The sequence below is a fragment of the Prunus persica genome, chromosome G1 (assembly GCF_000346465.2).
Source record: "Prunus persica cultivar Lovell chromosome G1, Prunus_persica_NCBIv2, whole genome shotgun sequence".
Taxonomy (NCBI): Eukaryota; Viridiplantae; Streptophyta; class Magnoliopsida; order Rosales; family Rosaceae; genus Prunus; species Prunus persica.
The window spans coordinates 951,969-1,089,968 of NC_034009.1; the positions used below are offsets into that span (position 1 = coordinate 951,969).

A 138,000-nucleotide genomic window follows, 5' to 3' on the forward strand; every position below is an offset into this window, starting at 1 on the left:
GCAGTCCAGTAGACAACACAGTACTGGTTACTATGATTTTTGTATTTTGTCCTTGATCTAGGAATGAAGTATTTGAAAGCAGAAGATTGAGGAGTCAGAAATTCATAAAGAAGAAAATCTTTACTTTTTATCATCCAACGAACAATTACTGCTAGTTTCTGAGACAATTCTAAAGAAATATTTTTCTAATAATGTCATAAGTTTTCTGGCTCTATCTTGTTTCTTATCATGTCACTGTTGGAAGATTTCTTTCTTCTTTTTTTCTTGGTGTCTTCTATTTTTCTTTCAAACTTTGTTTTAAACAGCAAGAGGATTCCATACCTAGTTCTGATGAAGCCATTCTTATGTAGATATCTTGCCCATTTATATTAGAATATCTTATATCAATCAGATCGCTGAACCACAGCAATCACCCCCTTCCTCCATCTTGGATATCCAAATTTGCAAAAGCGGTGCAGGAGCAGTTGTTAATGCACATCATCTCACATTCCTTGAGGTTCATACTTGTGTTATACCAGGATTGTTCTGTACTTGGCAATTTCACCCCAGAGTACTTCTTAAAGATGTCTCCACTGCAATTCAGTTGGGTCTTTCTCACACAGCTATATGACCAATCCACCAAGTCCTAGTCTTGTTGAAAGTTCGGTATAAATCCTTTCAAGCAGCTACATTCTGGGGACTTGTCAATACTACATGCACCATTTGGACCACATATTCCATATTTGTCACAGATATCAGTCGGTGCTATTGGATAAACGACCCAACCTTGGTTTCCATCACTCCCGATGTAGCTCAGCCCAAATCCATCTTGAGTTAACGCCAGCCTGAAAAGAGTTGAGCTGTTGAGAAGCTTATAACCATAATATACTTCATCATCATTATCCAACACAAAATTATATGTTGGATTTAAATTATGCATCCCACTATATTAGATTCCATTCCATGGTGCAGTCCGATATTTTATAACAGAACCCTCCCTCAGAATTAATTCATGGTATCCATTAGGACCAAGTTGATATGCATAATGTCCTTGAGAAGGATCCTGGGGGCTTTTCCGGGGTGTAAGATGCCAATTAAAACCTGTGATTTTGTTCCTAACAAGCTTCATACCTGGTATTAATGTATCACCTGGGTAATCAAAACTCTGCCATAAAATATTATCAGGGTCATTATGACCATTGCCATATATCACAACAAGATTTCCGGAATCCAAAAGCTGTGCCACTAGATTCTGTGCAGAACTTGATGTGTTGGAAGACCAAACTGTAGTGTTGTTATGGTCGACAAGGACAAGAATTCCAGGGCTGCTCACCTTGAGTACACCTGATGAACCAGTGAGGGGTGTGTTTCTTTTAGTCTGCACTGTATATGGAGAGTCTGACTCTAATTAGAAGATAATTGTATTAATTTGGTAAAGCTTTGTCTGTAACTGTCTCTCACCTTAAAAAAATCTCACAATTAGCAGCATTGGCAATACTTGATTAGAAAGTAGAAACCCTACAGAATATAGTTAAGTTGAGTAGCTGGGAAGACAATTAGTAAGCTTTCAATACTAAAGTTGAATAGTGGGGAGACAAATTACTAAAGCTTCAAGGACAGATAAATAGGATGAATTTCTCATAAGGGATCCCCTTTCAGTGTAGCTTGGAGTAGAATTCGTATTGACACAATATCAATTATCAATGTAAACACGTTACTGATGCATCATTGACAATATTGATGCACGTCATACCAATTTAGATGCGTAATTGAATGCAAATAAACATCACTCTCTCCAGTGTGAAATGGAGAAAATTCTCTTCAATCAAAAGTGGGCTTACTTCAAATTTAGTTCAAGAATGATGGTGTCTCGCCTGACAATTGACAAATTAGGAGCGTTCCACTAGTAGAAAAATCTAAATCATTTGTGGTCATCCACTCACTTGGTCAGTCTTCCAGAATTAAATAACAGATCAACTCAAAGGAAGCTGCAATTTTCTGAATTGTATACTTGTTTTAATTCTTCCTATTTTTTTCTCTCTTTCAGTTTTTTTTCCTCCCTCAAGTTAATACTTAAGTGAGTTGACAAATGGGGAAAAAAGAGAGAGTAGAAGTGATGAACCCCAAATTTGACTTTAATAGACAAATGCCCAAGAGAAGTACCAATAAGAGCATCTCCAATTGGGAGGTGCTATCCTATAATTTGACACACATTTCATTTTTTTCAATTCTAACATCATGTCATCTATATAGCAATAGGCCATTGTAGTTAAATTTTCAAATAACCAAGTTGCTCTCTATATCCTATTGGAAACTGAAGGGGTAGAAGACTATTTGGTGCTGCTTCTTCCAAACATTAGAAAAACAGAGCTACGCCCAGGAGGAGCCCAGGAGATGACACAATATTGCCTGCTATGATTCTTACTTTCTACACATTCATTGAGACTATAAAATATAATCCAAGTGGCCTAACCCCCCGGGGCGGAAGTTGGGTTTAGCAGGTTTAGCACTGATTGTTGTATAGTCTTCATGGTCTAGGCAGGAAACATATTTGAAAGCAAAAAAAGTGAGAAGTTAGATATTGATAAATAAATAAATAAACTTCTGTAAGAGTCTATCATCCATTCATCATAACAGACGAATTTTGAAAGAAGAGTTTGATAATTGTGTCCAAATCCCAAATTATAGAGTAACAACCTTTGGGTGTTTTGACTTTACTTTTTGTACATGATCATGAAGAGATGGATAACTCCCAATTGACTGTTCCATATCCAAAGATGTTTCTTTTTTCTTTCTCTTGTTTTCTTTAAAATTTGCATTAGCACACTGACTTTTGAGATTAAAAATGACTCCATACCTAGTTCTGATGCTGCCATTCTAAAATAAATATCTTGCCCATTTTCAGTGAAATTTCTTACATCAATCAGCTCACTGAACCACAGCAGGCACCCACTTCCTCCATCCCTGGCATCCAAGTTTGCCAAAGCTGTGCAGGAGCAGTTCTTCATGCACAACATCTCACATTCCTTGAGTTCCATACTTCTGTTAAACCCAGATACATCATTTGCAGTCTGTTTTGTTCACTCTTAAGTTTGTTTCCCATTTCAGCGTCAAGTCTTCAGCTTTCAATTATATGCTAAATTGAAAGAAAATATATAATGTTTGACTGCATTTGTATGTCACAGAGAGACTCATTGGCTACTGATGAGAGGCTTACGCTCTAGACGAAGAGGTTCGTATCTTTTTCAATTTATTTTTTGTAATTTTCAATTCAATGAAAAAGTAGCCGAAAGAGAGTGTTGGATTTGAGAAATAGGCTTTGCAATGCTTTTTATGCACTGATGTACTCAATCCATCTACTCGGTTTTTAAAAAATGTGAATGTATTATTGAACAATACGTACATATATATATATATATGTGTGTGTGTTTGTGTGCACGTATATATGTACAAAAGACTATAGTGGCTCATCTATACTATTTATTAAAGACAATTTATAATTAAAAATAAAAGTAAGTTGATACTACATAATCAAGTTTTACATCCCTGGCAAGGTTCGGCTGTCGATTAGGGTGCCGCACCTTGAGCGACAGTAGACATGAAACCTCATGAAGGCCGCCCCATTTTTCTAATGCAAACGCAATGTCGTAGCGCCCTGTAAAATGTTGAAAACAAAATTGGTTTTATAGGAAGATACAAAGAATAGTATTTACTTAGTAAGGTGAAACAACCTAGGTTCCTAGTAAAAAATTGTAGCAGAAACAAAAGGACAAGGAAAAACTAGGTCTGGCTAGCTGTGGACTGTTATGTCCCTCTCAAACATGCAATGGCTATGCCACAGTAAACCATCTAACCAAATATGAGATCATAATCTCCTTCTATCAAGTCCTAGGCCTTGCCTCAAGGGTAAAGTGACTTGGTGGTTTGAGGTAAGTCTTAGGTTCAAATCTTGTCCAGTTACATAAAATTTAAAAAAAGAAAAAAAGAGAAAGGAAAAATCAAACAAAATGAGTAACAAATCAGTAGTATATACAATACAACAATCTTCATGTTGTTGGTCATTTCTTACCTGCACGCTCAAATGACTTTCTACTGGGCATGAATGAAGGGTTCATTCCCCAGCTCCTCTGAAATCGATTAATCTGTATGTAAAATGGAATTCTGTTAAAAGAGGGAGTTTGAGCTCTTTTCCTTTTTTCTATAACAAGAGATTTAGCACACGTTATGATTACAGCCTACCTCTTCCTGCAAATTATCAAGGTTGTCCCAATAGCCCTTTAGTTTTCGATGTTTATAAGCAAGAGAGAGGTTCATCAATGTTGCAATCCTCCGGAATCCACCCATGTGTGTGATTGCTTTCTCGATATCTACCCTCCCATGTAAACGATAAATCCTTCCTGCCCATGCTCTGAAATAAATTTCAGGAGCTCACTTTTCAACACTTCAATATCCCTCTGCAAGCCTGGTAATCTCGGCCTTTGCCTAGATGAACTTTGAGCATTGGTATCAGAAAGCCGATCAACTGTTATACAACTTTCATCATCACGGTCTGTGCCAGATGAAGCGGTTTGTTCCTCCTTATATATATTTTCAGCGCAGCTTTCATTGAGTGTGCCGCCTCCCTCCTTTCTACGTAATCTCGTACGGTACATAAATTTGAAGGGAGACCTTCATATATAACCTATGATGACATGACAAATAGATATTCACATATAACCTACGATGACATGACAAATTTGAAGGGAGATTTCATATATAACCTCACGAAAGTAAGTTTGTTTCAGAAGAAATTAGATAGATTTTGTAATTGTTTGCTTCTAGTCCGAGAACCATTATGAAGTAGCTTCAGTTGTACATCTTATGAATATGATGATCGAAATTAGGTTCATACAAGGTCCGCCGCGAGAATTCAGAAATTTTGTGAGGTTAATAGAGGGTTCTAACTGAAAGCTGGCGAATTGTTTGCAGCTCTGCGACAGGTTCCCAAAGAATACTCTTCAATTTTTTGCAGACTTAAGACTTGCTATTAATTATGGAGTGTTTTCGTATTTTTTTCAATCCGTATTTTACTGGCTATGAAAGAATGTGAGAGGCAAAGATTAGTTTTTACTTCTTGTAACAAAAATGCAATATGGTAATTTTGCGATCTCACAAGAACAACAATTTCAAACAAATATTTATGGGTATAGTAGTAAGAGAGGTGGTAGTATTCTTCATGTAAAGTGTTGTTTGAAAAGTGAAGCAATTACTAAGAACACTCCAACTCATCATGCAATTCTCTACGACAAATAGTGTGTGGATTAACATAATAGTTTTGTTGGTTTTCCAAGGTATTGCAAACATGTTTGAGCTCCCACATTGGAACACTAAAGTTCCTTGAAAGTCTTTATAAGACTTACTTAAAAATCGTAAAGGCTTTACTTTTATTTTTAATTATAAATTGTCTTAAATAAATAGTATAGATGAGCCACTATAATCTTTTGCATATATATACATGCGCACACACACACACACACATATATATGTATGTACGTATTGTTCAATAATACATTCACATTTTTTTAAAACCGAGTAGTTAATTAATGACTTATATAATTTAAAAAAGGATAGCCGGGCGGCTTTACCTTTTTTTAAAATATAAATTATCTTTAATAAATAGTATAGAAGAGCAACTATACTCTTTTACATATATATACACACACACACACACATATATATATATATATGTACGTATGTATTTTTCAATAATACATTCGTGTTCTATACAAGTCTTATGTTTTTTAAAAAGTAAATATACAGTAATCGTATTGTACATGTACGTACGTATTTGCAATGTTTTTTTTTTTAAACACGTGGAGCCTAAATTGATAGGGGGCTTTCTTTTTGTTTCTGAAAAAAAAATAGTATAGCCGCCCGGCTATACTGTGTTTTTTTAATTTTTTAAAGAAATAGTCTAGTGTTGACACGTGGCCCCTTATAAGAGCAAGCCCAGCGCATCGCCCAAACCGGGTGAAAGGGCCACCAGGCCAGCCCGAAGTAGCTCCAGCGCGAGGAAGGAAGCCCGGGCAGCAGCTGGGTCCCACGAGCCCGGGCAGGCCCAAGGGCAACTTCAGCTTAGGCTTGAGCCCGAGTTGGCTGACGTCATGCTGACGTCAGCCCTGACAGCAACCAACAGTAAAAAGCCACGTGTCGCGCTAGGGACGCTCCGATGGATTTTTTTTCCAGAAATTCGACGGTCCTCGTTTTTTTTGCTAAAAAAATTGCAAAAAAATTCTGAAAAATTCTGAAATTTTTTTATAAAAAAACCAAAAAATTCAGTATTTTTTCCCTATAAATACCTAACCATTTTATTTACTTTCCACACAAAATCTTCATACAATTCTTCTTCATCCCCAATATTTTTTACTCTCCACTCACATTATTCACTTTTCTCACCAATTCTCCACACAAACTATTCTCCTTCCAATATTGGGACACGTGGTACAATTTTAGAGGGTGAAAATCTTATCTGAAATATGAGATTATAATTTTTTAAAAATATCTGAAAATCTTATCTGACATGGGACACGTGGCACAATTTTAGAGGGTGAAAATTTTATCGGAAATCTGATATTATAATTTTTATTAATGAATATCCGAAAATTTTATCTAGAATAAGACACGTGGCAACCGAGATTTTCATCCGAAAATCTTATCCGAAAATTTAATTACAAAAGATTATCAAAATTAATGATTTAAAGTATAAAAAAATAGGAAATAAAGTACAATGAATAGTAATTGCCCTAGACTTGCCCTAGACTTTGCCCTTGTGGGTGGAACCACAAATGGCAAGGCTGACACTATTCACGTGAATAGTGACAGCCCTTGCTTGCCCTTGCCTTAGACTTTGCCCTAAGGGGTGGAGTTGCTCTAAGGGTCCTCTTTTTCACGTTTATACCTATCTTTGACACGTGGAGCCTAAATGATAGGGATTTGTTTTTTCCAAAAAAAAAAAAGTATAGCCGCACGGCTATACGCTGTGTTTTTTAATTTTTTAAAGAAATGACACATGGCGCCTAATAAGGGATCCTTTTTTTTCATATTAAAAATAGTATAGCCCCTGGGCTGTACTATCGTACGCGCGTGAGCATAGCTCTGTGCAGCTGCTCTGTTTTATTTTTAAGTAAATAGTATAGCTAGTCATTCAGGTTTGCTTTTCTGTTTTTCCTTTTTAACTCGGCTCATTTTTCCTTGTCTTAATTAGGGTGCTCTGTAGCTCAGTGATACTCACCCATCTCTAAAAAATACTGAGGTCATGAGAGTGCTTGTTGATGAAGAGCATTTGGGTTGGAATAAAGCGTGGTGCAACTGGCTTGCGAGTATATGCGGCAGATCCTGACCTTCAACGAGAATGGATGATGGTACTCTCTAGGCTTGATATCTGCTTAGGAACCAAAAATATATTAAGCTATTGACTCTTTTTTTGTATTGTTATTATTTAAATCTGTTGTATATATGCTCATGTTGTAGGTTAAGAAGGTTAACAAAATGAGGCTCGCTGAGTACATTGAAGCAATGAGTGGTGTGAAGGTTTGGTCACAAGTTCTTAGAACTCCTATCCTGTTCATCTTTTCTCTTTTGTCTTGAAGGTATGTCTAATAGATTACACTGAAATTTAACACTTTCAACTGCATGCTAGTTTAGATGCAATGTTTGATGTGCAGACAAAGCGAATACATGAGTACGAAAAGCAGCTGCTTAATATACTTGGCATTATCCATCGATATGACTGTATCGAGTTGAATCTGATTTTATATGGTGAAGAACTTTGCATTACATATTTTTGTAACTTATTAATGAAGAACTATCTTATACCTTCTAAAGGGAGCTATCACCATCCTCCAGCATTGTGCATACCTAGTTCATCTTCTTGCCACGGTAATTTAAAAGTTGGACAGTAATTTGTTGATTTTTCAATGTGATATGATGTGCAGTTGGAGCTTTCTCGGCTATACTCTTCAAATATGGTCGAATATTTTAAACATATAGCCGATCGGCTATACTTTCTAAATACATTCGAATATTTTAAAGGTTATACTCTTTAAATATATTCAAACGAACACGAAGCTTGCACTCGCAGTCACTGCTTCATCCTCTGGGTTCGGCACCGAAAAAAGACCCAACCCGCCTAGCTGCCCAGCTCCCGCCTAGCCACCCTCCTTGGCCGATTTTTCAAACACTGCGATTGACTGAAAGTCTAAAACCCGAAATTGAAAAAATTTAGCTGCAAATTTGAGCTTGAGATTGGGAAGCCGAAGCAGTGAAGCACAAGTCAGGTCCATAGACGAACAGATCATGAGACTCTTAATTCATCTAATTCCATTTCTCTCCCTGTTTCCCGCCTTATATTCTTGTCTCTTCACACTGACGACATGGCACAGAAGAAAAAAAGACAAAATTTGCTGACTTGGTGTCTGTCTTCAGTGGAAGGAAATGATGAAGTTGTCCTATCATGGAGTTTCTGTGGTCTTGCCAATAACAAGGTTTGGTTTTTAAGCACTTGTAGGATGAAAGTGAAATTTTCTTCAGGATCAAAAGAAGTACAAAGCTACAGAAACTGGTTGATGCTTTGTGTACCACCGTTCCCTGGATCCTGAATCATTAATAATTTTGTTTGAGAACGACCACATTCACAAGTACAAGACTGCTGAGGAGGTAAGACTTCATCAAAAACACTGTATATAATGTTACCTATCAAAATAATTTTATTGTTGCTTAAATGATTTGTTACCTTATTATTGTTGGAGGTGGTGTCATTGGGTTCAAGCTTAAATTTGGTGATAATACTTGCCCTTATAAAAACACACTGCAAGAATTTTTACGGTTTAGATTTGTCCATGACCTTACTTCGTGAACGTGAGGCATTGGCAATTGTCAAGTTGGTGCCTAATATCAAGTGCTTAAACTTGAAAGGTGCAAACGTTAGTCGGGATAGCCTTGTCACATTGCTGCGCGGCTGCAAAGATCTTGTGGTGTTGGACAGCAGGGATTGTATTGGTTTTGATGAGAACGATGATGAAATATTAAAGTTTGCGTCTCATATTAATAAATTTATGTGTAGGGGTTCTATTTTCCGGAATTTCTTCGTAGGTGGTTTTCTACGGATGATTTGGTTTGTGAAATAGGTTCAATCCCCTTTGATGTTGGCATGTTCAATGAATTTGAAGATGATGAGGAATGAAGAACTATTTGATTGATATTTTCATGAGGGCTTGTAATTGTTCCCATCTTTTATTTAAATTATTTTCTTTCTTTAGTTATTTTGTTCAATAGATATTGTGGAAATTGTAATGTTGAAATGATTATATATTTTAATTACTTGGAACTACAAATTCTTCTTCGTTAAATTTTCTCCACTGAAAAATGATTAATTTTGTTGTGAAGTCTAAGAGCAACTCCACCCATTTGCCCTTAGCCATGGCAAGGGTGGAGCTAGGGCAAGCACTATTCACGTGAATAGTGGTTGCCCTTGCAAATAGTAAATCGTTTCTCCACCCGTTGCCCTTAGCCATGGCAATTACTATTCACTTTTTTGTTTTTTCCTCCTATTTTTTAATGAAAATAATTAATTTGGGTAATATTTTCAGATAAGATTTTCGGATTCCTACGTGTCAAGACTATTCATAATCAGATAAAATTTTCGGATAAGATATTTGGATTCAAATTTCGGATTAATTTCAAAGTTCAAATTTCAGATAAATTTTTGGGTTCAAATTTCGAATGAATTTCAAAATTCAAATTTCAGATAAATTTGGGTTCAAATTTCGGATGAATTTCAAAATTCAAATTTCAGATAAATTTGGGTTCAAATTTCAGATAAATTAGGGTTCAAATTTCGGATGAATTTCAAATTTCAGATATGATTTTCATCCAATAAAATCAAGCCACGTGGCATGTCTATCTTGCCAAATTTTTCTATAAAACCAGAGTCTCAGCTCATACCTCTCACACCACATCTTTCTATATTTTCATTTCTGAGAGTTTATAATTCATACTTCATTCATTCTGAATGGAAGAATTTAGGAGATGCTTGGAGAGACAAGAGAGAGAAAGAAGAGAGAGAAACCGTAGAGCAGATGAAGTCAATGAGTTGCAGAGACAAGTCGATGAGCAAGTTCTCATAACAGTGGCTTTGGAAGAAGAAGAGAACCAAGGTCGCCGCCATAGTTCACAAGCCGGCCGCCGCCGGAATGTGGAAAGACATAGGCATTCTAGGGGTAAGAATCTTTTGGAAGATTATTTTATCCCAACTTCTTTGTACTCTGATGTTGATTTTCGAAGGCGATTTAGAATGCAACCTCATTTGTTCAATAAAGTCATGCATGATATTTGCAATTATGATGCATACTTTGTTCAAAAGTGTGATGCTGCTGGGGTTTTGGGGCTTCTTCCGGAGCAAAAGCTTACAGCTGTTATACGAATGTTGGCATATGGAGCATCTGCTGATCAGGTGGATGAGATTGCCCGGATGGGGAAGTCCACTACGTTGGAGGCTTTGGTAAGATTTTGTCAAGCTGTTGAAACTCTGTACACTAGGGACTACCTGCGTAGACCTACTCCCAGGGACATATGACTTGTATTCATCGCCATGGTTTCCCGATCTGTCTTGTCCATATCTTTTTTGCGCAAATACTCCCTTTCACGTGCAAACTCAGCATCAAGGGCCAACTCGTGCTCTTGGCGTTTTTGCTCCATTTCTATTCTTATGCCGTTTTGCCTTGCAATTTCCTCCAAAAATTGTGAATTTTGATTGCTTGAATTACCCTTCTTCTTTGCCTTCGCGGCCTTTCGGCCAATGGGCCTCGGCTCCTTTTCGATGGGTGAGTCTTGACTCATAGGAGAATAAAGAGGTGAATCCGATGTCATTGAATCACGGAGTGGCGTCTCGTTTAACACAACCTCCGGACCCGTTGGAATAATTACGAAGCGTTTGCAAAATTTCACCACCTCCCAACATTCATGATGGGTGAAACTTTTTTTGCCACCCCCGGTTGCACCGAACCACATTTGTGCTTGAATCATCTATTGAACAAAAAAATGGAAATGCAATAAATATTTAAAATATATTGGATATGCAAGAAATATTAACAACATATTAAAAATACAAGCAATATTAACAAAATATTGAAAATGCAAGAAATATTAACAACATATTCAAAATGCAAGCAATATTAACAAAATATATACAACATATTGAAAATGCAAGCAATATTAACAAAATATTGAAAATGCAAGCAATATTAACAAAATATTGAAAATGCAAGCAATATTAACAAAATATATACAACATATTGAAAATGCAAGCAATATTAACAAAATATTGAAAATGCAAGCAATATTAACAAAATATATACAACATATTGAAAATGTAAGCAATATTAACAAAATATATATATTAGGAGATTAAACTTAATAACACAAAAATTATAAAATACTTACCTCGTTAGTACGATTTTGCCCACTTCTATAGTTGTCCATCGCTTTTGCTAGGGCATTTCTCCATTTTCCCAACTCTTTATTGAGAATTTTCCACCTACTGGATAATGTCATCTCCGTACGAGTAGACCCCGGAATTTTTTCACAAAATTCGGCATGAATTTTTTTCCACATATGAAAAAATTTCATTTCATTGCTGGACACGGGACAATGACAAATTTGGAGCCAAGCCTCACACAAAGAAACATCTTCCATTGTGCTCCAAGCCCCTCCGGTTTCGATAGAAGAAGCCATAAAAATATGAAATCAAAATGCTAGATGAAAAAGAGGAAAATGTTGTGTAAAAAGAGTGAATATTAGTAGAAGTATAATGAAATGTAAGAGTATTGGTGTTGAAAGTGAAGGGTATTGATAGGTATTTATAGAAAAAAATACCAGAATTTTTTAGAATTTTTTAGAATTTTTTTTCATATTTTTTTCACCCAAAAAAGCCTCAGCCGTTGGATTAGAAAGGAGAAGCAGATCGGAAGGCACTGAGCGCGACACGTGGCAGCCTACCGTTGGCGCTGGCGTCAGCGCGCGCTGATTCAAAATTTTTTTACCGTTGGCGCGTGCATTGCACGCGCCAACGGTAAAAAAATTTTGACAGCCCTAGCTGACGTCAGCGTGACGCCAGCGCTGACGTCAGCACCCGCGTTTTGGACCTGGAGCTGGTTTGGCCTTCGGGCTGGCCCGAGTTGGTGGGTCCCACACCAAACCCGGGCCTGGGCTGCACGCTGGAGCGAAAATTTTTTTTTTTTCTGCCCTTGCCTCGGGCTGGGCTCCTTCGCTGGAGCCACTCTAATAGAAAGTAGATATGGCTCAAACACCACAAAAATGCCTAACAATTTAGGGGCATTATTCTTTTAGTCCTCTAGAACTTTGATCTGTTTGGTGATAGGACAATTATGGCCTTGCTTGCTTTGGTAATTCCTTCTTAGCTTTAGCTCAGGAGTCCCTTGCTTTTGAAAACAAAGGTCCTACTTGCTTTTCCAAAAGGAAATACTATATTATGTTGCCTCTATTATTGCTGGACTAGTTTCCAAATATTATTTTTTTTTTGGTGAATTCGATTAAAAACCCATAAAGGGAAGTAAGGAGAAGCTTAAATAAGGATGATTTCTTTGGTGATAGGACTATTATGGCCTTGCTTGTTTTGGTAACTCCTTCTTAGCTTTTAGCTTAGCAGATGGTGCCAAAGAGTCTCTTGCTTTTTTTCTTTTTTTTTTAAAGGGCCCTACTTGCTTTTCCAAACGGAAATACTAGAATTGATTCCTCGTGAAGTAGTTGCCTCTATATTATTGCTGGACTAGTAACTAGTTTCCTACTTTTTTGTTGTTGGAATGCAGAAAGTGCTTGTTGAATGAACAATTATCCAACACTCCATCAATTAATTCTCTTGTTTGTTCTTATTATATAGGAAAAGGATTACCATATGATTGTTTTCCCAGGTTTCTTTGTATTCTTTTGAAATTTATGGGTTTTTTTCCCTTTAATTTACTGTATATAGATGTAATTATATTAAATCGTTGTTGCAGATGGACGAACGAAGATGGGAGGACTTACAAATGGACTGCTTGGTCAAAGTGTTGGTGAAAGTTGGACTGGAGTCACTGCTTTTGGATGTCCCTTTTGTGTGCAAGTCATGGTACATGCCGACCCTCAATCCTTCATGCTGGCAATCTCTCATTTTCCCGGACAACGAATGTATTGAAGTCTGGCCTTGGGATGTGTCTGAATGTCCAAATTTTCAAAATCTTATGGACAGATTTGCGAGTGAGTATCAAATTGATGGGGATCGTTGCTCTGTCACCGCTTTTCTAAAGTTTGTGATCAATCGGAGCAGCGGAAATGCTACTGTGCTCAAGCTTCCCAAATGCTGCACAGTAGAAGCCTTTGAATTTGCTGCAAATGCGTAAGTTTTCTCATTTAAGTTAATTTTCAAAATTCCAATCCAAGTGTAGTTTAATTTTCCTTGTAATTGTAAATGTAAATGTAGCATTTTTGCTGTTGTGGAATGTGTGCAGGTGTCCTGGCCTTGTGACTTTGAGTTTACCAGGAGATGTATTGGACAACAAACACACAAACCTAGAGCTGATTGGCAATTGGAAAAATTTGGAGGTGTTATCATTGGGTTCATGCTTAAATTTGGCGAAAATACTTGTAATTATACAAACACATTGCAAGAATTTGTATGGTTTAGATTTGTCCAAAGGCTCTGTTCATGGACGTGAGGCATTGTCAATTGTGAAGTTGGTGCCTAATATCAAGTACTTAAATTTGAAGGGTGCAAAAGTAAGACGGGATAGTCTTGTCACGTTGCTGTGCGGATGCAAAGATCTAGTGATGTTGGACGCCAGAGATTGTTCTGGTTTCAATGAGAACGACGATGAATTATCAAAGCTTGCGTCTCATATTAGTAAATTTATGTGCGAGGGTTCTGAATTTCCTGAATTTCTTTGTGGTATGGACAATTTTGTTCTTCCTGTTGTTGGATACTCATTTCAACAACTTGTGGAGGAGAATTGGGATGAAATGCTCAATGATTTGCGCGATGCGTTCAACGATTTGAGTGACGAGGAATGAAGAACTATTTGATTGTACTAAGTAATATCTCATCTTTTTTATATTTACAACGTTACAGAGCAATTGTGTGTGTTGAGTGTGGTGTGGTGTTCATCTTGTGTTTTTGGACATTGTTACTCTAATGAGGGCTTGTTATAAGTTCCTATCTTGATTTAATTATAAGATGTTTGCTTAATTGGGAAAATGGCCGTTCTAAATTCCTTCTCTACATTTTCTGTAATATCACATGTGCTCGCGATTGTCTTCAGCCTTGCCTCTGCCTCTATATCTATCCTAACTTTCCCTGCCCACCAAAGGTTTTCCTATAGCTAAATTTCTTTGAGGCTCAGGAATGTTGGTTGCACCAGCTTAACAACGGCCACAATCAATAGACAAATGAAATAATATGTTTCATTGATTTTATAAGGTTAAGGAATGTAAGACCAACTAAACATACGCAATTTTTCGCACGGTTTATGCTTATTAAATTCTAAAAAGAAATTAAGGCAGCCTCTGCTAGGTGGTAAACAAGTTCAGTGATGCTAGTTTTGGCACAATAAGAAGCATTTGATAGTAACCCATAGATTGGGAAACAGAACAATCTCAACAGAGAGCTTCATTTTTAGCAGCAAAAGAAAAGCTTCATTTCAATTCTTCAAAATCTGAGATATCCTGTGAGTCTACTACAGTTGAGTGCTCCATACAGAAGGCAACTTCAATTTCAACTTGTCCCCCTATCTCCACTGCAACAAAAACAGTGTGGCAGCTTAACACGTCCGCAAGCCCTTCAACCAGTCACCATTAAGGCATCAAAATGAAGTTTCTATTGCTATATATTTAGGCATCTATGAAAAAAATAATAAGTATCACAAAAAGTGATTAAAAACATGGAAACATCAAACATCTAAGAAAGATGATGAACCAGAAATATATTAACCATTCATTCAGACAGGGGACATATTTACCTTCAAGAAGAACCAAAAAGGATGTGTCAACGTTAATACAACTATTTTACTCTAAAAGCTTAAATTTTTGGGGAATTGTTGGAGCGTGAAATTTTGGGTCTTCCAACAAGTAATCTCGTAATCAATGTTGAGAAGCCAGACACCATCTTCGATTGCCACCAATGAAAGGGGGTGCCTACAAGAAAACACTCCGACGCTAAATCAAGCTAACAAATTCCTTATATGCACACTACACACAGAGAGGCAGCAAAATGCATATTGTAAGAAACATGTAGTTAAAGTCCCACCCCACACCTTGCAAACCTTCTAATAAAATGGGTTGGGCATACTCTTTGGTTCCATGCTTTTTCTTGTTTTGTTCGTCGTAGATTAATAAACACAACATAATATAGAAGCATGAGCAAAATAGAACTTTATTTTTTTTAATACAAGTCATAGTCTAAATTATAAGAGGAGGGGGGTTTCGCACAGACACTTTATCAAGATGTCATAGAATTCAAACTTAATGCCATTATTATACAAGTTAATATCATTTTTCACTCGATTACAGAATTATAAAATTTTAGAATTAATACAACATACAAGAACTTGTTCGACAACTTTGGTTGGTCCATAAAATCTACACATTGGGCTTCAAATCATGTCGGTGTGGCACTCAGATTGGCCCAATAAATCAGCCCTTTTATTTTATTTTTACCAATTTGCTAAATTAGGCATATCATGTACTGATGAAGAAAGTTCAATGTTACAAAATGCATATGACACTCTGTCACATCCATTCAAAGCACTCCCAAAAACAAACGAAAATGACAAATTTTCAAACTCAGAAAACTATCAACACTAGCGGTACCAATTTGTCTGCATATAACTTCAAAAATATATAATAATGATTGCCACTTGTCAACTGCTATTAAACAATTAAAATATAAATCAACAAAACCAAACCCTCTAATTTATATATATTTTGACGAATTGGGTTTCTCTAGTTAGCAGTGAATCAGCCAGAAAATCTCAGCACTGAAAAAGCCATAAGCTACAAACAGATGAACTTTGAGTCTCTAACATCACCTCTTGAGGAACCGAACCTTGGCGCTCCCTGAGGACAATGGGTCCGCGACAAAGCCGCAGCCCCAACCCAAACATGTCCATACAAAATAATGTATAAATCTTTACAAAAACTTCTCTTCCCAAAGCCTCACCCACACGTTCATACAAATATGTGATCAGAAAGGGTACGACTTTGCTTGAATAAAAATAAAAAGAACGTTGGCACGTAGCTACATTTTGACTTCTTAAACCACAAACTCCGACACATATTCCTACCATTTCTATATAAAAAATTAAAAATCAAACCAAACCAAATCGAAACCATACAAGAAGAAGATTACAAAAATACAAGTTTTCAAACTCGGGTCCATTTTATTATGAACATAAATTCAACCCATATGGTTCAGTCGCAAAGATTCCACAAGGCGAAAGAAAAAAAGAAATATATATTTATATATATCAAAGTTTGAATTGAAATGAAACAAAGATTTCTTTTTTTTCTTCTTGCTTTACAGCATATGAGTTCCAATGCAAATATATTGTTCACCGTCTCGACCACGGTATCTTGTTCCCGAGCCTCAAAATTAGACAATGCTGCACAATCTCTCACACCTTGCCTAGTACGTCGTCTCTCTCTAAACAAAAATTTCTTCTTAATTTCTTGGTCTTCGATAATTAATTACTGCACGAGGAGAGTTGGACTTTGGAAAAATAATTAATCAATTATTAGTACTCAAGTCAAGGACTCATTTTGTTAATTTAATAGTAACCTATGTACTTCGCTTTTCTGGAGGAGGAGGACGAGGAGGAGGGTTTTTGAGTTTAGAACCGTTGCGATACTGACACGTGGCGGCGTCTCAGGTGGGGAGAGACGATGGAGATGAGCCCGCCCAGTGGGGGCCGCATCTTTGACCTGTAAATCATCTCGTCGTACGGCCTCCTGTAGAACTTCAAAAACGGGACGAACGACTCCCGAGACTTCTCCGTCTTGCTCACGTGGCACTCCTTGCTAGTGCTGCTGCGGAAGAACATGGCCGGTGACTGGAGGAACGACGGCCGTGGGGTCCGCGGGTGGCGAGGGGTTCTGCTCGCCTCGCTGCTGGTGCACCGTTGGGGCAGTGGGGTCGACGGGAACAAGCTCTTCCTCGTGGCCGCCGAGTTGCCGTAGCCGTGGATGGTTCCACGTGGCGTTCTCGCGGCTGGGGATGCAAAGGAGAACGACCGAGCGTTTAGCGGAGAGATGAGTGAGGGTCCCAGAGGGGAGTGACCGGTGGGCCCTACTTTGGATGCTGACGTGTCGGTAAGGCTGAGGTACCAAGGCTTGAGAGAGTCGAACTGGTGGTGAGAAACAGTGAAGGAGAAACGCGAGGACGAGCAGGAGCCGATTTTGGCCGTTGATTTGATTGACGCGGGGTCGAATCGTAGGGACGAGGCTCGCGGGTAGTTTGAGAAGTCGTTGAAATCCAACGACTCCTCAAAGTCTAGTGATGACACCACCATCGTAGCCGTAGAAAGCTCCAAAAAGGGTCGTACGCCCTACAAACCAATAAAACACATCCACGTCACACTCAACACATTTGACTTATTAAATTGTATACCTGGTGGTCACACAAAGATCAATAACCAAAAACAAAACAATGTTAACATCCATGGTAAAATGTTGGAATGACTTGGAGAAATTAAAGTTTATACGAAAAACTTTGGGGCGGGATTCGTTTGGCGTGACAATCGCGCAGTCAAATTTACATCATGATAGCCCGACTGTCGTAACCCACACACAAACGGGGATCCTCCCTTGAAACAACTTGTGTCATATATTGTGTTGATAGTGTTTTATCTAAAGTCCAAGACCTTTTTCATAGCAACAGTGTTACATGGGTGGTAAGTAACACCTAATTTAATCTTTAGATTTTTACTGTTCCTAGGATTGTATTCTCTGAAAGCAAACCCTAGCAATAATTGTGGCATAATTTGAACCCATGCAAAAGCAATAATAATCAAGAGTTGATGATGATGATGATCAGCATCCCCCACAAAAAAGAAGTGGGAATAGGGTTGTCATTGACTTGTTTTTGAACACTGCAACCCAATTGGATGTGACCTAAGCCTTAAAAGGATAAGGCTTATAGGTGGGGTTTGTTCCCAAAAGCAGCATACATTATGCACAAGTAGTCAAAACAAAAACAGTGAATAAAAAACACACAAACACAAACCCAGCAAGCTCAACAGTAACATTGGACTTTTTTTACACCAACCAACCAAATATTAACTCATTTGTTTTGAATTTTGATGAACATTTTTACCTTCCAGAGATAAGAGAACATAGTGGGAGGGTCAATTACAAAGGCCTTGAACAGCCGTCCTGGGTAGTACTCTGCCACAATTTTCAGTGCTGCCAGCAACAAGTTCATAAAAGCCGAAGCTGATCTGAAAAAGCCTGCAAAAATCCACCGCGACTTTTAATAAATAATCAAAATTAGTGTTAATTTCATGCATAATTTTGAATTATAATTGTTAATTGGATGGATAAAAAGTGTTTTAAGGGTCTCTGGCAAAGCAGAAAAAGTAGAATCCTGGCAGGATCAATATATTTAAGGAAGGAGCAGTTTTGGGAATTGACCAATTCTAGGAGGGGAGGGGGAGGGGTATCAAAATTGATACTCCGATTCCCCATAATGCCCCTTCATTTCTGGACCACTTTTGAGGGTTTGATCGCGACACCTGAGGGGCACTCCGGACAATTTCTGATGATATCTCAGTCCCAGAACACCACAGTGCCTCTTCCTCCGACATATCTGCCTGCCTGATTTCTCATTAACAAGGCTAGTTTACTAGGGTGCAGTTTTGAAGTACAATGGTGGTGAATTACTAAATTAGCCTTGTTGATTTTGGTATGCCAAGGGTAAGATTGGGAGGCTTACTTGCGTCGAAAAGGAGAACGAACTGCTCAACATTTTTGGGCATGCTCTCAATGGCCACCTCCAGCGTGAAAACCAATAAGCGAGTGAACCTTAAATGTGCAAAAATGGAAAATACAAAAAATATTTTCAGGAAAAACAAAAGCAAAAACAAGAAGAAGATGAGAAGGACAAATTCTGTTTGAGCAGTTTCTGGGTTTTGTTTGCTACTCACAGTTTTTGTGAATGGAACTTCTGGTAGTCCTGCTTGATCCGGAAAATCTGTACAAAAAGTTAAGGAGAAATGTGGGTTGTTTAATAAACAAACAAAAACACAGTGGAAAACAAAATAAAACAGAAAGAGATAGAGATTGAATTTATTTTAATTATTAAATTTTACCAGAACGGGTCTGGATTCTTCATCATGCCCGGACACGTAGGCAACCCCTTCTGCAAGTTCAGCTGAGAACTCGTCTGCTATCAAGTTCTCTGTGTGTTCAAAACAACAACATTAAAATAAGTAATAGAAAGAAGAGAGAAAGAGAGAGGTTTCACTTTTTCATCATTAGTGGTTGGGTTAAAACACTTTAACGCTTAATTCAAAGCGTGGAAAAAGCAAGATTCTACGCTTAAACACAAAACAAAAAGAGAAACCAAGATGCACTAAAAAAGAGAATAAGTAACACCAGCAGAAAAAAATGAGAAAGAAGAAGAAGAAAACTACCAGTGCCAATGCTTTGTCTCCAAGAAAGACAGGCCCTCAGTTGCTTGGCTGCCTTCTTAACACTGTCTCCTTTTGCCTTCAGAAACCTCTCAACACAAGCAGTGTTGCAAAACTTCTCCTGCAAAACCAAAACAAAACAAAAAGAGACACAGTCCATTAAAAAAATGATTGGCTGGAAAAACCCGTGAACAAAATGCAAACTTTTTGAAAACCCATGAAGCAAAACATGGAGATCTGAAAGTTGGTGAGGAAGCTCAACCTGTTTGACTGAAAGTGGGGCTTGTTTTCTTAGAAGCTGAAGAACAGCTTCAACCCTTGAGTCGTCTTTGCTCTGCTGATCTCTCTGCTGCAGATGATGATCTTTCTTTCCCATTTCGAGAGAGATTTCCGACAAATGGTGATGAGATCAAATCAACGAATCAGTTCCAAGAAAACACACACTCTATTATACCAGCCTTCAAATTTACGCAACCATTAAAATGTTCACTCAAGAAAAAGAGAGAGAGAGAGAGAGAGAGAGAGAGAGAGAGAGAGAGAGAGGGAAAATAAAGGTGTTGAAACTTGAAAAACTGATCCAACGTTGAATAAAGGAGAGTGAGGCAGAGGAGGGGATATATATAGCAAAACGACAGCTAATCACGCCGTTACAAGGCTAGCACACTGGCGCATGCAAAAGCTATTATATTTATTTTATTTTATTAATAAACAATGGGATTTTTTTTAAATTAAAAACGTCGTCAACTGGTTGGTTTGGTCAATGCGATTGTAATATTTTGCAATGATGGGTCCGAAAGCGATTCGTAACGGAAAAGGTCGGCTGGTCCAGGCCCAAGCCCATCGCCCACCTCCCCACTTAATTGCTCCAGCTTTATTACTTTCCCATTTTGCCCTGACCTTACCTTTTTCTGTTCGTCCTCATGTTTCTTTATCAGAAACGTATTCATTTTCATTTTTGATAGTTTCCTAGAATGTAACTTGCCTACATGTTGCCTACGATTACTGCTTATGGAGCTCTTTTAATGCCTGCGCCCATATATTTCATGATGATGATGATGTGCCTGCCTCCCATATTAATGTGTGGTTAAGACCATTCACATGGTTGCTTGATGGTCACTCATGTGTTACAATTTGTACATGGTCATAGATATCATTATATATATATTTTATGTTACGTGTTACAATTTTGTTTTCACATGTCGTATGCACATTTGATTTTTGGAATTGATGTGGGATTCATTGTGAAACCTATTGTATAAGTAACGATAATCAATGACTGACATTCACTTTGCATGCATGAGACATATATGTTAGCATTTTCCCCTTCTGTTTATGTGTAGAATTCAAATCTTTCAACATCCTTATTACAGCCGTTGTTCTTTTCTTCTTAAGAACAAAGTTAACTGTTTTCTTTTTAAAAGAAAGAAACATCTCTCACTTCACGTGTTTTAGAAGATACCAAACTATTAACCATTGAAAATCGTTCGCACACACACAAGCAGATGATAAAATCTTTCTACTTCATCGTGGTTATGTTGTACAATCACAAACAAAATGGATAATTCATTATATTTTGCCCATATCAGACATAAACAATGTTACTAGTCTACATTAATTCTCTCATCACAAAAGATTTCTATATTTATCACTTAATTATATATATATATCACTCATCGCGTTCAACCAAACACATAGTTATATATAACCGATAAAAGAGAATAACTACTCCAATGTGGTGATTGAAACAGGGACTTTGGTGGCTTTTGTATAAGTGAAAAAAGGCTGCAGTGGTACTGGATGTAATTATTGCACGATACAACTTTTATTTGGGTAAATTGAATGGGAGTTGCAATGATGGCACTTTTGTAGAAGCAAGGTGGGATGGTGGGGGTCTAGGTTGTGATGATAGGGGCAAAAAATTCCAACACGTGAACGGATATTGCGGGACAAAAGAACAGAAGGGCATATATGTATATATATATATATATGATCGAATGTCACACACAAAACAGTATCTTTCTTGTTCTTTTAGCTTCTTTGGATGAATGTTACATAGTATATTCTCGTACACATTTTCTACACAAATTTGAGAGTTTTGCTTCAAGTTCTTAGGCAAATTGTGCTTCACTGTATTTTTCCCTTGGGTGACGAAACAGTGAGCTGCTTTCCCTTTTTTCTTTACCAAAATCGATCCCATCCATACTATGTTTGTTGTTGCTACACCAATTTGATTAAACATAATATCAATTCCTATGTATATTTGACTCCAAGAAACTGTCTTTTACATAATACTGTGTATCAAATAGTGTTTTTGGTTTGTAATGATCTCTTGTTAGGGAGTTTGGTATGTTATCCATGGTAAAATTAAAAGTAATACACTCTACTGACTTAACCACAAGCTAAAAACTTTATTAATTATATCAATCGCGCTAAACTAACGAAATTGACAACTTAAAAGGTTAATTTGTAGATATTGAGTATCATAGCGTGCAAATATTAAGCATGCTCTTATACCATGTTAGAATTAGAACATCCGACTCAAATTTATACCTCCAACTCCTATTCCCCACATATTTTCAATTAAGTTTTGTATGGTGGGATTGCACATGCCGCCCGTATCTCTCTTCACTAAACATGAGAGAATGCGTTAGCTTGGTATACATATTGTTAGCCAACTTCTTAACAGCCCTTTATCCAAAGAAAAGAAAGGATTGTTAATCAAAATCACTTATTTTGACCTAATTTGACAATTTGACAATTTCACATGCAAGATTATTGTTTAGTTGTTTTGGCTATAAATGATTGTTATTTTATAATTTATGCTACCGTCGACCGATGAGAATTGTAGAGGATAATCAGTATGCATGCAGTGTGTGCATACAACCACAATTTCCAGGAACAATGTTTGGGAGCAAACAAAGAACAAAGTACTGGTGCAATTAATATCAACACAAAAGTTACACATAGTCCCATGAAGTCAAAACCTTGATACTTGGCGTTCACATGAATATCATACAAACCCAGTCCAACTCCGTTATTCTTACGGCGGAGACCTTCCCCTTTCTCCACACTTGGCTTAGAAAGACCCCACATTGTCGCTGACATTCTCCACGTGTCCATCTCCTTAATCAAAATTAAAACACCGCCCCTTTCCTTTTATTTAATTAATTAATCTTAGGTTTACTTTGTTTCTTTATGCAAATGGTAAGCTTCGATTATCTCCTCTATAAGTTGTTAACCGCTTGCCCACTTTCGAATTAAAACAAGTCAAAAGAGCTTAAAATTTTATGCTATATGTCTCCTAAACCCTATTATCAACTTTAATTTTCTCTCACAAGTGAGAAGAATCTAGGAAACACTACACTTCTTATTTTATTTTATTTTTTGCTCTTTTTTATCGTGTATATAGACAATATGTTATATTATTAGACTAGAAATCATCAACGTAATATCTCATATCATTGATTCGACAATAAGTATCTTAAATGTTATGTTTATGTTATTGGATAGAGGAAAAAAAGTGAAAATAGACGAAATTTTTGACTTACACGCGCACAAAGAGGGAAGATGGTTGGGCTCCATAAGTAAAAGCCATTGCTCGTCGCTTAACTAAAAGAACGTACAAAGTGAGGGTTGGGAAAATATATATATATATATATATATATATTGAGATTGAAAGTGCAAAGGCAAATCGAGCGTAGATTAGGCTGGTAATTTGGGGTTTCCAAAGGTGAAGGTGTAAGCTTTATCGTGATAATTAAAATAATGTGGCAAAGCTGGTATTTAGTGAAAGATTTGTTTCGTTTGTCCTCATTCAAATGTGTGAGAGATTCTTCCTTCCACACTTTAACCCAACTTCCTCTTTCCCCTTTTTCTATTTCTATTTCTTTTCTTTTCTTTTTTTATTTGAATAATTTTTATATCTATTTCTCAAAGATATAAACATAATTGTATATGAAATATGATGGTTGAGGAGCATGATATTATGACTGTGGGGATCAAAAACAATATGATGTTGTTGTTTCAAATCCCTCCCACGTGGCCCAAAGTGTGCTAAAGTGGTTTCCTTGTATATTCCATTTTTCCACCAACCCTTAAATCCCTTTTTTGATTCAAATTTTGAAACACCATCCTCCCCTCTCTTTGTCCCCTTCTATTGAGGGACACTTTCTAGGGTTCTCTATGATTTTTTTTTCAACGATTCAAACAATTTATTTTTCAAATCTTTATTCATATATCATTCTTGCAAATTAAAAATCATTAAGGCATCCAATTGACACCAACAAAATATATGAACACGGTGCTTCAAGTAAAGACTATAATAACAATCATCCAATTGAGTGGTCATCAAATAATTCGGTTTGAATTATTGAAATAGAATATATAATGAGGCCTATAAAGATGTTCCTCGAATAAATATTTGAGAAAATTCATCAACTAAAGCTCTATATATATATATATATATATATATATTATTTCCGTAGCACAATTTAGCTAGGGACTTTACATGCACACCCACCACTAACCCCAAAAACCCCACATGTACACTAAAAATGCACCCAAGAGTCTCCTTAAACCAAAGGTCCAAAACAGTATGATATATAATATAATCATTGCATTTTAAAATTCAAAAAACATATTGCTTTCCTCTCTGGCTGGTACTCTCTCCTCGAGTATTCATATATAGAAACGAAATGAGGTGAAAAGGCGCACAGAGTTGTTTGCTAAAAATAATGAGGAGAGAAGGAGGCCAATTTGCAAAATTCATGGGGTAGGGAGACGTAGGGTCTCTCTTTGTCCTATTTTTCTGACTTATTAGGGCAGAAGTTGAAAGCATTCTTGTCTAGATGAAACTAGACCAAGTCACCAAGATAGATAGCAATCTGCACGACCAAAACAATTTTTCCTTTTTAGCCGCCGGGTAGGCGAGTACGGATTATATGAACTGTTCGTGAGACAACTATATTTCCAGAGGAAAGAGAGAGATATATCCCTCCGCATATATATAATTACGAGTATAATTAGTTCAACGACTAATCTCACTCATGGATAATTGCCCTCTGTATATTCTTTAATTATATAAGTTTTTTTGTCTTCTCCATACATCACATGAATTAATTGGAGCAATTCGGGACATGTTAAGATACCGAAAACCCAACAAAAAGAAACTACGTCCGTTAAAATAAATCTGAGCTTAAAAACTCTATATAAGTCGTCAAAGTTGTAAATAGAAATTCAGTTTAGTCTAATAAAGTTTAGCGATGTTCTGGATCTCCATAACCTAAATAATCCCCAAGTGTCGTTAGTTTCGCATGTACAATCGCAATGATTGATGTTAAATGGTTCTGCTTGGTGGAAAATTGATTAAGCTCTATTTCATGGAAAGAAAAGAAAATTATCTTTACTAATCTTAATTTAATCACTAAACTCTTGTGAAACCAAGATAACAAAAAAATCTTACATAGAAAAGCTAGCTTCAAAAACAGTGAACATTTTGGTGCCATTAGATGATGGTGACGGACCACATGCTTCCAAGATGTCTGACCTCACAAGGCAACTTATGATGTTTCGTATTTTTCTTTTGGAGGGTTGGGGGCTGAACTTAAACCAATCAGGACGTTCTTCGTGAAAATGGTAAAAATTTTGCCAACTTGATTGGAGAAGGAGATATGAAAATATGCAGTAAATTAAAACAGCTCTTCAACTATAGCTTGCTGTTTCACATGCAATACGTACGTACGTACTATGAACAGTTTATATGCATCATGCATCTGCACAGCAGTGAAAAGTGTTCCAGAGAATGGGAGCAGCCTGTCGTGGTATAGAGTTGCTAATTTCTATCACAAATGAAAACCAGCCACACAATATTACATTTCGATTGATATTTCAACTGTTGAAGAATGCAGATCAAAATTAGACTGCACGGACAGTTGTACATGCATTATAACGTATACAAATATAAACAGTTTCATTGAAATTGAGTGCACCTGCAACTCTTCTCTGTATATATACTGTGTCCAGAAATGTGATCACACGAAAACCAGCTAGTCTGAGGGATGAGAAAAACGTGTATAATCATGGGGATATATAGTACTGTTTTGTTATAACCAATCAATGACGTTTCGTCACGGGCGATAAAAATTTTACTTGACAAAGCGTGATAATATGCTAATTTCTTCACCGGAGAGACTAAGAGAGACTTGTTGTGCTGCTCTTTTCACTCGTAAATTCAAAAACATTGCTTACTACTTTAATTAAAGTTTAAAAGTAGTTCTGAGGGAGACTTTGGTGTGACCCAACTGGACGAATTTTTGAATATTTAAAAAATTAAAATGAAAACACAATTAGTAGTCTCTGGCTGTTGAAGAATGTGAAAGTACAGCATTCCCATATGCAAGAATGTCACGGTGGTACGTATAGAAGATAGAGTTGGTCATTTCGACTCAAAAATTCAAAACCCAACTCACTTGTTTACTACTTTACGTCTACCTTTCACGAATTAATAAATTATTATTTTTCCTACTCTTCTCCTACTCTAAGAAAAAAAAAATTGAACTAATGAGATGACTTGTAAAAATTTGAATGATCCTAAAATATATGGCCAATACAAAAAGACGATGCATCATTTCGGATTAGACTTTGGTGGCAAAGCTGGACGACTTTTGGGTCTTCAAATCTTGAAAGGAACGAACCGTTGCAAAACAATACACAAAACAAATGTTTATTATTTTTTTTTTTTCTGTCATGATTTCTGCAGCCATTAGCCATTTGTGGGTACCCAAATAGCTGCCATTTTCATTTTTTGACCACAAAGACACACAAACAGATCATATCATGGACTCCGCGCAGAGCTCTCACATGGTGGTTGGGGCCCTTTGTCCTAATTTCTGACTTCATCACAATGACTTCGCCATTGAAAAACAGAACCCTCCTTCAGTTTTTTTTTTTTTGGTACCAAGACTGCCTAATTTGTCATGACATCTTTGTTCATACCCAAAAATTATATAAATGTAAGCAGAACCCTCATATTATTGACTGTGTGAAGTATAAAAATGTTGGGTTCAACAATTTTTGTGTAAATAAATAATTTATAGACGTGCTATTTACTATTTGGTAAAATTTGTTTTCATGATAAAAAATTTAGAAATTTTTCCTAAAAGTCTAACTTTGTTTTGATTAATGTGTGGCTGCAGTTTGCTGGCATGCATTGTACATACTCAATTATATGTTCACTATTCAATATTGTTTGTTTATTCTGAATGGATTTTTAGAATCTCTTCTATTTTTTTTTTTTTAAAGAAGAAGAATCTAAATCCATACTATTCACATGATATTCAAATTTAACAATGATGTAAGCCAAACAATTTATGATAAGCCTCATATTATTGACTGTGAAGTATAAAAAATGCAGGGTGCAACAATTTTGTGTGTATAATTATAAATAACTTACAGTGACTGCCGACCAGTACTATTTACTATTTGGTAAACGAATGAAATTGGTTTTCATGATAAAAAAAATTTCAAAAGAATTCCTAAAAGTCTAACTTTGTTTTGATTAATGTGTGGCTGCAGCTTGCTGGCATGCATTGTACAGTGTTACTGGTACTCAATTATATGTTCACTATTCAGTATAGTTTGTTTATTGCAAACTAGGGGTTGATTGAGTTGGTAAAAATCGTCATCTTCACTATTCAGGTCTAGGTTTGAATTATGTTGTCGACAATCTATTTTAATGGGTAATCTGTAAAAATTCAAAAAAGAGCTAAGACTCCCTCTGTAAGTCCTCAAAGAGACCTTGATATGCTCTGACCTTTGGATGAGGTAATATTCACTCCACCTAAACTTTTCTGTACCCAAAAAAATATATATATATATATAGTTTGTTTGATCAATTTTCATAAATAATAAGGTAGAAATTTAATTATCAACAGACGACGTCCCACTAGTCGTTGCTTGATTGATTGATAGGGCAAACAGGAAAATTACCGTTAAACAAAAGTGATTTTAATAATTATAGGATCCTTTTCATACGTGCTGCTGGTGAACTACTGCTGTGATTAGACAGAAAACAAAAAGAAGTTGTAAAATTTAAATGATTAGACCCCAACATCTCAGATAGATATTCTCTTGCTTTCGGTCGTGTGTGTGAATCATTTGTGTTCTTTGTTTGCTTCACAAGCCAAAATGAAATTAATTTATACGATCACTATAGAATAAAAATCACATCATGATGTATAATTTGGCAGGTCAGCTTTGGGACTTGGGAAGATCTTTAGTTCTGGACTTCTTCTTCCCCAGAATCCTTCTGTGTTTTGTGTATTGATGCAAATTTCTTCTACTGTAGATGATCACAGCTGATTTTAATTATCATCTGATGACCTTTTCGGCCAGAGGATCTCCTTTTTTTGGTTTTTTTTTTTTTTAAACTTTGGTTTTGGACTGGCTACATTTGTAGGGCATTGATTGAACGATAGGTTCATAGATAAGATTGTGGTTGTGGACAGGAATCAACATGATGGGTCAGAGAGAGTCTAGGTCTCAATATGATGGTTCATGTGTCTGCAGTCCTTGCCATGTAAGCTTGTCCTGGTGTTTGGATGAGGAAAGTAACTACAAGACAATGAGACAACTGGTAAACAACTGAGCAGGCAATTGGGTCCGCCCAGCTCAGCTCAGCTCAGCTCCGATTTCATGGGTGGATTTGGGTTGCATTTGGTAAACCCATGGGCTGGGGTCAATAGGCCTCTAACAGGCAAGCTGGTGGGTTCTAGGTTGATGGGCCCTTAGCGGGTCAACACATACCTAAAGTGTTGAATTTTTTTATTTATTTTTTTATAAAGAATCTCCTTCATAATTGTTTTGAGTGCACAAGAAGGAAAAGTATGATAAACACAATGTGGAGAGTGATGTAGGTGAAGAGAAACCCCTGTTTTCTGTTGTTAGGCTTGCTAAATGCCTACCATTATGACAATGAGTGTGTAACTCAAGTAATTAAGACTATGTATCCATGCATTTGATGTCCTAAGTTCGATTCCCTCATTTTTTAATATCGTTTGTATAAAATTTAAAATTGAAAAAAAAGGCCTACCATTATGTGCCAGCTTAGGAAATACAGGCTTCAAAATATAAAAAGCCCAACAAAGCAAAAGGGTAGGAAAAGGTGGGAGGGAGCTTGGACTGGTCAGCAGAAGATGGTAGTTCTGCGATTGGGACAGATTGTCTGATCATAAGCTTATGTGATTAGGATTTAAAAAGGGGTTAATCCTGGAAGGCCTTGTAACATCAACACAAAAGGCTATTTCCATCGGCCAAAACAGAAATAAATCAGTAAAAACCTCCATACTTTCATGTCCCTAGAAATGACAATCATTGATAATTATGCCTTATTCACATATGATTTGTAGGAGATTTCATGTTTTTTTATAAGTATAATCAGAAAATTAGGATGAACCAAAAGCAAATTAAGAATGGCCTGAAACCAAAGGTTGACGTGTCCCAAATGAGTCAAATTTCAGAGTCAGCTAGCAAGCCATGTCTGAGACACACTTCTAAGGCAACCAAGTTTAGAGTATGGGACAGGTGGAGGCATTGAAGGCAGAAACCTTGTAGGAGACTCCAATAGGAAGCTTGGAAACAAAAGAAGTGACCAAAAATGGTAAAAGAAGAAAGCCCACTAGTGAGTGTGTAACTATTGCAATTTCCAAAACACACACACAAACAAGAGTAGAAAACCAAAAATGGGTCTTGAGGCAAAAGGAACAGAATCACAAAGGGATGCTATAAGGGGAGAGCTTTTTGTAGAAGTGTGAAAAGCAAATCTGATTGGTAGGGGGGGCTCCTTCTGCTATAAGATAAAGAGGTTTGACAAAGACATGGCACCAAGAGAAAAATGTGATCCACATGATAGGAATTGTAAAATTGTCTTAGAAACAGTGACTTCAAAAAACTTCACCCTTGTCTAAGCAATACCTACATTTTATCTCATACCCTGTCTTATTGTTTATTTCATACCCAAGTGTTTCACCCACATGAGCCACACCCTCTTCTCCAAATGGGGTGGCTGCACTCCCTCTTCTCTCCTTTGAAGAAGCTGTGGTTTCGTCTCCATTCAGCTCCGAAGAAAAGTAAGTTCTTTTACTGATCACTCACTCCCACCCTGCATTTTCCCAAACTTTAGCATGCAAAATTGCACATGCTTAGCTCCAAATCAATGAACACATCCTGCATTTCCCTCCATTTTTTGTCTGTCTCACAATCTCAATCTCTTTGCTTTAAAACTGTTATGCGAGCACGCGCACACACAACAAAAACACATTTTCTCATTCATGCATATACCTCTTCTTTTCTGTTTCCTTCCTTTCTCTTCTCTCCCCTTGGATGTTCATAATATTTATACTATCTTGAATCATTTGGCCTTCTTTTGTAGCAGGAAGAGGGATATACATTCTGTATGAGGATGTAAAATCCTGCCCCTATGAGGATGTGCATGTCCTGTGGTCAATACTAGTGGAGGCACATACACCTTCTTTGCCATCAAAAAGCATGAGCGAAGGCTCCAATGTTCTTCACAGTATATGAGAGAGTTCCAGCCAAGTATATACAATATTTATGTTTTACTGTTTTATACTGGTGTACATGTAAAAAGGTTTTTACCCCAGTTTTTTTTCTTTTTTGGTGTTCTGTAAATGTAATGCATTAAAATATATGCTTTTCTTGAGTTTTTGAAGGGCTCCAAATCTGAATGAATCTTTCTTCTACATCATGAGATATGCTGTATGCTTTAAACTTAAGTTGCAGAGAAGCCTTGCCCAAATCAATGGTAGTTTTTAGTTGTTTTCTATTTCTTTCATTTGGTTTGTTTTTGTTGTTTTGTCTATTTCAGTGGTTGAGGTGGCTGTTTTTGTCTCTTCAGTTTGTCTATCAAAGAATGGATTGGACACCTGCATGATTTACATGTCTTATATAAAATGTTTTGGAAAAGAAAATATATCATCCACATCGAGTAGTTTGTCATGGCAAAAATGTCAAGCAATCTTTAATAATGCGACTTCTTGGCTTTGATTCTAGAAAATCAGTGAACTTAGATGACATCCCCTTTAAAAGGTGATAAACAAAACAAATAGACAAGTCTATAATTTAGTACATAATTAGCGTTTAGCGGCACTTAATTTCCACTTTATTGCATATCATTTTTAGTTTCCATTTTATTGCATATTATTTTCAAAAATGCAAAATTGAGTTAATGTTGAGCCCGGATAAGATTTCAAATCCTCAGCTAAGATTTTGTGTGTGTGTCGTCCACTTTTGCACATAACTGAATTTTTCCAAACTCTCATGATCCATTTTTTAAGTATAAAACCTATATTTTTAATTATTTATGGAAAATATTAATTCCAGGCCAATAGTAATAGGAAATGTGTTGAACATCGGTGTCCTCTCTGACCAAGTCCATGAATTATTGAAAAGACTTATAAAATAACCTCTGTAGTTGATTGTTTTATGCGTGACTCGAAAGCTAGAGGACCATTTCTTGGAGGAAGAGAGCTTGAGACTTTACAATTTTTGCTGTTTTGTGCGTTGGAAACATAAAGTAGTGACAAGCATTTTCATGCCACTAGATATTTCTTACTAAACTTGGATATTTTACAACTTTTTTTCTTCCACTTTGGGGATATCCAACTTCAACACGTTTTCTAGGGTATGACTGGCCACCAAAAGTCCCTATCCTCCTATCCTCTACTTGCTTCAAATGGGGAAGTTATGAACCATGGAAGTCAGTAATAAAAGAGAGAATGAATGAGAATGAATGAGTGTGGAATTGAATTACGTATTTGAATGTGAAATTTACATCTTTTTTTTTTTTTTTGGTGTTAATAAACACATGAAAAGTTAGGTATTTGAATAATTTAATATCCATATATTAGTAAAAAGTGAGAAATTGAAATAATTCCAATACTTTTGGGAAAAAAACATGCTATAATATTGTTATCTAAATTGCTTCATTTAGAAAGAAAAAAAGCGACAAAACTTACTTTAATTAACATCCGCTCACATTAGAGTTCTAGCAAATTTTCCACCCTAAAGAATAACAAGCCTAATTGTTAGTTGGGCATAGCTCAGTTGGTTGAGCTCTTCCACTTCTGTCATGTGGGCATAGGTTCGAAACCCCCAGCCACCCAATACCTCCTCCTCTAGTCACTTGTACTGAGAAAGAAAGAAAGAAAGAAAGAAAAAAAAAAAAAAAACAAAGACTACTTGCCGACAAGAGTTTTATGTTTTTTTTTTTAAGAAAAGAACAAAAAGAACGGCAACTCGGCAATTGTATTGCTCTTGTCGGCAATTAGTGTTGTTGCTGATTTCTTGTCATGAAGGCTTTCAGCACCAATCCAAATTAGTTTGGTGGCTGACTTCTTCTTAGCAACTTAATGAGATGATAAAATTTCGGCCAAAACGTGCCCAATCCATACAAAACTTAAATATGACACCCATGGGGACTGCTACTAAATTAATTAATAGATTAACAATACCACCATATAGAATAAGGGACCCATCATTTCGAAAATTACATCATCATATTTCGAAAATTAGAATAGGGGATCCACCATATAGAATAAGGTTTATAAAACCCTTAATGAAGTTATCGAAAATAATGTTTGAGTACAATTGAAAACCCTGTCAATCTGAATGCAGGGCAACGCGTTTGAGATTGAAAAATCCCTTCAGAAATCCTGCACAAAATGAGCATTTCCTTTCAATAACAGCTAAAAAACTAGACACCAATGGCAATGAATTGATTTCAGGCAGGCACTTAAGGCATAGAACTCTTTCATACTAGTTCATAACAAGGGTGCAGAGACCAGGTTCCAATCATACAAGTACACATCATTTGCATAGAAAGGCTGTTCAAAATTAGTAAATACATGAAGGAAACTGAAACAAGTACAGTCTTTATCCCCAAAACCTTACTGAAAGTTAAAACTTATAAAGACAGTACCAGATGCTTTAATAGCTTTATAAGGCCGATGCAGACAAGCGTTCAGCTGCATTTGGCAGCCACTCTTTTAAGTAGGCATGGCAATCTATCTCAACATTAGACAAGGCACCAAGAGGAGTGACAGTAATCTGAAATTAAATTATGAGGATGTGTTAGTATGGACACGCACTCTACAAAAATAAGTTTACCGAAATTACAAAAATACACACATATCCTTCTTGAAGAGATCGGTGGTCACTATCATCCTCATCGACTTGGCCACTCCTTATCTACAAAATTGAAAACAGATCCTCAACATGATGCACGCAAATTACGAAAAATTATGTCTTTCACTTAGGGCTGTTCTAAACAGCATCATGTTTGTACAGCTCATTCACTCCAGTCAACCACAATCAAGTATTTCCATCTCACACATTCCAACAAAATCAACTAGAAAAGACCTGGGGAGTGTTTGATAACCCAAAAGTGTGCTGAAATTGACAAGTCAGTACTTAATTAAGTGTGTTTTCAATTCTAAATTTAGCACTGAATTTATCAGTGGTCTTTGATAATACCAAAATAAAAAGAAAAGAAAGGAAATCAACACTTAGCATGAAAAAAAATATAGGCAAGTAAGAGTACTTTGCACCTTGTCCAGTGCAAAATATAAAAGAACGCAATTTTATCATCCTTTCCATCATCTAAAATCTAAATCAAACTTAAACTGAATGTTGTTTAAACCTTATACATTATTACCATAATTTCCCTCCTTACTACCCTTGTTGCAACTATTGCCAGTAATATCCGTACCACCACCATCATTACCACCTCATGTTAGCCAAATCCTGTGTCTACTATCAAATTGGCAACACTACCTTCACCAACACCACAACCGCCAAATTATCAACCTTCTTAAGCAATAACAAACACATCAGTTTTCCATCAAAATACCTCACTATAACTATTTTCAATTATTAACTGAAAAGTGTATACATTATGAATCTACCAGTCACTAGGATCCAAAGTGATTTTCTTTCACTTGAATGAATATTTAAACTACCTTTTTCCACAGAAAGGTCAATTTTGCTTTTGAATGACGAAGAAAAACCAAAATATAGACGGATTATTTCTAGACTAGTTTCCAAAGAAGAACACAGAGTAATCCCCAACAGAGACACCAAACACTAGACTTCTTGATTATCTAACTCCTTCATCAACTCTGATTCAAGATTTCTCAATCAATTACCTTGCCAAAACTATAAAGTTTCCAAAGAAGAAATGATAAGAAGGTAGACAATAGATAACACAGGGGAATGAGAAAATAACGAGAAACATCCAACACTAATAATATATCAGCATAAACAAAAAGCCCACTAGCCTTCAAGCAGAAGTGAGGTAAGGCAAGGCAAATATTTATAAGTGAATACTAGAAGTGAGGTAGACAATAAATAACACAGAGGAAGAGGACCCACTTCTCTCGTGAACAAAAGATGTTCTGCTGATGTAGCTGATGCATTAATTTCTGTAGATGCTGTTGAATCCGTCTCCATTACCATTGTTGACAACATTTTTCCTGCTGCCTTGTCAGACTCAGAAGTAACTTGCCTCCACCCCATTTTGATTAAACTTTTACCTTGCTTAGTGAGCTTATACCCCTATTAAGGCACAAGAAAAGAACAGAACAACATTACAAAGCACGTGTCAAAATCTATGCATAACAGAAGGACTAATCCTCTTGTCATAAAACTGGAAGCATTATCCTGGTAAATCACATTTAAAATATTATGGTAAAATGCTAACCTAGCCAGGCTTTCTAGTATAATTTTCATAATCAGAACAACCAAAAGTACGTTGAGGGAACACAGTACAGAAGTTAATACATTTAAGATGAACAAAATGTCTGGCACAAAATTCCAGAGATGTAAATGTTCTATAAGGCTAACTTCCTGTTAGCCTCCTGGATTGACTACTGCAATTCGTAATATTAAAGGAGATTACATACCTTAACCATTTAACTAAGAGCGAACCAAACAACCTCATTGCATTTCAGTAAGACTTGCTAAAGGATATAGCATCGAAACAAACTGCCTACAAATCTTGCATTGAAATGGAGTCGGAGGGAAACAAGAAAAATACAAAGAGAGACCACAAAGGAAAGAAAATAAACTATTGATATAAATTACTTCTGTAATGAAATAGCCTTTATATGTAATATTACTGAGCTTATCAATGAGCTTTGTCTACTGTAGTATAGTCAATTTAAAAATGACTCACACAGACGAGCATATTGAAGAGGTGGAAAAAAGGAAGGACTGAGAACTAGGCATGCAAGTTGTAAAATTCATAAATTAAGGAGAAGATCAATCTGACGAAGGTCACTATACTGAATATTCCCAAAACACAGCATGCATCCTGAAATTTACCTTATGGTTAGCAATATTTGCTGGCAGATCTATATTCAAGAAACAGTTTTGGGGATAAGTTTTGTTTCTTAATTCCGCCAGTACTCCATTTATGATAGGTAAGCAAGCCTCGGCAGCAAGTGTGAAGTCATTAATACTGCTCTTAGCTCCAACCCTGTAATGCCAGTATTCAATGTATTCATATAGGAGAATAAAAAGGTCAACATAAGACTTCTTTACTTTCTTTTATAGTAAAAAAAGGATGTATGGCAGCTGAAGGAAATTTTGGCAAAAACAAAATACCATTAGATTCAGCATCAACTTATGTACAAATGAATATTGTTCAACAAGCAATACAAGTATCAAACCTGTAGTGTATACATACCAATCATAGGATACAGAGATTGCAGGTACACCATTAAGAAAGGCCTCACGAGCACCAGCCACTGTTCCAGAGTAAACACTACATTTCCAAATACAGAAATCTTTCAATAAAGTTATGAGCAGAAACAGGCCAGCAAAACTGTATTTTGTGAGGAACAACAGTTGGATTAGTGAGCCCACTCGAGGGAACAAAACTAATTGGGTGAATTTTTAAGATTTCCTGAGAACATAGTATTTTAATCAATCATCATAGCTTTTAGGGAAAAGTCGAAAAGACTGCCTCCTTATGATAAGTGTGTTTGGATATCTTATGCGAATAAAATCATTCTAGTTTCCTCACCACAACATCTGGTGGAAATCCAAATCTTTTCAAAAGCAACTGGTGAGTATAAAACTATATTGGTGTTCAACAAATACAAGATGATCGATAGTTTCACTGACCCAATTGAACTGGGCTTTTTCAGAGTTCATACAGGGCATAGCTGGTACTAGTTACAGATATCTTTCTGTTTAATTGCAAAAGTCTTGAGACAAAATCAGGATAACAAATTACAGGATGGAAATAGAAGAGGAAAAATTACTAACATGTGATAACCACAGTTACTGCCCATGTTTATGCCACTGATTACCTGTGTGTAAAAAGTACAGGTAATTAGCAATCAGGAAAGAAAAAAAAAAAACCAGATAAGAAATGTAACCATGGCACTAGTACAGAAGTGAGAAAGATTTACCAGGTCAGGAACTGAAGGAAAAAGCGTTTTGGAGATACCCAGAGAAGCACAATCAGCCGGACTTCCTGCAAAGTTGATCAAGAATAAAGATTCTTACTTTTAATTTTTTGTGTTTTTGCGCAAGGGGTAGTGACCATTTTGTCATAAAACGGGAAAAATGCTTATGTGGTTTTGTAATTTCCATACCAGAAACAGCATAGGCTGTTGCTCCATCAATATGCACTTGCTTGGCAGCAATTGGATGACGCCATGTGATGCAGTGACTCACAGCTGACTGTTCCCTGCAAACGGAAATGAAATTTTTTTTTTCTATCAATAAACAAAAGACTCGAATGAATTGGGCAAAGTGAAGAATATTTTTAGTGTTTGATGGTTTTTAAGTAACGTACGATTCAGGGGCGCAGACAAGAACATTGTAGCGACGGGTGGAGACGAGGACTTGAACCAGAGCCAGAAGTCCAGGACCTTCGATTCCGTCGTCGTTCGTCACCATCACTGTGGGCTTGTCGCCGGAGATGATACTGTTGTTTTCCATTTCCTTTTTTCTCTGAACTACCGTTTCGGAATTTTGGACCAGAAAAGAGACATTAGAAACAGAGAGGTATGCACACCGTAATATACTTGAACTTTTTTTACATTTATCTTTTTCTTTTACTGATTAACTGAAATAAGAGACTTTTAACTTTTTTATTTTTTATTTTTTTTTATAAATTCGACGGAAAATTCGAACTTCACACAGCTTTTCCAATGTTGTGAAAAGAAGTAGCATTAAAAAATGTTTAAGTAAATTCGAACAATAAAAATAAAATTTTAATTGTGATTTTCGAATTGTATGTATTAATTGCGTGACAATTTATTTATTTTTGGTCGTAATTAATTAATATTTATTTAAAATTTTATAAATAAGAAAGAAACAAACATATAATACAAGAGCCAAAAAGGCCAAATACATGAACAAGCACCACAAACACAATGAATATTAGACTAAAATCAACCCAATTTAGTATAATTATCTTTCCCGTGTGACATTAGTAATATAAGAGTGGTTGCATATCAACTAAGCATTCTCCTAATGAACAGAAAATTTCAAACATTCCTCTATTATTAATTCATTTGAGCGGAAACATCCCTCCGCTATCAAATTGATAAAGAAAAAAGCTTTTCAGACCAAATGTAACCATTCCTCTATTATTTTATTTTATTTTATGTTTGTGGTGGGTGTGACCATTTCTCTATATTATTGATTGCCAAGAGGGAAAAATAAAAGGAAAAAAACAAAGAAAGTAGAGAGACAGAAAAGGACTAGAGACAAATCAACGGATTCCCGCGCTTAATGTAGCGTAGCGTGCAGCAGCAGCAGCAGCAAGTAGCATCTAGATTTTAATCAATTTTGGGGTGGTTGGATAAATTATTGTAGCTACTACTAGTAGACTAGGAGCTGGGGCTGGCTGACCACGACATCTAGTTCCTCTTCAACAAGGCTGACAAACTCTATTCTAGTCTAGTTGATTCTATAGATGTCAATTACTCTCAACTTTCATTTCGCTTCTACATTCGAAATATAGCATATTCTCTTACAAGCCGGTTTTTAATGACAAATTCTACACATAAACTCTTGACAAGTGGTATAAGAGTCTGATTTCGTAACGCAACTAGGGGGCGACCTATGAGCTGAATTAAGATCTCTTGGACTCTACTTCTTTTTATTTGTAAAAAATAATCATGGACTCTATTTTTATATGGACCCAGACTATACTATCACCATGCATCATAGAACCATAGGCCCAATATCTTTACAAATTCCTTTTCAAATAATTAATTTCTTTGAACACTTATGAGTGGTCGGTCTATTTTAATTTGTTCGCTTTTGTGATACAATTAAAAATGAGATTTTCTATTTAAATCTCAAACTTCTCTTAATTCACCTCATGTTCTAAGTTCAACTCAATTTTTAATTTAAATTTTTATAATTTCTAAGAAAATCCCACTATATTCCCAAACTACCTTTAAATACACCCCAAGCTAAAAAAATAAGAAATAAAAGAAATTTTCTATCTAAACCCCACAAGCTACCCTCAGAGGAGGAAGTACATTCTGCACATGAGAACTTTTGTAATGCCTTCAAGAATGTGTATTAACCCAATACACAATACTAAAGAGATCCTTCGTCGCTCACATAATGCAATTTCAGAAGAAAGGTAAGTTTGTACTTCTTAATTGGGTTTCAAGAGAACGCTTTTTGGGTGTGGGATACTGCTATGTGTTAGCAAAACTATGCCAACTTCCCTACTTTATATCCTATTTGTGTATACATTTTTGTTGATCAGAAGGTGCATGGTATACAATCAAAATGGACTTCCTTTCGTTTGTTAGGTGGACAGAAAACTCATTTTCCATGGACTCTTTGTATGATATAAACCTCATATCAGGCACTGTACCAGTAATTTTGGACAATTCAAGAATGTGGTATCGAGTGGTGGCAACAAGTATGAAGTTGGGAGGTAGACGAGCTGCCCATGTGGAAGGAGGAAATCGTGTTGATCTCAGGGGGAACAGTAATCTGGCAATATGATGTAGAGGAATTTGTATTTTTCTAAAACTTAATATAAGAGTGGTGAGATGTGTGTATAGATGTACTAGGGTTAAGTATTAAGTTGGATGACTTTTTTTGTCTTTTTACACAATAATAAAACTTACAACTTAATGATTTTAAGTATTGAGATGAATAAAAAAAATGCGGAATTTAAATAAAAATCTCTTTGAACTGAATTAAGAGCTCGTGGACACCACGAGTTTTTAGAGAGAAATTCTACCTATGAGCTGAATTAAGAGCCCAAAGGCCAAGCGCAAGGCAGAGAAAGCAAACTAAACAATTCCTTCTACCCAACCACTTATCATGGACTCTACTTCTTTTTATTTGTGAAAAAGAATCATGGACTCTATTTTTATATGGACCCAGACTATGCTATCACTATGCATCATAGAACTATAGGCCCAATTATCTTTACAATTTCCTTTTCGAAGAATTAATTTTTTTGAATATTTATGACCGCTCGGTCTATTTTAATTTGTTCGTTTTGTGATACAATTAAAAATTAAGCTCAATCGACTGCTACTAGTTGAATCAGTGTATTATCATTACAAGAATAATTTAGGAGTAAAATTTAATTTATAAGCTATTTAAGTATTATCATAACATAAGACAGATAGCAAACTGCAGGCTTAGCTAATTAGTTATAACTTATGACTTAGCCAACATGACATGATCCATGAATATTAAATTTATTTAATTTATTTAACTGTTAAGAATCATGGAGGGAAGAAAACAAAACATATTCAAGTCCAAGGTATAATTATAAAAATCTCAATCAGGGGGAATCACTGTCCTTGGTTTTGAATCAAAACAAATTGTCTCCCTCTATGTTTGTTGCGTGTCAATCTTTTATTCGAGTTTTTGTTTTTTGGTCTTAGTTTTAATTTTCCACAGACGACTGAAAGTAAAGAATAACGATTTATATAAATTGAAAAAGAAAAAGAAGCATACACCCTTGAAGTCAAATTTTGTTGAGAAATGAGACTGAAAATAGTAAAAATGTTAATTTAATGAAATCAAGTAAAAATATTATCCATATTTATGCTAAGATGTCCTTATTGTAAGAAAAATACACACATTTTTCTTGAGTCTACTCAACAATATAATAATCGGAATTGTTTGCAGTTCGGGTTATTTTTGAAGGACTATCTTTACAATTCAAAATTTATTCAATAATTTTAAATGTGCACATACAAAATAAATAAATAATCAAATAGTTAAATAATTTCCGATTTAACTAATTTTCTTCGCATAGATAGTTTTTGAAAGAGTTTATATAAACTAGAAGATTTAAATCATTAGTATATAATTCATGAATAAAATGTTCTTATTGTGATTGTGTGACCGTTTGTGCGGTAACTGATAACTGAGAAGTAGAAAATGTATCAGCCATTGCCTTGGTAATTGGTCATGAATGCTAGGCATCTGTTGGCTTTGCCGGTGACATTGAGGACAATACCTGGATATTTTTTCACTAAATTTTCATGGCTTGTTGTCAAATATTGCAGGTATTGCGGAGCTTCGAAGAAGACGCTAACATGAAATTCACCACACTGCTGCTTGCTAAAATATGAAAACTATGAGAGAATATTTGTTTGTGGGAATTTTCTGTGTATTCTTCTCCTTGTAGGAGGTCATATTTATAATACAACGAAACCTGAATGGGCAAGTAAATAATAAATTCCTAAATCTATTTACAGTAGGAAATCAGGAATTAAAGTAAATCAATTACAATTATAATAGGAATTCTTGGTGTGTAAGGAAAGTAAGTCAATATCCACAAGTCACGCCAACACTCCCCCTCACGTTGGTGCATAGATGTCGCCAATGCCCAACTGATCCAGTGAATTGTGGAATGCTTTACTGGAAATCGCCTTTGTCAAAATATCCGCCAATTGATCCTCGGATTTCACAAAAGGAAACTGAAACACTTTAGCCTCAAGCTTCTGTTTGATGAAGTGTCGATCTACCTCAACATGTTTAGTACGATCATGCTGAACCGGATTCTGTGCAATGGCTATAGCAGCCTTGTTGTCACAAAAGAGATTCATTGTGGATGTAGGTTTATACCCGAGTTCAATAAGCAACTTTCTTAACCAAAGAAGTTCACAAATCCCTTTAGTCATGCCTCTGAACTCGGCTTCTGCACTGGATAAAGCTACTACATTTTGTTTCTTGCTCCTCCATGTCACCAAATTACCTCCCACGAATGTGAAGTAACCCGATGTGGATTTTCTATCTGTTACATTACCTGCCCAATCTGCATCTGAATAACCATCAATATTTAGATGACCATGCTTTGAGAACATAAGTCCTTTTCCAGGTGCAGACTTCAAATATCTAAGTATCCGAAGAACTGCATTCATGTGGTCTTCACTTGGAGAGTGCATAAATTGACTGACAACGCTCACTGCATAAGCAATGTCTGGTCGAGTATGTGACAAATAGATCAATCTTCCCACTAACCTTTGGTATCTTTCTTTGTTAGTTGGAACTTGATCCGGATATTCTCCAAGATGATGATTCTGAACAATAGGAGTGTCCGCAGGTTTACAATCTAGCATTCCTGTGTCTGTCAACAAGTCTAAGACATATTTCCTTTGAGAGAGAAATATGCCTTGCTGCGATCGAGCCACCTCAATTCCCAAGAAATACTTGAGTCCACCTAGATCCTTCATCTCAAACTCCGTAGCCAGATAGTCTTGTAGCTGTGATATTTCCTGTTTATCATTCCCAGTAATAATCATATCATCAACATAGATTATTAATGCTGTTACCTTCCCTTTTTGATGTTTCAAGAACAGAGTATGATCTGAGTTGCACTGTTTGAAACCATTGTTCTTCATTGCCATGGTGAACCGTCCAAACCATGCACGTGGTGACTGTTTCAATCCATATAATGCTTTTCGTAACCTGCAAACTGTTCCAGTCTGAGTAGTATTATATCCAGGAGGAATATCCATGTACACCTCCTCTGTGAGTTCACCATGTAGAAAAGCATTCTTTACATCAAACTGGTGTAGTGGCCAATCCAAATTAGCTGCAAGGGACAATAAGACTCTGACGGTGTTTAACTTTGCAACTGGTGCAAAAGTTTCTTCATAGTCTATACCATAGGTCTGTGTGTACCCTTTTGCCACAAGTCTTGCCTTGTATCGCTCGATAGATCCATCTGCATTGTGTTTTATAGTAAACACCCATCTACATCCGATAGTCTTTTTTCCTCGTGGTATAGTCTCTAATGTCCAAGTCTGATTTTTCTCAAGAGCTTTCATCTCCTCTTTTATAGCTTGGACCCACTTAGGATCTTTCAATGCTTCAGAGACCTTGGTTGGAATATGGATAGCAGACAACTGATGCACAAAAGCCTTGAGTGGTTCAGACAGCTTCTCAGTGGATACATGATTTGCAATTGGATACTTGGATGTCTTGCCAATATCCGGTGAATAACGGTTTGGTGGCTTCCCACGATTTTGCCTGAAAGGTAATTGATATCCAATAGTTTTATCATCTAAATGCACAAGTCTAGTAGGAGTAGTTACCTCAAGGATATTCTCAGGAGATTGGTCTGTTGGTACTGTTGAGTTAGAAGGGGGGTCTTCATCTTGTTGTTCTGTATTGTCTGTAGGTGTGGGACTCGGATCAGAAATATCTTCGCATGGATCAGGTGGGTCAGGCAATTGATCGCTATGAATGGGCGATTGGTCACTTTTCAACAGAGAGTAATCTCGTGCTCCAGACTCGGGATGATCAATCATTTCTGTACATGGGAGAATTTCTTTGTTTGCCAAGTTGCTCCAATTCTGTTCTTCACTTCGTATCTCCCCCTGAAGCGCAGAATTGGATGATGGGTCATGAAAGAACAGCTCAGATTCCAGAAAAGTCACATCCAAAGTGACATAGGTTCGTTGGGTAGGAGGGTGATAACAGCGGAAGCGTGGTGGGCCCATAACCCACTGCTAACTCTTACACTGTCGCACACATGAGCTCTGCTCTTGTAGAAAATATAGTTGAGCAAAAGTCCAAACAATAATTTGTTTGAAAAATACAAAAATTTAACCTAATTGAAAGATTGCGTGGATATGCCATGCAAAATGAATTTAGGTTTTCTTCGATTTGTGTCCAAGTATACCAGACACTTTCAATTTTATGTTGCTATCATGTAGTGGCCGGTGGATATTATTCCAAGCCATAAAGATGTGGTTCCAATACATTTTTTCTGATATGTGTTGTGGGATTTTTGGACCATTTGGCTCCACTTCTGTCTTGCAAGGATTGATCTGGACTGGAGACCAAACATACAGGAAACCAAAATATATATGTGTCAACAAAATTTGTATGTTTTCCATCTTCATAGTTTTTAAGGAGAGGGGAGTTTCTCACACACACACTTTCAAAGTGTCATGCAAGTTCGAATTTGAGATCATTGATCTACAAATCAATACTATTTTCCACTGGACTAGACCCGTTAACAAAAATACTTTTAAATGAATGAAATTAGTTTACCAATTAAGACTGCAAATATTACAAAGCAAATGAAGCCATATCCTATACCTAACCTGTAGAGTCCCATGTGCCTCTTTAGCCTTTGCTTTGGCCACAGTAGTAGTGTGCTCAATTAATTATATGATGGGCTAGGATTTGGTGTAAATTAATTTGATTTGGTCACACTTCACAGGTGTACATTTGATTTTGAGCACAGCTAGCTTTATGTTGCATGTACCTAACAATGTTGGGCACAAAGGACTTGCATGGGACCAATTCACTGGCTTTGATATAAAGTACTGTACGCATCCAATTATAATGATACATGCAAATTAATATATATCCTCTACACAATATAATATGAGTGGACGATGAGTATATATATGTGTTATAATTGATATTAGTAAATTGATTACACAATACAACGGTGTTATAATCTAACTCAAAAATGACCGAGTTACATAAAAGACCGCATGTAGGTTGTAACTTGTATGTTAAAGGTTTAAGCAGCTTACCAAACTTACCTAATGCATGGGATCATCTTAATGTATCCTGCCCACCTAATGATGCTATAAGCAACAATATGTTTTGCAGGCTCGCCATTTCAACCTCTTGGGAATAATTCCAAAGAAATTTTGAACCAATTAATTAAGTACTCTCTCTCTCTCTCTCTCTCGGTGCGCAGTGCAGCTGCTGTGCATATCTATAAAATAAAAAAAATTGTTCATAGTTATTTTCGTTTTGTTGCTTGAAAGGGATGGTATTGTTGATTAAATAATGAGAGCTAGGATTAAAATACTCAAAGAAAAACTTGGTTAAATAACTTAAATTCTTCATAACCACATAGTAAGTACTGACGCTCGATATGTTGACATTCAAAGTAATATAATAAAAAAGAATGAAAATACAAGAATGATGTGGAGTACATAACAATTTTACAATATGCTGGCTAAAGTAAATAGAATCCATATTCAATGTCATTTAAAAAAGGGAAAAAATCACAACATAAATTACATGAAAGTTGCAACAAAATCCAAGGTGATTGATCTTCATAGATTATAACTTTACAAGAGATAAGAGGTGCTTTCCATGCCAATTAGAACAAGCTACTATAAGAAGAGGACAAGGGAGAAAAAGAAAAAAGAAAAGAAAAATCATACTTTGAAGTTCCCAGTCCAGTCGTCACCACACCCACCATTTTCCAACTACAACAGAGTCTTCACAAGATTTTCATGATTTAAATTAAATTTTTCCCAGAAATGAAAAAGTTCCACATTCCCTTTTGTTGTTTTTGTACCACAGAACCATAAAATATCACATTTACAAATTAATGATTTATATACACATAAAAAAGGAAAAGTTATGAAACTTGGTTGGTTGGTCGATGTCTTGCAAGTGGTTGGTTTAACAGGCTAACAGCTCGTGATGAGATAGAAAGACAGGAGGGTGAAAAAGAGAGGGCGTTTTGTCAGGTTTTGTGTTTGGGGTTGAATAGTGAAATCTTGGCCTTGTTGTCTCTAAAAGAGGAGTTGTAGTTGGCAATTAACTTTGTTCTGCTCTTGGTGGACTCTCCAAGGCTCTCTGCTTTCCTCGTCTTCCCTCCACAATAAACAATTATTCCATATCTTTCCCCCATTTTATCAAATATTCATAGCATGTTAAGCTATTAGCATTGGATGAGTCATCTGCTCTCTCTCTCTCTCTCTCTCTGTGTATTGAGATAATAGAAACAAGAAACAGCATATGGTGGTGAGGGAAAACATTTAACAAGGAGAAATAGCTAAAAATAGAACAAGGAATGAATGGTGTTACTGCCCCTGAACAGGATTACTCTGAGTTTGTAGAAGTTGATCCTACTGGAAGATATGGAAGAGTGAGCTGCTGTTCTCATTTCCTTTCCCTGTTTTTCAGCCCTCTTTGCTCTTTTGTGTTCATACAGAATTTTGGGTCTTGTTTTTTAACTTCAAGTTTGCTAAAGTTTGCTGCTTTTTGCAGTACAATGAAGTTCTTGGCAAAGGAGCTTCAAAAACAGTGTATGGTTCAATACCCTTTTCAAATTAGTGCACAAGTTTGAATTTTGGTTCAATACCCTTTTCAACTTAGCATACAAGTTTGAATTTTTATTACGGTGGCTGACTGGCTGGGCCTGTTTATGTACAAAAGTATGTGTTTTTTTTGTTTTTCATGTTATGTATTGGTCGTTGCAGCTATAGGGCCTTTGATGAGTATGAAGGGATTGAAGTAGCATGGAACCAAGTGAAGCTTTATGACTTCTTGCGGAACCCTGAAGATCTTGAGAGGCTCTACCGTGAAATTCATCTGCTCAAGACCTTGAAGCACAACAATATCATGAAGTTTTACTCTTCTTGGGTTGATACTGCTAACAGACACATTAACTTTGTTACTGAGATGTTTATTTCTGGTACTCTCAGACAGTAAGTTCCATTTTGCCTTCTAATCTGGTCTGAGTCTATAAATTTGGTTAATTATTCAATGTGGGTATATTTTGTATTGGCTTCCATGTTTAGGTATAGGCTAAAACACAAGAGAGTTAACATCAGAGCAGTGAAGCACTGGTGTAGGCAGATTTTGAAAGGGCTTCTTTATCTCCATAGCCATGACCCCCCTGTGATCCACAGAGATCTCAAGTGTGACAATATTTTCATCAATGGGAACCAAGGTGAAGTCAAGATTGGTGATCTTGGCCTCGCTGCTGTCCTCCGTAAATCGCATGCTGATCGTTGTGTTGGTAAGTGTTTCAAGCTGCTTAAAAGTCTTTTCAGTGATTAGAATATCTAGAATTGCTTTGAGAATTTGAGGTAATGAATTTTTTGACTGTTCAAGCATATGTCACAGCTTATAACAAACTGCTGGATATTTGTTATTCTAATAGCAAACTTGTAATCGGATAGAGTTTTTGCACTTTGAGATAATCTCATCTTTGTTTTGTTTCTCTCTTTCTTTGGTTGTTTTTCCTTGCTCAGGAACGCCAGAGTTCATGGCTCCAGAGGTTTATGAAGAGGAATACAATGAATTAGTTGACATTTATTCCTTTGGGATGTGCATCTTGGAGATGGTTACCTTTGAATATCCATACAGTGAATGCACTCATCCTGCTCAAATCTATAAGAAAGTTATCTCTGTAGGAACTCAAAACTCTCAATTTAATTTTCCAGATTGCTTTTTGTTTCTACCAATTGATTTATGTATTGAATTTTCATACAGGGGAAAAAACCAGAAGCTCTATACAAAGTAAAGGATCCTGAGGTGCGGCGTTTTGTTGAAAAATGCTTAGTGGCCGTGTCTCGTAGACTTTCTGCTAGGGAGCTTTTGAAAGACCCTTTTCTCCGGGTTGATGATTATGGATATGATTTAAGGTCAATAGAGTATCCAAGGGATATGTCTGAAATAGGGCCCCTCTTAAGACAACCTTACTCTGAACTTCATCACAGTAACAGCTCTTTGAGTAATGGGTATGGCCATTGTCTTGGTTATGAAACTGAAAATGATTTGGATTACCATTCGGTTGATTACAGATTGAGTGAAATTGATCTATTTGCTTGTCAAGAGGATGAGCATTTGGGTGATCTTGACCTCACAATCAAAGGAAGGAGGAGAGAAGATGATGGCATCTTTTTAAGGCTCAGAATTGCAGATAAAGAAGGTGAAAGTTTCAGTCTAATTCCTCAAGTATTCTAAATATCTTTTTTGTTATTTCCTGTAAATCCTGAAATGAAACTAAAGGTTCCTTCTCTCTGCAGGCCGCATCCGAAACATCTACTTCCCATTTGATACTGAGACTGACACGGCATTGAGTGTTGCTAGAGAGATGGTTGCTGAGCTTGATATCACAGACCAAGATGTGACAAAAATAGCAGAGATGATTGATGGTGAAATTGCTACCTTGGTACCAGGGTGGAAGAGTGGCCGAGGCATAGAACAAAGTCCCCATTGCAATAATGCAAGTTTTTGTCAAAATTGTGCCTCATATGGTTCCATTCTGGATTATGCATCATCAGATAGTCCAGGTGTCAAGAACCTCCAAGTTCTTCAGTGTTCTAAACATGGATCTGCTGCTGTCCATGGCCGTTTTGAAGAGATTACCTACCAAGTTCAAGGGTCAGAACAATGTCTTACAGATGGTGCACCCAGAACATCAAGCCATTCTAATGGTGTGCCCTATGCTGATATCTGGGCTCAAAGAGATGGACCAGAATCCAGCTCACATTGTTCAAGAGAGATCCATTGTGATGAAAATCATGAAACAATGGATGTAACAAACTTTGGAAAGGAAGAGAGAATTATAACTATGGACAATGAGAGCGACTCCAAAGCAAGAAATTCTTTCTCAGAGAAACTTTCAACCACTTCTGATCAATTAGATGATTATGAGAATGAGCTTCGTCAAGAACTAAGATGGCTCAAAGCAACGTATCAAATACAGTTGAGGGAGATTAGGGACCAACAGCTTGGAGTAAAACCAAAAACTTCAAGCCTAAGTCCAAATTCTGATCACTCGGAGCACAGGGAAAAGAATGGAGCTTTAATGTCCTTGGTTTCACCCCGGCGGACGACAGAAAACAAAAAACCTTCCCTGAAATGCTTTTCCTCAGGAAAGCAATTCACATATTTTCCAGAGGATGCTGAAAAGAAATATTTGGCAAACCAAAGTCTCCAAAATTGTGAGGCAATTGATGGGGCTTACAGTCCTGAGCAAATGATCACTGCAAAGAGTTTCTACGTAGGAGCGTTGCTTCCACACTCTCTTCACAGGGCAACTTCTCTACCAGTTGATGCTATAGATGTTTAAAGCCTGCAAACTTCTCTAATTCTGTCACCAGGTTTTAAGCCTCACACTCTCAAATAATACTAGCAGCTGCCTCTTTTCACAGATAGGAAAATTGAATGTGATGGATTTTAGTTGTACAATCAGAGAGATGTAATTTACAGTTTGTAGGTTCTGTTCTCCGATGTAAACAATTCAAGGTAAAATTTGGATCAACATGCATTGCTCCCTAACATGAAAGTAACAAGCCAGATTCCTTGAATTTCTGTGTCTCATCTCTCAGAAGGAAGGAGATTTTCTTATGACCCTCCTATCCCTATTGGAGATAAGGTTAATGTGATTTATGACGACTGCAGATGACAATGATGGTGTATTATAATGAATGCTGGCCACTAGAAGGTAGGAAATTACCATTTCCAAATCTTCACCCTCACAAGTTCTGTTTTGCCATCTAGGTCTTTACCTTGAGGGATAATAGCTACATTTTCCTTTCTACATTTCTCATTCTGAGCACCTAAAAGTCTATGAACTAACAGGTAACTGCTACAGTTTAGTCTGCGCTTAATGATCTAATTCCTTTTTCCCCACCCCTACCTTCCTTTGCTTTTCCTCCTTCCCATAAGTGAGCCTAAAAAAATACCACTTTAAGACGTTGTGGGTGGTTCTACTACGGAAGAAAAGTAGAATGGTCCAGCTAGCTCCACTAGTTTAGATATCATGGACCTAACTTCGGCGTCATGTGTGAGCAACTTGTCAACTTGAGCTAGATATTTGAGAATGAGATGCCACAAACAACCCAGGCCAAAAGAAAAAAAAAGCCACAACAAACGACATAATGCCTTAATATTGAAGGGGTGTATGCCATATTCAATTACAGAATGCAGCTACTTAATCAGCAGGTTTGTAAACGGACCGGTGCGCTAGAGCAGTGGAAAGGGGTTTGCAGACGAGTAGTCTCAAGTTTGAATCCCCATAACATCTTGGCAATGTGTGTGAGAAAACTCCCTCCTCTTTTCTAACTTTGGCGAAAACAAAAACCAGCATATTACATCTTCTTCACTACAAATTTAACGGACAAGGGTGAATTCGTCAACCTAACAAATACAACTGTGATGGCACTAAGTACGAATTTATATTGTGGAAAAATCTCTCACCTTTGGTTTCACAGTTTCACTTTAGTAACTGATGTTTGCATGATTGCTTCGTCCCCGCATGCGGCATGAAAACATTGAAAAGGCTTTTGGTCTTAGAAAAAGTGATTGTATAATCACAGTCACACGTAGACAGATTCCCTTATCATCATCACTCTCTTTTGAAAGGGTCTTTACGAAACGAAAACAAACAACCTTCCCATGTTGGGTTAAGTATCTGTCTATCTGAAAATCATGAAAAGTAGTAAAGCTAACTGTACGAAAAAGAAACAGCAACGCATGATCACTAACAACAACAGGACCACCTTACATTGAATATTGTTCAGCTCTTGTCATCCTCCTCCTCAGCTCCCTCCCTAACCTTTAATTTGTCATTGAAGCATCTCTGACTTTTCCACCTCAAACAGCTGATCAAGAAAAATGACTTATTGGTTTTGACATGCCAATTGAAACCTCCCTTTAACCCCCCCCCCATCATTTGCTATATACTGTCTCTTACATTGAATATGTATTCAACTTATACCGACTAGGTATTTGTCTAGTGATACTTTTTTTTTTTTTTCTTCTAATATTGGTTTTAAGTTCGAATCGCACTCACTTGTTGATTAAATACGGACTAGATAGTGTAGTGATACTTCTTTTTTCTAATATTGACCTCAAGTTTGAATCGCACTCACTGTTGATTAAAAAAATATATACAAAGAAAAAGGAAGAAAGTGCATGCACCACCGAAGCACTATGTGCACCTTGTCACCTAGCTAGGACCAGCTCTTTTGTCGGTGGTACGATGTTTGCTCAAAATAAGAGTGAAAAAATTAGTACCAATTATGTAGCAAATGGATATTGACTTATAGTGTCCCATGATAAGCCATCAAAGGGATGGACTCCATAATCCAACTCATTGTGATGAAAATCATGAACAATGATGTAACAAACTTTGGAAAGGAATAGAATTATAAAAGCAAAGAAATTCTATCTTAGACAAACTTTTAGCCACTTCTCATCTGTTAGATGTAGGGGCGGAGCCACACTTCGACCTGAAGTAGTTGTCTTAAACTCCAACATTTAAATTTATAATAAACTTCTGTAAATTTTGGAAAAATAGTGAAAAATCGTATTGTTAGCCTCCCCAACAGATGGGGACTTGGCTCCGCTACTGATTAGATGATTACGAGAATGAGCTTCGTCAAGAACTAACATGGCTCAAAGCAACGTATCAAATGCAACTGAGGGAGACTCCAACCCAAATTTAGGACCAACAGCTTGGAGTTAAACAAAAAAGCACATGGATTTTTTTCTTCTTCTTTCTTTAGTGCCTTGGGCTTATTTGACTTCTAACCCAAATGATGAAGTCCAAATCCAAACCGATTGGGCCTTGAATGGCATGAAACCGATTGTGTGTGCGTTTGTTTGTGTTAATTTTAGTGGTCTAATTCGTTATTTTTCTTTTTTCATTAGTAGGGAATGTTGCAACTCTTTGAATGTATTACTTGATTTTAGGATAACTGTTTCCACTGGCAATGCATGATCTAATTGAAAGCCTGTGTTTTAATTGATCCATGTTAACACTACATGCATGTTTTGAGCTTGTCGCCAAAACTCCTAATTTACTTGATTTCATACTTGTTATTTGAAAAAAAAAAATTATATTGAAAGAAAAGATTAAGGTTAACATAATTCTAATTCAGTCGTATGTATGATTTGGTGCCACAAATTCAAATTTAGAATTGCATTTTAACTCCTCCATGGATTATTATTATCATTATTATTATTTTTACTTGGAATAGGACTCAATATTAATTGCTAGCTACATAAGGGAAGCCGCGGCAACTGGTAAATTTGGAGTTGGTGGCCTAATCCGATAAAAAAATCAGCCACCACCAAAAATAGTAATGAAAACGGTGCACTGAGCCTGGTCCCTAATGAGGCCCAAATTCCTTTTCCAAGTATGCATTACAATTACAACAAAGGCATCCAAATTGTACTCAACCCTTTAGTCAAATTCCTAATATATACGAAAAAAATCTGATGAAGTTTCCCTGGATGATTAGGGTTTATTTCTAATTTATAAGAGATCTAAATTCTGAATCATTCTCGTACATCTTAAATTAAAAAGAAAAACATAAAAAAAATATTCAAAAGAAGATTGCATATGTGAATTAAGATAGTACGCCGATCTCTTACTCTCAAGTTCGATCTCTATCCTCATAAATAAAAGTAATTTTAAATATTAGTGTGTGAAAAAAATACATGACCTTGGTTGATGTTGCCAAGCAATCACCAACAAAAAAAGCATGCTTCTTAGTTATTACCAAAACAAGCCTAGAAAATTGAGAATTTGAGCTCATCTTATCCGAGTCTTTTTATGGTGAGAATGCAATATATAGGCCATAAATGTAGACATTCATATTAATCACATAATTCATTCACTTACATTCAATAAAATGATTATATAACTAACATAAAAATTCACATAAGAAGTCCATATATGACATTTTTCTTATAAATTTCGCAACCTCGGCCTCAGCTCATACAAGCCCAGCAAAGCGGGCCCACCTCCCTTCCAATTTTGTCAGTCTTTTCTATGTTTTTTTTTTCACCCAATCACCGAATCCATGCAAAGATCCCATTGTCTATGCACTCCCCTCTCACGCTCTCTCTCCCTCTCTCTCTGTCGCGCGTGGTAACACGATAAATCCTTAACTAGGAGGATCCCAAAACAAAAGTAGTACAGCCTCCAGCCCCCGGCACCGCTCCCGCCACGTCATCAACCCGAACCGATGACACTTGCGCTCCATCTGACGTGGACACATCCAAACCGTGGATGCATTCGGGTCAAGCCTCGCGTAAAGATTTGGAGGGAAATCTGAGAAAATATTAACGCATGATAAATGCAAAATCTGGAAAAAAGAAAAAAGAAAAAGGAGAAAATGGAAAAATAAATACGGAGCAGAATGGTTGTGTATTTTGTAATTTACAAAGTGGCAATTGCAAATATTTACAATCCAAACCAGCCCTCTTTCTCTCTTCCTCTGCCTCTGCCCCGCCCCCTTCATCTCTCTATGTGATTCGGAGAATTGCGTCGTCGGCGATCGGGCGTGTGCAATCGGCGAAGTGCCGGTGACGGGGTCCAAGGGGCTTTCCGGGGAGGTAAGATTTTCTTGAAATCTTCCTTTGCCGTTTCACTGTACGGTGTTTTTGGAATTAGTGAGATTGAAATATAGGCATTTTGGGTATTTTTGCTTCAGATCTGGTGGGTTTTTGTTTGCGGATTTTTTCTGTGAGAGAATTAGGGTTTCTGTGTCGGATTTTGCTGAATTTGGAATGAATTAAAGGGTGGTTGTGAAATTGGGGGCTTTGGTTTGCGGTGGTTGATGTAGATGGACGAAGGTGTGAGATCTGTTGGCCCTTCTGGGGTGTTGGTGAAGAACAGAAATTCTTCAGGTTGCTTAATTGTTAGAAAGAAACCGGATGGGTTGAGTGGTGGTGTCGGTTCTTCGAGTTCTCGGAAGGTTTTTGAACCGAAGAAGGAGAAGAAAAGGTCGAGGTTGGTCTTAAGCGATTCAGGGTCCAGTGATGAGATAATGGTGCCTCCGCCTCCCCGTAGAAAGGTAGGCTCTGAAACTCTTCGGGTTTGTAATGGTTTAAGAGCATTAGATAAGGGCGCTGTTGAAGGGAGCGAAGTTGGTCAAAAGAGGGAAAGATTGGAACATGCTAGGCGTGATGAGGATGGTATGATCGGTAAAAGTTTTTTGGATGAGAGTGGAGGAAAGAGAAGTAAGTTGGAGGTGTTTGAATTCGATGAGTATGATGCAGAAATTATGCGAAGGAAACGGTTCAATGATGGGGTAGTTGATTTTGGGGGAAGAAGGTTTTCCGGATCACAAAGTGGCATTAAGAGGGAATTTGAAACTAGTTCAGGTAGACATGCCGTTGACAAGAGGAAGAATTTGTACTTTGACAGGACAAGTAGCTTGAATCGGGGAGATCATACTGACAGGGGTAGGTTTGAGATGAATAGGGATGGAGCTCAGCTGCCCTTATTGAGAGACAAGTTCATGGGTCAATCAGAGGAGTCCATTAGGCTACAGGGTAAAAATGGTGTTTTGAAGGTCATGGTGAAGAAGAAAAATAATTTGGGTGGGCCACTGGAGAACTATAATTTTCACAAATCTAAAGAAAGTAGAAAGGCTCCAAGGAGTGAAGATATTGCGAAGAATGTTATTGTCCCTCCATTTTACTCAGAACCAAAGCTTCTTGAGAAACCAGTTTCAGTTGTTAGGACAGAGAAAAACCATGTGAATTTGCGAAAATCATTACCCACTAAGAGCAGTAAGGGCTCCGACTCTGATTCAGAGGATAGTGATACATCGTTGAAGCTCGGACCAAAGAATGTGGAAGCCTCTAAACCAATGAAGAGGGCCGTTTGCAAAGATGAAGATGCTCCTTCATGTGAAAAGACTCCTCCAATCAGAATCAAAGAAGGTAAAGTTAGACGTGGTAGTGGCACGGAGAAGCAAAAACTACGTGAAAGAATACGGGAGATGCTCCTGACTGCAGGCTGGACAATAGATTATAGGCCTAGAAGGAACAGAGACTACCTAGATGCTGTGTACATTAACCCAGCAGGTACAGCTTACTGGTCCATCATTAAGGCTTATGATGCGCTTCAAAAGCAATTAAATGAGGAAAGTGAGGCTAAACGTAGTGCGGAGGGGTCTTCATTTTCACCTATAACTGATGATGTACTCAGCCAATTAACCAGGAAAACTCGAAAGAAGATTGAGAAAGAAATGAAAAAGAAGCATAGGGTTGATGCTGATAGTGAGAATGCAAGAGGAGTCCGTATAAAAAGATCTTCAAGTGTCAAGCATGATCCAGACAGCATGGATAGTGTTAGTTACGAGGAGAAACTAAGCTCCTACTTAAAGCAGGGTGGTAAGTCATTCAAGGGTAAAATGAACGAAAATGGTTTTGCCAGTGTGAACTCAAATGGGCAGAATACCTCTCATCATTTACATGACAGTGTTGAAAAACCGTCCTCAGGATCTAGTTCTCATATGCCACATGGAAGGAAAAGTAGGAAGCTTGGAAGGTGTACTTTGTTGGTTCGTGGTTCTAAACAGGGGGCAAACTCAGAAAGTGATGGCTATGTTCCATATACTGGAAAAAGGACTTTGCTTTCCTGGCTGATTGACTCTGGAACTGTGCAGTTGAGCCAAAAGGTGCAGTATATGAATCGTCGAAGGACTAAAGTAATGCTGGAAGGGTGGATTACAAGAGATGGCATTCACTGTGGTTGCTGTAGTAAAATCCTAACAATCTCAAAATTTGAGATTCATGCGGGAAGCAAATTGCGCCAGCCATTTCAAAATATATGTTTGGATTCTGGGGTTTCCCTTCTGCAATGTCAGATAGATGCATGGAATAGACAAGAGGATATTGAACGCATTGGTTTCCACTCTGTACAAGTTGACGGTGATGATCCTGATGATGATACTTGTGGCCTCTGTGGAGATGGTGGGGATTTGATCTGTTGTGATAGCTGTCCATCAACATTTCATCAGAGCTGCTTGAATATACAGGTATGTTTCTGTTATTTTTCTGCAGATCACAGGATATGGTTCCCAAATTGATGCTATCTATATTTTCAACGGTGCATTGGGTGTAATTTGTTTCCCTTGGGATATATTTTGGTTCATTGAGGGTTTTTGTTCCCTCTACCTATTTAGTTCTGTGAAGTTGAGGTTTACTTTTGATAGAGAGGGATTGCAAATTTATCTGTGATCTTGAGATCTTAGGGGAATTTTTAGATTGTGAGTCATGGAATTGGGTGTGTTTCTGTGGTCTGGGAAATGTTGTCGTATGTGCTTGCAAGTTTTGACACTTAAGGGGAGCTTAATACAAATCTTGTTTATTCAGATGTCTTTTGCCGGCAAACTTGGAGAAACAAGTTTGATTCAGTTTGCTAATAAATCTGAACTAAGAATTGTTCTTAGTGGTTTTGGGAACTTGAGGAATTGATTTACTCTTGTTCACTCTTGGTTAGGTATTGATATATCTTTTCTCATTGCAGATGCTTCCTCCAGGTGATTGGCACTGTCCAAATTGTACATGCAAATTTTGTGGGATAGCAAGTGAGAATGTTGCTGAAGAGGATGATACAACTGTTTCTGCACTGCTCACTTGCAGCCTCTGTGGAAAAAAAAGTACTCATCCTTTGTTCTTCTGAAGTTCTTGGCATCTGCTTATAGGTTTTGTTACCGTTGCTTTCATATGCACTGCTTGAAATATAATTTTTTTACTTCTGTAGGTCATATATCATGTAGTCAGGAAATGGATGTTAGTCCTGCTGATTCTCCTTGTTTAGGCTCTTCCTTCTGTGGACAGAAATGCAGAGAGGTATTTATTTTGGGGTTCAAGCATTTTATTGCCTTGATATGTGTGTGCATGAGGTGACTGTAAATAACAAGGTTGTTAAGATATGAGTATAATTTAAGTATGTCTATTTATTCCCTTTTTTAGTAATTTCTTTTATGTTTGACCAACATAATTTATTTATATTGCATATTGTATTTGTTGGGTTCCTTCTTTCCTTGGTTAGTTACTCTCTGAATAGAGATCCAAAGAGGATTTAGCTTTTAGTTTTCAACTTGGATATTTTATTTCTTTTCTCAATGGCCAAACATAAAACAATTACAATGCCATAGTATATTTTTTTCATTTAATAATACAACAAACTTCTGGCCATGAGGTTTGAATCCATGATCTCCTCCAATAAAGTAGAGATTTGTTGTCATACTTGAATAGCTCCTCAATAAAGTGGAGGCCGATTGCATGCCATGAAGATTTTTTGAAAGAACGTGGTGTTGAAGTTTTTTTCTTCATATTTTTATTACCTAAATGTCAATTTATATGGTGTTAGAAAAAAATGTAAATTTTGGTAAGTCGTTTTTATTTATTTATAAATTACAGTTTTTTTTTTTCCTTCTTATTTCTCTGCAATGATGTTGTTCATTGGCAATAACCTCAATGGTTTAGATTGATGTAGAAATGGTGTTTTTCTTTAACCTTTTCTAACTTTTGTGTTCTCGTTTTAAGGCACTGACTTCAAACTTTAATTTTGTTGCTTTTTTAGCTCTTTGAGAATTTGAAGAAGTATCTTGGGGTCAAACATGAACTAGAAGCAGGATTTTCATGGACGCTTGTTCATAGAACAGATGAAGATCAAGGGTTTCCTCAAAGAGTCGAAAGCAATTCTAAGCTTGCTGTTGCTTTGACTGTTATGGATGAATGTTTTCTGCCTATTGTTGACAGGAGGAGTGGGATCAATTTAATTCATAATGTTCTTTATAATTGTGGGTAAGCGCTGATATCCATTAATGTTGATTTAGCTGTCATCTTAGAAAGTTTGCTTTTCAACTCTCTGATTTTCATGAACAAGACCTTGCTACACCACATAGAAGGTGGGGTAGATATTGAAATTCAAGATAAATACATGCATATGTTGTGTTATATTTATCTGCTGGCTTTCAAGATTAATTGAGAGTTGTAAACTTGATTCCAAGTAAACTTTTTATATGTGTTTTTTTTTTTTTTTTGGGTGTAAGATAGGCTGCTGGGTGTTTGAGTAATGATTTATTTTGTCTCCCTTTTATTAGATCGAACTTCAATCGACTGAACTACGGTGGATTCTACACCGCTATCTTAGAGAGAGGTGATGAAATAATTTCTGCGGCATCTATCAGGTACATTCTCATATATGAGGGCTATTTATATCTTAGTTGTTACATATGCATTTTTTTCTTCACTTTTTAGGCTGCATCTTTGGTTTTTTTTACTTGCATTGTTTATAGATGCCCCAGTTCATTATTTCAGTTTCCCCTTTTGTCAAAAGAGTTAGTAAAGGGTCATGAGCTATTTTAACTTTCTACTAGAAGGATTATCAAACGCTGTTCGTGCACATGAGTTGGTGAAGGAGCTAGTGTAGGAGGAAGAGTGAAAGTAGGAAATAATGGAAGCTGAAGTAATCTACAATTATCATGCCATCTTTACTTTTTAAGTCTATCATTAATACCTTTTCATATGATACTGGTATATATGTGATTGGCAAATAGGTTTGTTATTATAATAGTATGTGTATGTGTGTGTTTGTATTATCATTGGTAACGCAGTCAAGTATCATGAGTTACTTTCCTAAACCCAAAAACATCATGAGTTGTTTATACTTTATATTTTCAACTTTTCGGTAACTGATTGTCTTTAACTTATTATTTTAATGCGAAGTGCTGTATGATAAGTTTGCTATTGTTGAATTTAATTGGGGTCCCCAAAACTACTGCGCTTGTGCATTTGTTGGCATGACAATGAACATACCTTTGAATTGTTTACTGTTTATAACTAGGTTTTGGTATGAGTGGAGATTCTTCTCAAGTTGGTTCTTGAGATCTATGGTTCTCTATTTGGTTTATCATGTAAACACGTTCTTTTAAATTATGTAATCTACTTTCTGGTTAGGTTTCACGGTACAAAGTTAGCAGAGATGCCATTCATTGGAACTCGTCACATATATAGGCGACAAGGGATGTGCCGTCGGCTTTTTTATGCCATTGAATCGGTAAAGCTATGAGAACAATGCTTTTATGGTGATTTTATTTGTATGGAAAGGATATTTGAAATTTTTTAACTTGAATTTGTTCTCTCTCAACTGTAGTCTTTCCTGTTTTGTTTTCTTATATGGCATTGATTGTTCTTGTTCTTTCTATTTTGAAGGCTCTATGCTCTCTAAAGGTTGAGAAATTAATTATCCCTGCAATTGCGGAACTCATGCATACATGGACAGAAGTTTTTGGTTTTATTTCTATTGAGGAATCGTTCAAGCAAGAAATGAGGTCGATGAATATGTTAGTGTTCCCTGGTATAGACATGCTACAGAAGTTGTTAGCAGATCAAGAAAATGAGGGGAACATGACAGCCAACACAGGTTCTATTTAAAATGTTTTTTGATTTTCCTTAATCACAACAATATTAGCCTGTTCTCTGACTTTGCTTTTCCTTTCCACCCTCATTTTCACCTTGCAATAGATTTAAAGCAAATGGATTGCGAAGGCAAGGATTGTATAAAGCCTGGGGGCAGAAGCAAATCAGACATTGGTTCTCCGGCTAGTCTTGATGGCCATGGGTCTGATGAAGCTGGTTTGCGTCCTATCAATGAAACAGTTGATGAAGATGCTGCTACGGATTCTGGTTCACGACGTATCCGTGTCTCCTTAAATGATACTCCTGTGATGAGTGGTTCATTAGATGCTTCTGATGAACTTAAAAATTTAGATTCCACTGAAAGGAGTATATCTTCTGACTCTGCTTCAGGGGCTGAATTGGCTGGATCTACTTTTGACAAGGAATTCCCTCCTATTAATACAAGCCATGAAGCTCTAGAGACAGAAAATAAACCAGTGCTGGATTCTCCTGTTGAAGATAAAATGCAGTCTACCTCTCAGGGGGCTGGTGCTTCTTTAAATAACACTTCCATGTTGAGTAGTAGGTCGTCAGATGCTTCTAATGAACGTAACATTCAGGTTTCAAACAAGGGGACTACATCTTCTGACTCTGATTCAGAAACCAAGTCAGCAGAATACGCTTCTGATGCAAAATGCCAGTCACACCCTGATACAGGCCACAATAAAAAGGTGGAAATAGAATCCATTTTGGATACTTCTCTGAAAGAAAACTCTTCAAAGTCTTTGGAAGAAGGTGCTTTGGATGATTCCTGCGAAGATGATTCCCATGAAGAGACTGTTGATGTTGCCTGTCTTGAGCCTATTAACTCTTCAGGAGAAACTTTTGCAAAGAACACCAAGGAGGAAGCTAATGGAAATCCAGATTCCAGTTTCTGTGATGCAAATGAGAGTTCCTTGCCAAATAAATGTGATTTGGATATTCAGTTTGATTGTGAGACTAAAAACGAATCATGCGTGGCTTCAGAAGTTGCTTCCGATGCAATGGATTGTGAAAAGAGCCTTCCTCAAGCATCTAGTGATGGTTCCAGGACTGATTCTGGGAAGGCTGAATCTGGTTCTCTTTGATATAATTAAGAAATGTTTGCTGAGTTCTGTATGCCAAACCATAAATCTCTCTGAGTGTTGGAAAGCATCATTTGTTCACAATTTTGCGGGGCATTGGAGCTGATGGCGATACCTTGATTTGGATTGCATGAATAAGAAGAATTTGTTACAACTCCAAGGAAATTGATAGTCCTTTGCCTTGTTTTTAGTATGGTTTTAAGGTTCTAGTTCAACTTTAAGTGGACTTCAAGATTATTTCTTATCCTTGGAAGTTGCAAGATGTGCCATTGTTGCATCTAGGATGGTGTTATGTACAATTAAGTCAACGGTGAAGTTGCTGATGCTAAACGACGTTTTGAACGTCCCAGGTATGGCAGTAAGAGACTGATGCTGCTTCAATGCCTGTATATCTGGATCTGCTTGATGTGAAGTTTGGGATTTTTCCGATGTCAGGTCATCACATGACAGGTGGTATAAGAAAATTCTTTTGCAGGTGTTTTCATGTTAAATTTTAGCATTTGTACCTAGTGCCGGTGCAGCATTAACAGACCTCAGCCGCAATTTTGATTGCCCAACTGTTTGGAAGCAACAAACTTCTGTATTGTCAACTTCTGTAGCTCAGATCAGCTTCTCATTCGAAATTTCAAGTATGGGGTTTAATCATTGACTTTTTTTCTTAGCGGTATAGGTGCATGATAAGTGAAGGTCTCTTGAGTGAAGAGGAAAAAGGTGCTCTGGTATTGAATGGAGTTGTTCCCATGCATTTGATGATGATTTGCCATAAAATGTCTGAAGCACTCGTTAGATGTGTAGATTTATTGGACTTAAAATCCCATTGCTCATAGGATCATATGAGGGCTCATGCCTGTGTATATTTATGTTCCTTTGAACTTTAAAGCTCTTCAGTTTTGTTATATTCAAGCTTCTCGTGTTCTTCTCTAAACCAAGGCATGTTACGTTGTACCTCAAACTACTGTTTTGTTAGAAATATTGTGAAATGTTACCTCCAAAACAAGTTTTTTTTTTTTCTGAATAGATTGTTCATTTTTAATTGGATTTGTTGATTCGTATGGTCATCATGGGATCCACTTCTAAGAGACGTGCGTGCCTGCATGTAGTAACACAATGTGGCCCTTATTCTTCGGCTCGTATAAAATGCCGAAATTCAGTTGAATGAATGATTATTGCTCTCTTCAGATTTCACATTTTAAGAGATACAGAGGGAGGCAATGGACATGTGCACAGGCGTAGCCCCGTTCCTCTATGGTGTGATTCACCGACTCAAGCGTCGGTGGGGATATCGGAGGGTGGAGGTTGAAGAAGAAGAAGAGCATGGTTTGATTAATCCGAGGAGGGTGGAGGTTGAAGAAGAAGAGCATGGTTTGATTAATCGACGGTTCAGAGTTGTGGGAATTGCAGTCATCATTTCGAGGAGGTTGAAGAACATTATGTCTGGTCATATGGTTTGAAGTGTGTAACTTTGTATATGCCATTGATCCCTGACCATTTCGTTCATCATATATGGACTGTATTGTTCAACATTCCAAGCTTAATTCTATCAAATTTGCTCATTAAGCCTTCTAATTTTTGTAGTTATTGATGCCACTTTATTATTTATTCTCACCAATTTTTTTTTCTTTCCCAACTTCTAAGATTGGAGGGAGAAATATAGCTTCCATGATAATTTTTTTGACCGAACTTAATCTAGCAAAACTTTTTGGCTAAGGACTTGAATCTAAAAATTCCAAAAAGAAAATATGGATTGATTACTATAATATTATAAGATTTTATTGGCCTAATACTAATTATTATTATTATTTTTTTTAAATTTTTATAAAGCTAATAATTTTGTAAACAAATAAAAAAAATTAGTTTCTTTTTACAAAGATGACATCCGAAACTAGTCTAATGTATGGGAATTTTATTGGCCTAATACTAATTATTATTATTATTATTTTTAATTTTTATAAAGCTAATAATTTTGTAAACAAATAAAAAAAATTAGTTTCTTTTTACAAAGATGACATCCGAAACTAGTCTAATGTATGGGAAGGAGAGTCGAACTTGACTGTAGGGCGGGTGGTAACTTTGGCTAATTGGCCTAGCCCACGTCTACAAAAGAAAGAAATAGTTGAGCGAAAGCTATTTTAAAAGTGTGAATTAACTCCACCAGGTACAAAGTCCGTATTCTAAAGAATTGCCTCCTCCGTTTTCACAAATGGAGCTATCAGCAGCAGCGCCACCCGGTATTCTTAACTGTTCATCTCCTCCACTAAAACCGAGGGTTAGCTTCGCGGTTTCTCGTACAGATCTCACACCCACCCTTCCTTCTCTACGCGCATCATCTTCTTCACTGAACCCAAGCCGCCACTTGAAGCTCAAACACATGGACTCTCAGAGAAGCCTCTCACCGCGTGCCTCTCTGGCCGAAAACAATGGCTCTACTCTGACCGATTCCCCGACCCCAAGTAACTCAGGTAACCCTAACCCTAATATCAATTCTTGAGCTGGGTTTTGAAATTTAAATTGAATTCTAATTGCTGGGGCTGTAACTCTCTTAGGGGTTCGAATTGGGGAGGTCAAGAGGGTGACCAAGGAGACCAATGTCTCGGTCAAAATAAACCTGGACGGCACTGGAGTTGCTGATTCTAGTACTGGGATTCCCTTCCTTGATCATATGTTGGATGTCAGTATTATTTTGCTCTTAGCTCTTTTTGAAATTATGTAGTTAAAATTCATTCTTTGGTGAAAGGCATTGATATTATACTTGTAAACTCAATTTACAGTGATGGGTCTGTTTTGGATTTGTTTTGAAATAGATTAAATTGATTTTCTGCTTAGAGAAGCTGTTTTAGTGATGTATGGTTCTGTTTCATGTGCTTTTGTATATAACATGATCCATTACTTATTTGTTGTATTTTCTTGTTTATTCTAGCAACTTGCTTCACATGGGTTGTTGGACGTGCATGTAAGGGCTATTGGTGACATCCACATTGATGATCATCACACAAATGAAGATGTTGCTCTTGCTATCGGAACGGTACTCTAGAAAGCAGCCCATCTTGATATTGCCTTTGGGTCGCCAGCATCTTTCTTCTGTTTTGAATCCATATAATCTGTAGAAGCCCATCTTGATAATCTAATTCTGCTTGGTCTGCAGGCTTTGCTTCAAGCACTTGGTGATAGAAAAGGAATCAACAGGTTTGGTGACTTCTCTGCTCCTCTTGATGAAGCACTGATACATGTCTCACTGGTATGTTTAATACAACCATTTCACTAAAATAAATGTATAATAATATTTGACAGTAAGGAAAATTTTATGTTGAATTCTTAGGCTTTATCTTTTGATTTATATGAATGTATGAGAGTAAACTTGGTGCTATCATCAAGAGGGACAAAGTGTGAGGGCCAAGCTTGATGGGGTCTTGAGACTAGAATGGTAATTTTTTCGGAGGGACAGTTGTTCAGCTGCTGTAGAATCAATTATTGTGTCAATTGGTTTATATGTCCTTTTTTAAATTACTGTATTCCAAAATAAGAAGTATGCTTCATTAGAGGTTTTTGTTCAGGATTTATCTGGCCGACCATATTTGGGTTATGATCTGCAGATACCCACCGAGAGGGTTGGGACATATGACACTCAGGTAGTTTAATTTTCTTCGTCCATTTTTAAATCTAGGCTTCAGATTCCTGCTGCATATGTTTTTTTTATTATCTGTTTAGCACAAAAACTTGACCAGTCTTGTATAGTGGGATCCTTTCTTTCTATTTGCTTTTGGAAATTTTTAGGCGTTTAGAGTTACTAATTTTTGTTTGAACTGGCCTTTTCATAGCTGGTGGAACATTTTTTCCAGTCTTTGGTGAATACTTCTGGTATGACACTCCACATCCGGCAGGTAGTGTGCATAGCTTTTTAAAAATCGTAATTCATCCAAATATTTGTTTGTTCAGACAGAGACTAAAAGTGAACTTTAATGAATAAATTGCCATCTCTCTTTGTGCATGAATCAATTATCTGTACTTTGAACATTCCTCTGTGCAATGTGAAATGGACTTGTTATTCAACCATTTCAGGTGCATAATCTTCTACATATGTCAGTAACTACACCAATTACTATTTTCTTTTGATTCATCAACTAGCAGGGCTATAATGGTTTTCACATTGCTCCAGTTTTAGTTTGTGACAGAATTTTCTACTTTTGGTTGGGCACAGCTTGCTGGAAGAAATTCTCACCATATTATTGAGGCAACTTTCAAGGCATTTGCTAGGGCTCTCCGACAAGCCACAGAACATGACCGACGTCGCCTTGGGACTGTGCCAAGGTTTGATATGAACCAATTTCATTCGAACAGCTTTGACTGGATAATTAATCTTTTCTTGATCTTTGGTGAATCAACCATGTTACTCAATGTGTTATTTACTCTTTGACATATGAAACTTGATCTTAACTTTGTGGAATCTATTATGTGCAGTTCAAAAGGTGTCCTGTCACGTTCTTGATGCTCCATAGACCCTCATTTTTCTTGAAGCATACATCAAGGAGATCCAGTTTGGTGATTTCTCTTTATGTTCTAAGATAAAAGCAAGTTAAAGCTCCACCATGTTAAAGACAAGGCTAGTTATCAGATCTCTAGTGATAGATGTCAAGTTGAAAACGCAGACGTGAGTTGTTGCATGGCTGGTATTTATACAGCTATGCGAACAAAGGTGTTGTATATGTATCATTACAGTGGCAATAAGTTATTCCTGATTGGTGTAAAAATAATGGGCACTTAGGTTCTTGTTGAGTATTTAGTGGTTTTGATGTGGCAAACAAATGGTTCTCCTTCTCGTCCGAAAGAAATGCATTAATGTCCCTGCTCCATTTTTGCTAAGATCTGTTCCTCGTATAAAATTACAACATATGGCTGCTCATAAGAAATTCGTCAAATGAGGTACATATTAATAGCAAAAGAGCTTTACACAACAAATTTGTTTATGGTGTTGAGAAATGGTGGAGGCATCAAACTGAAGCTCTCTAAATTCTCTCCACAAATCAACTGATTAAACTTGGTGTAAGAGATACGCGTGCTGCCCCTAAAAATCTGATGCCTCACAAAAACGCTTCAGCTGTATTCAAATCATTCAATATCTCAGACTTAACTTCTTCAGGCAGCGGGGCAGAAGGCCCTGCCTTGGAATAAAAGCCGGCCAACGATCGTATCGCTTTCTCAATCTCAACATAAGACTCCTGCAAGTTATTAACCAAAAACTAGATTTCTTAGCAAACAGTGAACTAATTCAACAGTTCCATGTCGTTGAACGTACAAGTTAATTAGCTATACCTCTTGAGCCACCTCTTGTTGTCCTCTCCAATTGCCCAAATACTCTCGAATCGACTCCTTTGCTGCATCTGCAGTACGCCTGAATTTGGCATTATCCTTAGGATCTTCATTCAGCGATTCGCGCAATGTCTTCACGACCTCCTTTGCTGACTTCAAGTAAGCCTTCGGCAACACTTTTCCAGACTTGGTTTTCTCATTAGGGTCAAACAGTGATTTAAGAGCACCTATAACTCCATCCTTTTCCTCTTCATCATCCGACTTATCATCAGCCCAAACCGGTGATGGTGCTAAGCCATAGTTAATGGTCAGAATCGTAACAATCATGGCACCAGCTACAAAATGGCGGCGACTTGATGAAGCTTCTTGAGAGGGTAGCTCACATCTGGATTGTACTTTATCTGTTATGTAGCAAAATAACAGCCAAAAGAGAAAAATTGTGTAGTGAGTGACATCTCCATCAGGTGAGAACCATTATGCAGTCATATATCAACATTAAACATTTGCTTAGATGTTAGTAGTATAGATGGTTAGATGGTTAGATTTTTGGGTAACCAATCTGTGAGAAGAATACATGTAGACTGAATAAAGATGATATAGTGTTCAACACAACACATCTTTCACTATGAAAACTTCCAATCTAGGATAAATCACAATGCACATTCTGTTTCTGCCATAACCTCTAGAAATAGAAATAGAAATTCAGGTTTGTTCCTCAAAAGAAAAAGAGAAAGAGATAAAATTCAGGCTAACTACAGTTGATACAGAAAAAGCACATATATGAAACTTTCAGGCCCTGAAAAGAAAACCCATTAGGATTTTTCAATACTTACACTCTTTGGCAGGTTTCAAGGTATTCTCCCTTGTCCTGGAAATTACAGGGGGAAAGGTCTTTGCTGCAAGAAGAACATGAACAGCCATTCTTCTTCAATTAATCTCAAGCAACTTGACTAGCTATATCCATTGCATTCTAGAAATCAAAACAGCTGCAATCTCTTGAATTCTGCTACCCTACTGCCCCATTTGCTCAGAGTTTCAGCTTCATCACACAGAAAAAGCATTATACTCAAGAAAGCAACTAAATTTCCAAATAACATAAGTCAATTAAATATCTTTGCTGTTCAGAATTGAAGAGGTGTAGGCAAAAGAAGAAAGAACTTGGTACTTGAAAACAATTCCAATGGCTGGATGATCGCTTGGAGAAAATCTTTTTGTACAGTCTCTGCCTCGGCTTCTAGCTTCTAAATTGTTTCTGGTCATTTTCGAGTTATGGGCTTTATCCACAGGGACACATACTGAGATTTTTGATTAAAATGAAGGATACAATAGTCATTATAAAAAGAAGAATGACCTTTTGCACTCTATTTGCAGAAAAGAACTTGCATACCATGGTGATACTACTGTTTTGTTATTCCCTATTAATATCGTTTTCGTGATAAAAATCACAAAACATTACTATTTATGTAACATGCAAGTTTTTCTCTTATTTACTAAAATTTTCCATTTGGGCTTTAATAAATTTTTTTTTTTTTTCTACATGAGAACTAAAATTCTAAAAATTTATACTGTTTTGGGACCCATATCTTTTGAGGATAGTCGAATAAATGATGGACGGCTACGAATTCATCAATAAGGAGTGCACGTAAGGATGTGCCGCAGCCCATAAGACCCATCTAGGGTTTTGGGCTTTACGAACTTCCCCCAGATATAATCCTTTAAATCCATCTTTTTCTTTCACTGGCCCTCTCTCACCCGGCGCGCTTGCACACACACACGCAGAGTCGCAGAGAGAGAGAGCAAACCCTAACGCCGCAACAATGGTGAGCTAATTCCTTCCAAACGACTGGTTTCGATAAGTATCTTCATCTTCAACCTTTAATCTTAAATCTTACTTTGATTTTCTTCTGTTGCAGTCTCTCGTCGCAAATGAGGAGTTCCAGCATATTCTGCGTGTGCTGAACACCAACGTCGATGGAAAGCAGAAGATCATGTTCGCTCTCACCTCCATCAAGGGTATTGGGAGACGTTTCGCCAACATCGTCTGCAAGAAGGCCGACGTAGACATGAACAAAAGGTTCGTTTTTTTCTTCTTTATATTTGTTTATTTCCCTAATCAAAGTCATAGATCTATGTAGCCCAATGTGATTTATCATTTCCCAGCTCTTTTTCGTTATTAGATGTAGCCATTTAGTTAGATTTTATTCATTTATGTAAATAACAATGATTAAATCTTGTTACTTTGACAACTTTTTTGCATCGTTTTGATGCTGGAATGCATTATGTATTTCCATTTCTTTTGAATCTATTGGAATTTTTATTTGCAATTGTAATATTTGAGCTGATTGTATTGGCACATCAATATTTGAATTATAAACCTTTTACTCCAGTGGTAAGTGATGTGGGCTAGAGAATAGGGACCCTATGTTATTTTTCATCTTCATATTACTGTATGATACTGGGTTATAAATTGGCAAGCGAGTTCATTATTGGGTGCACACGAGATCACTATTTAGTGTACATGGGTCTAATTTAGCCACACTGCAGGGCTGGTGAGCTATCTGCCGCTGAGCTCGACAACCTGATGACCATCGTGGCCAACCCACGCCAGTTCAAGATCCCTGACTGGTTTCTGAACAGAAAGAAGGACTACAAGGATGGTAAATATTCTCAGGTCGTCTCCAATGCTCTGGACATGAAGCTCAGGGATGACCTTGAGCGCTTGAAGAAGATCAGGTCTGTTTTCTAGTTGTTTTGCTTGTGTTTCAGTATTGGTTTTTTTTTTCTTTTGTTTAGTTTCTGATTTATTGTTGTTGGTGTTGTCATCTGTTCTCTTCTTGTTATGCTTCTGTCCACTGACTCTTTTTTGTGTACTGTTGGCTTACTTTCTTATTCTAATATGTTTATGCTGAATCTTAATCTGAGCTTGCGTAGCGCTTCTCTTTCAGAGTTTAATATACTATGTAATTGGTTAGCAATATTGTCAGTGATTGGCAATTGTACTAGATAAGATTGTCCTAGATCATTCCAGGCTACCAGCTCCAAGTTATATCCTAGTATCTGGGAAGTAGCCAAGTAAATTTATTTTCCTTTTTGGCCCTTGCATACTCATTCCTAGCAAGAAACATATTGGAAATACAAGTATTATAATTATCTGGGGTCAGTAATTTGTCTATTCATCTGACATATTAGTAGGTGAAGGATAGGCCAGACATGATGATGTTTGTCATTTTAGTTAAATTTGGGCAGTTTATCCAAGTGGTTTTACTTGACAGTTTTTGATGTTTACTGGCCTACATATTATCTACTCAGACGAACATCTATATGTTGTTTAAGACTATTGGGCTTGGAGTTGTGACTGATATTTCTTTCTCAATGATCAGGAATCACCGTGGTCTTCGACACTACTGGGGTCTTCGTGTGCGTGGACAGCACACCAAGACCACTGGCCGCAGGGGGAAGACTGTTGGTGTCTCCAAGAAGCGTTGAAGAATTTTTATCGTCATTCTTGGATGTTGTTTGGATATCATGTTTGCGCATTTTGTTTTACATTTTCAAATACCCTCTAGTTTAGCAACCTCAATCTACTTCAGTTTTGATGGATTCATGCAGTATGTCTAGCTGTCTTTTATTTGTTCCTTTTGGACTGCTTGGTCTTTTGTGTTTGAGGATAGTATGTTATGCAATGGAATTTGATCCCCAATATTAGTTAAAATTCTCAATTATCCTTTTTTATGATTTGGAGATTGTTGATAGGGCAATGCCTTTCTGATTAGTATGGCTTAAATGGGCCGTTACCTTTCTCTGATCGGTGCAGTCGAGTGGTTTGTAAATCATATAAAAATCATGCACGTATTTGGTTTAGCTGGCATCGAAATAGATTAGTGCAGAGTGGTTTGTTAAATCATAGCAAAACCAATGCATATATTTGGTTTAGCTGGCATCCAATGCCTATTGCGTCCCTTTGTGCCAGTTTAGTGTCGTAAAAACTGGTTATCTAATATGTTTCGAATATAATCACGGTAACTTGAGCCTTGAATGCCAACTCGGCTTCAGACCCAGTTGTATAGTAGTATGGTTCTGTAGTACAACTCAATCACGTGTTACTTCAAGCTTGTCTCAAATATTGAAAGAGGTGTTACTTCAAGCTTGTCTCGAATATTAAAAGAGGTGTTACTTCAAGCTTGCCTCAAATATTGAAAGAGGTGTGAATTGGAAACCACGACAAGATGAAATTGCATGCAAAACTTGAGTTTTGATTAGTGAATATGGTGTTGGCAACAATCAAGCGTTTGACACACTTACATTTTGGGGGCGTGCATATTTCGTGAAACAATAAAAAGAACGTAAACTTGTGTACTGTTTTATACTGTCATGTGTAACAGTTATTATGCATGACATGTCGTGATTAGCCAAATAATAAAACAGTGTTATCCATTTTACGATAAATACTATTTTGTTATTTGGCCAATAACAACATGACACGTTTGATAATTTTATGTGACAGTTTGTGATTGATCAAGAATAGCAAAACAATTCCGTTTCACACAAGTTCTTCTGCCGTTCCACACTTTCTCGAATCTCTGAACAAAAAAAGAAAAACAGAACGGGGAATCCAGTTAAGTCCAGCTTTGAGTTGAGTCCCTCCCTAAAACACAACCAACTACCCCTAGTTTTTACCACTTTCCCAAACTCCCAGCAGCATCTTCCTCATCCCTCTTTCTTCCACTTTCAGACTGAGCACTCTCTGTAGCTCTCCATTTTTATTCAATATAGTTTTTTTCGAAAATCCCTAGCCCCAGGATGGCCGGAGCTTCTCATCCCAAGGGCCCACCCCACAAGCCATCTTCTTCCTCCTCCGCCTCTAACCGCAAATCTCGCTGGGAATCTTCCCCCAACCCCGCTGCCGCCGCCACCGCCATCACCACCAAAAACAATCCATCCGACCCCAAACCCGCGAAGCCCAACTCCGGCCCATCCCCAAAACCCGGCGCAACCTCAACTCCGTCCCATCCCAAGCACCCTCCATCAGCCCCCTCTCCCGGACCCGCTCCGTTTCCCTTCCCCGACCCGGCCGCTTTCGGCCCACCTCCTCCCCCAGTCTACGGCTTCCACATGCTCGAGCGCCGAACTTTCGTTCTCGCCGACGGCAGCGTTCGGTCCTACTTCGCTCTCCCGCCCGATTATCAAGAATTCCCTCCGCCCATGGACCCGTCCGGCCGGTTCTTGCCGTTTGGGCCTGGTGGACCGCCCGGGCCTGGCCCGGATTACTGGAACTCGCTCGGGCTCGATGGGCGTGGCCCCGCAGAGGGGCCCGCAAAGAGAAAGTACGCCGAAGAAGAGGACCAGAGGGATAAAGCAGGGGAATTTGGGATGCGCCGGCCGCAGTTTATGCAGCATGCCAATCCAAATGGGTTTCCGGTGGGTCCTGGTAGCCGGGGAGAGTTTTTGGCGGAAACGAGTAGCCCGTTTCGGCGGGAGGCGGCGGATCAAGGCCGCGGTGGCGAGGAGGCGAGGGCTAACAAGTACATGAGGATTGGTGGTGGGGGTTATGAGAGTGCGGGATTTAGGCTAGGTGGTGGTGGTGGCGGTGGTGGTGGTGAGAATGTGGTTCATAAGCATGTTCAAGTTGATCAGAGTGCGTTGAAGAAGGCGTTTCTTAATTACGTGAAGCTGATTCATGAGAATACGCAACAGAGGAAGATTTACTTGGAGGATGGGAAGAATGGGCGTCTGCATTGTCTTGCTTGTGCCAGGTCTGGTGCAAATTATTTGCTTTCTCTACGTTGCTGCTTTTAAAACATGTTTGTTGTTGATAGAATAATGTTTCATTGATTTCGGCATCTTCGGTTTATAGTGCATACTTAGGCTACGGGCTGTTCTAACTGTTTAAGTGTAGGATAAGTGGACGTGGATGAATTTTGAGAACTGTGTCATTTACATTCTTCCCCTTTGCCATTGGATGAAATCAATGGCATTTCTCTGGAAACGTTATATAGGTTACGCTGTTTTTATAAGTTAGGAACAGCTGTTTGTTTTTTGTTGCTTACCAATGCATTGCTAGAATCATCTATTGCATGGGCTGATGATGAAGTTGTAATGTATACATTTTGAAGGAGTAGGGGGGGGAATAAAGGTAAGGGTGGAAGCTTTGATGTTGTAAGTGATAAGGATGCATAATAAAATTACAGCATAGATTTTAATATTGTCTAAGTCTTGACTCACAGTGTGGTCAAATATGTTATGCATAGATAACTATAGTGAGAGTTTTTCGTGGAGATATAAGTTATATGTATGTATTGAGGTTTTTTTTAAAATACAAGTAGGATTTATTGATTATGCTGTCCTTCTTGTTGTTGACACTACTTTTTGCATTAGCTATTTGGTGAAATTTCAGGACAACTGTGTTGGTCAATTCCAATAGACCTTGGTACACATTTCTCTGCTTGTGTGTGTAATTTATCTGTGATCCTCTAGGATATGGTGGCCTTCCATCCAATGTGCCAGACATGTGTGAACAAGGACATGTGCTTTGTGTTATGTGGTGGATATGAAGTTTTTAAATTTATATTTATTGGTCTGGGTGGATGTGAATCTAACTTGCTTTATTTGTCAATAATCAAAGGGCCATCTCTAAACGTATTTATGAAAGTTTTACTTTGTTCAGGAAGTCTTAGTTATCTCCCCTCTTTTATCTTATCGACTAAATGGGATCAGGAAGTTCTATTTCCATACTGGTTAAGCTTTCCAGCAAATGTATTAGATTTTAGGAACAATCGAAAAAGACATTTCACTTTTGGTGGAGAATGAAGACTGGTTATCTCCTTGGAGAGAAAATCTCCCGCTTACCTTTCTCTAATAATAAGGCTTCCACTATGTTTTTTTTAATGAGAGTTCATTGTAGGTTTCTGAAAGCTTGTTTACTGCTTTAGTGGAAGCAGCAGCTTTGTTATATGGTAGCTGCTGTTATAGTGTAACTTCAGGGAGGTTTTCATTTCATATGTCTTGGTTTGTTCTTTCTGTATGCAGCTGATAGTTCTACTATCATCTCTTAGATTGGAACTTTACCTAACTAACTTATTTTGATTCAGGTGGTCGCAGTTGTTTTGATAAGTTAGGCTATCTCCCAGGATGTAATGTTTGTTTTCTTTGAATATTATGCTTTTCTTAGATTTCCCTTTAGAAATCTAGACCCTGAAGGTGTTTGGAGTATCATCTGTCCTTTACTTATTGGGTAAGAAAGGCTGTATTATTTTCTATTTACGTCATTACTTTCAGTCTATGTCAGTTTTCCTATATTCTTATATAGTAAAGGTGGTTGCTGATTATGCCTATACCTTTGTACATATTTGGGGCCATTATTTTTATGTTTTAGGACTCTTAGTTAGATGGTAGCTCAAAATACCTGGTTAGTTTAGCCTAAAGATGATTGAGATGAGCTTTCTGGCCAGGCTAAGATTCAGATTGGGTTTGCTGGCTTATCAGAAATATATTTGACTTGAGTAAGCCTTAGGTCATCCCAGCTTACATCCCTGATTATTCAGTGCAATTGAATGGAAGTTGGATTTGAGCATTTAATTTGATCCTTGCTTCATTTCCATAAGTGTAGGTTGTGTCTCTATGCTTCTTTTAGATTGTTACCAGTGCTGTCTAACTTGTTGCAAAATGGGCACTGCTCCTCGTTTCTAAACTTGTGAGGTCTAGAGGCTAAATTAATTCGATTGGATCTTTGGTTTTGTTTTTTGTTTTGGTAGTTTGAAACCATTGGAATCCAATTTGTTTGATGGGGAATATGTATATGCATAAGAAAGGAACCTCATGACTTGTGCTTGTTGTTTAGTAGGATTTCGGTGGTTTAGAAGAGCTTAGATTTCAACCTGTATTCATGGCACGTCGGTGTACAAACTTGTATTCTTGCCATTCCAGGATGAATCCATTGCAAATATTTAATATTATCTTTCTTTCTCTGCTCTAGGACTTCTAAACTATCAGTAGATTTTTGTTTCCAAATGGCTATCTTTACTTGTTCTTCATTGATCTTGTATTGTGATGGATAGGAGCCGAGCGCATGTAAAGACTCATTTTTACTGCTTTTTTAATACTTGTTTGGGCCATGTGGTTTCGTAGATGTTATATGGTTCCATATTCTGGTTAGTGGATTGGTATTGGTTATACAGTGTACGCAATAATTTCCATTTTCTGTTTTCCTGAATCCTATCCCGTCATTGCTAGATATATAGAGTATGGAAATGTGCGAGACATAGATTTAGTAGAAAATGTGTTTTGAGCTTATTTTATTGGTAAGGACTCCATATGTGGATATTTCCTTTCGTTTTTTTCCTTCAAAAAAATCAGACACCTCTGTATACTTTGTTGCTGACTGGTTCTGATTGGTTGATGCCCTTGTTGTCTTCTGAGTTATGTCTGGAATGTGAGTCATGAACCATTCCATTTGTAATGGTTGGCCTTGAATTTGTGAACTTTCACTCATAGGCAGCGGACAATTGAAGCTGATTAGCATGTTGACTTTAATTGTAAAAACATACGAGGCTGACTCTCACAACGGAAGTAATTTCCTACAGAGTCTTTCTAGGATTTTTATACTAATTTTCCTTTTTTATAGATACTTGTTCAGGACTTTGATGGGTGACGTCTTTGTGGCTACATTTTTCTTTCCATGCTTTTTGTTCCCCTCCAATAAGTTGGGATTCTGTTGGCTTTGTGTTCTCGTGGTTTGAATTATTTGCTGTGGCATGTTTCTGTATGAACTAAGTTTACAAGAACCTCTTCCGAATTGCCTTTCATCACGATTGGAAGTAATAGGACTACCTCTGTCTTCTTTGTTCCTTTATAATTTTCAAAACCTAGACCACTTGCCATCACATTTGCTTGAATCATTTGACATGGTTCATTAGAATACTAGGAATTTCTCCATGTATGAGTCAAAGGGACAAATTATTGTTTGTTGAAATAATATTTATGCAAAGACTCGGAAAAGTCAATAACCTATGCAGGTATGTGTGGTTCAGCTGACCTAGTTTGTGTGATTGTAATTAGTGGTAACTTTAAAAGGTGTTGCGGCAAAGGTTTAGAAGCCAACTTTGCTTAACTAAGAATTATATGAGAGACTTCAGGATTGGTGTTTTGATGTTTGACTAGGAGAGCATGAAACATAAGCCCTCCTATGGTGCTGAGTTTACCGCTTTCCCCTGTAAATTTCTGTGTGTGTTGTGGAAATTATCCGCCATTGTGGTAAAACTGACCTTTTGCTGCTGTGTAAGAGAATTTAGTTTGCATGAGTTACAGTTAGATGCATTTGTTGGCTTCTTATGTGCAGTAATTACTCCAATACATGATATTTTCTTATGGATGGTGCTAGAGTTCCTCGTGCAATCATCGCGTTATCTATGAATCTGAGGCTTGTGCTTGCACATTTATTTGTGTATGCCCCAAGCGTACAGAGCTATCCTTTTTCTGTTATAAATTATTTACCTTGTGTCAGGGTCTTACATTAGGTTATAACACCTAGGTGATATCATTTGATGAAACTATGAACATGAATCCTTGCTTAAGATGATAGAATGATATCAGCTCATTAGTATACTCCTGGTGAATGCATCTTCTTCATTGCCCTTTTGAGTTCGAACTTAATGGGTCATAATGCTATCTGAAAGGTAAACCTGAAATACATGTTCAATTCCCTTGATATGCATAATTTCAGGTCTTCTAAAGATTTTCCGGATATGCATAGTCTCATCATGCACAGTTACAACTCTGATAATGCTGACTTGCGTGTGGATCACTTGGGCTTACACAAGGCTTTGTGTGTTCTGATGGGGTGGGACTACTTGAAGCCTCCTGATAACTCAAAGGCGTATCAATTTCTTTCTGCTGAAGAAGCAGCAGCAAATGTGGATGATCTGATTATGTGGCCACCTGTGGTGATAATTCATAATACAGTTACGGGAAAGAGTAAAGATGGCCGCATGGAGGGTTTGGGCAATAAAGCAATGGATAGTATTATTAGAGGTATCGTTTCCTCCTTCATAGTTCATACTGTGCCATTCTTTATGCTGTTTCTATCAGAATGTACCTGTGGATAGGTTGGGCCCAGGTCAAGTAAATGCTCTGCATGCATCCTATTTTAGCCCTGAGCCCTTTATTTGAATCTGCAATTCTGGAGACCACGTTTGAAAAGATTAAATATCTTTATTGGATAGAGGCAACCCTTTCTTAAATACAGCATACTGCCCGTCTATTCCATAGGATATCTCTGCTTTGTTATCTTCCTCCTGGAGAATATAGTTAATTAGTTTGCCATAGAATATCTCTCAAACTCCTCCAGTTTTCATTGTTATAAAGTCCGCAACTGTCACCTTTTATGGTTTGATTGATTTGAGTGTGGAAAGAAAGGGTCTTGCCGGTGCATGTGAATTAGTATTAGTGCCTCCATGATAATATATTGGTTTCGTTTTATATACTTCTTCTGGAACTTGGGGACATGGTTAGAAATCTTTGTTATGCAACTTCTTGATATGGCCTTGGAGCTGAGTGGCAAATATAGAAGGCATTTCTTCCCTTAGTTTGCAAGGATTAGGCCACATGAAGATGAGTTGTTGCATATGTCATCTTCTTCTCCTATGTGCCATCATGCCATGCTTGTGTTCTACTTTCCTGCGGCAATTAAAGTTGGTTGAGATGAGCATATGCCAAACTGATTCTATGCAGGGTTTCTAATTTATGTACTCCTTTTATTGCTTTACCTTCTAAGCACCAGCAAGGAATTTGGGTTGGTTGAATCTCATTCTTCATTTTTAATGGTTCGGCCTATGGTTTGTCCTCCTGTTTGGAGTAATGGTCATCATGTACGTACCTGCTTAATTGCAATCTATTTTATTCTCGTTCTCCAGGGTTTGAGTCTGATGTCATCCTTTTTTAATCTACTCCCCCACCCTTTTTTTGATTAGTTTGATCTTGTTAACCAATTGTTTGATTTCGACTTTGGACAGAACAATTCCTAACTTCCATGGTCTAGTGACTTTGAAGACACAATTACTCTGTGGTCCAGTCCAGACCACAATTTGTGAACTTTAAGCCAGTTAACCTAACCTGTTGTGTTGACATTTAAGACTGCATTTCCTTACAAACCTTCCTATTTAATGGATTTATTCATTTTGAATTTTATGTGATGATTAAATTAATCCTTGCGCATAGGCTTAGCTTTTCCCTATACCTGTACAACTGCTCTTACTACTAGCTAAGAATAAGGAAACCTGGGTTTGGCTTACCAGGATCTTGGACTTCTGATGTCAAAGATTAACAAGCGCAAAAAATTAGAGTCTCTTTCAAGTTGTCTTAAGTTTTCTGTTTGTAAAATTTTGGTTTTTCATGCGATACATGAAAGGATTTGTTAATTCCCTATTCGAATAGGCTGGGTATTGTCTCATATTGTGTTATCTTGAGGGAGAAGAATGCTGGTGTCAATTGTCAGAATTTTCGTTTTACCTGGTATGTACATTACCTGACATGTGCATTATCACATCCTTTTCCCCTATTTTGGTGCATTGCTTGATCCTACATGATAAACTTCACTTCGTCCATGCACTTCAACTCCAAGCCATTCAGCCAAAAGTGGCAAATTGGGCCAAAACCTCCTACTGAACTGAGACAAACCAAGAAGGGCACTGTCTGGCAAATTGAGCAATGTTCTCTGATCTCCCATAGATAGAACCTAGATAAACTTGAAGGGTTTACTCTACATTTTAGGTAGTTTCCTTCAAACTCTCTAACTTCTTCATAATACATGATTGCGGTTTTGTGCTTGGCTTTTTTATTCAACTGCAAAATGATGCCATTTGTATAGGCAAGTGACCCTAGCCTGGTTGTATTTAGAGTTTACTTGTGTTGCAAATAACATATAAGACTACTACTACTTTGTTTTTCTTTGTTTTTGGTAGTTTACCCTCCGGTTACTGGATCTTATCCCTTTTTTTTGTTTATTCTTTTTATTTTATGCTTATGGACATTACAATTGATATTTGCAGTCTATCATCTTGTTATTAGTCGGGTATATTAGCTACGTGCTTTTGTATGTATTTTCTGTTCATTTAGTCATGAGTACATATGGTATGTTTTCCTTGCACCATGTGTGAGCCTTTTGACGCTGGTCTGGTGGTCATCAACAAAACCGTTTTCTTAAAGGTTCCTATCAATAGGGGGTTGTTTTAAATAGCTTTGGATTTTCGATAGAGAATCTGGAGCCGCCTTTTATGGCTGCTAGCAGTCATTGTCATGGCATGTGGAACAAATAGAGAGGTTCCATTCTGAGCCTTGATGGCTTCATTGTGCACTGAGAGAATTTGCCCCCCAAAAAAAAAGGGAAGTCCTTTTGACAAGTTACCTGTTTTCTTCTGGCATTTCTGATAAGCAGATCTTGGATTTGGGAGTGGCAAGTCAAAATCCTTGTACGGTAGAGATGGTCATTTGGGTATGACTCTGGTTAAGTTTTCGGGTGACGAAGCAGGCCTTAAGGAAGCCATGCGCATGGCAGAATTCTTCGTTAAGGACAATCATGGACGTAGGGCTTGGGCTCGTGTACAGCCCCCAACGCTGGGCAGTAAGGATGACGAGAACAATCCATACCTTGTGAAGTTGGACGAAAAGACGCGGGAGAAAAAGAGGATCCTGTATGGCTATCTCGGAACTGCTTATGACCTTGACAAGGTTGATTTTGACACAAGAAAGAAAGTTGCGATTGAAAGCCTAAGGGAAAACAAATCAACCAAGTAGATTCCTGGTGGCATTTAAGGTATTGTAGTTTATTTCCATATATGGTGTCATTTATTACTTAAATACCTTATCATAGTGAAGGTGATGGAAGCTTTTTGTAATTCATGGACAGCATTCTCTAGTGCCGTGCGGCGGCAGAGTCCCTTGGGATGACTGCCTATTATTCTTGGAAGTGTAATGGCCTGTCTTGGTTGGTACACAGCTTTTTCCTGCTACAGCTTTGCTGTATTCAGACACAAGAAGAGAATTCAAATTAGGAAGAAAAAAGATTTAGAGTGCTTGTATTTTTTTTGAACAACTTGTCTGACAATTGCAGCAAATAATTGTTTAATAATTAACTTGAATGAGCCTATTGGAAGTCCAATTCACCAGGACTAGATTTATTTTCTACATGTTTTAATGTTTGATGTTAATGGGAAGGAAAATGTTTGTTGTAGTAGACTTTGATTGTCTGGTACAGTCATAGGGGTCTTGCCTGCCATCCATGTGACTTGGGGTCAATTTCTACGATCACAATCCCTGGGACCTGTCTTTCCGCGTCTAATTCCCCGTCTCTCATGTGGGCTTGACAGTCCATTGGGCCTGATAAGTACGTCTTCATAAATGGGCCTTGGACATATCACTACAAGCCTATAGAAAAAGGAGAAAAGAACATAAAGAATTTCCAAAAAAATTCAAAGGCTGGTTTGGTATCCTATTCAAAAAAATTAAATAAAAAATTATGATTTTTTTATTTATTTTTAAAATATGAGTTTTTAAATACTAATTTTAAGATCTAAAAATTTGTTAGGTATTGAACTCCAACTTATTTTTAAGATCTAAAAATTTTGAAATTAAAATAAAAAAAATCACAAACCCTAGATTCCCAAATTGAAATTAACAAGAGAAAAGAAGAGAGGGAGGAGAGAGAGGAAAGAGGGAAGAGGGAAGAGGGAAGAGAGAGAGAGAGAGAGAGAGAGAGAGCTTTTGAAAAATGAGCTTTTACCAAACGCGAATTATGGATTTTAAACTCAAGCGATATTGGGGGAGAGGAGAATTGCCCTTAAAATCTTGAAGATGGTGTAAATACTCTTAACCACTTGAGCCATAAGCCCTTACTCAGTTTTTTCTGCATTTTGTTCTCTTGTTCAAGTCTAAAATTTAGGAAGATTTAAATGATAACAAAATAAAAAATTTGCCAGGCGGAGAGGCCATGGCTGACTTGACATGAATCTGTTGACTTCATCTGTTATCCCATATCAGTCCATCTCATACAAAAGGAGGCAAAGGGTTGAGATGTAAATAAGATCAAACTATACGATTCCCGTTAGATTTAATAATATATTATACGATTTCTCTTCATATAGGTATTTTTAAAATTGCAAGGACTGCATTAGTTCCTAAACAGGAGGATGGCTGTTTGAATTGAAGACATAATTACTATTGCTCTAATTTATTATTATTGTATATGAATGATGCGTGTTTGAGTATTATTTTATTCTCATATGAGTATTTTGAGTATGTATGTACAAATTTTGAGTATGTATGTACAAATGAATTTGCAAGAGTAGGTGTGGATCTAGTATAAAGAATTTTGTTCCCATATAGTTTATTAGAGAAATAACTAACAAAGATTCCTTTTGTTGTTACTCATGGAGCCCGACTCTGACTCAAAGACCGTGGTGTGCTGCCGTTGTTGTAGACCGTAGATAGTGAGTGTCTGATTCACGACTGATCATCATGCGCATGCGCCCTTCTCGTCTCTTCTGTTCAGTCTCTCACGAGCTACATGATACTCTTTTCTATGACAAAAGTGACAGATTGCCTTATAATTCAGTCGTCACTTACAGGAATTAATACCAATACAAATAATTATATAAAATTAATGGAAATACAGTAACTACAAAGAATTAATCTAAATACGAAGGGGTTAATCCAAGCGTTATTAATGGACAAATCAAATTTAGACTTTGAATATAAAAGTTAATACTCATAACCACTCAAGCCACAAATTCCGTTATTAAAAAGTGGATTAATCCAACTTAAACTTCAAATATAAATTATTACACATTGCATATCATAATTGATTAAAAATAACAAAACAAACTCCACATAAGTTTTGTTCCACACAAATGTTTGTCCTCACCCACACCTACCCGTCAATCAATCTCTTCTTTACTTTATCTGACTCTATCCATGTGGTGGTCTGAGTGGGCCTGCCCCACCCCACCACCTCCCCAACTCTTTACTTTCTCCAGCTTTTCATCCCCCACTCTCTCTCTCTACTTTTTCTCTCTCTGATCTAACTTCGGTTTCCGGGAAAGTGCTTCCCCCTCATCCAAACACCCCCTTATATCTTACGTCATCATTTTACTTTACCAAATTAGTATTCTTATACTGCGCACCCCCACCCTCCCGCTCACTTTAGCGCCTTCTCCCGCCACGGCGCATTCTAGTAGCTGCTTTTGAGACGCCTCTACACGTGTCTTCCCCTCATCCACCCACGTCATCGCAATGTCTTCTTCTTTCTCCTGTCCACGGCTACCTTTAGCTTAAGCTCAGCTCAGCTCGCTTTATCTCTCTCTCTCTCTCTCTCTCTCTACCTCCAAATTCTAGGGTTTCTACTTCTCTCTTCCCTATCTTGTTCGCTTGGCTACTACTGAGCTAGACCGTACTACGACAACCAGATGGGGTCGATCCCCGATCCCGGCGAGTTGACAGAGTTGACTCCGCCGAGCTTCGACGAGTTCCAGAGGCAGACCTCTCTCATGACCAGCTGTACTCTACTGTGGAAGGAGCTCTCGGACCACTTCACGTCCTTGGAGCAGAATTTACTGAAGAAATCTGAGGCCATCAAGCGCAAAATTCAAAACCTAGAGCAGGAGACCAAGGAGTCACTCGACGAGCTCGAGCAGCGGGAGGTCACAATCATGGAGAGTGTAGAGATCGCGGTCGGAAAGGTCGAGAAGAGCAAGGAGGCCGCGCTCAAGGTCTTGAAGAGAGGTCGCTCCGACGACGACGATGGAGAGGTAGACGACAACGAGGGATTGCTGATGAATCTCAAGTCCTTGTGCTTGAAGATGGATTCTGGACGGTTCTGGAGGTTCGTGACAGCGAGGAAGAAGGAATTGGAGGCTCTGAGGTCACAAATGCCTCTGGCTTTGGCTGATTGTGTTGATCCGGCGAAGTTCGTGCTCGAGGCGATATCGGAGGTGTTTCCGGTGGACAAGAGAGTTGACAAGAGCGAGAGGGGTAACGATTTGGGCTGGGCCTGCGTTCTGGTTCTGGAGTCTCTGATTCCGGTGGTGGTCGACCCGAAGATCGGAAAATCAAGGCTTCTGGTGACGCCGAGCGTGAAGGAACGTGCCAAGGAGATCGCCGAGACTTGGAAAGCCAGTTTGGAAGAGCGAGGTGGCATTGAGAACGTGAAGACTCCTGATGTTCACACGTTCCTGCAGCATTTGGTGACTTTTGGGATTGTGAAGGAGGAGGATGTTGATTTGTACAGAAAACTTGTGGTTGGGTCGGCCTGGCGCAAGCAGATGCCTAAGCTGGCCGTTTCGCTTGGCCTGGCCAAGAAAATGCCCGGTGCGTTGCTAATTCTAACTTATTCTTTTTTATTTCTTGTGCTATTAGCCATGTCTAGTTTTCCATGTAATTCGTTGGCCATTGTTTGGTTTTGTTTAGAGCTTATGGAAAATGTGTGTTCCCATATGTACCTATTTGAGCTGTATATGTAATGGATAAATTGGCATGCTTCTATGTGGTTACTGGTTAGTAAATTTTGAGCAAGGCTTATGGGTTTGATCAGGTCAGGTTATTTCTATGTGGAAATTTCTGCTCTTTCCAATGATAAATTTGTATAATCGTTTCATAAGTGTTGCATATTATCACCATTATTCTTCAGCTATTCCCAGTTTATTTGTTTATTTCTTACTTCTCATATGACTGTATGATGGATCTAACCTCTATCCCTAACGATTTTCAGCGCAAACCTCTTACCTGTCTTTGAATCATAGCTTGTAAAACCTAATCAATGATTTATGTCCACATGCTTTGTAATCACTCAAGAGCTCAAGTCTCCCCCAAACTTTAATATATATATTTTTTTTTCTCAAAGATTTTGACATTATGAAGATGTCTCATTGACCTTGTAATAGTTTTGCAAAGATATTAAGTTTTCTGTCTGACTTTCTTGTGAATGTTTGGATATGGTTCATTATGTGTACAGTAAGAGGGCCCCTTCTCTAGATTGTAATGTATAGAGGCTGTTGCTATGTGCAGATATGATTGAAGAATTAATCAGCAGGGGACAACAGCTTGATGCGGTACATTTCACTTATGAAGTTGGACTTGTGCACAAGTTTCCTCCTGTTCCTCTGCTGAAAGCTTTTCTGAAAGATGCTAAGAAAGCTGCAGCTTCTATTATGGAAGATCCCAATAATGCTGGTCGAGCTGCGGTATGATTTTAATCGTTGCACCCTATTGGTGTTGCTTGATCCTGCATGTTGTGACTTTCAGTCGTGAATACGCTTCTCAAAGTGGTGTCTGGTTCTTTCTTTACAACATTTCAAATTCCAGTTATGTGTCTGTGGGTGGGGGAGAGAGGGGGTTGAATCCCCTTCCTACCTTCTCATTCCCACAGATCCCTGTTTTTTTTCCCTTCTCAAATGATTGGGAGGGGAGAGATAGAGGGAGAGATGGAGGGAGAGGGGAAAGAAAAGGGAATGTGAAAGGAACTTTTCCCTTGTTTGTGTTTTAAGGAAGGTAGAAAGGGGGATTCCCCCACCCCCACAAAAAGCTCTCTCCTCTAATGGAGGAGAGGATGGTAGCCATCTACAAAAAATACATAATATCAACATCTTACCCTATATTAATTATTACATGTGAGTGAAAAGTCAATGCCTAAATTTCCACTGTCCGTTTCAAACATGACGAAATTTATTCCATGCAGTTCTTCCTATTTCATTTCATATTCATGCTTGCTCTCATAGTGTTTATCCCTGGTTTTTATCTTATTGTTGGAACAAGTATATATACTGAAAAGTTTTGGGACAGCAAACTCCTGCTATTGGAGTGGAATTTGATTTCCACTTTATGTGTCAATTAACTGGTGAAGCAGTAGGAATAATCGGGTATAATACATCTTGTTATGGAGGTCTTGATGATGAGGCATTCTGCAGTCATTCACATCCTTGTGTCTCATTTCTGATTTCTTCGGAAAAATGTCCTTAGAAGTGCATGAACTTCAGTCTCCTTTCCTCATATGCAGAATAATCAAACCTGTAGAAACCTGCGTTTTCATTTGATCACTAATAGTTTCTTTATTACTTTCTGTGCAGAACCTAGCTGGACGCAAAGAGCAGTCAGCACTCCGAGCTGTCGTCAAGTGTATTGAAGATTATAAACTTGAGGCAGAATTTCCTCCAGAAAACCTCAAGAAGCGCCTTGAGCAGCTAGAGAAGGTGAAACCAGAGAAGAAAAGGCCAGCTGCAGTCCCTGCCAACAAACGAACACGAGCCAACAATGGAGGTCCCATGCCTCCAGCCAAGGCTGGACGCTTGACGAATGCATATGTGTCTTCTTTCCCTACACCTCCTCCAACGTTTGTCAGGTCTCCTTCCCATGCTCAGTATCCTGCTGGGTACTCACCGTACCATTCCCCACCCACCATGTATGGCAGCAGAAGTCCACCAACCAATCCTTATGCGTACTCACCTGAAGCCGCCCCTCCACTTGCCGGATCATACCCTGGAGCTCCCATGAACTATCCTGCATACGGGGGTTATGGCAATGGTATGGTACCAGCTTATCAGCAGGCTTACTACCGATAGATAATGACAGACTCTTGTGAAGATGGTAACCACTGATATGATGACTCATCCCCAAATCTCATCCTCTTTTTATAATGGCTTGTTTGTAATCACTAACCGTTTAATGGTAGCGATGTCTGTGTGTGTTAATCATGATATTTTTCTCATGCTTCTTGCCTTATCATGGCTGGAAGCTGTATTTCTAATGTTGATCAAACTCTAGTAGTACTAGGTGATTGTGAAAAGTTGTTAGGATGACTGAAAAACATCAACGCAAGGTACCACTCTACCGTTATTTAGTTGTAGGACTGTTACTCTTCTCTATGCTTCTCTTCCTCCCTCTTTTATTCTTGGTTGTGTTCAAATTGAACCAAATGTCATTGCATGCTTTATCTTTCAGGCATGAAATGTTGAACTTTTTGCTAGGCTTAATATTTTGAGGGCCTTGATCAGTTTACACAACCATAAACAAAAGTTAAAACTCCGATCCCAAGTTGTAAGGTGCAGCACATCAGTGGGATTTATCTCTGCAGGTGGTTAGGTTAGCTATGAGATGTTCTTGTTTGTTTCGAGTTAAACCTCAAAAGTAAGATATAATGAGCAGAAAAGCCTCTCTTTGGAAATCAAATTTCATTTTGTTTCAAGAATTCGTCTACCAAAACTCAATTTGACGGCTTTCCTTGTGCATTTTTATTCCTCGAATCCATATAATTTTCCTTCCACGTTATATGTCTCAACTCTTAAGTGATATGGTCATCCAATTAATCTGTTAATCAGTCAACGGTGTCTAGTTTAGTGTAAAAGGGACTTGACTTGTAGATAAGTGATCTCAAGTTTGAAACATCATGGCAACTTGTATGTATTAGTGTGTGAGAAAACTCTCATTTCCCTTCCTAATTGTGGCAACCAAAAAAAAATTATGTTAATCAGAAATCTTTCCAACAACAAATACCGAGTAAGTAAGCCGATTGTTTTCTTCAACTATTGAAGAGTTATTTATGTTCTCTTTCTTAACATTTTAAATGGGCCATGCTTGGCACAAATTTTGGTTTTAGAATCTTATTTTTGCATGGTTTGTGCATAGACGAAAGCGGCTCGTAAATTCAAGTTAAAATGGCGGGTTTATGAGGTCTAGCTCAAGTGGCATGAGTGGGATTGGTGGATCAGAAAAGATAAATAATCGAAAGTGTATAGGTTCGTCCAATCTTCACGACCACGAGTTTCGTTCTCATCATTTGACAAAGAAAGCAACTTCCTTCGTCCCGGTTTGATCAGCGACCAATGGCTTGCCCATTGTATGACCTGGGTTGGGTCCTATGATCAACCAATGACCAGTTTTCCCCATGCAACGAACCTAGCACACTTGAGCGTCAGTGTCAGTGGGTTGGAGAGAGAGAGAGAGAGAGAGAGAGAGAGAGAGAGAGTGTTCCATTTGAGCTAGTTGGGACTACAGTTACGAAGAAAGGATAGTTTGGGATAGCGTAAACGAGGTATAGCAGTCCTTGCCGACTAACTGTTTGATGCTTTGCTCCTTAGACAACAACAACTCTCTTTGCTCTAATCTACATATAATACTTGACCCCCGTTAGTCTTCGAAATTGCACGGCTTGGTCTTTACTACTTTGTAGTGGCGGTCTCAACCGACCTCCGTGATGTTCTTCAAGAGAGGAATCACATTTGCTTCAGTAGTATATCCGCATTTCCTTTCGAGGGCTCGTAGTTTTGGCCCCAAGTCCAACACAACCATTCCCATTCTCCATCGTTCTGAACAAGTTTCTAATTATTCGAGTAGCTTTCATCTTTCTCCGCTGTTCCCTTCCGATGCTAAACCCCATTCCGACAGCTATGATATTGAGCTTGTTGACCATGATGCATGGCTGGTTTCATCGGGTTTGGCACTAGCAGGGCGTGGAACGGAGGGGACTGCGTCGGAATCCAGTTACTTATCGGAGGAAGTGGTTGATGAACCGGTTGATAATTGCTCTCTACCTGTCGAGGGTGACCCAGATTTTGATGACATTGATAATATGAGGATTCGAGGCAGTCTTTTCTATAAACTTGACCGCAATTCCAAAGAGTTTGAAGAGTATAATTTCGACTTTCATCGTAGGAAGAAGTCTTCTAAGCAGAAGGATGATCCAAAGGAAATTAAAAGGAAGAGTAATGAGCTCAAAGAAAGCAAAACAGACAGCCCAATTCGGGATTTATTCTCTAGAAGTGAGAAACAAGGTAGAATTGCCAACAATTCTCAGCTTGATGAAATGGACACTGCTTGTGTTGGGAAGAAGAAGCTGAGGACTCCGACTTATAACCAGCTAACAGGTCCTTTCCATGAGCCGTTTTGCCTGGACATTTACATATCGAAGGCGTCTGTTCGTGCTTGCATTATTCACCGAGTGACCAGTAAGGTTGTTGCTGTGGCCCATTCCATATCAAAAGACATGAAATTTGATCTTGGTTCGACTAGGAACGCAGCTGCTTGTGCTGCTGTTGGGGCAGTTCTGGCTCAGAGGGCATTGGGTGACGATATCCACGATGTGATTTACACACCAAGGAAAGGGGAGAGATTGGAAGGCAAGCTTCAAATTGTGCTTCAGTCTATCATTGATAATGGCATTAATGTGAAGGTGAAGTTAAAGCAAATAACAAGGAAGAAACCCAGTTCCTCATATTCAGCTTAGGAGCACATGGTTTGCTATATGAGATATAAAAGCTGGCTTAGCCAATTCAACAACAAAAGTTCTCTGCTTTGAAATGACTTTCCGGGGAGCTAAAGCAATCAGCCTGATGGTGTAAGATAGACAAACATGGCACTTTATCGTGTTCATAGCAGGCACTTAATTCCCTAGCATTGTTAATACAAATTTAGGATCATCTTGCCATATCTCTTGTGGAACTATTGGTCTAAATTTCCTTCTTTGTAATCTATAAATTATGATGATAATTTTTTTTCTCTTTCTGCATTGTGTATGTAATATGTCATTGTTTGGAATGAAGCCGGAGAAATTATTGCACTCATCATCTGTTTAACTTAAATAGATTCTGTCACTGAGCTCTGCCATTTCACTAGGAGGAGAAAAAGCAATAAACTTCAGGTATACATATACATAAATTGCTCCCTCAAGGTAATAACCAATCCATTCAAAGGCCTATCCAATCATAAGACTTAAACAAAACACAAACTGATAGCAGCAGCACATACCATTTATAATTTATAAAACTAAACTAAAAGGCAGGCCTTTAGATTTAGTTGTATTCAACAAACCATAACTCAATACAAACATGGGTCAAATCAAAAACCCAGTTGCCAAAATCCAAAATTTCAGTCATTAGCTGTTGCTAATTGCAGAGATAGCAGCTCATCTTCTGGAATGGTCCTAATGTGACAATCCGACTGTGGGTACGACACACACAGCAAGGTATACCCACCTTCCACCACATCATCACTCAGCATACCTTCACTCTGATCAACCTTCCCACTCAGAAGCCGTGCAGGGCAAGTCATGCACACCCCAAGCTTGCAATCATGCGGCACAGAAAGCCCAGACTCCAATGCCTTTTCTAGAATGGTCTCATCAGCCTCCACCTCAAGCTCAGTAGACAAACCCTCGTGCTCTACCACCACCTTGTAGGATCCGACGGTGCAGGATCGCCGTGACCGGTGGCGGGGCCGGATATTGAGCTGAAAGGAAGCAGAGAGTCTGGTTGCGTGTCGTTGTTTTGGGAGAGTGAAAGAAGGAGATGGAGTGAAGTGAAGGGCCGCCATAGTGTTGGGTTTTTTGAGGTGGGAAATGAGGGGAAGGTCTTTGTGGCATTGCAGCTACTATGCTAGTGACGTTTATGGTATGGGAAAGGATAAGGTTTTGTAAAGTTGGTGTCTTGTTTTGTGGTGGTTTACTTAGGGGTTTGGGTAAAATTGGGTTTGGAAACAAAAACACAAAATCTTACTGGGTTTTACATTTAGGTCATCCAGTGTGCAAATTTACAAGGAAAAAAGTTGAAGTGGAAAATGACAATTTGTCAAACCAAACAACTCTTTCACATTTCGTAGTCTATGCATTGCATAATGTGAACTTTTTTTGTACTGACATAAATTTGTCAAATTTGGAATTTGGAAGCTTGTGCTCAAATCCATATCACATACCGTGTTTGCCCAAAACAGTTAAGGGCCCCCCAAAAACGAGAATAGTATTTATGACGTCATATTTCAGATTCACGTATATATATATATATATATATATGTACGATAGTTGGTTATCGTAGCTCCATTGCTGCATCTTCTTAACAGGTCTCGAGGTCATCAGCTGTGAGGTGGTACTTCTCTGTTAGTGTCCAGGTGATATCCTCTGTCATAATCTCTTAATTAATTGTTAATCATACCACTAGAACCCATCTCGTTTCACTGATCGCGTCCGCGATAAGCTTATGATTCTGCAACTGAACTCGTTTCTGGGGTTTTCAGAACAAAACACGTTAAAACCAGCAACAAAATCCACTTTTCTGATCATAATCAGATAACGAAATTCATGAAAGAAGGGAAATTAAAACATATTAAAGAATATTCGTTAATCTTTTATTCAATTCCCAATTGATAGTTGGTTCCTTTTCTTGTGCTAAATGATTGTTTTAGACTTTTCTGTCTTAGGTGGATTTATTTATAAAAAAAATTTATAAAGAAAAATAACTTTCTTATGAAGAATTAATTTTTTTTGTTTGTTTTTGCTTGCAGTAATCTGCACAGAGAAACAAAAATGGCAGTTGAGAAGGCCGGCATAGCCAAAGATGTTACTGAAGTAAGTTATCCTGGTTTTATGTGCACTAAAATGAGTTGGGGTTGAGTGGTTTGTTTATGATGATATAAACCTCTGTTTCATTGTGTATAGTTAATTGGAAAAACCCCATTGGTGTATCTAAACCATGTTGTGGACGGTTGTGTTGCTCGTATCGCTGCCAAATTGGAAATGATGGAGCCCTGCTCTAGTGTAAAAGACAGGTATGGACTTTGAGTTGCATGTCTTTCTACTTGGTCTTTTTTCTTTTGTTAATGATTATGCTTACTGGTTTCAGGGCAGCGATGACTTGAAAATATTGTGTTCTGATAATTTTTTAAAGGTTCCTAATTATGGAAAAAAAAATGCAGGATTGGCTATAGTATGATTGCAGATGCAGAGGCAAAGGGGCTTATCACACCAGGGCAGGTTGGTTGTTTGATAGTTATGTAAGAGTGTTATGTTTTTGAAGAACTTGTGCATGAAAAAGGGGAGGTGGTTTATGTTTTGAAGAACTTGTGCATGAAAAAGAGGAGGCAACCGCGTCCCCCATATTCTATGCTTAGTTTCTCCACTAGCATGTTTCTTTTTTCAGTTGCTATTAACGAAAAAGATGCAACCATGCTTTTAGCATGGGATGTTTTAGCTAGAAACATAAGTGGTCTGCAGTGTCTGTGAAATTGTGCCTTTAATAATAGTCTGAATTTTGTATAACTACCACATTGTTTGGTTTCACCAATATTTTGAGCATGCTAGATGCATGAGGAAAGAAAAGATGATTTGAGATTTTGATTTGATGGAAATTGTGAGCTGACAGATATTACTTTGACTTTGGTTGGTCTGTGTTTGCTGAAGAGTGTCCTCATCGAGCCAACAAGTGGTAACACTGGAATAGGGTTAGCCTTCATGGCAGCAGCTAAACGCTACAGGCTTATCATTACAATGCCTGCTTCAATGAGTCTTGAGAGAAGAATCATCCTCCGGGCCTTCGGAGCTGAGTTGGTTCTCACAGATCCTGCGAAGGGCATGAAAGGTGCTGTTCAGAAGGCTGAAGAGATATTGGCCAAGACACCTGATGCCTACATGCTTCAACAGTTTGAAAATCCTGCCAATCCGAAGGTGTTTGCTCAATAAATTCCATAGCATATGTAGCTGATGCAACTTATGAGCAAAAAACAAAAGTGGTCTTGTGTTTGGAAAAAAGTTATGTTATTTGTGTTATTGTAGGTGCATTACGAAACCACTGGACCAGAGATATGGGAAGGTTCAGGCGAGAAAGTAGATGCTTTTGTTTCTGGGATAGGGACAGGTGGAACTATAACAGGTGCAGGGAAATTTCTAAAAGAGAAGAACCCTAGCATAAAGGTTAGCTTTGAGTCTTAGCTTGAACAATAGTCTGTATTTTCTTCCTGTTTAAATGCTCCTTTACTTTGTCTTATTGTTTTTCTTTTCCTTTAATGTTAGCTGTATGGTGTGGAACCAGTTGAAAGCCCTGTCCTAACTGGAGGAAAGCCTGGTGAGCTATACTGCATTGCTTCTCTGAGATTATTTGCATGCCTTGCATAATATAGTACCTGCTATTTATTTAGCGACCTTTTCCATAGTTTAGGCAAAATTGTATGCAAGTAATGAACTGTCTAACATGCTCCTTTGGTCTTAATGCATGCACGTTAACAAGGCTCATTTGTAAGAACCATTTTAGGGAGTGGGTGAAGTGTGAAATGTGTGTTCTTTTATGAACATTCATTAGCGAAATGGAAATAATTTAAAGTATAAGCAACAGATGTTCATAACTTCATGTAGGATTTACAGTCGCAGGAATGTCATACTTTCTGATGGAGATAGGGCTGTAATAAACAGTGGAAGTACTAATCTCAGATGTGACTGATAGCGTAGATGGGAGTTTCTCTGAGGGATAATCAGTTACTACTTTGGTGGAATGAATCTTCTGCTTATGTTCTTTTAGTGATAGAATGTTTAAAGACTCTTACTTTCTTTAGCATCTGCCTTTCAACTTTAATTGGCTTCTGAATGATATACTGCAAAGTTTGTCTAGGAGATAATCCTTCTAGTGCTGAGCTTGGAAACCCAATTCCACCACATATTGCAAATAATTTGGATTTTCTCAAGCTTGTAAATAAACATACATATCTTCAAATAACTCTTAACTGATGAGTCTATTTATATACGGAGGTTGATTCTATTTTCTTTTTAGCTCTTTTTTGTTTATTCTAGTGTCAGAATTTAAATGTTCTTTTATTTGAAATAGAAGAAGGAAATCTGGTATTTGCATGTTGTTGATGTTAATTATTATACTCATTCTAATTTAAAGGTCCACACAAGATCCAAGGAATAGGAGCTGGTTTTATCCCGGGTGTTTTGGAAGTCAACATCATTGATGAAGTTGTTCAAGTAAGGCTCAAAGGTTTTTGTATTGATCTTAGTTCCTCAAGTGCATGTCATATTATATAAATCATGACATTTTCATTTGTGATATAATCATTCCTAGTAATGACGCACAGGCTGGAAATATTGTGTTTGGTAGCGTTAGGATGTCAAAAGTTATGAATGGCCATTGATTTCTGTGAGCTCATGTGAACACAGCCATTTATTTTTCGTTTGGAATGCCTGTGTGATACCAAAAAATGTCCAAACATAATCTAATTTCAGTAACTGGGTGTCATGCACATTAAAATGCATGTTTACTACGTGCTTTGAAGCTATTACTTTTATGACTCTGTCAATAGGGGAAAAAAGCATTGTTATAAAGTATAAAATAGAAAGCTCAAGGGCACTTACACGTCGATTATTAGTTTGTCTTAACAGCTTTAACTGCTTCCTGTTTACCAAATATCTGTGATGTGTTGCAGATATCAAGTGATGAAGCAATTGAAACTGCAAAGCTTCTTGCACATAAAGAAGGTTTGCTTGTAAGTTCTTAACCTAACAACCACCTGTAGTGAGTTAGTAATTGTGTTTTTTTAAAATTTCTGTCATATTTATGTATCAATCATTGTATGTCAGTCTTGAAATTATTGCATTATCTTTCCAGGTTGGAATATCATCCGGAGCTGCTGCCGCTGCTGCAATCAGGATTGCAAAGAGACCAGAGAATGCTGGAAAGCTCATTGTTGTAAGTTGGATTTTATTTCTATTGACCTTGTGTTGGCATTTTGTTCAACTGCTAATTTCTCTCTCCATCTACTTAAATGCATTATAGGTGATTTTTCCAAGCTTTGGGGAGAGGTATCTGTCCTCTGTACTGTTTGAGTCGGTGAGACGGGAAGCTGAAAGCATGACTTTCGAGCCCTGAGCTGTTCCCTTGTTTCTGGCTGCCTCAAGTTTCAACCAGTGAATCTGAATTAATCAGGCTTCCCAAGTTAAACTAGGATTATCCCCTTTTCTTTTCTTTTTCTTTCTGTTTTCATCTGAAAACATGGTCTTTAACCTTTGAACCCTGATCTGTTCTCTGGTTTTAGGCTGGTTCATTATTTTGACTAGTGAATCAGTAGTGTGCACCCTTCCGAAGTCAAAGTTGGAACTTGTATGATCTGTTTCCTTTCACTGTTTCATTTTAATAATGAATCCGCCAATGAGATTGATTAAATTTGTTTAACATCTTAGGGTATATCGTCAGTCGTGTGACGCTGTGGGGCCCACACCCCTCTACGGATGTGAGTGCCTGAGGCAAGTTACGCTGGTATTCTGCTTCAAATTCGACCCTGCTAATGCTAGGAGGATGCATAGTTTTAAGATAGCCACACCATTACAGGGGCTCCTTAGGAAATTACAAGTTTTTACCAAATCATACCAGGGGCTCCTTAGGAAATTACAAGTTTTTACCAAATCATACCAAACGAGCTTCAAACAACCACTCACTGAACTACTGAAATTCGAACTTTGCACGACATTGGCAATAACATCTCCAGCACGAACAATAACAGACAACAAACAGGTCATTTGAGTTTGACACCGCTGACTATAAATAAGTACTCCTTTTCCTTAAAAAAATTATCTTTAAAGTGTCCATTAGGAATTTTGATCGGTTTTATAATTTAAACTTTTGGTAAACCAAACCAAACAAAGACATAGCGGTAAGATCTTTATCCGTGATCACAGTGGATTCCTGATGAATAAGAGTAACATGTACTTCAGTACTACTATTCCGGCAGTATCGACACCGGAATTTGGTTTCCATTGGTTTCACTTTTACTTCTATACAGAATAAGTATTATGAATTCATGCTATTTATGAACCCAATGAAAACCCTGCACCCACACCCCCAACTACACTAGATCGACCTATGATTCTATTCTTGTCTGAACTCCATAGTCAAAGTCACACCTCATAAATCCTTGGACAGCAAATACAACACCCTGTTCAAGCAGAAAACGGTTTATGTAGATTATCAGAGAATAAAATAACATCTCTTTTGTTACTGTCAAACAATCTGAAACTACCTTGAAATTTTTCTCCATGGCTCTGTCAAAAACAAGTTTATTTACGGCCGGTAGCAGAACAAATAGGGCAAAATCCCAGGCCAACACATGTGAGCCACTTGCCCATTACGATACAGTACTTACTGGGGCAAAGATGAATTTTTTTAAGGTCAACTCCAAATTTCAGCCGAAGAGAACTTCAAGTTTTAGGCTTCTTTGGTGTTCCTGAACTTTCGGGCTCTGCTTTGCGCTTTATCCCCAGATAGTTTTCAACCTGAAAAAAAAAAAACAATATCATATTATTTCTATTGGAAATTAAAAAATGGCAAGAGAAACGAACATAACAATTGGATGAATAGTGATAATCTACTACATCCTACTACAAACCATTAGCCAGTTGTGAAGCCAATGCCAATGCACTTTGTACAATATCATCTACAAGCATTTTAAATGCAATATGTTTCATTTCCAAGCTCTCAGAAACTGAGAGTTCACATTCATCAATCTGCTCCCCCCAAACCCCTTCCCCTCCATCAAAACACTATAATCAATTGAAGTACAGAAGGAATGTGTGAATCACAAATCAGGCTATTTTCTGTCTCTGGACAAACTAACATTTCACGATCAACCTCCACTTCAAAATAACTAATAAGTTGCCAGTTGGAAAAGACTGGATCCTGTGAATATCAGTCTATCTATACATAAACATCAACATCATGAAATTAGGGCCAAGAATTATACGAATGCACTTACCTTTCTGTCACCAAGCATGGGCGTCAAGCCCCCTGGGAAATCTTTCTCAACTGTAGCAAAACCACTTCTCGGATCGCTCGTTTGCCTGGCAACATGAGAACAGAGGGGAAAAAGGGTAAATCAATTAGGGATACTAATGTTGAATGAAAAATAGAAAGGTTAAGGCAGGGAAGCCTATACCACAGCTCAGGCTTCTTTATCCAATTCTTTAGAGAATTGAGATATTCACGTTTTAGAGAATTCGTTGAGTCATTTCTTAATGCATTTGATTATTACTATGATTATGATGATAATATAATTATTATTTATACCCAGGAATCCACCAATCAGCTTCACTGACTCAGCTTCGAAACTGGCCCCCCTGCCGAACCCAGCAATCTTTGGGAGGGAAGAAACACTAGAAAATAGCTAGATAGGTACCTTTTGGGGTTTCAAATTGTTACCACTACTACTACAGCTACTTCTACTGTTACATATAAATCATTCTAGATACCAATGACGGCCTGCCAATGACATACACAGCAGGTAAAGCAGCGCTATACTGCACTGCCTATCAAGGCCACTAACACTCGAAATTATTGAATTTCCCATAATCCATCTTTTATCATAGCACAAGGACTATAAAAATTATCCTAATAATTCCTGATAACATATGAAAAAGTTAAACACCTTGTTTTAACGTGTGAATATACAAAATAAAGCATGCTATTCCAACACTTACCTACTCCAACTAAGTATATTGATTTTCTTGTTTAAAAACTTTATCCAAAACCAAAACAAAAAACTGAGTTGAATGAAATAAATGAACAAAGCATTACCCTGGTTTAACATGACCACTGAGTACAAGATAGGGTGTCTGCAAGCGAGCTTGAGTGTCCCTCATCCTCTCCGCAGACAGTGATGGTGTATCTGAACTCTTCATCTGTTTTAACTTCAGTTCTTCCTGGTATTGCTTCATTCGCTTTTCTTGCTTCATTTTGCCAGGCCCCTTCCCATGGAACTTATGAGAAAGTGTCCGAAAGGCTTCCTTCGGTGTCAACTGGTGAAAACAAGGAAATAAGTTAGCAATGTAGAATAATACTACATGATCACTGATGAAGCAAAGATAAAAACATCCAAAATATTGCCCGCATCCCAGCTTGAAAGAACCATAGCACTTCCAAACCCAAAACTTCATGAAATAAACATAGGAATATCTAAATTGACAATGGCTAATATGATGTCACTGATGAAACAAAGATCAGAACATACATATTCTTGCTTTCTACACAGCTTTTACAGAACTACACTCCCAACCCTAAAATTTAGCCCGTGCATAAGAATATTATCAATTGACTAAGAATTCTATGAACACCTCACTGCAGTGTAACACTGTTACTTAGACCATAAAAACACACAAAAACTGTAAGAGAATGCAGGAGTACTTACAGTTCGGCCAAATTCATCAGTTCTCTCAATGTGAATATCCTTTTCTTGATAGACTTTTGAAGGACGAGTCTCCTTTTGATGGCTGGAAGAGGATGGACGAGTGTCCTTGTGCTCATCCTTTTTTTGACGTGATGTATGGGGCTCCTTTGGCTCATCATCATCATCTACAATGCCTAAAAGCTTGCTCTTTTTCTTGTCCATGTTTCTGCCACCCCATTCAATACCTTCTTTAAGGGTTCCCCGATCTTTAAGCAGCTTCAGCACACCTGATAAGCCCTTCCCGACCGCAACTTCATGGATAGTTTCATCGGGAACTATTTCCTCCTTATCCTCAGTAGCAGGTTTTTCGTCTTCATCCATATCTTTAACTTCAGTCCATCCACCAGGTTCATTCATTCTTTCTTCATGGGAAGGTTTGGGCTCTTCATCTTCTTGCATAAAAACATCTTCGCTTTCAGGCTTGTGAGATTCTGAAAAAGAAGGGGAAACATAGCAAAACAGTCACTTTCTAAATTATACATGCTGTGACTTGAAAAAGCTTTAATGAAAACATGAAACTATGATTTAGCATCAAAGCATTCTAGAATTTCCACTGGTTCAAAAGGCCACAATCAAAATCACCTTCAGAACAAATGCTAAAACTTGCAGAATTGATGAGGACATCTTTGTCAAACCTATTAGGGTTTACAAACGAAAGAGATGGAAGAGGGAATTATTAATTAGATTCCTAGTGCCAGTTTGGCATTGCTTATTTGGGGTGATAAGTCATTTTTTAAAAATTTTGGGAAGCCCAGCCCGTTCGGTAAACTATGAGAAAATCACTTATTGTTAAAAATTGCTGTGAGAGAAAGCTATAAGGGAAAGCAGCTAATGAGGTGCTTTCATTTTCTGATTATGTAGGAATCAGTTTTGAAGGGGCGTTGGGTTTAAAGATTATGCGGCAATCATTTTCTGATTATGCAGGAATCAGTACCAACAACACTTTTAACAAAAAGTTTACCAAACGCCAAGCTGCTTTCTCTCACAGCAAATCTGACAGCGATTATTTTCACAGCACAGCAATGCCAAACTGGTCCCTAATTTATTTGTTAGTTCCTAGGTTCTCTAAGTTTTCCAGATTTCGTTAGGATTTTTAGTTTTTCCAGATTTCAGTAGGATTTCTAAGTTTCCTATTTTATTTGGATTAGGATTTCTTTCCTAGAATAAGTTTAATTTTCCTTTTCACTCTAGGGTTAGATTATTATAAATACCCCGTCTATGTAATTCATTACAGAGTTGAGTTGTTGAGATATAAAGTCAAGCTTATTTTCCAGAGATTGGAGACTACTTGGTGTGAAGCCAAACCCCTAGAGTGATTCCAGACCTATCCTTGTTCATCCTATTTTGTGTTTTCCATTGTTTTTGCTTCCGCTAAACTACCTAAATATTCAATCCACCCATATCCTACATTAAATTTGGCATCAGAGCCAGGTTTTCGTTTTCCTTGGGTTCGAAATTTTCAAATCTCTTTTCTGCATGTTGTATGTCGAGTGTATGGCTCCAACTACGGTTGGTAAGACAAACATGCCAACAATGGTCTATGAACGGATTGTTCTTATGCTGGAAACGATTCAGACTCATGGATCGTCTTGCAAAACTAGAAGCATCCAAGCACCGTTATGTGGATAAGTTTGACGTGATCAATATTTGTTCAAAGGAGTCTCAAGAACATCAATCCATTGATGATTGGAAACAAGGAGAAAATTTTCAAGACAATACCATGGAGATTCAAGTAGAAGCTGCTGGTCAAGGTGAATTTAAGGAAGAAGTGTGTAAGCCTGAACTTCTTGCTAGTGTTGTCGACATTAAGGTTGAATCTGGTGAGATTTTTCATCCTATGATGACACTAGTAAGTTGCCCATTGATCGAATCACCATTCAGCAAAGGAGGGAAAAGTCTAACTGATCAGTCAGCATTCCTACAACTCATTGATTTTATCAGATTCGGGAGGGAGGCAGAGGATGAGTCTATATGTTTGCACGCTGATTCCGACTTCCAGGAATGTTACTACAATTCTAACTTACGGGAGTCGAGTTCTTCTCAGCTAGGGAGAATTGATGAGGACATCTTTGTCAAACCCATTAGGGTTTACAAACGAAAAAGATGGAAGAGGGAATTATTAATTAGTTTCCTAATTTATTTGATAGTTCCTAGGTTCTCTAAGTTTTCCAGATTTCATTAGGACTTTTAGTTTTTCCAGATTTCAGTAGGATTTCTAAGTTTCCTATTTTATTTGGATTAGGATTTCTTTCCTAGAATAAGTTTAATTTTCCTTTTCACTCTAGGATTAGATTATTATAAAAACACCGTCTATGTAATTCATTATAGAGTTGAGTTGTTGAGATATAAAGAAAAGCTTATTTTCCAAAGATTGGAGACTACTTGGTGTGAAGCCAAAACCCCTAGAGTGATTCCAGGACCTATCCTTGTTCATCCTATTTTGTGTTTTCCATTGTTTTTGCTTCCGCTAAACTACCTAAATACTCAATTCACCCATATCCTACATCAAGAATGCTCACAAGTTGACCCACATTAAACAGATAAGATGCACAAAAGCAAAGATCAAATCGGCATGTAAAAGCAGCAGGAGCAACATCATACCCCTCCATGGGGAAATGATAAGTTATCCTGCATTTGGTGAATTAGGATGACAGCCACCAGCTAACTACAAGATGATGACCATTCAGACATTACGTCTTAAGTGGGAAAAGGGAAGGATTCCACACTTGGCCAATAAAGAATCAAATACACAATCACCTAAGGTTGATTAAAAGGCAAAAACACAGAGAAATAAAATACCTTCATCAAGCTGGAGGCCCCAGACAAACTCTTCCATCTCTGTAAAGACAACCTTGTTGTCCTGTGACTCTCCAGTTGAGGGGATTTGATTATCGGCAGTCTGACTGCTGGCTGTGGTGGTGGCAAGGAGTGCAATTGCTTGTGGACCAGATGCCGTCTCCTCCTCTTTCTTTTTAAGAGCCAATTTCCTTGCTCTCTCCAAGGATTTATAGAGATCATCGTCATCATCTGCAAAGGCAGGAGTTTCATCTTCCTCTGGTATAACAGTAAGAATTTGTTCCAGACGCAACGATTTAGATGCCTCATCTGCTTTAGCATACGCCAACTGGTATGCACTATTCCTCCTTTCAGCTTCCAATCTTTCTTGCTCCTCTTTATTGGCCTGCCTCTTTGCATCATTCCTAGAACCAAGGTCTGCAACACCCAATCCTGCAGACACTGCTTCTGCTTCAAGGGCATCTAAATCTAGCTTCTCCTTCTTCCGCAAGGATTTCTTTTTCCCTTTTTTGGGCTTTTTAAATTGAAGCATTTCTTCTTGAGTATAAAAATCAGATGTGATATTTCCAGACATGTTGAGATCTTCAAAGCGGTTGTTCGTGGGAACACCCTGTATCCTCTTACGCAGCTAATTCAAAAGAAATAACGCTACTGTTAGTATTTTCCATTTTCATTTGTCTTTATCTAAACGCAGCAAGATCACATTATAAACATCAAAGGGGCATAACTCATGCAAATTGGAGCATATAAATCATATACATCCAAACTCTAAAAAGATAAAAATAGGACCAGACCAGACCAGCAGAAACAGAAAGCAATGGAAACAACAATTGTGAGAACACCATCTCAATTCACTGCACCAAATGTCCTTAAATCATATTCTCTCTTTTTATTACCAATAATAAAATTATGACGATAAATAAAATAGTACCTCTTCGAGTTTCTTTTCTGCTTCACCAGTAAAGCGTCCTCTTTCATCTAAAGTTAACCCCTGAAAAGAAACATAAATTCACATATTACAACCTCCATGCTCAACATTTCAACAAAATGTTCATGAGAATAGGGTCTAAGCTCAAAGTTTGGGAAATAAAAACAGAAAATGCTGACCTCATCCGGGACTGGATCATCATATTGTGGAAGAATTTTCTTCTCTGTATTAAGGTCATCGTTAAACCTGAGACACCATAATACACACAAGTAGTTAATAACAACCAGCCCAGTAATGAGATATGTCAGCAAATGCCAAATTATAGTCAATGGCTAGAATAGACAATGTTTACACGTTACAATTATAGTCAACATACTTATCAACATAAATCCCCGTTTTTTTCTTTGCTGCCTTGTAAGCGTCATCTCGCTGCTTCTGCTCTCCAATTTCCACATTCTCAAGCATATCAATGTCTGTTACATTAGGAAAAAAAAAAAAAAAACCACCTCTTTAAAAAAAAAATAATCCATGCCTATAAGGAACAAGGCCCTAACAAAACCAAAGTAATTCCAAGCTACTCTACCTTCATTAACGCCACCATCAGCTAGAATGTTCTGATCTTTGAGTGTTAAAACAACTGCCCCACCTTCCATTACTTTGTCAAGGCCATGAAGAACTTTAACCCCAGCTAGATCATCTGTAACCAGGTATTTAGAGTAAAGGTGAGATCAATCTAACCAAGCAACCAGAAATACTTCATGGATTATAAGAGTTATTCAGACATTATTGACACGTCAACTGAAAATCTGAATCAAACTCTTAAAAATACTATCAACAGCATCGCGTCCCACAACCAGTCATGGTCAAGTCATTGTTACACTCTTATAAACTAGAAATATATAGAAACCAGTGCATATAGACAGAATGCTGAACCAAACCCCTAGAGGCATACAGAATCACAGATACAAGTCCTCAAGATTTATGATTTTTTATCTGGTGCTCAGGGGTAAATCGTGCTCCATAAGTTTACAAGTTCTACATACAATATGCAATCTGTCTCTAACATAGTGTCGCATATGTGCTAAAATATTTATTAAAAAATCATGCAAAAAGAACTAAATTCAAATTCCTGTTGATGTCCAGATGGCCCTTCAACTAACTAGCTTCTATTAAGCAATATTAAAAAAATTCTCAAGTAAGAAGCATTCTTACGAGTGGTATCCTGGGCTGTCTCCTCATCTTCACTCTCTCCTTGACCAATATTGTCCTGAGAAAATACACAAAATATGAATGGCTATCATAAAATCAACTAACTGTAAACACTATGCAAAAAAGAAAAAAAGAAAACACTATCAAACTAACCTGTTCCTCAAAAATCTTAGAAAGCTGCAATGCTTTCTGCTTTTCAGCATTCCTTTTATCCTCGAGCTTACGACTTCTACTGACCCATGCTAAAACCTCAGGAACATCTTCTTTCTTCTTCTTTAATCTCTCTTCCTTTGTCCTGAGCAAAAAGCAAAACCAATATAACTAAACTGGAACCACAACGCAAAGAAATAGTCATTTTACACATGGCATTGTCTTTAAAAAAAAATTAACAAAAATAAACATAAAAAAAGGTGTTTGCATATCGAACATACATACAAGAAGATTCTGTATTCACAGTAACACAACGGAATATAACTACATTGTCATTCTATTAAGTGTTCAAATGCAATAAAAGACGACTCATGTAGTTGAAAATTGTGTAAAATAAAATAAAAACCCACTCTCCCATAACATCCATCATTCAGCTCCATTTAAATAGGAGAAAATAATTCCAAGCAAAGATTGGAATGAGCTGAATAACTATAGTGTACTAAAACTGTGTCAATCAGCTGCAGCCAAAATCAAGATATAACCAGAAAACAAGCATAAAATCACAAGATATATCCTCAAGAAAACTTGTCAAATAATAAATTGACAGTTGGTTCCCAGCAGAACGGTGCTTGCATGCTACAATCATCTCTCTGTTCAAATTTTGTAATTTATTTTAATATGATAACCAAATGGAATATATTGGATTGTTATTATCTTCTTAAAAAATATTGATTCAAATTAATATACAACCAAGTAGATTTTTTTACATGTTTCCCTGTCATTATTGATAATTTTTATAGCAAATTGCCCAAGCATATTATGCGTATATCACATACAGGTTCAGAGTGTCCATGAGACCAATTTACATGATTCCTTAAATACATTACAATCTAACTTCTCATGTGCCTCACAAAGAGCATAAAGTGCAATAATGCAAAATGAGAAATTAAGCGGAAATATTTCAAAGAATGAAAAAGGTTCATGTGATAAATCAAATATGGAATAAAGAGAACATATATGAAGAAGTAATTACTTCATGATGCGTTCCTCAAGCTCCAATGCTGATAGATGTGCTCCGCCTGATAAGCCCTCAGCCTTCCGTTCATCCTCAGCATTATGGGACACCTTCCCTTGCTTAATGTCTTTATCCCCGGTATACTCCTCATTTAGCTTAGCTTTATCATCTCTTCCCCCATCCTTGCTCCATTCATAATTCTCATCAAGGCTTCTCCGGCTTACTCTATCTCTTGATTTATCCTTATCATGATCCACCTCCCTCTCCTTTTCCCTGTATTTGTCTTTCACCCTCTCCCTATCGGTATCTTTATAGTTCTCCCTCCCTTTCTCTCTATCTTTATGTTTTTCTCTCTCTTTTTCTCTTTCCTTTTCTTTTGCCCTGTCTCTTTCCTTTTCCCTTTCCTTGTCCTTATCCCTGTCCTTAATCTTTTCTTTCCCCCTCTCCTTGTCTCGTCCTCGATCACTATCCTTCTCTACCTCTCTCTCCTTCTCCCGCTCTTTTTCCTTTCCCCTATCCTTTCTATCTTTCCCCCTCTCATGCTCTGTTTCTCTATGACTCTCTCGATCATAATCTTTCTCCCTCGCCTTATTATCTCTATTCTTATCCTTATAGCGGTCATCTCTATCATCCTTCCTCCTTTCCTTGCTAGATACTCGATCCTTTTCCGAATCTTTAGATTCTTTCTCTCTTTCCTTTACAAAATCGTCACTACTTCTCCTCGACCGCTCCCGGTCTTTACTTCTAGTGTCCTTCTCTTCCCCTCGGCTACTCTTCTTCCGATCCTTGCTGCGATGCCTGCTTGATTTGTCCGTCCCATTCTCATCTAAATCATCATATATCCCTTCCTCCCGATGCTCTCTCATTGGAGAGTCATCTCTATCGTATTCCACTTCCATTTGCAACACACTAAACTGCGAAACTCCACGCCTGGAATTGTAGAATATCAAATAAATCAAACCACATAAAATTAACAAAGTCAAAGTATATTAAAGTCCTTAAACAATGGTAGGCAGGCAGTGGGAACATCCAAAGAGAAGCAATTTAAAGCAGATAAAGTCCAAAATATCAGGTGTGTTGGCAAACTGAGAAAATCACGCAGCAAAAACTTCAAATTCCGTCTATTTTACTTAAAATCTTGCGAGCAAAACAGAAAACGATCTTTGCAAGTAACATATGAACATTGAAAACCCTAATCAGCCAGAAACAAAAATAAATTAGCGAATTTAAAAAAAATTAATAATGCTTAGAAAGATACTGATACCTTATGACAGGTTTTGGGGTTTGTGTGGCTGTAAGTGTAGGCGGAGCCTCCTCTCTCTCTCTAGTATCTTGAAGCCTCTGTTTCGTAAACTTGGCTTAGGCTTTCGACTGGAATTTGATTGATTTGATGAATCAATCAGAGATATAACAACAATTAGGTTGTGAAATCCGGATTTGGATCGCTCCGATGGCAATTGAGTGCTTGGATTTCTTCGATTTTCGAAGTTATTTGGAAGCACGACAGCCGAGAATAACGGTGAAGAGGGTGTGGCGGATTTTGCTTGGGTTCGAAAGCGGGGAAGTGCAACGAGAGGAACGGGGCTTTGGGGTTGTTTCGGGATTTTAACTTCTGAGGATTTTTTTTTGTTGAAAGAGGCGATAGCATATTAAACACGTAAACAACACGAATATTAAGACTCGAACTCAAGACCTTACCTGAGGAAGTAAATACTCTAAACCACTACACTAGCGGATCATTACGAGATTTTTACTTTTAACGGAGCCTAAAGTGTACTCTTTTATCTTTTTTCTTATACATGGTGAATAAATTTTTAAACCTACAAAAATTACTTTAATTTAAAATAATTTAGTCTATCCTTTATATATTAAAATTTAGGGTGGACCACGCCTCTCGTTTAGCCAGTGGACCACGCCCCTCGTTTAGCCAGTGGACCACGCCCCTCGTTTAGCCATATACACATACAAGAGGGACTCTTTTTAGGTCTTGGAAGGCGAATCGATCACATGACCTATATAAATTAGTAGGGAAAAAAAAAAAGCATGATAAATTTGGGAAAGAGGGTTTTTTTATCTTTTCCAATTTTATTTAATTAACATTACACTATAAAATATATTTTAATATTACACCAAATATAAACTCATTAATATTTTAGCTATAAGAGCATCCACAATCATGCTCTCTATCTTTTAGTTAAATTTTAGCTAAAAACATATAAAAGTTATTTTATAAGCTCTCTATAAAATTTAAACTTCAATCGTGCTCTTTAATTTAGGAAGTCATAAATGTTATAACTTTTTTTTGATTGGTCCATCTCTACTAAAAAAATAAAATAATTAATTAACATTAAATAAAGGTTTGAAATACTCATTGAATTATAGAGAGCTACTAGGAGTCTTTTCTCTATCCTCAGATTTAGGAGCTCCTAGAGGTCTCCCTATTTTAGGAGGTGGATAGGGAGCATGGTTGGAGTTGTATTTTTACAATTCCTCCCTAAAATTTGTCTAAATAGGTGATTTAGGGAGCCCATTGTGAATGCTTACATCCACAGTGGTGGGTGTAAATTAGGGGGTGTAAAGCCACTTTTACATCCCCTTTACACCTCCGGGAGATGTAAATACGTTTTTTGCTCAAATGGAAAAAGATGTAAATCTAAGATGTATAATTGTTTTGTTTGTCTTAATTCGTTTTTGTGTTAAATTTGCATTTTGTGTTTACTTTTAAAAATTAATTTTGTTTGTATTAGGTTAATTTTAATTTTTCAAACAAATAGACCTAAAAATATTTAAATTCGGAGAAAATATGATTTCATCGAAAAACATTAGGGGAGCATGAAAACCACAAATGAGCAAACAACATGTGAATTTTTTTTCCAGCAATTACTGTAGTCGCGGGTCCCAGCCTTTTATGCCAACTTTTCTTCATTTTTCTTCTCTTTTCTCTGGTGGGTCCCGCCTGCAAAAGATGTAAAAATAGATATAAATGTACATTTTATTTTACATCTCTATGGTGGTGATGTATATTTATAACCTTTTACATTTCCCCATTTGAGACAATTTCGATGACAAAGAGTGTATGTTAACCATATACACCATCCCATTGTGGACGCTCTTATGAACTTTTTTTCCCCTTATTTTTGGGTGCAAACGAAGGAGGTCTTATTATACGATTTATAAAAAACCGAATTTTAAGAAAGAAAAAACAAAACAAAGCGATGTACTTGGCTAAACTGCTACTTCGTCAGTCGCATCGCTGCCACTCTCTATAGTCTACAGAGCCACCGTCTCCCCCACTCTAGTCAAGATTTTATCGCCTCGCGACACCAGTCAGGTACGCTTTCTTTCCCATGGGTTGTTGCTTTGCTTTCATCTTCTCCGTTTGACTTTCAGACTAAATGTATCTTCTCTTTTGAAGTAGGATCGTAGGGTTTTCAATTCCTTTGATTTTTGAGTAAAATTAATCAGAAGTGATGACTGGTTAGGTCTAATTGAACACCCCCCCCCCCCCCCCAGTCATCACTTTATATGGTGAAGGTTTGTGTTGCCGTGATCCGAGGAAAGGGAGTGTTTGGGTATAGCTCTTAGCTTTTCTTGTTGTATTGGATTAGAGCTTCGATTTTGAATTTGAGGTTCCTGAAACTGCATGAAGCAGAGCGAGAACAAAACAGATTAATATTTCATTGCACTGAAATATAATTATTGAGATTTTGGTACTGAGGAGAGTCATTATATGTGAATTCTTGTATCATCTAGTAACCTCTTGAATAAAATACTTAGGAACCTATCTCATAAAATTTTCTCTTAGTTCTTGAACCATGTAAAGATATTTTAAGTGTAGACAACCAATTACCGTATATCTTAGGTTGAATACACAATTCGAAAACGAAATCATATTTCATTAGTGTTAATTTTACTTTTGAATATGAAGAGATGGCTAGCGTGTTGAAAAAAAATTAAAGGACAGTGGATTCTCCAAATCGACTATGTAGTTTTAACTTTCAATATGTTTTCCTCACCAACTTCATTTTTAAAAAGTAGAGATATAGAAATAGATAAGTAGTTTTGAAGCTTTTAGGTTTTAGTAAGTAACTATTTGTTAGCCAGTTCAGTTGAATAAATTACTTTTAGAACTTTTTTTTTTGTTTGTTTATTATGTAGAACTTTAAATTCCAGTTCAAGGTACTTTAGGGTTATAAAGAGACTCATTTGAAGACTCAAATTTGTATTTAAGTGATTCATGGATAAGATATTCAAAGGCCGCAAGGTGTCTAGCATAATATATCAAACATTATAGAGAATCTCATTAAAGGACTTACTGTTGCCTTGAGATTAAACATTTTGGAAAAACCATATGGTGAGTTGCTAACAACAGATTTTACGTGTGTGTATATGTAGTCCAAGCATACTATACATAAACGAGTTATAGGATGACAACTATGAATTAATTACTTTCAACTTTTTCTTTTCATTTAATTGCTACCCCATGTTGCTGCCTTATTAGGATTAAACATTCGGGAAAAGCAGTATTGTCAAGGAGCTTCTGACAAGTTGACAACAGATTGTATGTATGTGCATATAGAGTGCAAGCATGCTAGACATAGACAAGTCAACAAAGTGAACTTCACTGCTGGGATGCAGTTGTTTGGCATCCTTAGTTGTGTTGTAGACAGTTGCACAAACCTTAGTTGCATTTGGAATCTCGTATCAAAATATACTTGTTTGTGGTCTATCATATTGAAAAATGGTTCCTTAGTTGCAATATTCTGTTTTAGTCATTGAGAATGATATTTTTTTTATAAAAAAATCTGTAAAGTAAATCGAGTCAGTTTACATTACTCGAGGAGCACATGTATGAAATGCATCATCATTTATGGTAGATGCAGCTGCAATATTTTGTTTTTGTTTCTTTTAAAAGAAGAAGATTATATTGTGGGAATCTGAAGTATGTTTTCCAGTTTTCTACCACATGCAATATCTAAGCCTTTTTTGCAGTGGTCTAAAGTAGCTACTGTTGACTATGTGGATCACTCATACTCTTGAATACTGTTGTTATATCATTGTAGACAATCATGGCCAGTAGTAAAGCTGAAGGAGATCAAAAGGAATATGTAAATGAGCAAGCAGTTGCAAATAAGTTTGCTGCTATGAGGTCAGAACTCAACCAAATTTACTCGAAAATCACTGAGCTAGAGATGGAAGCAAGCGAGCACTCGTTGGTCATCAGTGCCATCCAGCCCCTTGATCCATCCAGGCGATGCTACCGGATGATCGGAGGTGTGCTGGTGGAGAGAACAATCAAGGAGGTCCTGCCTGCTGTGCAGCGCAACAAAGAGGGGATTGAGGAGGTTATTGCTAGGCTGAATGAGGCATTGGAAAAGAAGAAAAAGGAAATTTCTGATTTTGAGGCCAAGTACAAGATCAAGATACGGAAGGAGCAGGGTGAGGAGAAGGACGATGGTGCTCGGAAAGAAGGGACTGCTCAAGGAGTCCTGGTTGGCCCTGCCGGTGGAAGTGAATGAATGATAAGGCTCCTGTTCCTGATGCTCTTCCACCACCTTTGTTTTGTTGTCTTGAACTTGTTAAATGAGGTGTGTTTTAAAGTTAACCAGGTGCTAGAGATTTCAGGTCTTGGTTGATCAGGGTAGCAGCACTGAATTATGATTGTATTTGTAACCCTATTTAGTTATGCTTGTCTTTCATTAGTAAGAATTAAGGGGGAAAAAACCATAAATTTTGAATATACAATGAATGCTATTGAGTATTGATTTCAAGTAGTGTATTGACCAAAGAGTGAAATTTCACAAAGAAATGAGTCATATGACCCTGCATTACATTATCATGTACAGTTTCACTCTTCAATTAGCATAGCATATGGGCTGGGTTGGCCCGGGTTTGCACTGAACACTATCCTATCTCAGACTCTCAGCTGAAAAAATCCTGAACCCCTTTGCCGGCAAAAACCTGGTCGGAAAACTCAGCCAAAACGGCATTGACAGTGAGCAAAACGACGCTGGAGCCAGCAATGACCCCAAGCACCACACCAGTGGTCCCCAACACCTTCGCGAACGCAGGCCACTCGATCTCCCTAACCTCATCCGCCACTCCGCTCAGAAAGTCTCCGTCTTTCTCCTCCTTCCTCTTCTGCATAGCCTCCTTGATCTCCTTCCCCAACTCGCTCAACTCGACGGGTTGACTCGCCGCCGATTCTCCATCTCCCGCCGATTCTTTCTGCTGGGTGCTCACCGATTCGGGCCCGGACTCGGAATTTGCTTGGCTTTCGTCAACGGCTTTGAGAAGCGATTGCTTGCTCCTCGGGTCTGTTAGGGGCCGTCTGGGCTGGAACTGGGAAACTGAATGGTTACAGGCACATGGCGGTTTCAACCGTACGGATGAGTTAACGTGACCGCCTTTTGTGGGTAACAGGAAGGTTGGGGTTATCGGGAACTGTACGGACATACGTAGAGCCATGTTTATGGGTGGCCAGGGAAGAAGACGCTGCAATTGGATGGTACTGGATTTTAGGTTTGATAGAGGGGGTACTGGCCTTTTTGTGTGTGGGCCCCATCACAGGTGCTGTTAACTGGGTTGGATCGTTTTGGGCTTTCGGGCCCAAAATTCAGGCTTGTAACCTGTGACTGGCTAAGCCCTGGTTTTTAGGCCAAATTTTCAGAGGAAGTAAAGCTGTTATATATATATTTTTTTAAATACCACCGAAAATTTATTCTAAATTAATCTAATTTACGGAAAAAGAGATAGAATTATGAGCCTCTGTATTTAGAATTCATATATTTACTCGCATTTTAAAATATCTAAACCATTCTAATAATTCAACCGTTTAAAACATGACACATCAATATTATATCGCTAACAGAAAATTACAACATGACACATGCATGGAAAATGCACACTTGAACAGAAAATTACTCAAACAATTGTATTGAACTAACTACACCAACACTTTCAATATGTATGAAATTATATTTAGGTATATTTATCTGCTTTGTTCCAAAAATTACCAACCAGTCTTTACAGTTCATGTTTTGACGAAAAGAATAAAATGCTTGAAAGTTGATACATATGATATGAATCATCATTATACTTTAACATATTTATTCAAAAACTTATTTTAGCATGACATAATATAGAGCTTATTTGCAGTGAAAAACCTAAAATTAGTCATTTGTTATTTACTAACTGGTTCTTATAAAATTTTAACACACTAAAAACCAATTAGAAAATAGCATGTGAGTAGTTTTGAATTTTTCTCTCCAAATAAGCTATATATGAATTTTTGTATATTATACCACACTAAAACGAATTTATTAGTGAAATCCTCTTTATACCCTTTGCCTCCCAATTGACTAACTAGGTCAAGGTGTCCTGAGTCAATTCCTATTACGCACGTGCATATACGGTACCAATACAAGTATCAATTATAGTTGGCAAACAAAAATTAATAATAACACACGCGCAATCAAATCATGGATGGGTTTTGAATTCTCAAAACCAATTCTATATTTTGTTATATAAAATCTATTCCAGATTTCAAGTTCTAGATTATAATTTTATAATTACAGATTGCAACAAGTGTAAACTATGTGACGTAAGGAGTTTTAGTGTTGACATTGAAACGTACATAAGCTAAAGTCTATGTATGATTTGTACACATGAAATTATGCAAGAAACATTAGTTTTCTTTTGAAGAAAAATATAGGGGTTCTTAGATAGGTTCAATATTTTTTTTTAAAGACATTTCCTATTAAGAGAGGCGATAGCATACTAAATTCATACACACTAAACAGATGTTAGGTCTCGAACTCAGGACATTTCTTGGGAGAGCAATTATTCCAAACCACTACTCTAGTTGATCTTTTGCTAGATAAGTCCAATTTAGATGTGATGTAATGAATACATGACACTAATTTTCCGTTGTCCATTGCAGTCCACCAAGCCAAACGTGTGGCTATGTAAATTCTTCTTATGTCCATTATAGGGAATGAAATTACATTATATGCCATTAGTTAGAACATATAGCTTTAGTTGAGGGACACACTTGTAGGGCCCATTTTACATTGTATTTCACTAATCCAAACGTATATTTTGTAGATATTCATTCAAAGATCATCTCTACAAAAAATCACTTGAATCCGATATCATTTGACCATTCAATTAAATTATTGAAATTTTAGTACTTGTTTGAAACACCATATTCATTGATTTTGTAGGACACAATTAGATGTCGAAACGGTTTCTGATTTATCTATTTTTTTGCAATAATGATCTATGAATGTAGACTTTTTTGCAATAAGGCTCGTCTGATTAGTTCTAGTTAGTTGTTGTGTTGGTGTTTGGGGGTTTTCCCCCTTTTTCTTCATTTTTAAAAAAACAAAAACAAAAAAAGACGGGTTGGATTGTTGAAAAAAAAAATGTAGTTAGCCCTAAAGAATGTCCCGTAAATAAAATTATTTAAAGAATCTCTCAATAAAAGGGGACTGTTAGTTAGAAATGGAAAATTTAAGCATACACATCCCTAAAATTATGTTTTTGCATTTGTGCTCCATGAATTCAAAACTTTTTACTTTTAGATACGGAATGTAGATATGACCATATTACCCTAAAGCACTAAAAGGATTCATATGGTTTTTTTTCTTTCCTAATTGGCTGCATACCTATCTTATAGGTATGAGTTATTCAATCCATACGGTTGGTGTAGAGTTCTTTATCATTTATTCACATTGAAGTATAACCACCATGGATGTATGGAGTTAGATAAGTCTTTACATATATTAGAGATACATAGTTTCCAACTTAACCTATTGGTGACGTAGAGGTCCTATATATTGGGTCCAAGTTTTCTTTGATAAATTCAAATTTATCAGCCATAGGAAATTAACATTCATATACATACCTCATCTATAGATAATTAACACACACATATATATATATACCTCACTCATAGATAATTATACTTCCTCCATATCTCTTTCGTAGGTATGTATATCATATGTTTTTGTGTGTGTGTTAACCTTATGGCACGGTATTGTTTGGGCCAAAATTATGCACAGCTAGCCCAGCGCTGGAGGCCTAGAACAACACAGCAATCTCAGAATCCAAGCAGTTTGGACTTTTCCGTTTAATTGGAATCAAGAGCCCAAAAATCGAGAAAGCCCAGCCCAGGACCTGTTAGCCCACGAGAATAAACTTGGGCTTTGGAAACAGAGAAAAGAAATCAGCCCACAGTCCCAAAACTCAACCTGGGCTTGGCGTGATTAGATGAAAAAGAGAACAGCCCAAAATTGAAGCAAACCCACGTGACTACTTGACATTGAAAAGTCAGCAATTTTAACTATCACAAGAATGCTTATGGGGAGTTAATGAAGGCAGGTATTAAACAGGAAGATATCTCCAGTCTTTTCAGTCAAAAGAAGGTCAAAATTCCTTTTTATACAAATTTGCATCAGAACAGGCATCATTTCCAAGGGATAAGCAGACTACATTTTTCTAAAAAGAAAGTATGAAGCAGGAAGTTGTTCATCAGGAAAAGCAAACTAACCATCACGACATATTGAATTCTTACAAAAGCAGTTAAAAGTTAAAAAGGGATTAGGTTTTTCTTTCAAAAAACAGAGAAGTGATCACCATAAAGAATTGACTGTTAATGGTTTGTCTACCATAATAGATAAAAATCCCATTTTCTTTGACATTAAAATAAAAGATCTTGTTTTTAGAAAATCTGCCGCCCATTATTAAAAGATTAGAAATCTCACTCCAACATGTTCTATAAATATGAGAGAAGGTGAACAGATTAAGAACAGCCAAAAAACCAATCAAAAAACAAAAACTCAAAATGATCACTTGATCTCAAAAAACCTTCAAAACACTGAAGCAACCAAAGCTCATTGAGCCACAACACGCAAGTCAAGCTAGAATTCAGAGTCTCTAAATTCAGTTCAGTTTCAGAGAAATAGTCATACAAAGCGAGATTTTTCTTGTTACAAATTTGGTTTAGCATAAGCCAAAACAAGCAGAGTTCGGGTTTTGCAAATATGAAAACCTCAACAAATTTATGGAGAGCTATGATCAAGCAGAACATGTATTACATCGCAGTTCCAGCTTAGCAATCATCAAATCCAGCCACTTCTGCTCATTTCAGACTGAAGAGGTTCCAATTCTGCTGGTTCAAAAAGCCTTCCAGGGCTTGAAATAGATTAAAGCTCTGCCAAACTCGAACGTTGGTATCGATTTATAGCTGAAACTTGACAGTTGAAGGTGTTGATGGTCCAATCCAGTACGGATACATCCAATTCAGTCCGGATCATAAGTAGCTATCTAGGCAGAAATTGAAGTCCAATGCTCTTTTGTCCTTTTTTAGAGTTGATCCTTCCATTTTTGCGTCTTGTAAAAGGCATTCTGCCTGAAACAGTTTACTTTCTTGTTATTTATTCTAACAAGAACTACTAGTTTTGTATTGTGAAAAATTGTAAAGCCCTCACCAGTCTGAGGCAAGAAAAGAACTTACTTGGGAGATATTCCTCACCCAAATTCACAATCGCTTGTTTAGAAATCAGTAAATTGGGGCGCAAGTTATCCATTTATAAATAAGTCTGCTAGAGTTTTTATTGCTAGTAGTGGCATGCTCATATACAAAAGAAAGTTGACTTGTTGACCACAAATGATTTTCAAGACAATGGAAAACTTTACCCTACCATCATAGGAACAAATCTAAAACGGGTGAACAGGTATGTATGCATTTGATTGGGTTTATTTACCTCATTTGTAGGTCTCTATTCGTGTGAGATTTCTTACATATGTATGAGGCCATTTCATTTTCACCAATCAAAGAACTAACTCTTGTTAGAGTCTTTTTTGCTGCAATAGGATTATTAGATTGCTGAGAGGTAGACTGAGCTCTCTTTCACCCATGTAAGGAGTTTGCGGCACCAGACCCCAAAATATCTCGAAAGAGTTAAAGTCTTAAGGAATACTTTGGTTTTCTTCAATGGCTCCTTAGTACATTGCAAGTTTTGATGAGAATGATATAGCAGCCGCTGTAAGGACCTTGCTGGACGATAGATTTGAGGAGGCGTTGAAAGGGCTTTGCTTGAGACATAATGGAACAGGTGCTAGAAGAGGCGTTCCAGCAGCTGCTACTTGTTTGGATAGGCTTTCGGCGGCTCTGGAAAAAGTTGGAGATGATGCATTGATATTGTACAAACTTGGCATGAGAGTTTGCTTTGGTGAATCAAGATACAACTAGGCTTGGCATGAGAAGCTTATGGTGTGGGAGCTAAGAGCCCATAAGTTTAGTAAGAGAGAGAGAGAGAGAGAGAGAGAGAGAGAGGGCTGGAAAGGAAAAAGCTTGGAATTGTAGATAGACTATATCTTTCAGCAACTTTAGAGTACTTCCAACAACTTGAATGGATTTCTTGGAATAGAGAAAGTTAACTCTAATGCTTGAATCTGAGGATGGTGACTTGTAGAAATTTTTGGGTACCGTTTATTACTTGGCATGGTGTTCTAAGACAAAAAGAGCAAAAAGAAAGGATTAATACTTGAAATTATGGGTGTTTCCGATAGCTAGAGGATGGCTTGCGATGTATGCATTTTCTTACCAAGAATGTGATAACCATGCTTTTAGTTTGGCTTGAGAGGATGGGTGTTTCAAATATGGAATAGGCTTTTTTGAGATAGGGAATGAGAAGATGGAAGAACCAGAGCTTGAATCTGGTGCTTCAAGCAATGAGAGAATATGTTTGCTCCTGCTTGCGTTGATTTTTTAGGATAGAGAAGAAGGAGATGGAAGGGAAGGTGCTTGGGCTTGATGTTTCAAGCAATTAGAGAATATGCTCGCTCGATTGCTGTGGTTGAGTTAAGTCCCCCATGCTGGGTAGCCAATGGCCTCCTTTTATAGGCACTGGAACTCCTCTTATAGGCACTGGAACTCCTCTTTACCCCATAAACCCTGGTTAGTTTCTTATCATTTGGCCAAGTCTTCTCCTTTCTTTCCTTTCACTTTTTCCAATATGGTCTTAATTAGTGAAATTTCCCTAAAATAAGTTGAATCCATGGTTATTGAGACAAAAGATTTTGGTGCCCCAAAGCCTTCCTGTAACTGGGCCTTCTAAAAGCTTCATTACTAGGCAACACTCCAGCTTGACCTTCCTTTCTCTTTTCCTGCATGAGCTCACAGGGGTAAAGATGTGTAAAGATGATGGTCAAATAAAAAGGTTGAGGCTTATCTTTTTCGTTAGCCTAGATATTTATGTAAACTGGATTTTAAGGGTTTTTCAGTTTGAATTGGGCAAGGCTAGTTCAATCTCAAACGAAAGGGTGTTGGAATTTTTCTCTTACTTACCCATGTATTGGGCTTAAGAAAGTGGGCTTGGGTTTTGGTGCTTCCAAGCAGCCTAAAACCTCCACCTTTTGAACCCTTAATAGGCTTTATAGACCCTTGTACCCATCCATATCACAACCCGCTCAGCAAGCCCCATGTATGTATGTGGCTTAAGCCCACTTAAGCTTGTTTGGTGGTTTGGCACTAAAGGGAGTTGCTTGGCATGGCAAGTTATTTGCACGCTTATGCTTGGGCTACGTTGTATTGCAGTGGCTAAGAGCTGTGTTAGATAATGCTTGATGAAGCAGTGGGGTAGGTAAACCTGTATCATAACCTCCCCACGTGCCAAATTGTAGTCTCGTTTGGCATAGAGCGAATATCAAAGCTTGTTTAGGCACTTCGTAGTCGTATTTGATGGGCCTACACGTCTATTTTATAGTAGGATAATGAATTAGACCTAAAAATATGCACGAACCTTGCTTGAGATTTTTTGGGCCTCAACAACTCTCAGGATTCCTTAAGGAAGAAGATGAAGAAGAAAGAAGAAGAAAATCCATTTATTTATTTTTTGAATAACATAGCCTCTTAGCATGTTTATATGATATTTTTTTTTTATCAACAAAACATGTTTATAGGATTTTTCAAAATTCAAATTGATAGACAAAAATATACAAATCATATTCATTTAAAGGTCAAATAGAGTAATTATTGGTCTAAAATTAATTTCTTACCCTTTTATATGTATTGCAATCAAAGTCAATAACAATATTAATTACCTAATTATTATGATATAAATAACTCTTACCCGATTTAAATCACTGGGGGCATAGTTGGAGCATAAAAATAATTTCAAAAAGGAAAAAAAATTATTAGATCATAAAATTTAAAAAAGGAAGATTAAACCCAACTCTTAAATGGGAATTTGGATTTATAGAAAAATTTCTAAAAAATATATTGTCCCTTCTGAGCATAAGTTTTCTCTAATAAGCACCCTGAACATTTTCTTTTGCCCACAAGGATCTTGTTTAAGTTTATTTATACTTAAAACAAACTAGATGTCTTAGTTAGTTTTTTCCCCTGAAGTTAGGAAGGGAGAGTTTCACAACACACGAGTACTATGGGGGCTTAAACCCAAGACCACATGGGAGTACACTACAGACCTGATCTAGGGTTTAGGGTCCTAGATGTCTTAGTATAAGTAGCAAATATTTTGGTGGGGGCTGAACATTCATTTATTTTTGTTTTTATTTTTATTCACAATTTTTTATCTAGAGGAATTGCATTCATAATTTAGCCATAAAGAGCCACTGACCACATGGACTAATACAAACACATGAAGGATACATCAACAACATTTAGACATAAGGTATCCCTCCAACCACATCCGAAAAGGGTCAAAGCACCTCTACCACATAAAGCAAACAAACGTTGATAAACCAAGCACATGACGTAAAGTAAAATTAAAACTAAACACTCACAAGGAGAGACAACTAACTCACAATGAGTTGCTGCAACTTATTCCGACTCAGAAAGAGCCAAACATAAAGGTAAAACATGAAAAACAACTCGAACAACGATCTATGGAGGAGGAGTTGTACTTTATTCATCACATGGATTTAAATTTAAAACACAAACTTGGTAGCGCTAGTATTGTTGTTCCCATATCTTCGGATCTTTTTCGTTTTCCTTGAAGATTTCTTGAGGAAACTTTTGAACCAGTGCGTTGAGTGTTTTGAGTATCTTTTCAGTCCATTGTCGTAATCAACATAGTTGATACCAAACCGAACAGTATATCCATTGTCCCATTCAAAGTTGTCTAGCAATGACCATGCAAAGTATCCCTTCACTTTAACACCCTCTCTGCAAACACACAAAAGAAAAATAAAGAAAAAGAATGTATTTGGGTCAATTTAGTGATTAAATAACTGGAATGTAAGGAGGCTCCATACATATATAGCCTTAATTAAAATGTTGACAAACACTTACTTAATTGCTGCTTGGAGGTAACAAAGGTGGTGATAGTAGTAGTAAATTCTATTGCTATCATCAAGGAGTTGGCAAAGTGATAATTTGGGATTGGGCTGATTGAATTCATCCACACCTGCAGTATAATGAAGTATCTTATGCACACATTTTTTTCCTCTAAAAAAGAAATGTGCATTTAGTTTTTTAATTTATTATTAATATAAACGATAGTTTAAACTACAGAGAAATATGGGGTCTCTCTCTCTCTCTCTCTCTCTCTCTCTCTCTCTCTCTCTCTCTCTCTCTCTCTCACTACAAAGGTGTTATTGGGGTTCGAGCATGAGACTACTGATCTGCAAGTGAAGACCTTTTGCCACTCGGCTACCTCATGTTGGCAATGTGCATTTAGTTTTAAATTTAGAGTTTACAGCACTTAACTATATTTTACACCACTATGCATATATGTGAAACATTAATTATGCAATTAATTAATGCTCAAAAGTATTAATTACCATTCTCAGTAATGTATATGATTGGATCATTATATTTTTCCTTTGTGTAGCGTAGAAGATCGTAAAGTCCTTTTGGGTAAAAATATAACCAGCTTGAAGCAGCCTGCAATCCCATTTGAAGATTAGTGAGACTTTTGGGAATATATATATATATATAGGTATTAATTGTCCAAATGCCAATAGCTTAAACAAATACTTCGATGCATACCTGTGGACCAATGGGAACTCCATTAAGCTCAGCTGCGACAACATATATAAATATGAATATTAGGATCTAGTCATTATAAGAACATAATTAATTACTTGAAGTTTTTAATTTGTACTCACTTTTTACATCAACATTAACATCATTTAAGTAGCTTGGACGTCCAGAATAATTCTTAGAAGCGCTGGCATATCTAGCAGAATAGTAGTTTATTCCAATATAATCAAATGACCCACTCAGTGACTTGGATTCTTTTTTTGTGAAATTTGGTAATCGTTCTCCAACAAGAGATCGCATGCTCTGCGGATAATCACCTCTTGTCAATGGGTCCATAAACCTATGAAAATATGAAAAGTTTAAGCATAAACTTATAATATTATATAAAATGCTATTAGCTAGCTAGCTGATATTATAATTCATAAATAAAGTATTTAAATGAGTTGATATATAAAATTATAGTATACTTACCATCCATATATAAAATCCAAAGCTCGAAATACAGCATCTATGTCTTCCTTTGCCTCTGAAGCGGGCTCAAACCAAGGTGTTACCACTGTTATTCCTATCACACCTTTTTGATATGCCTACTCGAGAAAGATAAATATTTTTTGTTGATTTTGAGTCAGAAAAAAATAATAAATAAATAAATAAATAAATATATATATATTCACAATTATGTTGTTGCTTAATACTACTGACTCATATCAAATTCTCAATTAGGCCTCAATATTCCAATAATAAAAAATTAATTAAAGGACCTGATATTTTTTCTTGTACAATTTTACAGCGGCTGCATGAGCAAGGAGTAGGTTGTGTGTCACCAAATATGGTTCAGTAGCCGAATCTCCACCAAAGCATGTTTGGTTATACCAAGCAGAGCATCGTCCTGGTGCGTGGGTCCCCTTTGCATAACCATGGCTACTAAAGGTATATGGCTCATTAAGTGTGGTCCAATGCTTAACTCGATCACCAAATTTCTTAAAACAAAGTTCTGCGTATTCTTCAAAGTCATTGCTGTGTGTACACATTTCAAAATGTATTTGTTATAATAGTTGTAGTTATATAATTAAATGATCAATATTATATAAAGGAAAAAAAGTTATTCACTTACACAATACGATTGCTTAAGAAACCACCATATTCGTCCTCTAAGGTTTGGGGAACATCCCAGTGGAAGAGTGTCACTAATGGCTCTATACCTATATATAGCATATGACCAGTAACATAAAATTAAAAGTATGATTAAATAAATGCATTTGTTGTTATTATATATTAGGACGATATATGAGATTAACAGTTGTATCACCATTGTGTAGGAGTTCATTGATGAGATTGTTGTAGTATTCGATTCCTTTCTTGTTAATTCCACCACTTAGTGTTCCATCTAATAATAATTAAAACAAAACAAGAAAATATAAGCAATTACCTATCGAGAAATAGAAATTACATTGAATAAAACATGTTAAACTATAAAGTGATTGGTCCTAATAAAATATGTGGATGCGAATGATCAACTTACTTGGTAACACTCTAGACCATGAGATAGAGAATCTATACGATTCCAACCCGATATCTTTCATAATTGCCACATCTTCCTGTAATGACACAAAAGATAAACACAATTATAAGAAAGAAGCCAAAATATAAGGATTTCATCATAAATGTCGTTTGTCCTTCAAATTCGAATATAGAAGGTCTACATAGTAAAATTATATGATTTTCAAACCTTATAGCGGTGATATTGATCAATAGCAACATCTCCATTGCTGCCATCAGCGATCTTTTCTGCAATGACCAAATATAATTTTAATTATTTAGAGCATAAAGTTCGGTTTATTTTGATACAAGCGATAGTTCTAAATTAATTTCCATTGAACACTTTTATAACACTTAAAACACAAGGGTATGTCCAGAATAACAAATTTCCATGGAGTATTGGCTTGTTTAGACATTGAAAAACGTATATTTAATTACCGAAAGGATTTGGAGAAAACAAATATACGAGGGAAAAGAATGACACCACAGATACTGAGGTAGAAAGCTTAAATTAAAAAAAGCAACGAATGAATTAGCTGTATATATAATATGTTTTGAAATGAAGTAGCTGATCAGCAAAATAAAAAGATTTGATTGTTTGATTCAACAGACCTGGATGTTTGTGGGTGAAAGTATCCCATATGCTTGGTCCTCTACCGTCCAAGTTTGCAGCACCTTCTACCTGAAATGTACATACAAATATAAGACGATATATATATATATATATATGCAGAATGATATCTGACAATGAAATCAAATGAAACTTAATTAAGTAACCATATGAAACACAATTAATTAAGCCCTCAGAAGGCATGCACTGACTTGGTAAGATGCTGTAGCAGCCCCAAATACGAAGCCTGGTACAAGAGTATCGAAATTGGCCCTGCTAAGATTTGCACAGACAATGGGTGGATGGATCCTGGCAGCAGCATTGGTATCTGCCAAAGCAGAGCCAAGGAGAAGCAGCAGCACACACAAGAGCAAAGAGCGTAATTGCATTGCCATAACTAGTAAGTGGAGGGTTTTTGGTTGCCTCTTCCTGCTATATTGCATGGGCTTTATATAGAGGGAGGTACGTTGAGAATAATTAATATATTAACAAACGATTTTTTCTTTTTTCTTTTGGGTAAAGGCAAGCGGGCTTTAAAGCTAAAGTATTGGGGACAGAGAAAGATAAAAGTTGGGGCAAGGTGTTTGCATGCATGTAGAGAAAAATATTGGTGGTTTTTTTTTTTGCTGGAAAAAATGTTGGTGGGTTGTTTTGGGAAATCTATCCAGGAATACGATTGTTCTAGGAAAAGTAAATAAAAAAGGAACAGGGCAGCACTCTATTCCCTATGATATAAGACTTGTTTTTTTCTTCAACCAAAGGAAGGGGACTTTAATTTGCAGATTAATAGTCTTAATTTTAAATTCTCATGTCACATTTATTTTAAATGATAATAAATGTATGAAATAATTTTCTCATAAATATGGCATTAATTAATTGAAAATAGTTAATCATGGTTACTTTAATTAACAGATGACAATATATTTTTTAATAATTATAAGGAGAGAGAGGTTTTTCACTTACTATTAAAGTAATATGGGAGTTTGAATTTAAGACTACTCTGATCTATAAGACAATGACCTTTTTAACTCGACCAAACCTCGTTGATAACAAATGACAAACTTTAAAAGGGCTGATGAGGCTACACTTGGCTTAAGCCGGCCACAGCGAGTGACAACCGCACCCGCCCAAGGCCCCCCACGAATCCACCACCCCAAGCCCCAATAAAGAGAGAAGGTGATTCCCTCAGTGATGCCAGCTTTGGTGAGGAATATTAACTTTTATTGCATCTGTTTGTGTAAGGGGGGCTAAAGGGAAAAGGAGAGTAGATTCATGTGCAAGCATGACATACTTTTAATCAGGGCTCTCTTGCATAGCATGTATTTTCAACACGTCCTCGTCCTACGACCAAAACAAAAACACGTCCTACCCTAGGGTTTACTTTTAATTGAACTAAGATTTAAAAATAGAAATAAAAGAAAGTAGCTAAACCCCACCGCCCCGCCAGCCTCTCACGGGTAGGGTACCCTCCTCCCCCCCACCCCCAACTCAACAGACGACCAAAACAAAAGTGTGTTCAAGTTTAGAAGTATTTATTTACGACGAAAACAAAGCAGAGCTCCACCTGAACATGTATATATTTCACCACTTTAGATTTGTCATTTCGGTTAACCCAATGGGCTTGGATCAAGTTGGTTTACAAGTCCAAGTCATACTAACCCAACTCACAATGTCACACTTTTCGTTGCATTTTTTACTATTTAAAATAGAACAATGTTACTCTTATTACATTTGTATACCACATCTTTATACAATCTTATATGGCAGCTGAGGTAGGCAGCCACATCAATTAAAATTATTTAATATTTTCTTTTCTTTCATGATTTATTCCAGTATTTGTTTTTTAATTGTCTTAATTAAAATACACTTCATTGATTTAATTGATGTGACATATAATATGGACATGTCACATCATGTGGTATAAAAATGTGAGATAAAAATATGATAAGTGTAGCATTATTCCTTAAAATATTTGTCATGTGATCTGTACATCCAATACTTTTTCAATTTTTTGAAGCATTATTAATTTTCCTTTCATAATAAGCGTATGTGCCGAGTTCGATTTGATATTTGGTGAAGACAAGCAAGCAACATGCGATTTGAAATTGTTAGGGCATGCAATGTGAATTGTTTGTTTTTATGCATGCAAACAAGAGCAGAAGCCTATTGATGAATTGAAATAATGGAGAGACTACCATTCCCGAGGAAATTAGGCAGGAGCTGTATGTCAACAGTTTCCAGACTTTCCCCCATATTTGATTAGACAGCAGAATTGTCACCACTTGATATGTTCTGGCATCAAGAAGCAGCAAACTTCGCCAGATTTGTTGTTGCTGTATATATTTGAATGAAATAGCATCCTCTCCATTAACACAATCTCCAACACTTTCTCTCCCCCTATTTAAGAGTGTTTCTAAAATGGGTAAAAATGGTCGTCACGACTAAAAATATTTTTGATAGCGTTTGGCAAAAAATGTTTATACGAACATCTGAATTACAAACCCATTTTTAAATAGAAATACTTCTAAAAAAACACTTACGAGTATAAATGCTTCTTACATACAAAACACCCCTAAACGGCCTTCTGTTTGTGGCAGTGCTAGTCGTTTGAATAAGTTGAGTTCAAACTACTATATACTATTACTATACAGTTAATGAGTCTACTTATTTGGTTTTTGTGCTTGTCAACTCTGTATACAAACGTACTGACAGGTATTGGACATGAATCGAATTCATGGGGGGTCCATCGTCCATGGGAAAGATCTCTGGGTCCAAGAAAATCAGTGTTGAGTTGATTGAGATGAAGTATCCATATATAACCTGACACTCCTCCCAACACTATGCCTGTTCCCCGCAATTCCATTATTTTCAATTATTTGGTTGACAAGATGCTGCTACCCCATATATATATATATGTCCTGTTATTCTATCTCTGGTTGTTGCTAAGAGTTTGCAGTCTTCCCTTTTGTTTTCTTTATCCAACACCCTGGACTCGTTTGGATTTGATTTGGTGAAGGACTTGATGGTTTAAAAGTTAATCATTACTAACAAAAAGATGATCCAACTTCTCTATCTAATTTGTATTATATTTTCTATGTCATCACTCTGTTAATCTTTATTCTTTAATGTAAATAAAATATGCGTATTCATATATCGTCACGTAGAATATTTTAGTTTTTGCAAATACTAATAAGAACACAAATCTCTACCATCTCACTAATCTACAAAACACGCAGACAAGACATAAATAGTTGTGCACATATTCCCCCAATTCTTAACTACACGCATGATTTCTCAAAATTGCCACAAAAGGAATCTTTGATCTTGTTCCTGTTCTTGTTTTTTTGTCCAAATAATAAACAAACCTTTCTTGAAAAGTAAAGAAAACCATATAGGCAGTGTCAAGATTCTCCTACATGATCCTATATGATTTGGCCTACTCGTTTATGGCTATCTCTCCAACTTGTTTTTCTTTTTCTTTTTTGGGTTCTGATCATCCCCCACCTACAACCTACTGCACATGTTAGAAATGGTTGCACAATGAAGCACGAACCTCTCTTAATAAAATGAAGCAAATCCCACTTAAGGACAAATGGTCTGGTATTAATCTTACCTAAACCCAACCAACTTTAAGATTAAGTATATTTATAATATAAAATATATGAAAGCATTTCCTTCTTTTCTTGTAGTTGTTGGAAAACTGTCCTTGGATCCTCTTTGTTTGTCTCGCCATTTCTGTCTATGAACAAAAAGGAGAATAAAGTAAACCCACACTGATCAACATAAATTAACCTGCTTCTTTTACCACTAGCAAACTTCGGGTTTCACAATGCTTTTGCTCAGTAATTTGTACACGGATTTCAGAGCGGAAAAAATACATATCATTTCATGCATGATATCGATCCTTCCAAATTTCAATGCAAAGCATGCAATTTTTCTTGGCTTCATTTTGGTAGAGCTTTGAGTGAGCCCCATAATCGATGTTCCAAGCCAATGAAAGTTTTGTCATTACCCCAAAAACAAAAAGACTAAGTCTTGCTCTCTTACGTTAATCTTAATTTGATCTGTTTAATTAATACTTAATCCGAATGCTAGTAAAATCAAGAAAATTCATCAATTTACAGGTACGCATACAATACCATATTAAGAAATAGAAAAATCTAGAGAAAGAAAAAACAGAGTACGAGTCACCCTAATTGACTACACATAAAAATTCCAACACTCTCCTTCGGCAACAATGTTCCATTTTTTCTCTCATTCATGCATATTTTAGGGGGAGGCACACCGTTAGAAGATACCAACTTCTACATTTTAGGAATTAAATTATTTTATTTATTTGGGCTGAGTTTGATGTGATTTTTAAAATCATTTTCACTTTCCGTGCTGCATACTCAACAAATCATGTTATTTGTTTTTTCTTTTTGACAAAGCAATATTCTAAATTATTCTAATATATGAAAAAATAGATCGAATTTGGGTGCAAAGGGGGCACACAACCTTAATTGACTAGTCTAAACCACATTTGCAACAAACTATATCTCTAAGTTATAAAATTAATGAATCAGTGATCACTAACTTTAATTAATTAATTTGTTGATTAATTAAGAGTTCCCTCATTTGTTACTTGTAAAAAAATCCCCGACATGCAGGGACTTATTGTTAGCAGGACCACCAAGTCGCCAATTACCATTTGCCAATGAAAACATTCAACATGTATTTTTTTTAATAAAAACAAAACACATTTTGTTTTTACACAACAATTCAACAAATTAACTAATATACTAGAACAAAATTTAAAAGAAAAATTATAAACATTCATCTCGAGACCTCAACACATCCCACGCTTCCTTGGTTTTCTGATCATCAGAATACACATTTTTCCTTTGTCCTCATACATGAACATGACACATACCTTGAAAACCCATAAAGAGGAGGAGCAAAGACAAACGCCCTTTTCTTTCTTTGTCGTTTTTTCTTCGTTTTTCGACAACCGTTACATAACTATTAACCATCCGCAAAAGACAAGGACCACCGCCGCTAATGCGTTTTGGGGTTTTCTCGACGGTCATCGGCGGCTGAAGCTGGCGCTGACGAGTTAGCTGACAGCAGGCAGATGACAAGGTCAGTGAAGGCGCTGATAATGTCCTTGTGGGCATGTTTGGGATTGAGTGAGAGGTAGCACAAAAGCAGCTCATGTAGATACTCCACGTCATCACTTGTGCTATGATGATGATGATCATGGCCCACCAACATGTGATGATCTCTATTAGCTTCAAGCATTTCCTCCATGGAGCGCCTGAAGTCGAAGTAAGGATTTGAGGAGAACTTGCGAACGCGCACTCCTTTGGTGACCAACGTTGTTTTGTGAGGAGGCTTGTTGGGTTTTGTGGTGGTTGTGTGTGGAGACTCGGTGATGGAGTTGGAGCGTCCCGGAGAGGAGAAGAAGAAGCGTTGGGAGGCAAAGATGGTGGCGAAATCGGGAGGGGAGAGGTCCGAGTCTGAATCAGAGGAGGAAGTATGGACGTCGTCGGCGGAGGAGGAGGAGGAGGAGGAGTTGATCAAGTTGAAGTCATAGAGGGTGTTGAAGTTTTTGATGAGGAGAGATGTACATGTGGTGGTGGAGGGAGAGGAAGGTGAGTTTTTGTTAGAGGGTTGATCAGGTGGAGCTTGGATTGTGGGTAGGCATTTGATGAAATTGGGGAAGCATAAATTCTTCCACATGATTTTGGACATCTTTTGAGAGAGAGAGAGAGAGAGAGAGAGAGAGAGAGAGCAGGGTGAGTTGTTTATTGTTGTGGGTTGTGGGAATTATGAGCTGAACCTCAATGAGAGTTAAAGATCAAATAAACGGTAGAAGTTGGCTTTTATTTGAGAAGAGAGAGGGAGAGAGAGAGAGAGAGAGAGAGAGAGAACACTCCAAAAGTCCATAGGACAGGAAAGGGAGGGTGAGAATCGTGAGATTGCTTGTCTTTTGTCTCTTAATTTGTTTTATTTTATTTATACCAATAATATATTTTTTGGATAAGTAAAACTATTCTCTCTTTCTCGTTGACTACAAGTTAAAAGAAAATGTACAATAATTCATATTAAAAAATATGATCCATAAATGTAATACAAATAATTGTTTATTTCAACGAAGATTACATTTATAAAAATAAAAAAAAAGTCATATCATTGCAAATTCTCTCATACACTTGCAAACTTTAGGGAAGTCCAGAATCTACTTCCAGAAAATGAAATTAATGCGGGTTGAACATCACGCAATTATAAGTCAGTATAAAGATTGACTTTCAACCAGATTCATATTTAATTATTAATTCTTTTACAAATACAGGGTACATGCGTGCATCGTCTACTCGATTTAGGATGCCTTTATTATTTTTATCAATTTCCTTTATATAAAGAATTGAAGCAAAGGATTCACATATCCTTCTACTGCTAAAGTGGGATACGCTTAGATTTCAATTGGTCTTTTTTGGCATATTAGGTATCGGTTTAAATAGTACACGTTGTAAGAAATACTATTTAGGAGATTATTCGCTATTACTATGTGCTTTGTCTCGGATGGTTTGGTGTATGTGGGTTGGGTATAGATCTATTAATTCAGATTGAATGCAAAGCAAAAGAGAGAAAACAAAAGCCTACTAAGAAATTCAATTTCAAAGTTATCTCCCAAGCTTTCAAAACCACTCGAAAGGAACATTAATTAATATTGTATAAAAATTCACGTTTTATCTATTACAATAAAATTACTTGACTTAGGATTTCATCTAAAAAAAAATGTCACGTAAACATACGGAAGTCAGGAATTAAAACAATGCGTCTTTCTTCTTTTGAAATGTTAAGCAAATAATAATGATAATAGTAATGCGTGACATACGTACATAACTACTAATTAAAGAAACTGGAATGCAAATCAAAGATTTCTAGAAGCATTAGTTTGCCCTATTGCATTGACCAATTTCAAATTTGATTGCTTGCAAGAAAACTAAATATTCTTGGTAGGAAAGAGGAAGAATTAAGACTGTCCTTTTTATCCTTTAAAAAGTTCCAGACCCAACATGGTCTTAACCCTATTGAAGTTGGAAAACTTTTTTTTTTCTTGCTTTTGGCGTACTTGCTATGCCCACTTTAACAAGGTCATCACTTCTGGTATACCATTATTTGAGTAACTGCAACCAAAACAATGGCGCTCCTCAACCCCGGCCACCCCCACCACCAGTCCTTCTCTGCTGATTTATGGTCATTATTGCACGATATTCAATGTTATATGGTACAAATGCACAAAGCATACACCTCAGCTTCAAATGGACCTAGAGCTACTTGTGGTTTTGCTCTCATCCCATCAACTTTTAGCTGCAACTTCGATCGTACGCATCCAATCATTTCACTTTACAATCAACAGTAGAACTGGACCAATAATGTACATAAAACTGATGTCTTCTTTGCTTATGTAACGTAATGTGTACATTACGATAAGAATCAATTTTATCAATATATTATGTTTATAGATAATTTGGTGAAAAAAAATGCACCGTTCTACAAATTTGATCCTTGTATCAAGTGGCAAATAAAAAATAGTCATCAGCGGAATCCATAATTTTTTCCTTTCAAAAAATATGATTTATACCCTAATGTTTGAGTTTTCCTTCCATAAAACACCAACGATTATATAACTCCACATCATGCAATAAAATTCCAAATTCCCTGCAAATGATTTGATTGATTTATTGAGAAAAAAACAAGGATCTTTATCAATATTGCCAGTGAGGCTGCATGGCAATGTTTGGGAACAAAAACTGCAATCTTTCGGTCAGTGCATGTTGTGCTTCAGCTAGCTACCTAACGTCGCCTGTATGTTTTGTATGGCTTATATCACACGAATGCTTTTATGCTTTTCCTCTTCCAGGAAACCAACATCTTCCAAACTCACTTTTACATTTTGGATTCTTCGTTACTCATGGAAATATAACCGCGCCATAGGTCCCCTCATTCACCTATATAATTATGTAGTGACCAACTATGTTTAACTCACTAGGCCTTCCCTCTCCTTTGGATTATATATTTTCAGAATTAGATAGGCAGTACTGTTTGATGTCTTAAACCCATTGGCTTTCATTAGAGCATCTGCCATGGTGAGTAGGATGATTTCAATTTTATTTCAATAAATTGAACTTTTGACTTGTAGTGGTAAAGTTCAGTTCATTTCAGATATCAATATTTCATTTCATAAGTCAATAAAATGAACTCTGAAATGAAATTGATTTCAATAAGCTGACCTACCATAATAACTCTACAACCTCTCTCTTATAATAACTCTGATGTGTTCTCATTTAATATCAACTTTCAATTCTTCATAAAAAAGTGTTAATATAATGTAGTCACAAACTCAAGAAAATTTTGTTATTATATATCCAAAATTGGTTTCTTTTTAAAAAACTCTTTGAAACCATTTTAATTGTATAATTCTTATCGTAATTAATTTTATTAATTTTAGGCTTATTTACTGTAATACTCCCTGAAATTTTAGTCAAATCTCACTTTATCCCTCGAAATTAAAATGACCCACTTAACCTCCTTGATCATGGTTTCGTGTTCTACTTTACCCCCACCGTTATCTCCATTAATAACTATATTAGTTTTGATAACATGGCATGGTTATTTTAGTCTTTTTGCAACAAGTGCTGATATGTCATGTAAAGACCCACTTTCTTTTTTCCTTAGGTGGAATATATTTTTTTTTTTGTTCAAAAAAGTTGAATAAAATAATGTTTTTTTTTTCTTTCTCTCTCCCCATCTGGTTCTCTTTCATTTTCTCTCTCCCCTTCTACGATTTCTCCAGTTCTCTTTCCTTTTATATCTATCCTACACAATCCATGAAAAAAAAAATGGATATGTGAATTTCAATATTGAATATGAAATCACAGAATTATGTTTTCAAAGTTGAAGGCTTTTCTTTGGGTGTCTAAAGACTCCCCTTCTCTCACACAATCACCTTATAACAACCGACTCAAATCACCCAAAAACTCATCAAATTCAATCCCCATCCTCAACAATAACAAAATCTTTCAATTCTTCACACTCAAACCCAAAAACCCATGAACTCAATTCAACAATTTCCTCCATAAACAACACCCACAAATAATGAAAAATCTGATTTTGGCCCTTTTGATCTGCCTCCTATTTGCTTTGTCAAATGGGTATGGAGGAACCAAGGTCGGAAGCATGCGACAAATTGAAGACGTGAAGACGAACAAGGAGGTTCAGGAGTTGGGAAGGTTTTCGATGGCGCAAGACAACCGGAGCCAGCGAAAGAGCCACCAGAGCAATGTCGGGGAAGAGATTCAGTTCTTGGAGGTGGTGGAGGCGCATAGGTGAATGGTTTCCGGGATCAAGTACTATCTCAAGTTCTCTGCCATGAAGGTGGTGAAGCTCAGAACAGAGAAAGAAAAAGGGAGAGATAAAGAGAGATGGGGAGGAGTTGTTGGGGAGGGGGTCGGGTACAGAGAAAGAGAGGGAGAGGAGAGAAGGGGAGGGAAAAGAAGTAATAATTTTCTAAACATTTTTTTTTTCCTATTTGTTATATTTATTAAAATAAAATATTTTATTATTTTTTACACATGGCATACAAGAATGGGTCCTATTTGTGCCACATCAGCGTTTTAACAGAACTTTTTAACAAAGTTAACAGCGGGAGATAAAGTAGAATACGAAACCACAGTCAAAGGGGTTAAGTGGGTCATTTTAACTTTGGGAGAATAAAGTGTGATTTGACAGAAGTTTCAGGAGGTATTACAGTAAATAAGTCTTTATTTTATTTTATTAAATTATTTTAAAAAATATATTTTTTTAAATATAATTTTTAATTTGTAAGCTATTGAACTCCACTATAAGTAAAACTATAGTTCAGTTCAATAGCTGTTAAAAAAATTCAATAAATTGAAGTATTAAACTGAAATGAACTGTTATATAACTATTACGGATGCTCTTAGAATTTTGCTAACGGATGCTCTTAGAATTTTGCTACAATCAATCGCGCTCGCATCCATAATGCAAATACCTAATCTGACTGTAGTGGATGCAACAGATGCATGTTCTCTCTCTGCAGCGGCCCACACGCAACTGACAATACCACTCCTCCCTATATACAAATCAATTTGAAGCTTCCTACTTAGAAATTTATTCTGCCAAGGTCGGCTTTTAAGTTAATACATGTAAGCGTCTCACATGGTTACAAATCATCAAAGCCTATTTCAGATCCCCAAAAAAAAAAAACAAGGCCTATAAAGTAAGACCATTTCGAATGAAGAACTATCTGAATCTTGGTGTAAACAGTCCTAATAATTGGCAAACAAATCCTTGTAAGACCTTAAAAAAAACCTCACTGGTTGATTGTTTTTTATACACAGTACAAAAAAATCAACGATAGCTTGGTGAAAGGGCCATGTTTAAAAGCCCATTCAAGCCGTTGATTGTTTGCAAAACACAAAAGGAAACTAGACTGGCATGTACTACTAGCAAGACTATTTTAAAGTTTAAACCCAGTACTTAATTTACGTAGATATATACTTCCACCACAGGCACTGCTACTTAAGTCAAGTGGACACGGCAGGAAATCACATCTTTATATTCTCATTGAGCCTTGCAGCTGCGGTCACGGAAGCCGCCACTCCCCCAGGACGCGTTCCCATTTCCGGGTTGTTTCGGAGCTCAGCACTCGCAATTCCTTCAGCATCCTGCCTCGTCGCCGCCTTGTCCGCGGGCAGTTTCTCAGTAGCACCCTTCACCAGGCAAAACCACACAAAACTTCTATAATATTCCTTAGCCCACAACAACCCACATACCTAGTAGTCATGAACCGTATGATGAAATGCCCGACTTACCGAGAGGACATCTGTGAGCTTGATCTTGTCCTGCTCCCGCAGAGTCCCGGCATTGTATGCTGCCGCAGATTGAGCCATGGCAGCTAGCCCACCTGGGCTTATCACATTGCTGCCCGTGGCTCTCACCTCCGCAGCCTGAATGGCTGCGGCATCACTTTGATCAATTGGCTTATCACCGGCTGTTTGGGCGGACGCTTCCAGTGCTTCCCCGATAGTGATTGCGTTCTGCTCCATAAATCCCCCCGCAGCTACCTGAGACACTGGCGTGGGCTGCACATACTGCCCAATCACCTAACCACACCCAAAAACAAAAGGGTCACCCTTTATCCATTCAATACACATTGAAAACTTGATGTTACACGTAAAAGGTTCACTCAATGGTCAATAGTCCAAATTGAACCTTGCAACATATCGTATGTTATGTTTGTATATTGTCAAGCTACTGATCTGATATCATAAAAGAATCTGACCTAAAATATATATACAAAAGATCAATAGTCCAAATTTTCTTGTTTGACGTAACATGTTACATCTTGAAATTAGTATCTAGTACTACATGTTAGTTAAATTAGTATTGACAATTATAAAATTAAATAAAATTTAGCTGATTAGTAAATTCACAAATCACAGTATACATGTTACGCAGTGTATAACATAATATATAACGTGTGGAATAAGTATGAATAACATAATATATAATGTCTTCAAATAGTATGAACAACATAATAAAAAAAGTACTGATTTTCGGATTGATCAAACATAGCAAATCAGATCAAGCTTTAGCTAGAGATGAGAGGGAAACCTGTCCACCAACTGCTTCAGTGACGATGCGGCTTCCAGGGACATCAGTCTCTGTGACAGTGACACCTTCATTTCCACCAACATCCGTGGCCTGGTCATGGCGAACAAGGCCGGATCTTTCGTTTCGGGTGGCGGCCGACTGCATGACAGCGGCCGGACCGCCCTTCTGGGTCTTCCCAAACACCATGGTCTCAGCGGTCTGCATCATGTTAGCATCTTGTGGTGCAATGGGCTTCTTTGCGAGGTCCGCAGAGACGGAAAAGACGTCGCCGTATTTGATGGGCTGAGGCTTGTCCTGCTGTTTGTCTTCCTGAGGCCTCCGTGGCTGTTCCTGGCTCATTTTGTTGTATCAGTTTGAGATCACAATTACAAGCTTTTGCAAAGGCTTTTGGTGCTTGAGAGATCGACTAGCTAAGCTTAAATTTGATATACACTCCCTACGGACGTACTTAAAGTTAGGGAAGATTGGAAGAGTTTTAATATATATCCCGATATAGTTGTGGAGCGTAATTGACACGTGGTTTTGTTGACACACGTGTCAAGAGAAAAGCCAGGACAGTTTTGTTTGTAGCAATACACGTGGCAGCAGGTTTGCAATTCTGGTGAGAACACTCCACTGACCGACTGGAAGCTCCGCCACACTTGTCATGTATGCGTTCAGCTTATCAGATTAGGGTGCATTTTGAAATATATTTATTTCCTTTCGAAATCTTCAAGGACTTTGACATATATATGCAGTATCTAACTAATATATATATATATATATATCAGTCCCGATTTCTTGGACCACAGGAGTCCAAGAGATTTGTAGTCACTCACCGTTGGATGTAAATTCAACGGTTCACTCAATCTTGAACTCCTTTTAAGAAACTTTTTTGAACCATTAGATTAATATCCAACGGTGAGTGACCACAATCTCTTGGACTCCTGTGGTCCAAGAGATGAGGACTAATATATATATATATATATATATATGTTTTTGCTCACTATTTTAATTTAAGATATATTTTTATTATTTTTCTCAACACTTGATATGTGTCTATTAACATAACCATAGTTAACTCTTTATTTTGTATTAATGAAATCATGATTATGTCAATAGACACGTGTTAAGTATTGAGAATGGTGGTAATGATACATTTTGAGTTAAAGTGGTGAACAAAAATACCCCTATAAGTTTTACATTCTATCCGATATGTCAAATTAAAACTTGATTTTATTACATTAGCGTTGATTTGTTTATTACCTTCTAGGCCCGTTAATTGAAAAAATAATCAAATAACATCACAAAGTCAAATATTCAAAATAAGAAGAGAAACGAGAAATGTTATTCCATGTTAGATTTAACACTTCACTTGGCGTGAGTCTCTATTATTCTTCATTGCTAAAAATTCTATGTTAAATTTAGGGAGACGCTTAATCAAATTACTAGGATCTTAAAAAGCCAATAAAGTTCAAGGCAAAGCAGACATTGCTTGTGATGCAAGGATTGCAGATCGAGCCCATGAGCGAACAAAGAGCAAAAGCCACAAACAATATCAACATCTACCATATCAAAATATATCCAACAATCAAACGATATCGGCTCATCCTAAGCTAGGATGGCAACCGAGGTCAATCACAAATACGACAGCACTTAGCTGCATACAACTTATTTAACATTATAAATACAACAACACTTGAGGAACAGCTGCATCGAGGAAGATGGCCATTGCCACTTATTCTATTGTACTGGAAGATTTATCGATCATCCTTCGTTTCAATAAATACTCAACCATTTGGAACAGCCCTCTGTGTCGGTGTGGAATTCATTGACATGCAACCTCCAACCCACTGGCTCTGCAAAATGAAGTATGATTAAAAACCGAGAGGAAAGGGATGACAAAGACTCTTCTCTTACCAGTAGATAATGGAAAAACTTATTCAAACCATAGCTGTATGTTTTTATTTATTTATTTATAAAACTGAGAGAATTGTTGATGTTTTTGTGAAAGAAAATGCTAGTCATACCACATTTATATACAACCTTATGTACCACATTTCTAATAGATGTAGGTCCCATTGTATTGGTGGGCTCCACCTTTATTAGATAGATGGTAACACAAGGTGGTATGCAAATGTGGTATGCCTAACATTGCTCATTTATAAGAGGTTGATGCATAAAACTTATTCTACTAATTCAACCATTTTTAACGCGATTAGTGGGGATAAGTTTTAAACATAACCTCATATGAATATATAGTCCCCATTAATCCTTCAAATTACAAGACAACATCCATAATTTTCTTTGATTGAAGATGAAATCTAGTTATTTAACTAAATCTAGCCTAGTCCAGTCTAATCCTCCATATCAAACATGACCAAAGTTTACCATTCTCATTCCAACAAAACATGCTAAAAAAGGGAAAATATTGATTTTCTAGTAGTGATGGTCCTAATGGATGAGGCGACGAGGATGAATGGTCATCTCCCACTCCCTCAATTGGTCTACAAAGGCCAAAATGTTTTTTTTTTTTTAAATTTTTTAAATTTTAAATTTTTGGTTTTTGTTCTCCAACAATTTATGTATGTTGAAGTATTTGTCTCAGGAATTTGAGATGAATGATTTAGGAGCTCTGAAATACTTACTCGGAATTGAAGTAGCAATGTAAAAAACTGGTATATTTTTGTCTCAAAGGATGTGTGTGATGAATTTACTCATTGAAACATGAATACTTGGATGCAAGCCTGCTGACACTCCCATTGAGATGAATCACAAGTTGTGTGAAGACATGGACCGGGTGCTTACCAATAAGGAATAATACTAGTGCCTTGTTGGAAGGTTGATATATTTGGCACACACAAGACCAGATATTGCATACGCTGTAAGTGTGGCTAGTCAATTTATGCATTCTCCCAGTGTTTCTAATAGGAATGCAGTTGATCAGATCTTAAGGTACTTAAAGTCAGCCATTGGAAAGGAACTAATGTTCTCCAAGAATGGAAATCTTGAAGTTATTGGATATACAAATGTTGATTGAGCCGGTTCCATTACAGATAGACGCTGTACATCATGTTACCTTACATTTGTTGGAGGTAACCTTGTCACTTTGCAGAGTAAAAAACAAAATGCGGTTTCCAAGTCTAGTGCAGAATCAAAATATAGAGGAATGACTCAAGGAGTCTGTGAATTATTATGGATCAAAAGACTCTTAATAGAATTGGGTTTCGAACCAGAAAAGCCAATGGAGTTACATTGTGACAACAAGTCAGTTATCGATATTGCTCATAATTCAGTTCAACATGATTGAACTAAACATGTTGAGGTGGATAGACATTTCATCAAAGAAAAAATTTGGAACAAGATCATCTATCTACCCTTTGTAAAATCAGAAGATCAATTGGCGAATGTCTTAACAAAAGTTGTCTGTGGAAGAGTGTTTTATGACTCACTTACCAAGTTGGGCATTGGTGACGCATATGCACCAACTTGAGGAGGAGTGTTGACGTAAGCTATCCTAATTAATCAAAGAGATTTATTTCCTTGATTAATTAGGAGATTTACTTTCTTATTTTATATAGTTGACATATCCTTGTATAATTAGGAGATATTCTCCTAATTGTTTACTATATCCATTTCCTTGTAAAGCACTCATATAAACTCCTATATAACCTTATGGAGAAGAATACAATTAACCTAAAATATTCAAACCATATTCATCTTTCAACAAGCTCATTTCTTCTTCGTTCTTCATGGCACATCTCTCTTTTTCTGTAGGGCGGCAAATCAACTTGAAAATCGGCCAAACTGGTCTTCTAGTTTGGTCAGGTTTTATTTTTTATTTTTTTGGAAAATCGGTTTGAAACCGGATTATCCAGTCCAGTTCACAGTTCACATGTTGGAAATCCTCCATTCACCTAAACCAAACCGGCCAAGGGAACAGGCAAAATATTACAAAAACTAGAGTAACTAGTTCACTGTAGTAACAAGTCCCTTACAAAATCTGTAGTAACTATTTCAACTCTTAGGGCTAGTCAAATTACTAAAATTTTTGCCAATATAAATTAATTAAAGGCGCTAATACAGTCTAACTCAGTGAAAAGGGGCATTGACTTCTAGACCAATTGTCTTAGGTTCGAACTCAAATGACACCTCGGTAGTGTGTGTGAGAAACTCCCTCCCTTTTGTAATTTAGATTATCACTTGTATTCAAACAATTAATTAAAGGCAAAGCAAACATTGCTTGTGATGCAAGAATTGCAGATCGAGCCCAAGAAGCGAACAAAGGGCACAAGCCACAAACAAATGTCACTTGGTAATAAACTCTGCATTCAACATCTACCATATCAAAATATCCAACAACCATAGTATGCAAATCCATACAGGGACACTTGAGGTGTACAGCTGCATACAACATATTTAACATCATAACTACAAGAACCCTTGAGGTACAACTGGATAGATGAAAATGGCCATTGCAACTTATTGTCTGTACTGTAAGATTTACAGATCGTCTGCTTCATGTGAATCTACTTGACCATTTTGAGCAGCCTTCTGTGTCGGCGTCAAGTTCATTGACCTGCAACCTCCAATCCATTGCCTGCACAATGAAGTATGATTCAAAAACTGAGAGGAGAGCAGTGACAAAGATTCTTCTCTTCCTAATAGTAAGATACTGAGAAAACCGATTGAAAAGCTAGTATATATATAATCTGTATGCATAAAAAGGTCAGAGGATTGTAGATGCTTTTCTGCAACAGAATCATCTTTCAACTTTGAAATGAGGTATGCAATTCGATACTTTGTTTAATTTTTCAATTCATTTCGTAACAGATCATCTTGATCTTGTCATTTTGTTCCAAAACAAATTGATCAGGGCATGCTTATCCAAATATGAATTTTAGTTTATTAGTATGCTCTCCCCTAAGTTTTAATCTTGAAACCAACAAAATATAATAATTGGGACTAGAAAAGCTTACCATCGGGATCAAAGAAAAAGACTTGCTTGACCTTACCATCAGGTAAGGACTTCTCAAATGTCTGAATTCCCTTGTCCTGCACAACCAAATTTGGGAATATCATAGAGAGGAGGAAAATATAAATTTTTATTTAAAAAAAAATAAAAAATACATGCCAAAGCTTTGAACCAGGGTTGACTCAGAGGAGAGGCACACACAAGATTCGTCTTCTGAACAAAGGCCCGGACCTATTTCAGCCTTTTTTTTAAAACCAAATTTTCTTTTTAAGGGAGAAAATTGCACCAATCAAGTTCTTAAAGTTTACCAATTCCCATCCCAACAGAACAAGCTAAAAAAGGGAAATTTTTATATTTATTTTTCTAGTAGATGATGGTCTTGATGGATGAGATCATGAGGATGAATAGTCATCTCCCACTCCCTCATTTGGTCTACAAAGGCCAAAATGAATTTTTTTTTGTTTTTGGTTTTTGCTCTCCCATAATTTATTTATGTAGTTTGATTTTGATGCCAAGACTCGTCCACTGTGTTTCAGGTGTGTTATACGTGTTCTGTTTCGTGTGTAGTATATATAAAGAGGAAATGAAGAAGCTGGACGGTAGAAGGAAAGTGAGGCAAGAAGAATGCTGAATTTTTTGGGTGGGAAAATGGAGGAAGAAAAGCAAACAAAAGCAAGAGCTTATATCAAATAGAACAATCATCTATGAATGCAATTCAAATTTATAGACTCTATAAAATTCCATAACCAGCACCCAATTGAAATTTCAACAATCAAACTGCGCAAAATTCAACTCCTATTCATAATCCAAAATCAAATCCAACTAGCAACAATATAAAAAAAAAGATCTTCACTTCATAAAAAAAACCCAAAATGATAGTTGAAAATGGATGCAAAGTAGCATACCTTGAGGGTTTGGACAAAGGAGTGGAAATTAGAGACGGAGAAGCAGACATGGTGGCCTCTGGGGAGATGGCTTGGGTCAGCTACAGGTGACGTGGCGCTCCAGGGTCCTTCTGGAAGGTTGTAATCTGGGTTCCTCTCGATGAGGTGGAAGGCAAAAGCTCCAGGGCCCTTGAGCCATATCACCTTGAATTCCAAGTTTGGGCTCTCTATCTCCTCAAACCCAAATATCTACCAACACCAACACCAATTAGCTTGTCAAAATTAAAGTGATTATAGAAAATGAAAAGGAAAAATTGGAAGCTTGAAGAAACAACCTCTTTGTAGAAATTGGCGAGGCGCCTGATATCGGAGGATTCCCTGGAAATATGGTTGAGACTCACTCCTTCTGCTACTGCTGCCGCCATTTCTTCTAATCGCCTATTTGGTAGTCTGTTTGGGGCTGTAGCTTCTATTCTATTCATTGTTTTTGACTACTTTTTTTTAACTTCTTTTTATATATGAAAACGACGTCGTGGGACGTCATTGCTTAGTAGACACAATGGGCAAGGCCTTCTTTTTTTATTCAATCACCGCAAATTTCGAACTTAAAACTTCTTCCAACAAAATAAAATTTTAGTATCATAAGGTAAAATTGTAATTGACCCCATTATTCTGTAGTGTAAATCTTCTGGACTAAATGATCATTCACCTGTTATTTTATATTGTAGCTAAGTACCAATCGAGCGTTGCAAATCTACGATGTTGTGTATCTATTTTCTTGGAAAGAATAATAATGACAAAAATAATGGTTAGAAGGTATCAATTCATCACCAATAATCTCTACACGAGCAATGACCATCTCTAAAGCGATGAAAGCGATTGTTATCTCTCACAATAATTTCTCTACCTACAATGCCTGAGATGAATTTGATTGCACCATGGCAATCACCACAGATCCTAAGGTTCTTTGTAATCCTTATAGGCACCCCGGGAGGGATGGCTATGAGGCCAAAAGCAAGGGCAATCTTCTCGCTGTGGTACCAAACTTCTGATACTTTTTCTTCTTCTTCTAAATCAAACAGCGCAAAATTGGTATCGGCAATGTACCCAGCTTTCTCCATTTCCCTCCTTAACTTGGTTAGCATTGCCTGAATCTCCGAATTCCTTTCGTGGGAGGTGTCCTTCGCTTGGAAGACGTGGACTGCATTCTTGACGGCGATCCAACTGTAGCCTGCACCCTTCTTGATCCCGACATCCTTCATCCCCTTTCTCACAAGAGTGGCCTCTTCCCACCTGCAATACATTCATTGTCAAACATAAATCAGTTTGTTCAAATATATGGGGGGCAAAGGGCCCCGATAATGAAAGCAAAACAATGCCTCTATGGCTCCTACATCATAGATTCAAAACCATAGTTTCTAGCCTCTTAGGATTCTGGGTAAACATTGCTTATGCAACATACAGATGCTAATGGAATTGAAAATGATGAATCTACCATCAAAGAAGTAAACATTTGGTAAGCATTTTTTGTACCTGCCAGCAGCTGCAAACATATTAGAAAGAATCACGTGGTTGCCAGAGTCTTTAGGATCAAGTTCAAATAACTTATCAGCTGCAACCCTCCCCAATTCTGTCTTCCTATACATTTTGCAAGCCCCGAGAAGTGCCCCCCAAATGGAAATTGTTGGACGAATTGGCATCTTTGTAATAAACTCATAAGCACGCTCTACCATCCCAGCTCTTCCAAGCAAGTCCACAACACATGCATAATGCTCTGCCCCTGGTTCAATTCCGTACTTTGCTTTCATTGACTCAAAGATCTGCATCCCCGTTTCCACGGCCCCTGCCCTACTGCATGCCGATAATACACAAACCAAGGTAACGTAATTGGGTTTAACCTCATGACTTCGGACAGTCATTTCCTCAAACAATACCAAAGCCATGTTGGCATGTCCTTGATGCGCATACCCGCCTACCATCGCGTTCCAAGAGATCAAGTTCCTTGAAGGCATCCCATTGAAGGCGCACTTGGCATCTTCTATACTCCCACATTTTCCATACATGTCAACAAGTGCACTCCCAACAAAGAGATTTCCCTCTACACATGCCTTCACGGCAATTGCATGAACTGACCTACCCTGTTCAAGCCATGCAAGCCCAGAACAAGCACTTAGAACACTCGAAACCATGAAATCAGTCGGCTCAACCCCTTCTTTCCTAGCCCGCAAAAATAACTCACATGCCATCTCCTCCTCATCATTTTGCACACACGCAGCCACCAAAGAACACCAAGAAACATCATTCCGCTTATCAATTGTATCAAAAACCATCATAGAAGACCCAACCTCCCTGCACTTCCCATAAAAGTCAATAAGCCCATTTAAAACCGACACATCTTTCCCAAACCCGCATCTCATGACAAACCCATGTAACTGTCTCCCGAGCTCCAAATTCGACGTATCCGAGCACGCATTGAGAAATGCACAGAACGTAATCGAATTAGGCTCCCCGCCCGCCCGCAGAAACTCAATAAACTTGTAAACTGCATTTTGCGGCCGCCCGTCCAGCACAGCATTAGACATGTACGCATTCCACGTCGCAAGGTTTCTCTCAGGCATTTCATCAAACACTT

At 37.3% G+C, this 138,000-nt stretch overlaps 21 protein-coding genes and 2 long non-coding RNA genes across 27 annotated transcripts in view; 12 read left to right on the forward strand and 11 right to left on the reverse strand.

The window, feature by feature from the left end:
* LOC109948867 overlaps positions 1 to 3,447 on the forward strand; it is a 5,160-nt gene extending 1,713 nt beyond the window's left edge. Inside the window, exon 2 of the long non-coding RNA XR_002271329.1 lies at positions 2,885 to 3,447. This is a non-coding gene — a long non-coding RNA (uncharacterized LOC109948867). The remainder of the gene's footprint in view (positions 1 to 2,884) is intronic.
* Positions 12,401 to 14,263, forward strand: LOC18793573 (F-box/LRR-repeat protein At3g48880). The gene is made up of 3 exons (XM_007224655.2): positions 12,401 to 12,944; positions 13,032 to 13,408; positions 13,521 to 14,263. The coding sequence occupies exons 2-3, from the start codon at positions 13,032 to 13,034 to the stop codon at positions 14,077 to 14,079; spliced, it is 936 nt and encodes a 311-aa protein (XP_007224717.2). The 5' UTR covers positions 12,401 to 12,944; the 3' UTR covers positions 14,080 to 14,263.
* LOC18792314 (SEC14 cytosolic factor) lies at positions 16,710 to 20,341 on the reverse strand. The gene is made up of 7 exons (XM_007222267.2): positions 19,951 to 20,341; positions 19,692 to 19,809; positions 19,368 to 19,456; positions 19,203 to 19,249; positions 18,992 to 19,080; positions 18,374 to 18,507; positions 16,710 to 17,606 (listed from the first exon to the last, which is right to left on the reverse strand). Exons 1-7 carry the CDS (start codon positions 20,062 to 20,064, stop codon positions 16,893 to 16,895), a joined length of 1,305 nt encoding a protein of 434 aa, XP_007222329.1. The 5' UTR covers positions 20,065 to 20,341; the 3' UTR covers positions 16,710 to 16,892.
* LOC18788832 lies at positions 29,646 to 30,451 on the forward strand. Its single transcript, XR_002269699.1, has 2 exons — positions 29,646 to 29,812; positions 30,115 to 30,451. It is a non-coding gene; the product is annotated as an uncharacterized LOC18788832 (long non-coding RNA).
* Positions 32,155 to 36,760, reverse strand: LOC18790958 (5'-nucleotidase SurE). The gene is made up of 10 exons (XM_007222930.2): positions 36,568 to 36,760; positions 36,365 to 36,459; positions 36,179 to 36,243; positions 36,033 to 36,076; positions 35,449 to 35,526; positions 35,085 to 35,238; positions 34,134 to 34,316; positions 32,892 to 32,951; positions 32,683 to 32,810; positions 32,155 to 32,416 (listed from the first exon to the last, which is right to left on the reverse strand). The coding sequence occupies exons 1-9, from the start codon at positions 36,711 to 36,713 to the stop codon at positions 32,700 to 32,702; spliced, it is 936 nt and encodes a 311-aa protein (XP_007222992.1). The 5' UTR covers positions 36,714 to 36,760; the 3' UTR covers positions 32,155 to 32,416; positions 32,683 to 32,699.
* Positions 44,624 to 48,304, forward strand: LOC18793774 (probable serine/threonine-protein kinase WNK9). Of its 2 annotated transcripts, XM_007225167.2 has the most exons (7): positions 44,624 to 45,129; positions 45,252 to 45,289; positions 45,464 to 45,691; positions 45,785 to 46,005; positions 46,241 to 46,398; positions 46,482 to 46,920; positions 47,018 to 48,304. In XM_007225167.2, the coding sequence occupies exons 1-7, from the start codon at positions 45,055 to 45,057 to the stop codon at positions 48,064 to 48,066; spliced, it is 2,208 nt and encodes a 735-aa protein (XP_007225229.1). In that variant the 5' UTR covers positions 44,624 to 45,054; the 3' UTR covers positions 48,067 to 48,304. The 2 variants fall into 2 exon arrangements, with proteins under 2 accessions (XP_007225229.1, XP_020409676.1); XM_020554087.1 differs by lacking the exons at positions 44,624 to 45,129; positions 45,252 to 45,289 and having other exon boundaries at positions 45,592 to 45,678.
* Positions 51,924 to 60,828, forward strand: LOC18791629. 2 transcript variants are annotated; one of them, XM_020555675.1, is made up of 9 exons: positions 51,924 to 52,343; positions 52,442 to 54,778; positions 55,270 to 55,402; positions 55,507 to 55,595; positions 56,332 to 56,555; positions 56,855 to 56,941; positions 57,711 to 57,810; positions 57,966 to 58,176; positions 58,278 to 60,828. In XM_020555675.1, the coding sequence occupies exons 2-9, from the start codon at positions 52,574 to 52,576 to the stop codon at positions 59,276 to 59,278; spliced, it is 4,050 nt and encodes a 1,349-aa protein (XP_020411264.1). In that variant the 5' UTR covers positions 51,924 to 52,343; positions 52,442 to 52,573; the 3' UTR covers positions 59,279 to 60,828. The 2 variants fall into 2 exon arrangements, with proteins under 2 accessions (XP_020411264.1, XP_007224485.2); XM_007224423.2 differs by having other exon boundaries at positions 52,098 to 54,778.
* On the forward strand, positions 61,397 to 64,075 carry LOC18790894 (imidazoleglycerol-phosphate dehydratase). Its single transcript, XM_007222042.2, has 8 exons — positions 61,397 to 61,734; positions 61,819 to 61,943; positions 62,193 to 62,297; positions 62,418 to 62,510; positions 62,827 to 62,901; positions 63,091 to 63,153; positions 63,471 to 63,580; positions 63,731 to 64,075. Exons 1-8 carry the CDS (start codon positions 61,476 to 61,478, stop codon positions 63,756 to 63,758), a joined length of 858 nt encoding a protein of 285 aa, XP_007222104.1. The 5' UTR covers positions 61,397 to 61,475; the 3' UTR covers positions 63,759 to 64,075.
* Positions 64,148 to 65,850, reverse strand: LOC18788618 (photosystem II D1 precursor processing protein PSB27-H2, chloroplastic). Of its 2 annotated transcripts, XM_020554874.1 has the most exons (4): positions 65,745 to 65,850; positions 65,413 to 65,618; positions 64,583 to 64,980; positions 64,148 to 64,488 (listed from the first exon to the last, which is right to left on the reverse strand). In XM_020554874.1, exons 2-4 carry the CDS (start codon positions 65,498 to 65,500, stop codon positions 64,351 to 64,353), a joined length of 624 nt encoding a protein of 207 aa, XP_020410463.1. In that variant the 5' UTR covers positions 65,501 to 65,618; positions 65,745 to 65,850; the 3' UTR covers positions 64,148 to 64,350. The 2 variants fall into 2 exon arrangements, with proteins under 2 accessions (XP_020410463.1, XP_007223665.2); XM_007223603.2 differs by lacking the exon at positions 65,745 to 65,850 and having other exon boundaries at positions 65,413 to 65,732.
* LOC18790089 (40S ribosomal protein S18) lies at positions 66,227 to 68,311 on the forward strand. The gene is made up of 4 exons (XM_020562589.1): positions 66,227 to 66,399; positions 66,493 to 66,653; positions 67,124 to 67,312; positions 67,960 to 68,311. Exons 1-4 carry the CDS (start codon positions 66,397 to 66,399, stop codon positions 68,063 to 68,065), a joined length of 459 nt encoding a protein of 152 aa, XP_020418178.1. The 5' UTR covers positions 66,227 to 66,396; the 3' UTR covers positions 68,066 to 68,311.
* On the forward strand, positions 69,094 to 77,802 carry LOC18792207. Its single transcript, XM_007221730.2, has 4 exons — positions 69,094 to 70,332; positions 74,298 to 74,605; positions 77,007 to 77,384; positions 77,478 to 77,802. Exons 1-3 carry the CDS (start codon positions 69,380 to 69,382, stop codon positions 77,363 to 77,365), a joined length of 1,620 nt encoding a protein of 539 aa, XP_007221792.1. The 5' UTR covers positions 69,094 to 69,379; the 3' UTR covers positions 77,366 to 77,384; positions 77,478 to 77,802.
* LOC18788323 (FRIGIDA-like protein 4a) lies at positions 79,624 to 83,556 on the forward strand. Its single transcript, XM_007225650.2, has 3 exons — positions 79,624 to 80,932; positions 81,629 to 81,804; positions 82,687 to 83,556. The coding sequence occupies exons 1-3, from the start codon at positions 80,032 to 80,034 to the stop codon at positions 83,176 to 83,178; spliced, it is 1,569 nt and encodes a 522-aa protein (XP_007225712.1). The 5' UTR covers positions 79,624 to 80,031; the 3' UTR covers positions 83,179 to 83,556.
* Positions 84,027 to 86,171, forward strand: LOC18792091. The gene is made up of 2 exons (XM_007226581.2): positions 84,027 to 84,112; positions 84,242 to 86,171. The coding sequence occupies exon 2, from the start codon at positions 84,810 to 84,812 to the stop codon at positions 85,836 to 85,838; it is 1,029 nt and encodes a 342-aa protein (XP_007226643.1). The 5' UTR covers positions 84,027 to 84,112; positions 84,242 to 84,809; the 3' UTR covers positions 85,839 to 86,171.
* On the reverse strand, positions 86,226 to 87,061 carry LOC18792990 (ferredoxin). The gene has a single exon (XM_007227481.2). It carries the CDS (start codon positions 86,921 to 86,923, stop codon positions 86,480 to 86,482), a length of 444 nt encoding a protein of 147 aa, XP_007227543.1. The 5' UTR covers positions 86,924 to 87,061; the 3' UTR covers positions 86,226 to 86,479.
* LOC18793879 (cysteine synthase) lies at positions 87,378 to 91,542 on the forward strand. Its single transcript, XM_007222615.2, has 11 exons — positions 87,378 to 87,493; positions 87,887 to 87,950; positions 88,041 to 88,150; positions 88,298 to 88,355; positions 88,782 to 89,045; positions 89,154 to 89,291; positions 89,391 to 89,442; positions 90,259 to 90,338; positions 90,797 to 90,856; positions 90,979 to 91,059; positions 91,147 to 91,542. The coding sequence occupies exons 2-11, from the start codon at positions 87,909 to 87,911 to the stop codon at positions 91,237 to 91,239; spliced, it is 978 nt and encodes a 325-aa protein (XP_007222677.1). The 5' UTR covers positions 87,378 to 87,493; positions 87,887 to 87,908; the 3' UTR covers positions 91,240 to 91,542.
* Positions 91,950 to 102,292, reverse strand: LOC18789161 (SART-1 family protein DOT2). Of its 2 annotated transcripts, XR_002269883.1 has the most exons (14): positions 101,948 to 102,292; positions 100,702 to 101,613; positions 99,672 to 99,813; positions 99,522 to 99,576; positions 98,893 to 99,006; positions 98,686 to 98,782; positions 98,489 to 98,555; positions 98,313 to 98,372; positions 97,385 to 98,009; positions 94,547 to 95,016; positions 93,937 to 94,157; positions 93,119 to 93,203; positions 92,387 to 92,639; positions 91,950 to 92,302 (listed from the first exon to the last, which is right to left on the reverse strand). XR_002269883.1 is itself a non-coding variant. In XM_007225434.2 (13 exons), exons 2-13 carry the CDS (start codon positions 101,580 to 101,582, stop codon positions 92,565 to 92,567), a joined length of 2,892 nt encoding a protein of 963 aa, XP_007225496.1. In that variant the 5' UTR covers positions 101,583 to 101,613; positions 101,948 to 102,292; the 3' UTR covers positions 92,016 to 92,564. The 2 variants fall into 2 exon arrangements, 1 of the variants encoding a protein (XP_007225496.1); XM_007225434.2 differs by having other exon boundaries at positions 92,016 to 92,639.
* LOC18791884 (probable prefoldin subunit 2) lies at positions 103,822 to 106,488 on the forward strand. Its single transcript, XM_007225930.2, has 2 exons — positions 103,822 to 104,014; positions 105,747 to 106,488. Exon 2 carries the CDS (start codon positions 105,753 to 105,755, stop codon positions 106,200 to 106,202), a length of 450 nt encoding a protein of 149 aa, XP_007225992.1. The 5' UTR covers positions 103,822 to 104,014; positions 105,747 to 105,752; the 3' UTR covers positions 106,203 to 106,488.
* LOC18792348 (preprotein translocase subunit SECE1) lies at positions 106,445 to 107,301 on the reverse strand. The gene has a single exon (XM_007225869.2). It carries the CDS (start codon positions 107,149 to 107,151, stop codon positions 106,606 to 106,608), a length of 546 nt encoding a protein of 181 aa, XP_007225931.1. The 5' UTR covers positions 107,152 to 107,301; the 3' UTR covers positions 106,445 to 106,605.
* LOC18792288 (beta-glucosidase 12) lies at positions 114,193 to 118,648 on the reverse strand. Its single transcript, XM_007222183.2, has 13 exons — positions 118,058 to 118,648; positions 117,848 to 117,917; positions 117,426 to 117,484; positions 117,219 to 117,294; positions 117,006 to 117,083; positions 116,811 to 116,898; positions 116,458 to 116,713; positions 116,168 to 116,283; positions 115,822 to 116,036; positions 115,703 to 115,734; positions 115,495 to 115,597; positions 115,004 to 115,118; positions 114,193 to 114,877 (listed from the first exon to the last, which is right to left on the reverse strand). The coding sequence occupies exons 1-13, from the start codon at positions 118,286 to 118,288 to the stop codon at positions 114,640 to 114,642; spliced, it is 1,677 nt and encodes a 558-aa protein (XP_007222245.2). The 5' UTR covers positions 118,289 to 118,648; the 3' UTR covers positions 114,193 to 114,639.
* LOC18788754 (transcription repressor OFP12) lies at positions 122,638 to 123,946 on the reverse strand. The gene has a single exon (XM_007226827.2). It carries the CDS (start codon positions 123,576 to 123,578, stop codon positions 122,883 to 122,885), a length of 696 nt encoding a protein of 231 aa, XP_007226889.1. The 5' UTR covers positions 123,579 to 123,946; the 3' UTR covers positions 122,638 to 122,882.
* On the reverse strand, positions 126,677 to 130,005 carry LOC18793236 (late embryogenesis abundant protein D-34). Its single transcript, XM_020554080.1, has 3 exons — positions 129,531 to 130,005; positions 128,729 to 129,019; positions 126,677 to 128,626 (listed from the first exon to the last, which is right to left on the reverse strand). Exons 1-3 carry the CDS (start codon positions 129,867 to 129,869, stop codon positions 128,462 to 128,464), a joined length of 795 nt encoding a protein of 264 aa, XP_020409669.1. The 5' UTR covers positions 129,870 to 130,005; the 3' UTR covers positions 126,677 to 128,461.
* LOC18790706 (lactoylglutathione lyase) lies at positions 133,803 to 135,848 on the reverse strand. The gene is made up of 4 exons (XM_007225969.2): positions 135,704 to 135,848; positions 135,390 to 135,617; positions 134,489 to 134,564; positions 133,803 to 134,109 (listed from the first exon to the last, which is right to left on the reverse strand). The coding sequence occupies exons 1-4, from the start codon at positions 135,791 to 135,793 to the stop codon at positions 134,081 to 134,083; spliced, it is 423 nt and encodes a 140-aa protein (XP_007226031.1). The 5' UTR covers positions 135,794 to 135,848; the 3' UTR covers positions 133,803 to 134,080.
* The window catches only part of LOC18792384 (pentatricopeptide repeat-containing protein At4g14850), a 2,499-nt gene continuing 613 nt past the window's right edge, over positions 136,115 to 138,000 (reverse strand). Inside the window, exons 1-2 of the mRNA XM_007225612.2 lie at positions 136,902 to 138,000; positions 136,115 to 136,661 (exon numbers count right to left, since the gene is read on the reverse strand). The exon at positions 136,902 to 138,000 is cut by the window's right edge and continues 613 nt beyond it. Of these exons, the coding sequence (XP_007225674.2) occupies positions 136,196 to 136,661; positions 136,902 to 138,000 (1,565 nt within the window). The 3' untranslated portion in view covers positions 136,115 to 136,195. The remainder of the gene's footprint in view (positions 136,662 to 136,901) is intronic.

Coding starts and splice junctions, on each gene's coding strand:
- LOC18793573 (XM_007224655.2), top strand. CDS start 13,032: ATGGACGAACGAAGATGGGAGGACTTACAAATGGACTGCTTGGTCAAA. Junction 13,409..13,520: donor TTTGAATTTGCTGCAAATGC/GTAAGTTTTCTC, acceptor GAATGTGTGCAG/GTGTCCTGGCCTTGTGACTT.
- LOC18792314 (XM_007222267.2), bottom strand. CDS start 20,064: ATGGGAAAGAAAGATCATCATCTGCAGCAGAGAGATCAGCAGAGCAAA. Junction 19,810..19,950: donor CCCCACTTTCAGTCAAACAG/GTTGAGCTTCCT, acceptor TTGGTTTTGCAG/GAGAAGTTTTGCAACACTGC. Junction 19,250..19,367: donor AAGAATCCAGACCCGTTCTG/GTAAAATTTAAT, acceptor CTTTTTGTACAG/ATTTTCCGGATCAAGCAGGA.
- LOC18790958 (XM_007222930.2), bottom strand. CDS start 36,713: ATGGAAAACAACAGTATCATCTCCGGCGACAAGCCCACAGTGATGGTG. Junction 35,527..36,032: donor AGTAACTGTGGTTATCACAT/GTTAGTAATTTT, acceptor TTGGAAATGTAG/TGTTTACTCTGGAACAGTGG. Junction 32,811..32,891: donor GATCTCTTCAAGAAGGATAT/GTGTGTATTTTT, acceptor ATTTAATTTCAG/ATTACTGTCACTCCTCTTGG.
- LOC18793774 (XM_007225167.2), top strand. CDS start 45,055: ATGAATGGTGTTACTGCCCCTGAACAGGATTACTCTGAGTTTGTAGAA. Junction 45,130..45,251: donor CTACTGGAAGATATGGAAGA/GTGAGCTGCTGT, acceptor TGCTTTTTGCAG/TACAATGAAGTTCTTGGCAA. Junction 45,692..45,784: donor ATTTCTGGTACTCTCAGACA/GTAAGTTCCATT, acceptor TTCCATGTTTAG/GTATAGGCTAAAACACAAGA.
- LOC18791629 (XM_020555675.1), top strand. CDS start 52,574: ATGGACGAAGGTGTGAGATCTGTTGGCCCTTCTGGGGTGTTGGTGAAG. Junction 54,779..55,269: donor AGAGCTGCTTGAATATACAG/GTATGTTTCTGT, acceptor TTCTCATTGCAG/ATGCTTCCTCCAGGTGATTG. Junction 56,942..57,710: donor ATTTCTGCGGCATCTATCAG/GTACATTCTCAT, acceptor CTTTCTGGTTAG/GTTTCACGGTACAAAGTTAG.
- LOC18790894 (XM_007222042.2), top strand. CDS start 61,476: ATGGAGCTATCAGCAGCAGCGCCACCCGGTATTCTTAACTGTTCATCT. Junction 62,902..63,090: donor TTGGGACATATGACACTCAG/GTAGTTTAATTT, acceptor GCCTTTTCATAG/CTGGTGGAACATTTTTTCCA. Junction 63,581..63,730: donor CGCCTTGGGACTGTGCCAAG/GTTTGATATGAA, acceptor TATTATGTGCAG/TTCAAAAGGTGTCCTGTCAC.
- LOC18788618 (XM_020554874.1), bottom strand. CDS start 65,500: ATGGCTGTTCATGTTCTTCTTGCAGCAAAGACCTTTCCCCCTGTAATT. Junction 64,981..65,412: donor CTTGAAACCTGCCAAAGAGT/GTAAGTATTGAA, acceptor GCTACATAACAG/ATAAAGTACAATCCAGATGT. Junction 64,489..64,582: donor AACAAGAGGTGGCTCAAGAG/GTATAGCTAATT, acceptor AATAACTTGCAG/GAGTCTTATGTTGAGATTGA.
- LOC18790089 (XM_020562589.1), top strand. Junction 66,654..67,123: donor GACGTAGACATGAACAAAAG/GTTCGTTTTTTT, acceptor GCCACACTGCAG/GGCTGGTGAGCTATCTGCCG. Junction 67,313..67,959: donor GAGCGCTTGAAGAAGATCAG/GTCTGTTTTCTA, acceptor CTCAATGATCAG/GAATCACCGTGGTCTTCGAC.
- LOC18792207 (XM_007221730.2), top strand. CDS start 69,380: ATGGCCGGAGCTTCTCATCCCAAGGGCCCACCCCACAAGCCATCTTCT. Junction 70,333..74,297: donor CATTGTCTTGCTTGTGCCAG/GTCTGGTGCAAA, acceptor GCATAATTTCAG/GTCTTCTAAAGATTTTCCGG. Junction 74,606..77,006: donor AATGGATAGTATTATTAGAG/GTATCGTTTCCT, acceptor TCTGATAAGCAG/ATCTTGGATTTGGGAGTGGC.
- LOC18788323 (XM_007225650.2), top strand. CDS start 80,032: ATGGGGTCGATCCCCGATCCCGGCGAGTTGACAGAGTTGACTCCGCCG. Junction 80,933..81,628: donor CCTGGCCAAGAAAATGCCCG/GTGCGTTGCTAA, acceptor TGCTATGTGCAG/ATATGATTGAAGAATTAATC. Junction 81,805..82,686: donor ATAATGCTGGTCGAGCTGCG/GTATGATTTTAA, acceptor CTTTCTGTGCAG/AACCTAGCTGGACGCAAAGA.
- LOC18792091 (XM_007226581.2), top strand. CDS start 84,810: ATGTTCTTCAAGAGAGGAATCACATTTGCTTCAGTAGTATATCCGCAT.
- LOC18792990 (XM_007227481.2), bottom strand. CDS start 86,923: ATGGCGGCCCTTCACTTCACTCCATCTCCTTCTTTCACTCTCCCAAAA.
- LOC18793879 (XM_007222615.2), top strand. CDS start 87,909: ATGGCAGTTGAGAAGGCCGGCATAGCCAAAGATGTTACTGAA. Junction 88,151..88,297: donor TGCTCTAGTGTAAAAGACAG/GTATGGACTTTG, acceptor AAAAAAATGCAG/GATTGGCTATAGTATGATTG. Junction 90,339..90,796: donor TCATTGATGAAGTTGTTCAA/GTAAGGCTCAAA, acceptor GATGTGTTGCAG/ATATCAAGTGATGAAGCAAT.
- LOC18789161 (XM_007225434.2), bottom strand. CDS start 101,582: ATGGAAGTGGAATACGATAGAGATGACTCTCCAATGAGAGAGCATCGG. Junction 99,007..99,521: donor GACAGCCCAGGATACCACTC/GTAAGAATGCTT, acceptor ACCTGGTTACAG/ATGATCTAGCTGGGGTTAAA. Junction 98,556..98,685: donor ACGGGGATTTATGTTGATAA/GTATGTTGACTA, acceptor ATGGTGTCTCAG/GTTTAACGATGACCTTAATA.
- LOC18791884 (XM_007225930.2), top strand. CDS start 105,753: ATGGCCAGTAGTAAAGCTGAAGGAGATCAAAAGGAATATGTAAATGAG.
- LOC18792348 (XM_007225869.2), bottom strand. CDS start 107,151: ATGGCTCTACGTATGTCCGTACAGTTCCCGATAACCCCAACCTTCCTG.
- LOC18792288 (XM_007222183.2), bottom strand. CDS start 118,288: ATGCAATATAGCAGGAAGAGGCAACCAAAAACCCTCCACTTACTAGTT. Junction 117,485..117,847: donor TTTCACCCACAAACATCCAG/GTCTGTTGAATC, acceptor TGGTCATTGCAG/AAAAGATCGCTGATGGCAGC. Junction 115,735..115,821: donor TGTTAATGTTGATGTAAAAA/GTGAGTACAAAT, acceptor ATGTTGTCGCAG/CTGAGCTTAATGGAGTTCCC.
- LOC18788754 (XM_007226827.2), bottom strand. CDS start 123,578: ATGTCCAAAATCATGTGGAAGAATTTATGCTTCCCCAATTTCATCAAA.
- LOC18793236 (XM_020554080.1), bottom strand. CDS start 129,869: ATGAGCCAGGAACAGCCACGGAGGCCTCAGGAAGACAAACAGCAGGAC. Junction 129,020..129,530: donor CTGAAGCAGTTGGTGGACAG/GTTTCCCTCTCA, acceptor GGGTGTGGTTAG/GTGATTGGGCAGTATGTGCA. Junction 128,627..128,728: donor AGCTCACAGATGTCCTCTCG/GTAAGTCGGGCA, acceptor TGCCTGGTGAAG/GGTGCTACTGAGAAACTGCC.
- LOC18790706 (XM_007225969.2), bottom strand. CDS start 135,793: ATGGCGGCAGCAGTAGCAGAAGGAGTGAGTCTCAACCATATTTCCAGG. Junction 135,618..135,703: donor TCGCCAATTTCTACAAAGAG/GTTGTTTCTTCA, acceptor TGGTGTTGGTAG/ATATTTGGGTTTGAGGAGAT. Junction 134,565..135,389: donor CCTTTGTCCAAACCCTCAAG/GTATGCTACTTT, acceptor TTGGTTGTGCAG/GACAAGGGAATTCAGACATT.